This window comes from Rhamphochromis sp. 'chilingali', assembly GCF_963969265.1.
Source record: "Rhamphochromis sp. 'chilingali' genome assembly, chromosome: 10".
Classification (NCBI taxonomy): domain Eukaryota; kingdom Metazoa; phylum Chordata; class Actinopteri; order Cichliformes; family Cichlidae; genus Rhamphochromis; species Rhamphochromis sp. 'chilingali'.
The window spans coordinates 29,698,832-29,830,686 of NC_137937.1; the positions used below are offsets into that span (position 1 = coordinate 29,698,832).

The following is a 131,855-nucleotide window of genomic DNA, read 5'->3' on the forward strand; positions in this document are numbered from 1 at the left end:
TGATCAGAAGCTTTGATGAAGGACTCCCACTAGGCTTTTTCCCAGTAAAGATTTTAATTGTGATTACAGGAATAGAGCTGCTGCTTTCTTTCACTCTACGTATTTGCTCTCCGCCGTGTGCATAGACACACTCCATGTTAAACTATGACAACATCATCATCACTGCTGCTGTTGTGTTATCAGTCTTTTTGTTGAAAAACTGGGGTCTGAGTGGGCTTAATGTTGTCATACTCTGTATTCGCATGGCTGCTCCTGGATATGTTTCTTTTCCAACTCTATAATTAGTTACATGGTGACAACTGAGCACTCCAGAGCTGTGTGTTACATGAAAACAACAAAGCAAGGACGTTTTTATAATCAAGGAATCATTGCAGGCCTACATCACAGTTCAATTGACTGATTTTACAGGTAAAATCAGGTAAACAACAAAGAGACAGATTTGTTTCATTAACAATACAGGTTGTTGTTTCTTGAATGGTAGAGGAGGTCATCTACTATTTGGAAGGTTGGTGGTTGGATCCCTGGTTGCTCCAGTCTGCATGCCAAAGTGTCCTTAGGCAAGTTGCTCTCTGATGCATTGGACTTGGATTGGACTGGAGCTTGAAATTTAAAAAGCACATAGGCAGAGAAAAAAGTGGATGTATGAATATGTGTGAATGGATACATGAGGCCTATTGTATAAACCCTTTGAGTGCTCAAGTAGAGTACAAAAGCACTATATAAGAACCAGTCCATTTATCAAAGCAGTTTGGGAAAACACCTTACACTACAGCTATGACCTTTACATTCTTAAATCAAGAAATGAGTAGCAAACAGATATACAACTCAAACGCTGGTGTGAGTATAACGTAAAAGCAAAAGTGAGTATTGCATGCAGTGTTTTGTCTTACTATCAATTACACCAACTCAGCCTGTAGACAGCTCCAGAAGGATATAATTAATGTCTCAGACCAACAAAAAACAGATGTAATTCTGTTCACGAAGAGGCCACCATGCAGCCCCTACACAAGTATTACTGAGAAACTATTTGCTTCAGGCACTGCAACATGTAGATTTCTCTTAACCCTAGAACACTATCGCTGGGTGATTTACACCCGAGAAAATACATTTACATGATTTCCCTCTCCTGCAGCTGTTTGCGTGTCGAGGAGCCTGTGCCATCACCAGGGAAGTCTCAAATGTCCCAGGAATGGGTGGACCAAAGACCAGCTTTCCAGAGTCATTATTTTGGTTTAGAAGTTTTATTTTTCATTTTGTTAGACATGGCACAGTTGAAAGTAAAAGAAGACCACTCTAATTTGTCATGTGTTGTCATATTTTGATATATTTGATTACTTTTCATTGGTTATATTATATCGGGTAAAAATCACCCGGCATTAGTGATCGTGTTACTATTTATAGCGATAGTGTTCTAGGGTTAACAAGGGTTTCTAGACATAGGATTCTCTCATATAGTAACACAAAGTTGAGAAAACTACCACCAGTGAAAATAGATTATATTGGTTGGAGAGTTAAACATCGACTTCTTAGGAAAGACTTGATCGTCGTCATGATTCTGCTTTTGGAGTCTTTGTATGTCTTTAGAGTAACACAAGAACATGTGCTGAAAGTGAGATAGAGAGAAGAAGAAGGCATGGGGAGTTTTGATAGTTTCAGCCCCAAATTACTGATAGTAACACTGAAACAAATTTTCCAGTCTACCATAGCATTTAAATGACCTGCTATGATGATGAGTACTGCAAGTGCATCATGTGAACACACATAAGCTTATGTAATGAATCATCTGCTTTTGAATAATTATTACCCTTACTTTCAGATATCTGAATAACTTTACCAGATTTCTGTTACCTTGCTGGATTACTGTTGCACATTTGGACACTTCACTGTTGCTACAAGTGTACAAGCTCTTTTCCCAGACAGAAAAATGACCAATAACATCTGTAAGCGAGGGCATGCCAGCTTTCCAGCTTTTTGTTTTTGGTCACTCTGACTAATATAATGACTCACTTTTTAAAAGGGATATCCAACTTTGAGGTTCACAGTGTTTTTATTACAGTGGTGTTGTAAAGTAATGAGTTACTGTAACAAATCACCCCAAGTCAGTCCATTTCTATGAGGTCATTACATGCAAACAGAGGACTTTGAATCAAAGGAAAAGTATCATTAACACTACCATTCAATCTTGATGTCTACAGTTCTTGCATTCTTTAATTGGAATAAAATCATTTTTATTATTTTATTCTTCTTAAACCGTTACAACAAAATGAGAGAGACTGGCACGTTTTTGTCTGTAAACCTATCTTCAACATCTGAGGGAACCTAAAGAAGGGGGTTGTACCCAAATCTACAGACTCTTGTCGAAGTTCATTTCCCCCAGCCTCCTCCACTCAATGAATTCCAGATGTTTTGCAGACGAAAGTGAATTTTAAAGGGTGGAGGGATGCTGGCAGTTGTGAGGAGCTGTTCGTTTTTTGTACAGTAATGCATATATGTACCTAAAAAAAAAAAAAAAAAAAGTCATACAGACCCCTTATGCATGGCAAGACTCCAAAGTCTTGCTGAGAGATTCTGCCTTTAATCTCCTAAAGAACATTATCAGCATTCAGCAGTAAAAGTAGCAGCATAATTTACGAGTTACGATAAACGCAAACGCAGATACACTTAATACAGCCAAAATAACAGAGCAAGTCCACACACACTGTACAATTGCCAACTTAGTTCAAGTAACAGCCAGAATCAGTTCAGAGTCTAATGAAGTCCTGAGCAGCACATCTTTGGCAGAAAGTCCACAATTCTTCTAAAATTTACATACTAGGTCAGGCAAGCAGAGGAGGTGTTTCTGATCTACTGACTGTGTGTGGTCTGCCTCACTGGAATAACCTAGAGTCATGACTGGAAAAAAATACTGCTCTCCATTTTTAATAAATATCAAATCCTTCTTGCCTGAGGGAGAGATGAAAAGAAGCCTCCATCTAGTGTTCCTCTTGGCTCCTAATAAAGTGGCAGCCCCCATGCAAGACTCTAAGACAAGAGGAATCAAATGAAAAATGCATGAAATGTAATTATTGTCCCCGCAGCTTGTGCAATATAAAAGCATATGAGTATGAGTTGCTTCTACTAAACAAGTGAAATGAAAGTGTTCACTTGAACATACTTTTAAATAGTCTGAGCAAGTTAGCTATATGTAGCTATATGTGCTTTATTCTTTTTTTTCCCAAATATGAAAGATGTCATTTTGTGAATAACCATGGACTTCTCTGACCCCTCATCAAATCCATTAAGGTTTCCCTCAAACTGCTTGAAGCACCAACAAGTCTGACTTCTAGCTGCAAATCATGGTTTCACACTCGCCACTCTTTCGCCTGACTCACTTGACCAGGATTGCAGACTCATTGTTTGCTTTCCTTCCCGGTAGCAGCAAACGCTGGCGACCGCGCATGACATTGGCAGCAGATGTGGCGGGGCCCAGAAAAAATAAACTGCTCGACGATGATGCTGTCCGCAGAAGCTAAATATTGACTTAGCGACCTGTAATCAGATTCACACACATGACAGAATGGAAATAAACAGCAACATTGGCCCATGTCGCCTCTGCCGACCCTCCCACCACAACACAAGAACCCCAGCTCGCAGGGAAAAAATCGTCCGCCTGGGGCTGTAAGCTCAGTCGATCTGGTAATGAGAACTTGCATATGACGCCAAGGGGTGGGAAAAGGAAAATTGTAGCCCTATTATGATGTATAATTACTTGTGTGACAGTCCTGCCTCCTACCAGCTCTAAAATCCTGCTTAGTGAAAGTTTTGCTGTGGACTCTTTACGGCTTTTAAATTTCTTCTCAGAAATTTTTAACCTAAAAAAAAAAAAAAAAAAAAAAAAAAGTACATATTTTGATAAGGAAAAAAAATAATAATTTCATGGTTGATTCAATGAGGTTTAAACCCCACGTTTCTGTATTTGACCAAAACAAATGGTGCTTGTTTAAGAGATAACCTTTTCTCCACATATGTTTATAAGATCAGTGTTAATCCAAGCATCTGTTTATCTGCCTGAGTCACAGCGCTGGCTCATTTTCTACAGAGACAGAAAACATTAAGCCAGCATTCTCTGAGCTCCATAAATTAAGGTTCAAAATATAAGACCTTCATGTGGTTGGAATCTGCAGATTAAACAATGGTCATAAATCAGGCACATCTGGGGTGCAATAAATCTGTCCTTCTATTTTTGGACACCTCGCTCTGAGTCCGGTTTGCCAGGATTTGAAGAGCTCTCAATGCAGATAGAGGGATCAGTATGGCTTGAGCATTGTCTCGCGCAGTTGTATTATTCATCCATGAAAATCACTTTTTGCTATGGATCAGCATGTACTTGGAATCAAATTGTCCATGAAGTTCATTACTTTGATATTACAGTCTTTTCCAAGGATTATTTTGGCTCTCAGCAAGAGTTCTTTTTTCTGCTGATCAGCAAAATGGCACGACTGATTCAGTGGTAACAAATACAGTTTGAACTGAAAAAAATTCAAGCATGTCCCAGCTTGTGTGCTGTATTACAGAATAATAAATTAACGTTTGCTTGACTCTAAATTATAAGTACACCTGCTGCCATCATATCCAGTCATTTGTACATGAAGACTAAGACATGTACCAAAACTAAACATGCAACTCCTTCTATCAATATCACTATTGCATTTTATTTAAGACACCGATCGTTTACGTGGACGCACACAGCTATTCCCTTCTTCAAATGCTGAAATCCCGCAGTCATTCTTTAATTATTATCTAGGTTTATGATGTCCAACGTAGAATAGTGAATGTGTTATTGTATCATTATGTTGCTAGAGAAAAGCAAAGCTTTGATCTAGTTTGTATTTGAGTTGCATGCATAATTATTATTTCTGTCTCCTTGGTTTATTTGCAGCAGATGTGTGGGAATTGATTCTGTATTACACCAAACCATCTGCTATTCATTCACTCTTCATTTGTTTTGTTTTCTATGAATTGAACACGCTCAGAATGAACGTTTGGAATCTTTTATCACTTGCCAGTTGTCCAAACTAATGAGGGATATGAAAGCTTTCTGCTGAGCTTTATATTTTGGGGCATAACAGCCTTTAACCACATGCTTTTGTAGGCTTTATGTATATATTTATATACACTCTAAATACACGCTCAGCGCGTTTATATCGGAAGCCATCAATCTGAAGGCCTAAATCAGAACAAAAGGGATGCTGGAGCCAGGAAGATATTCATTGTCTCCCATAAAAGAATTAGCTGAATAAACAGCTTTAATGCAAACTTGCATGGAGTTCCAGCCTTTTCAAAAGTTGGAAATCCACACAAGTTCAATGTAGATATTCGTTTTACTGGACTGGCATGACTTTCAAGTTTTTTTCTCTCTGCAAAGCGTAGAAAAAGCTACAAAGTCCACCAGGAGTTGATGGTGTTGGCATACGCCAAATAAAAACTTTCACCAAGAGGACCGCGGTTTGTGTCTTATGTGGTATCATTACATCTCTGTAATTGTATTTTTAGAATAGACTGGGAAGAAAATTACACAAAAAAAAAAAAAACATTTTTGGTGAGGTTTATGCCCCAAAGGAAGGAAGTCCGAGCTGCAGCCTGTCAGCATCAACGGGGAGTGCGTGGAAAGGGTCTCCAGTTTCAAGTTTCTGGGTGTGCACATAGACACAGACCTCCAATGGAGCTCTATCACCTCTGCGGTCTTAAAGAAGGCCCAACAGCGTCTCCACTTTCCGAGAATCCTCAGAAAAATGGACCTGAAGAAGGAGCTGCTGACCGTCTTCTACCGCTGCTCCATTGAAAGTGTGCTGACATATTGCATCGGTGTGTGGTTCTCCAGCTGCACCACAGCACACAGAAAGGCACTCCAGAGGGTCATCAACATGGCCCAAAAAATCATTGGACATCCTCTTCCCTCCCTGAAGGACCTGTACAGCACTCGCTGTCTCAAGAGGGCACGCAGCATCCTACGGGACTGCACACACCCAGGACACCGGGTGTTTAAGCTGCTGCCGTCTGGCAGGAGGTTCAGGCTGCTGAGGTCCCGAACAAATAGACTCAAGGACAGCTTTTACAACAGGGCAATAGCCCTGATCAATGTAAATAGCTGACCTGACTGGATACCTCCCTGGACTTTTTAGGGGGAGGTAACAATGTTTAAAACGATAACAATAATATTTATATTTATAACAAGGTGCAATAATAATTAATGTGCAATAATAACAGTGTGCAATACACATACACTTATTCTTCTTTTTTATACTAAGTTAATATACTGTGTTGTGTTGTTTGTTACGTTGTGATGTGTCATATCGTGTCGTGTTGTGTTATATGTAGTGCCGACGTAGGACAGTTTTTCCAATTTCATTGTACTACTGTACTATGTATGACTGTGCAATGACAATAAAGAGTTATCTTATCTTATCTTATCAAAGCTACAATACTGTACAGAAGTCTTGTGAAAGCACTCGGTTCTTTATATTTGCTAGGATAAAGGGAAATATTTGCATTGATCTATTGTGAAAAAATAAATGCAAATGCAATATATACTATATTTCCAGGCTTTATGAAAGACATTTAAAGCTCTTCTTTGAATTAACACAAAACTGGTTCACCCCTTGACTTCTAGGTCCTCAGCCCTATTAAATGTTAACTTACAGAGGATCACTGGAGGGTCGTTGGTCTTCTTTGCAAAATGTTGTTGTTGTCTTTATTTTAACCTATTAAGAACATTGACATAAATCTTTAACATAGATGGTAAAACTGAATTAATGGAACTGTTTCTCACTGTGTTTGTGTATTTACAGGGCAAAAATGAAGAGCACACTTCTACCGGTGTCTTTGGACTCCAATACAAACATTAGAGCCTAACCTGATGTCTAGCATTTGTCGACCAAAAACAGTTAATGGATACTTGTGGCTATTTTGCGTAACTGTGTTCACAGTAAGGCTAATAATTATACATGTTGCAGATGCTGCTTTTTCCATATACCCTCTAATAGCAGGTTTTAAACCAAACCCAGGTAAGATGGCTGCCATATGGTTCCATTTGTGTGTGGGAATGTGTTTTGACATTTCCTTTTTATTGTTAAGATCTAAATGAAATATCCAACTGTTGCCTTTTATTCCAGTAGGAGGCTGTAATTGTCGGATGCCTGGATAAACTGTCAGCTTAGACCGATTTCTTCTGCAGCCATCTGGACCATTAGTCCCCCTTCAATGCCTGCACATTTTTGGACTCACTACACAGGGGAGGAGATAGCGGCTCAGATGACGCCAAAGGTAATCACAGGAACTTGAATGGGCCCCTGCCACTGATGCACAGACCAGACTGATAAGTTGGACAAAATGCACATTTGAGGTTGAGATTTTTTTTTCCAGGACAGCCTAATTGCTGCTGAGTGGTGGGCAGTTTGGCCAGATAATCAAGATGGCAGAAAATTGATTAATCCCTAGCCAGTCTTTTGAATGAAGCCAAGTTTCCTTCAGTTTGAACAATTCCATCATTGAGGGGGGAAAAGGGAAAGTTTTTCAGAAATACACGTCATGTGTGACTACACGTGTCTTTCTGATTTGAAGCTCACTCTTGGTTGATAAACTAAGCATATTATATACATACTACAGCAGTATGTACCATAACCTTTGTTCCAGGGTAAGAATTGCTTTAATAAAAACAAAACAAAAAGAAAGAAAGAAAGAAACCATTTAATATTCCCAGCAATAATCCCTTGGAGGGAATTGAGCCTTCAATAAATATTTAGCCATATATACTGCTGTGAAGCACAAGAAATTAAATGCTCAGGTAAAAATCATGTTGTTTCTGTTATTCTACTCCACTGTGTGAAGTAGAGTATGAAGCATATAGCAATACACTGGAAACAACAGAAGCATATTATATTCACAGTAAGAAAATAAATATTCAGGTTTTGCTCTAATGAGAATTTCTTTCAGATAATTTTGTGGTGTGACATTTTTCTCATTATCACGACAAATTATCCTGCTATGTTACAAACTCCTTTTTAATAGAACACATTTAAATCTAAATTGAATTATAAAGAGAACAAATCAAAATCTAATAAGAAAGCCTTTTTTGCTATCTTTTGAATTAACACTAATGCATGCTCAAATACCTGCTCAACTGATCATCTTGTGTTCTTTACAGTGATGTGCTCCAAAACACATTAACGAAGTGACATCCAAACCAAGAGCAAAACCCCCTGCTCCTTTCTGACTGGGACAAAATAAGCTTCCATTCGGAGAAAGACTGATTCCTCAGTCACACATGATAATTCCTTTATGCCATTGTAAGTAACCTACCATTACCTTGGATGATAGTAAATGCTTGTGTTTCGTGTGTCAGCCTTTCCTGGCTTTCCTTCTGGGAAATCACCTGCAGAGTGTGTAAAGGCAGCTGTAGGAGGTGAGCTGCAAAAGCCATAAGCCTTTGACAGCTCACATGTTGTTTGCTTAGTGATAACTTTTCAAAGAGAAGCTGTTTTGCGTATCCAGCTGTTTAAAGAAATGTCAGTGAGAGTGGCATTCCTACATGCTTTTGAACTTTTCTAATGATGATAAATAGGATGTTTAAGGCCATGCACTCGTACAGCATTAGTATAACTTCCTGGGGGGGGGAGGCCTGGAGAATCTCATATGAAACTTTTCTACATTTTCCGTCTCTAAATAATTTCGCATGGATCTTTCTTCAAATGAAACTCCTCTAGTGCCTCAGGCAGAAGAAATAATTTGGAGTAGTGAATGTTTACTACTTCAGACTGCAACTGTACCACGACTTTCAAACGCAATGTTCTCCAGCATTCATTTTTGCTTATATGTTACCTAGAGAAGTCTGTAATGTTAATGATTAATTTATGCATGGTGTCAGACCCAAACAGGTCCAGAAACAACACTTGATAGGGATCATTTTTGTGATTTAAAAGAAATACACATAAAACTATAATGTTGGGATGGGTTAGTGGAACAAACTGTACACATTACACTGGTTCATGATGTCAGTTAACACAGGCGCATAACAGAAGCAAGGTTCCACGCATAAAATTCAAGCGCAATGATGCTACTACCCTTCACACTGAAGTTATACTCACGCAAGGTACTTTGAGCTGCTCACCAATTTTCTAAGGGGTATGGGACAGATTTTCCATCAGGTGCCACCGGTGATGTCTGACATGATGTATATTATATCGTTTAATATTAATTGTCCTATTAGCTGTGCTTTAGTCTCCATTAACTGATACAATGAATGCTGCTAAATCTAGCAGCATTCTGGTATCGACTGTATTTACTACTGGCTATGGCAGCGCACAGCCTGCAGCCTATAATAATGCTCTGATTATATATAGATTAACTGCAGAGATCTTGACAGCTCCTTTTTCATTGCACCATTATAATATAAAAATACTGATTAGATCAGTAATAGCCAAATGAACATGTAAGCCTCCTGGTTTCTTTCAGAGGTCCTGCATCACTGGCAGTCCAAACTTGCTGTTTTTACAATGCAGGCATTCAGTTTCAGTTTCTACGTCATATCTATTTATTCATATGCTGTATGTACATATCATTTTAAGAGGTTAACATCTTAAAACTCAGATGTGTAGCACAAAGAAAATTTCCACTTTCAGTATTAGATTTCGTCTACAGTCAAGCTCTGACAATACTTACACTTAGACATGCAAAACATATAACAATGACCGAAACAAATGTTACCTAAAGTGGACAAACACTTAAATCTGCTTACAATGTCAAATTGTTACCATTTGTGGTTAAACACTTTAGAAAGGGATTTCTGTTTCTGGTAGAAGCAGAATAGGGAGTGGAGACACTGCAGTCACTTTCTGAAAATTACATTTAGATTGCACATAAACAGATTTGAGTTTCACCCACTCTGTTGTCAACAACTGCGGTGCATACTGTGGATTTAAGTTTCAGATTCACAATGAAGGCATATAATGCGCTGACCAGATAAATCTAATAATGCATCCTACTGAGTTTGTCTCAGATTAATCTGAATCCCTTCTATTTCCATTTAGGCATGGCTGTCAAAGATACAGTCCCAAAGGACATGAGGGACAGCAAAGTGTTGTTTATTCTTCAGCTTTCTCCAGGGCACGAAGAAAATGCCAACAAGGTTTTCATTGTGAAAGAACAGACATCCTTTGTGTTCCCTGCCATTGAGTTCTGTGTTTCCATAGCCCAATGCTCTCCACCCTCTAAATCATATAATATTCCTGAATTACAAAGACATGCGGAGAATAGGGTTTCTTTTTTCTCAGACATTTCTGTCAGTGTCTTAAAGTTTTGTCTTGGCCAAGAAATCTGAGCCCTGCTCCAGAGGCAGATCAACACACTTACCGAAGACAATGCCTGTCAGTAATTTATGGGTTTGAAGAAGTCTGGTGTAAAAGCCATAAAAAGTTAAAGTCTGATGGAAGGGGAACAGTTACACTTGGTGTTTAAACGTGGCACAATTTGGTGCCAACTGTATTAAACATGGATTTCAAACAACTTAACAAGACTTAGAGGCTACAGTCAACAGATCTCTGGGCTATGATGAGGGAGAGCAGTGCCTTCTAACATACTGATGTTTAACAGCCATATTTATTTATATCTTCACCAATGTTTTTTAGTGTGTTGGCATGGAAACATTTGTTTATAACCAAGTTAAAATTTATCTATTTAACAATGTGGGGTTTTTTTTGTTTTTTTTTTTGGTGCATCTTAAGAGAGACTTAACCAAACAAATGAACTTAAGCAAATTTACAGATTGATTTTTCTTTTTGATGAATCTAATTAAAGCCGCAAAACATAGACGTTAACATCTTGTTAGTACTAAGGGAAATTTAGAAGATCATCAAGCGCTCCAAGATGTATCATTTTGGAGCAGTGAATGTCTCTATGATACTTGACAAATGTGCATCTCCACCTTGTTGGAAATATGTTCCATTATAGTTTCTTTTTTCTCTCTCTCTGTTATTTTCCCTCTTCTTCCCTCTCCCCACAGCTTTCCCATCATTCCTACCTCTTCCCTTATTGGCTGTCAGGGACATGTCTGTGGTTCTGTGGGATCCTCCCATGTAAACAGGCATGTTTTACCGCCAGCAGACTGCCAAACCCTCTCAATTTGTCACTTCCCCAAGTCAGTTTGTGTTTTGTGGCTTGCAAGGTGCTAGCAAAGGTACTTAAAGGGGAAACCTCAGGCAAAGTGAGGCCAGAGATGGAAGAGATGTGGTCAACGGTTTGCGCTCTTTCATAGGTGTGCTGAAAGTACAAAACCACTAGAGTGCCTCGAACAGTAACCAACACAACCTTCATATGTTTGTACTTCAGATTATATTTTTTCTTGGTTGACAGATGTTGCTTCTTAGTAAATCTCACCAGCAGGTTGTAATATTACTTGCAGTTGTAACCAATGGTCACTGGCACTGCTCATCCAGAGCTTGGCATCTGTGTGGTCTGAACCACAAACCTACCATTCATTAGTAGCACGTGGCATTTAAGCATACTTGATAAAAATAGGCCTACAACTTTTTGAGTGCTGAGGAACCCAAATTTTGTTTATAAAGACGATAAGTTCCAGTAATATTCCATTTTGTAAGTAGACTGGCTTTGACTACTACATTCCTAACATTATTATGCAATAGGATTTTTGCCAGGCAAAGTATCCATTTGAAAGTGTAAGTTATTTAGCAGACTAAGAGAGAATTATTGAACATTATAATGATTAATTAAATGTTTAAATAATGCTCATTTCCAAAATTGCATTTATTATTGGACTCCACATGAGTAGCTTTGCATGATTCGCAGTTCAAAATAATCCTGATTTACCTTACACTGGCCTTTGTGGCAGCACCTCTGTTCATTCCCTGAATTCTGTGACACTGAAACAAAGGATGCAAGTCTAGCGTCTAGTCCATGTAGAGAAACCAACATTTTTAACACTTTTACCCAACTTTACATCTCTCAACCTTATAAAAAAAAGGCTTCGGTGGCAGATTAATCCCAATCTCTACGTTTATATAAAAACATGAGCTGTGCATTATAACTGAACCAAGAAATGCAATAAAAGAATCAAAAGTAATCAAGAATTTCATTTGGAATTATTCTGTAACTGAATCTGTATAACTGTGCGAGGTTTGTACAAAATACTCAGAAAAATCATTCTTGTTTGATTCCAGCTGCTGTTGAGACCAAGACAGATAGAAGCTGCTGTTGATGAATCTCTGATCCTACTTTTACATAATGAACTCTGCTGCCACAAGGCACATTTGTCAGTTTTTGAAATGCAGAGTATGTTTCTGATATCATGATGGATTGGAGCATATAAAGAGGTTTCAGCAGCTGACGTTGGACAGCTTAGTGACTTGAGTGTCAGTGGTTTTGTGGGTGTCAGTTCAGTGTGGGTACAGAACCAAAAGCTCTTCCGAAAATACTTTCAGATGGGATTTTTTTTTTTTTTTTTTTTTTTGACAAAGACGTGCAGCTGCCTTTGTCATCTGGGCATATGTGCACTCATGCAGATGGGCAAGGCCGCCCCCACATATTACATACACACACTTCTCCCATTACTTGTCTGTTGTCTTTCCACAGCTCATGTTCACCAGATGCAGGAGAAAACAGATGAGAGAGAGTAACAGATAAAGTAAAATAGGAGTAAGGCACGGCAGGGAGGGGATGGAGAGCGCGGAGAAGAAACAGATGTGTGTGCGTCTGATGATTCAAACCTGCAAGGTGAAGAAAATAAGTAGGGAGGTGAAAGGGGACTATCAGTCGGCGATGAGGAGAAAGGAGGTGAGAAAAGAAAAAAGATGACGTGTGAACCTCATTTGGCCAAGCTGAAGAAAAAAACAAAACAAAACAAAACACATGATGGTCCTTCTTGTGACATCTTGTAAACATCTTCTGATGATGATGATGACGGTGGTGGTATTAAAATTCAGTACATGAATGAATAAATAGATGAATGAATAAAGGGAAAATGCAAAACCATGACTTGCTGAAAACAAAAAAAAAAATGAACTTCAGCATTTAGAAATCACACAGGGCAAGAAACCAAGGCAGTGAGAGGGAGGGCAACAGGAATATTAGGAAAAATATATTAAATATTTCAGAAAGCACTTGGCTCTCTCTCCTTACGCCTTCACTGTGAGCAATGTGTCAAGGACTTCAAAGGATTTGCAGTTGAAATAGAGAACAGAGGATCCGCAATCCACTATCACAGAACAGCAGCAAGATCTTCTGCTAGATCTTTTGTAATGGACTATAAGGGACACCGAAGGGGACTTTAGGCGTTCCCTTCACTTTAGGAATCACTAACCCCTCAGCAAATCCTTTCCCTTATTGGCGGGCAAAAGAAAATTGTTCTGGCTGTTCCTCTCTCCAAAGTTTGTGTTACATGTCCATTCTTAGGTCTTTTAACCCAGCTTTCTAATGTTAAATAGGTGAACTGCTTCCTGTGATATGGTCTATTTTTATTTGATCGAATCGTATGAGAGCTGAGTTAGACCCTAGCTAAAGGAAGCATTTTAATTCCTTAAGCATTTTAAAATGAGGTACGAAATTCTTAAAATGAAAACCCCACCGCTTGATGGCTGCTATATCTTGGGACAAAGCTACTGTAGTTAGATGTGATTGTTACAAGACTGTGAATAGACAGAAGATGAATAATTATTGCAAGGCTCAATGGGTCAGAGATGGGTGAAAGAGCTGGGGCAGAGCAGGGCAGAGTGGATGAAAGATGCATGGATAACTGGGCAGATTGCTGGCTGTGCAGAGCAGTGGGGGAACTTTAGGTGAACAGATGAGAGTCCAGAACAAGAACTAATCCAAGCAAATAAAGAGTGAAATTTTAAGCACAGCAACCAGTGTTTGCTCTGTTTTTTATCCATCTAATCATCCATCCAGGCAGCGTACACATTGGACTTTATTTATTTTAGTGTAACAAAATTCAATTTTCCCTTCGATTCTGTTCTTCTACAGCAAAGTTATAAAAGTTAGTTATAAAGCTGTGAAAACGAATCTTACATAGTTTTTTAAAAATTCTATTTGTATTTCTAAAAGTTAGATAAAAATTAAAAACTTAACTTCTTCATGAAAAGAAGTTTCCTACAGGTGAAAGAAGATGTCAAAATGACTCCCCTGTTGTTTCTCCTGTTAACTTAATTCTTTGCAATGGTTAAAGTTTAGGTTTGTGTATCAGTAACAAAAACAACAACAAACGCATCTATTGGAGATAATTTATCTGATTTTCAAGAGCGGGACCACATCTCCATACACAAACCTTGTGGTTCTCGTCTATATATGACTCCCCCCGGCACTTAAAGCTGTTTGTTTTTGTGCCCCATCCTCCCTCCCTTTTTAAATTCATTCACTTCTCATTAGTACATGGGGATCTGCCCAGCCCGGGAGCTGCCGCCAGTCCCCACTGAGGCCTTCCCCAAACCGCAGTCTCAATCCATGCTCAAGCCATCTGCCATTATCTACTAGAAATGCTGTCAAACCAAAAATGAGGATGTGGTCCCAGCTAGTGAAAGAAGATGTTATAGCCAATAAAAATTAGCAGATCCTTGGAGCTCAAATCCTGGTGAGTTCACCAAACACTCAGATTTTTTTCCCTAAATCATGCATCTCATGTATCTATGCATCTGAGAGCTTCTACAGAGCCTTTATGGCACTAGGTCAAACCAGAACACAGAAAAAGACAGGGAGCCTCCTCGAGATATCTAGAGAATGCTGAACATGGCTGACAAATGAAGACACAGCTGCTTCATCTGAGAGCTCCTAGTCTCTCAGGAACGTGGAGTTATGAGGCCACTTACACACGACTATGTTTGCTTAGTCTCTGACACGGAAAGACAACCAACAAGAGAAGTGGGAAGAGAGGGAGGAAGGAGGAAAAGGAAGGAGATGGGCGAAAGGCCGATGGTAAAGAACAAAGTTATAAAAACGATGGATTCCATTAAAAAGAGAAAAGAAGGTACGCTAGAAAGGTACTGGAAGTCAGCACATGTAATCACACTTAACTGCTTTCAAAGCAAACGAAAGCCAGACAGAGTCAGAGTCATTGTCCCATTGGCAGTAATATTAACAATTTCAAACATCAGCCCCTTTATTATATATAATTTGTGACCACAGGGGTGTTTGGACTTTCTATAATACCTGCAAACTGCAACTTTCATTTCTTTAAATAAGTCAGAAGAGACTGTGCTTTAGTATAGTTTCAGTATGATCTCTTCAAGCTTTCTCGGGAAAATAAAAAGGTGAGCTAAAACAGCCAAACAGACTTTCAGCTGACTTTTTAGTGCAGCCTTCTTTGTAGATATTATTTTCATTTTTTTGTAACTCATGTTACTCATTTGGAGACAGATTTCTGCAACAAAAATACAGTTTTGTCTCATAAATGTAAAATCCAATGTGTTTTTGTCTGTTCTATTGATTCACTGCAGATCACAATTTTTTTTTATTGACCTTTTGCCAACAGCTTATCTACAAAAGAGAAAAACAAGCTGATAAAATGAAAAATTATGCTATTAATGATATTACCTCTCTAGATGGGATGCATGTTTATCTGATGGTATATTTGTTGTGAATTAATTTGCCAGATTTTAAGTAATAGGTTTATTTGGTTTATCAAATGTCAACTCTCAAAGATGATATATTCAAAATGTTTTGAATAGACAGACCAACTGTCCACAGACATATTCATACTATCACAGAACAAGCTGTAAAGTTAAATATCAGAGAAGCTGGATTCAGTAGTTGGTTGCTTAAAAACAGTTATTTTTCTGTGTTCTTGTGCTTTAATGTGAAACAATTTTTGTTATCTATTGATTTTTTTTTTTTTTTTTTTTGCAAAGAAAACAAATTGTAGCTTCTTGATGGGTCTAGAAAGATCAACACACACTCATACAGACAAGAATGCACACACTTCAAACTTCAACCAAAGGGTGTCAATCATTGCTCTTGGTTGGTGGCCTTATGGTGTCCATCTCCAGACTAAACCACCCACACAACTCATTCAGACACTCTCACAACAAAACACTTGAAACAGCTGGGCAAGCTAAACCTGTATCAGTGAAGGCAAGAAGCTCATTGGAGACAGGGGTTTTCTTTGAAGTTGTGTCGCTCGGTCTGTGTGCCAATCCTTTTGTGGCCTGAAGAAGATTTACAGCTTGTCCTGCTCACCTCTGCTTTCCTACAGCTGCTTCAACACTGTCTGCTGGTGACAGCCACACAGCTCATAAAGGCTCCCATAAACGCCAAAAATATCACCTTGCTAATTTAGTAAGTGGAATGGCTCATCCAATAATGCATACAGTAAAGGTTTGCTTGGTTAGCATAACCTATACATGTGTTATTTTTACTTAGTTTTTTACAGCTGCAACAATTAGATGTCTTTGTTTCTTTTTTTTCAATACATTAATGTTCCAATACAAGAAGTTGAAATGATAAGAAACCAAGTTTTGTTTTCTGAAAATGTGAGCATGTTGACAAATGCTATGACCACCTTCCCCATAGTAATAGAGGGAAACCTGAGTGTTAGACTAGGGCCTAAAGCACAATTAAGAAGTGAACTGGCACCCCCTGCTGGCCACCTGATCAGAGCCGTACCAGCAAGACACCTGTTTAAAGGTGATAAACAACATTATTATTTTTTCTAATAAAATATTTGATTTACAGATATAAAAGTAACAAAAGCATGTTCCATGTCAAGTTGTTCCTACTCCTTATAAATCTGACCTGGCAGAAATGCTGGGTTCATGGCTGACTGTAAATTATTAGTTAAATGGCATAACTGATTGATTACTGCAGTTATTGTCAGCATCTGGACATTTATTAATATGTAAAGCAAGTACATTTAAATAAATAATACATTGAAACTAACCATAGAAATTTGTGTTATCCATAATTAAATTATTCGTGTAATCTGTATTTAGTTGACAAAGGAAGGAGTGCCCCATTATTTAATACACCAGTAATAAACCATTAATTAAGATATTTTATTACAAAATCTTTTATGTGATACAAATTAAATGTTGTTGAGTTCTGGACTGCTGTTTGGACAAACTATTCAATGTGCAGTTCACCTTGTGGAAAATTGCTATTAACCAGTTCTTTAGAAGTATGACCTTCAGGGCTGCGTATACTTTCTTTTTTCCCAAGGTATTTTCTAAATATAAAATTTTCTAATTTTCTAAAGTTAATATCTTCAAATATGTTGAAAAAATAATTTCACAGCAGAAAAAGAAATGAAAGAAAACTAAAATGAGTGTTCATAGAGGAAATATACCACACTGACATGATGCACATTGACATGGATGGCAACAAATCTATTGCTCATCCTAAACTGTGCTGACAGCAAAACCCCGCTGTACCACACAACCACATATAAATTATTTATTTGCATTATTTAACAGCTGGCTGAATAATTTTCCTCCCCTGCTGCTTTCCTTTCCGCCGCACCCCTGCCTACCCAGATTTTAGGGCAATTTAGAGCCCACATTTATTTCTATTTGGAAAAAAAGATCTCACTGCATCCAGTCTAAATCACTGCAACAACTGAGCAGTAGTTAAAGGCCATTATTTATGTAGATCTCGGGAAGCCCGGTTGAAACTAGAGTACCTGTCACCCACAGCTAAAAGGGAAATATCGAAAGTTTGAGGACCAAAGAATTAATGTCACTATTACACAACTCTAACTACCTTTTCTGGCTCTGCACTAGAAAAATAACTTCCATAGTTCCCTGCTGTGATCAGGCAGTCGCTTCCTTTTAAACACCAAGGAGTCATCTCGTCAAATATTTCCACACCATGTCACCTTGAAACAATCTCTTCCCACTCTGCTTTCTGCTCCAAAGTTTCCATTAAACTCTTGGCTTCCTCCTTTCATTACATTTTATTTATTTTCTGAGCTCTTAAATGATTATACTGAGGTCATGGGAATACTGTAAGAGAAATATTTCCTTGGGTTTTGGTACTGCTTAAACTGTTTTCCTGTAAAAGCACTTCCAGTATGTAACGTAGACTGTAGAATTAGAGTTCAAACTTCTGTCAGCAATTCCCTGAGAGCCGCCACCATAAATTATGCTAGCCACAATCCAGAACAATAGAGCTTCAGCCATCCTTTGATGCTTGTGTAAGATGGGAAATATAACCAACTTGGAGAAAATGCACTCACTGGCTACGTTACTAGATAAACCTTGTTATTAGAAGGTTGGACTCCTTTTTACCTTCAGAACTGCCTGAATTATTCATGACATTGACTCAACTGGGTGCTGAAAACATTCCTCAGAGCTTTTGGTTGATTTGGACATGATAACCTCACCCAGTTGCTGCAGATTTGTCAGCTGCACATCCAGCATATGAATCTGTTCCACAGCATCCCAAAGGTGCTCTATGGGATTGAGCAACAATACTCAGGTAGGTTTTGGTGATTGATGCTCAATTGGTACTAAGAGGCCCAAAGTGTACCAAGGGACTATGCCCCACATCATTACACAACCACCATCAGTCTGAATCATCGATGCAATGCAGGATGGATCCACCATCATTTTGTACATATTGCAACATAAATTGCGACTCATCAAACAAAGCAGCATTTTTACAAATCTCTAAATTCCAATTTTGGTGAGCCTGTGCAAATTTTAACCTCAGTTTCTGGTTCTTAGCTCACTTCAGATGCTGTATCTGCCACAAGGTTTGACACGTTGTGCATTCAGACTATTGTGCATGCATACCTTGGTATAAAGAGTGGTTATTTTGAGTTATTGTTGCTTTCCTATCAGCTTGAAGCAGCCTGGCTATTCTCCTCTGACCTCTGGCATACACAAGGCATTTTTACCCAGAGAACTGCTGCTCACTATTTTCTGTTATTTTGGACCATTCTATGTAAACTCAATTGTTGTGTAGGAAAATCCCAGTAGATCAGCAGTTTCTGAAATACTCTGACCAGCCTGTCTGGCACCAACAACCTATGCCACATTTAAAGTCACTTACAGTCCATAATTTGCTGAAAAAGACAATTTTTATAGTTTTGCCCCTGTACACCACCACAGTGGTATTTAAAATCAATCAATGTTGACTGGAGTACATTCATTCAGCTCAGAGTTTTGCTTTGGGTGGTTTTTTTTTTTTTGTTCTATGTAGCAATTCAAGCCATTTTTATACATAGTCCCACAATTTTATGGAGAGGTGAAATCTCTTCCGTTGTCATTTATGACTAATGAAGTTGATTCAAACTGTTTAACTTCTATATTATAGCTTTCCACTGTAATTTTAACTATAGGGCCTAAAGAGATCTCAGTGCAACGATTTTATTCTTTAAAAGCATGAATGCACAGAACAGAGCTAAAGTGCACGATGATAAAATAATTTCCTTGGTAAATATAAACAACTTTTCAGCATCAAACCACCTTAAACAATATCATCAAGGAGACCGGCTTATCATTGTTAAGGTTTACAATCACGAGATGCCTTCATGAATGAACATACAGAGTGGTTACAACAAGGTGCACAGCACTGGTTACACTCCTGAACAGGAAAACCAGTTTAGACTTCTAGACATCTAAAAGAGCCTGCACAGTCCTGGAAAAATATTATTTGGTCAGATGAAACCAAGATGTGGATAGCATGTCACAGTGCAAATGGATAATGAGCCAAAGTATAATCCAAAAACAAGTGAAGAGTTTCTCATGGCGAAGAAATTGGATATTCTTCGATAGCACTTGATCTCAGTGCAATAGCTCTTCAGTCCTTAAATACAAAACTAAATGCAAAAAAAGAAAAACACAGCAACTGAAAGCGACTGCAACAAGGTCTGGCAGACCATCTCAAGAGAGGAAACACATCATTTTTATGATGTCCATGGATTCTAAACTTCAGGGAGTCATTGACTGCAAATGATTTTTGATAAAGGTATTCAAAACAATCCTTACAATTAAATTATACATTATAAATTATATTTGCCTGTCCAAACATGAGCCACTAAATGTCATGTAAAAATGCAAAATTTTTGTAAAACCCCTTTAATAAAGATGAAACTCTGCCTTTGATTGTGTGATTTAAATCTACTGTGGTGGGTGTTCAGAGGCAAAACTACAAAGATTATGTCTGCCTAACTGTAAATGACCTTTTTCCCCCTATTCTGATGCTCTGTTTGAACTTCAGCAGGTCTTCTCAGCCATGTCTACATGCCTTAATGCAGAGTTGCTACTATGTGAGTGACTGATTATACTTTTTGTATTAACAAACAATGGAACAAGTGTACCTAATAAAGTGACCTTCCGTGTAAATGGATCTGCAACATTACATGAGTTAACATTAACATCGATTACGTGTACGTTCATGTAAACTTGATGGAAGAAAATCTTTTGCTTTGGTACTCTGAATGCAGCACTAATTCCCGCCACAGCCAGTCACTATATGAACAATTGTTTTAGGCCTATGAGTCATCTATCCTTCGTGCCAACATCCATGGCACACCTGTTGCTCCAGTTTTAAAAATCCCACATCCTGTGAAAATTAGACATAACATTTAAAAAAGCATGCATAAATCCTTACACAAAAACGCAAACAAACAAAGCCCAAACAAAACTGGGGTCTCAAAATTGCTATGTTGGTAACCATCAAATTGCAAGGTGACTTAGTTTAGTTTATACAGCTATAAAAACATAATTATGCACTGTGGATTTATGAATACTGTGGTTTTTAAAATTAGGTCCCTAAGAAAAGCTAAAAACCTTTCTGTTAATTTGTTCCCTTTCCCCAAGCCTTTGATTCACCCACTGTGGCGAGATAAACGTTTATAAATCACTGGGTTAGCAACAGAGACACTTCCTAAAAGCACACAAGTGTGTCGGGCCAAAATGAATATGGTTTTGATCTGGAGTACATGCCAACACTCCAGCCAATGCTAATCGCTTGGGAAAGCTTGTGAAAACCATGATGGATTTTGCAGACATGGTTTTTGAGCTTTGGGTTTCATCACAAATCCATTTAAGCTTTTATGTAATTTGGTTAAATATACAGAATCCTTTTTATCTTTTTATGTGTCCATTTTGGACTGTCTAACGTTGGTGGAAAATATGATATTGAGATGGACTTCTTTTATTAAACCTGAACTCTGCAGTGTGTGTGTGTGTGTGTGTGTGTGTGTGTGTGTGTGTGTGTGTGTGTGTGTGTGTGTGTGTGTGTGTGTGTGTGTGTGTAAAGCTGACAAAGAAAAAGAGTGAAGCTGAGTGACAGAAGGTAAAAGCCAAACATTGTCTGTTATGTTTTCTTTATGGTGTTCTGCTGGCACCAGTTTGAGAGAAAAGCTCAGCTTCCAGCTGCGACCACTTGTCTGATGCAATTTTCCCCACTGTCAGCAAGTGAGCATGGACAGTGACTAACACAGAGCTGTTAATGAAATCAAGAGTTGAGTTTTCTGTAAGTATGTAAAGAAGGATACCTGTATTATAGCCCAAAATAACAACCAAATGTAATTATTTGATCACGTGAAGCAAAATATCTGACTATTGTTCAAAGACGTCCTTGTGATTGAAGCATTTCCTCTAAGCTCCACATCTGGGGCTCCACATCTGGGGCTCCACATTTGGCGCACAGACCCTTATTTTGAAGTCTTGCTTTGGACTGGTGGAAGACTGAATGATTAAAAGAAAGTTCTCTATAGCCTCTTCAATTCTAAAACAATGACAAGGATCACAGGCTGCCTTTAAGACAGCTGCATCAGATAATTTATCGGCAAGCAATAAAACAGATTAAAAAGTCAATAGACGCACTGAAAAGAAGTAAAATTCTGGATGGCATTTGAAAAACAAGGCTTTGAAAATGTAAAAATAAAAATATCAGATTAGAAGGCTTGGGCTAAAATGAAAGTGGACTAGACTAAAAAAAAAGAAAACCCAGAAATGGCATCTTTGTGGATATTGCCAAATTAACATACTTAATAAATTATGCCTCGAACTTTAAAGATGTCATTAAATGCTAAACACAATAACCCCTTTCAACTGCCCAGCAAAACAAAACAATTAATTGTCCTCTGGTGACAGCTATACTATCCATTACACCACTGAGTGTTTTTGCATTCTTAAAAATATTAAAGCACCAAAATGGTAATGTAACAATTACGCTTGCATGCTTGCCAGAAATTTTCAAAAGTACAACATTAAAAGATTAAAATTACAGTTGTACTCTTTTCTTGGAAAATAGCAACCACTTCATGTTCTTTCAGCTTGGGTGGCTGTTCTTGCTTAGGTTAAAGTCTCTCATGAAGCTGTTGATAGCACCTAGACGACAAATGTGTGGTCCTGTGAAGTGCACATGTTGTGTTGCACATAGATATCTTGTAATTGTCACAACACATAAGGTTGTTTATTGTGTTCATGTATTAGAGGAACATTAACAAGTATACTTCTTGACATCTTTGTCAGACTGCTCTTATCCTTATGACTGCACTTTGTTCCTGAATTGAATTTAACATGACTCCCTGAATTTGTGAGACTAAGCTGTGTTCTTTTGATTACAATAAGAGGACCCCTTCATCACCCTCAACTTTCATCAGAATATCCTCTTTTGCACGATTTACTTTTAATAGATGACATAGTCGGTTAAAAAAAATAATCAGAAAACAGTGGGTGACAGATACTTTGTCTGATGTAACAGTGCTGCAAACACTTGCAGACAATCTATGAGCGCTGCACCGGGAGCAAGTTACATAATAATCTCTTATCATGAATGTGCATCAGAAAAAGTCAAAAATCAAATTTAAGATCACAATAAATCATGGTTTTGTAACTGGTAATAAAATCCAATTTGATGCTGTGCAACACACTACGCAGCAGATTAGAGCCAAAGGCAACATCAGCATGAAACAACTGTCTCTGAGCTCTGCAGTTAAGAGGCAATTATGAGATGAAGAACAAGCTAAAGCAAAACAAGAAAAAATTATCCCTGAGTTGAAATCTTTCTGTAAGTGTGATTCTTAGCTAAATATATCATGTGGAAGAAACCTTAAAAGCCACTGCTTCTCAAGCATGTAACAAACAAATGTGAGATTTCAGGATTACATTGAAATAATTAACTCATGCATGCAGAAAGCAGACATGTTGAAATAATATAGAGCCAAATCCCCCCCCCCCCCCCCCCCCCACACCAAAAAAGAAAATAAAAAGCAGCTTAGGAGGAAAAATGTGTTACCAAATCTTTTCTGTTAAAACTATCATTCATACAGTATATTGGCCCAACAACAATGAAGTGGTTAAATTCATGTGGAGCACCCATGAAAACATATCAGTCCCAATGGCAGTAGCAGCAAAGAGCAGAAATTAGCAGCCAGCCAGATGTCAACAAAGAAACCACAAGCAAATTTGCACAGAACATTAAACAGTCCGCATCAGCTGCAGCCTCAGCCTCGGCTTTTAAGACGCCTGTCGCCATGCCACGAGCACAAAAACTGACCGAAGAGAGCCGATGTGACATCACAAACTCACATTTTGCATATTAACATACAATTCTTACCTTGAAGGAGCAGGAGGCCTGCAGCTGGGCGTGAATGTATTTTATGATTAAAACGTTCGGTTTGTTGATAGTTTAACCTTTCTAATGCAATGCAATACATACTGCTAAGAGCATAACATTTGCAAAGGTGCCGTGTAGTAGTATTGGAGTATAATAATCTGCAGAGGAATTTGGAGACCAAATGACACGCCGTGCAAAGGTGAAGAGGTGCGTTCAGTGTCTGGGAGTAATGAAGAGGATTTCCATTGATGTTTTAGGCTAATGGAGTTGACAGGATCAGCTGCAATGCTACTTCTGATAAAGAGGTTTTAAGGCATAATGTTTACAATTAAAAGTTCAAGCATGGGTTTATTTTGTCATTTAGGATAATAACGTATGATAATGGCTTACTAATTAGAGTATGCTTTTTAAAAAAAAGTTCATTGCAAGAATTCTGAGAAAGATTAAGATGTTTGACGCAGAGAAGCATGAAAATGCAAACAGATTATACTAGCCGACACACACAACAAGAAGGCAGTAAAACAAGTATCTAACGGTGTGTGTGGCCTGCTCCTTGGTATGACAGGCAGATTGGGGGAGTGAAACTGTGGCCCCTTCTAGTGCTGCTGGTCTATATCCTGTGGTCAAACTGTTTGAAAGTGAAGATATTGTTGGGATTCTGGGGGTTTCTATTTGTTAACACAACTGTGCTCTAAATGGAGGATTAAAATTATGAGTAAGGTGATTTATCTTGGGGCAATTAAAAAATAGTGCAGTTTGATTGTTTGTTGTTTGTTGTTTTTTGTCTTTTTTCTGTTTGTGCCCTCGGCCGGCCGCGCCACAGTAGCGCTCCATCAATCACGTAATGAATTGTTACACGTAACAAGTCATGTTTGAAATTGATATTGTTGTGGTCGGTGTGTGTGTGTGTGTGTGTGTGTGTGTGTGTGTGTGTGTGTGTGTGTGTGTGTGTGTGTGTGTTTGGGGGTTTGGTGCAGCCAGCTGTACAAACAGAGTCTGGATGACTCATGAACCCACCTGTGAGTTACTAATAGTCCGAAATGACAGTGGACCCACTGTGATTCTGTAACTCGGAGTCACTGATAAAGCACTGCAACAAAGCCTGATAAATATACAGTACAAAGAGGCAGGTGGGTGGTCTCTTCTACAGACAGATAGGTAGTCTTGGCCTGCTCTCCATTGTAAGAATCTGTTGTCAATTTCTTATCACTCTGTATATGCAACTATATAAATGCACATCTGACAGCAACTTCGGCACTAAAATAATATTTTTGCACTGACTAAACTTTTGATTATTGTGTAACTATAACAGTGCAGAGAGAAATGTGAGGAGATAAAGCATATAAGGGAAGGAAAAGAAGCAAATCCACAGCTAGACTGTTTTGCGATAAAAAATCTGAAGATGTTTTCCGGATAGTCTGCTTAATTCTTAGCTAAATAGATAAACAATGACCAAAAAAGGGCTTTTAGTTTTACTACAAGAGTTTTAACTTCATACTGTAAAAATATTTTCCCAGGACCTTCGTGTTTTGCCTTTGTTTGTTAATATATTTATTTATTTCAGATTCTGCTCTTTAATTCTGCTGTGATCTTCTTTGAAGTCGTGCCCATACGCTCTGAGAGCTGTTCTGTCATCAGCTGCAGGTGTTTATAGCAGTTAGCTGTGTTCTAGTTGTTTCAAGATATTGTGGGGAAAAAATAGAAAATACTGTACAGGGATTGTTGATAGCAGCATGAAAGCAGCAGTTCAATTTGCAGATTTTTAAAAATCGATTATTAAATCACATTTTCTCATGATGCAGCCAAAAATATAATGGACCACATGATGGCAGAATGGGACTGAGTAAACAAGTAATCAATTTTTTTGTGTCCACTCACTGTTACGTGACCATGTGATGTATCTCAAATTACCACATTTTTGTTAGCCTCCAAATTACATTTTAACTCTTTCACCCAACAAATATGTACTTTTGTGAAGAACAATAAAAATAGTAGTTTACTTTGTAACATTTTTAAAACTTATTTTAACATTTTTTTAATTATTTGGAAACCATAAAACTAAAAATAAAAACATAATAGGTCTTTAATATCTTTAGATAGACCTGACATTATACATGTGAACACACATTTGCCAGCCACTATATTAGGTACATTATTTCAACTACTACTTAACACAAACATCTAAGCCAATCACTTAATGGATTTAGATATAACAACATACTCAAGACGACCTGCTAAATTTCAAAATGTGCATCATAATAGCAAAAAATATTTATTGATTTGATTTAAATGATTTTGAATGAGACTTGGTTGTTGGTCTGAGTATTTCAGTTACTGCAGATCTACTGGGAATTTCAAACACAACCATCTCTAGGCTGTGCAGGGAATGGTTTGAAAAAGGGAATATTCACTGATCAACAGTTCTCTGTGTGAAAAAGGTCCTACCAAAGGATACCTTAGAAAAGTGTTCAACAAGCGTACGCAAATATTAAATATTAACCTACATATACACCTGACCTTTGTAACTTTACTTCAGGCTTCAAAAGCAACTTAAGCAGTCTTGTTAAAAACTACTAATATGCTCTAAATAATGAATCATCATCAGAACACATGTTTAATAAGAGCAGAATTTATTGCACTGTAACTTTTTTCTCCTTCACTTACACAAAAACGAATCTCTTAATTCTTCTTGTCTCAATACATCACAAATAATTTAACGAAAATCAACGTGGATCCTACAGATTCAGAAAGAGCACACATTACTTATTGACAATTACAAAAGGCATGGTGGTTTATTGTAAACCCATTAATAAGACATTCACTGACTGTTTTACAAGTCTATGCTCTGATGACAAAAATGGGAAAAAACACTGAAAAAAAAAATCAAATAAAATCATTACCAACAAGACAAAAAACCAAACAAACATTGTGTTCCTTTTGCTTGCTGTTCTAGTACAACACTTATTAACACATTGAGGCAATGAAGGCATTCTTGTGGCAAGAAGCACTTCTGTGTACTGTATTTAAACAACTGTAAAGCTCGTCAAAAGTCACAACCACTGGCTTTTGACTCGTCTGACTTTGTTGTCCATGATCTGTCTGATGGAATTCCCAGATTTCTTTAACAAGAATATTTACAGATGTAAAAAACAATCCAAAAACCAAAGCATTTGCTTAAGCAAGAGCAAACGGTACAGAATTATAAATATGTAAAAGTTCACTATCATACAAAACCTTTAAAAAAAATGCAACAGCTTTTTATAGGAAATACCAAGAGGCGTCAGCTTTCCCTGCAGAGTTGGATCTGATATAATATTTACATTGCATTTAGTAATTAATAGTCATGATTATCAAATAATTTAACATTTGCTATAAAAATAAAACTGACTGACTATGGCTTTTGTCCTGAAATATATCGTTTCCCGTTTTTAAATCAGTCACAGGATGTAATGTACCGAATTTCCCAGAGGAACCCACCCGAGGGATTAATAAAGTTTTATCTTATCTCTTATCTCTCTTATCTAATGTGCTTTTACTCCCAGAAGGTGGTGGTAATGCAGTTTGCAGCCACCATTGCACATAAATGGAAACTACCAACAACCCGAAAAGATGGAAAAGTCCAGCCATCAAAACTCTCTGTGAGTAATAAACGACAATGATGTCCAGCGCAAAATGGTCCAGGTAAAGCCAGCATTTGACATCTACAGGAAGTGGTGTTTGAAAAGGGCTGGGGAAATCATCAAAGACCCCAGTCACCCATCACATGGACTCTTCACCCTCCTGCCCTCTGGGAGGCACCACAGGAGCCTCCAGACTAAGACCACCAGGTACCGGAACAGCTTCTTCCCCACAGCTGTCAGACTCCTGAACTCTGCCTCCTGACAGCTGACCCACGTTAACACATGGACTGAACATACACACACCCACAACCACCTACACACACACACACACACACACACACACACACACACACACACACACACAATGGACAACTGTATATTCACATTCATAACAGCTTCTGTTCATTCATAACATACTTCATACCGTGTACATATTACATACCACAATAGACCCATTTCTGTAATATACTTACATATCTATACCATTGCTAATATATATTGTAATATATCTATATCATGGCTAAAGCACTTCTGGATGGATGCAAACTGCATTTCGTTGCCCTGTACCTGTGACATGTGCAATGACAAAGTTGAATTCTATTCTATTCTATTCATTTTAGGGGTTAACTGTTCTGATACAGAATTTTCTTTTTGAGTTGCCATAATAAGACTGGCCTTGTTAAGGCCGTATTTAGAATGACATAGTGCAAAAGTGCAACCTTCTCTGAGAAATGCAGACAAAAATAACACAGAATGGAAAGAAAAAAAAGCTCTCACGTCGACTTGTAACAGAAAAGTGTAAGCCAAGAAGGAAAGGGAAAACATACAATCTTTTTGTCACAAATAACAAACTGTCATCAGTGTGAGAGTGTAAAGCTTTCTGTAGTATTTCCAGTATTTGCTTGTAAGCCTTGAAAAGCATAGCTCTTTGCAGATCTTTTACTCAAAGTGACCTTCCTGAATTGATTTTTAACTTCTCACTAGTACCAGAAAAATACACAATAAAGAACCCTGTTTGACCTCAACACCTGGAATGTCCAAAAAATTCAAAACTATGAAGTAAATCACAAGAAAACGAAAAGCAAAAACAAGTTAATTCATTTGGTACGACCAGTTATTTGGCGGGTTTTTCTGATTCGCTTGCATGTGCACGCTCTTTATGCTTATGAAGTTTTAACCAGGTGGAGAACTGTTCCCCACAACTAGTGCATTTGTAGGGCTTCTCGCCAGTGTGCATCCTCATGTGTCCTTTCAGGTCGGTTTTGTGACTGAACGCCTTATCACACACGGTGCATTTATACGGTCTTTCACCTGTATGTGTTCTGGTGTGCCTTTTCAAAGTCGTGTTGGTAGCAAATTTTTTCTTGCAGTAGGTACACTTGAAGGGCCTTTCCCCCGTGTGCACTCGCAAATGATTCTTGAAAGCAGAAGAATCCGCAAACTCTTTACCGCACTCGTTGCAAGTGTAAGGCTTCTCACCGGTGTGGATTCGCATGTGCTTCTTCATGTTCACACAGGCGCTGAAGCTTTTCCCGCAGGTGCTACATTTGTAAGGCTTTTCCCCAGTGTGAACCCTGGCGTGCAGGTCGAGATTATAACGTCGGTTGAACCCGTTTCCACAGACGTCGCACTTGAAGGGTTTCTCGGCTGAATGAATCACTAAATGTTTATTTAAATCCCAACTTTCCCGGAACATCTTGCCACAAGTCTCACATTTGAACGTCTTCTCAACTGTGTGGCTCTTCATATGAAATTTGTAGTTTTTGAAGTTGGACATCACTTTGCCACACCGGTCACACTTGTAAGGATTTTCCTCATCTTTGGCATTACCACCATCATTCTGGCTTGATGCTTTTAAGCGTTTTTCACTTTCCCTATGTCTCTTCTTTTGTGTTGGATCAGTACTTCCACTTGATTTTTTGCTCCCATTGTTGTTTCTCTTACTGTGTCTTGCCTCTGTAGTTTGGGTGGATTCCCCACTCTGATCCTTATGTCTTTTCCGTTGTGTTGGGTCGGTGCTTCCTCCTGATGTTGCGCTCCCATCATTTTGTCTTTTCAGCAGTGCTGCTTCCTTACTACTTGAAGACTTTGCGTCTCTATGTCTATGCTTCTTTTGTTTTGTTAAATCCCTGCTTCTGGTTGATAATGTTCTCTGATGTGTAAGTTTCCTACTTGAGGTTGACGTAGTACTTGTAGTCTCATCACCAGGCATCTTATTTGGCGATGTTTCTGTACTTTCGGCCAATGTGGCTTCGTCACTGTTAGAATTCTTACTTTGTGCCATTTCAGTGTTTGAAGGAGAAGCTAGTTTTCCTTCACTCTGCTTCTTTTGTGCTAGGTCAGGACTTGAAATTGAGGATGTGTTCCCCTCAGTGGGTTCTGCCTGAACTGGACTTTCATTTGATGCTACCTGTTCATGGTCACTAGTCTTATTTTGAATTGGCTCAGTACTTTCCATTGATATGTCGTGACATGTAAAGTCTGGTGAAGGCTCAGTGACATCATTTGCGTCCCAGTCTTTATGCTTCTCATTTGGCATTAACTGAGGAGTTGTATTTGATGACATTTTTCCAACTTTGAGTTTCCTACTTGCAGCTAAATCAGTACTTCTGCTTGTTTTTTTCTTGCTGTGTTTCTTTCTAGATGCATACTCATCACTTGTAGCTGATGTTTTCTTACCACTGCTTTTTTCATATAGGCTGACAGATGAGCTTGATTCCCCATCGTGACTTGACTTATTTGCCGCTGGCTCACCATTCCCTTTTAACGGGGGGCTCGCTTGATCGTGTTTCTCATGTGGCGTTACATCGGGGCATCTAGTTTCTGTTGGGCTCTTTGTTAGTGTTTGTTCAGTGCTTTTTGTAGATGTTGTGTAGTCACCACTTTGTTTTGTGTTAGTCGTTAGGCCAGCAGTTGCAGTTGACGTTTCATTCCCATCTATATGTTTCTTGTTCGGTGTTGGCTCAGTACTCATACCTGATGTGGTCTCACTATTACATCTTACAGTAGGTGTTAACTCAGAATTACTGGTTGATGATGTGTTTTCAATGTTACAACTTCTATCTGATGCTGGCTCATTGCTCTCATTGGTACACACCTGTCCTTCCTCTGTACCACTGTTTGCTGTGCTGCCCACATCATTGTTTTCCTTATCTAACGGCTGCGCTGCTGTAATAGCTGATGATGTGTCCGTATCGCCTCTTGTTGGTGTTTCACTTCCATAGTTACAAGTTATGTCAGCTTGACTCTCCCCTTCATCTGAGTTGTGACAGAAGAAGTGGTTGTCATCATCTGGAGGTGGTACTGGAGAACTCTCTCGGTCACGTTCCTCTTCATTAGGGACACTGGGTTTGGGATCATTACTTGCAGCAGGATTCGTTTGGTCAGGACCTGAAGGCTGAGACTGATCACTGTGGACACTTTGATCAGTTGAAGCTGGAGTCACCTTAGGAGCAGCAGGCGCCTGCTGCTGTTTGAGCTGCTGTCGTTCCTGACTGATGCACATTTCCTCATGCTCATCTTTAATCCGTGTAATATCAGGCTGAACAGTGGAGTCACTCTGCTGCTGACTCAAAGAAGTATTTGCAAGATCTAGAGGGAGGAAGGAAAGAATGGGACAGTGTTTAAAATACTATTTTTTGGCTTATAGCCATTAGCTAAAAATGACACTTTCTGTATGTACATTGTTTATTAGTGATAGAATTTAAAAGCCATGCATCACCTTGAATGTGACAGCATTCATCTCTGTGGTAACTTATAAGGATTAAACTGCTGATAAAAACTGTAACATGCTTTTAAACCGTCCCTTAGTCGTGCTGCAATAGGCTTAGACTGCTGGAGAACTTCCCATGATGCACTGAGCATTTCTGTTTCACTCACCTATCTTCACTCTGAGTGTTTATGTATCACAATTGCATTCAGTCATTAGTAATTATTTAATTTTGGCTGGACATCTAAATGTTGAGGTTTGCATTCTAATACTGTAGGCTCTTTCCCTACAATGTAAAGCGAATTGAGGTGACTTGGTTGTGAATTGGTGCTGCATAAATAAAATCGAATTCAATTTTAAATTGAATTGTATGAATGTATTGGTTTCTGAAAAAGGAGCAAAAAAAGTTTCATTCTGTAAAAAGCATTTCCAAATAGCATTTCCAGTAGTGCTATAGTCACAAAGACAGAGACCTGTAGGTGGGTGTTTAGAGCTAAAATCTATCTACGGAACTGATAACAAAACAAAACAAAACAATAATTGTAGTATTCGACTGACCTCAACCTCAATAATGAACCGACTTTCATTTTCAGGATCTAAATTTAAAATTATAGGACTGCCTCTTTAAAATCTACAAAGCACCCAAGTGGGAAACCAGACTCACCACCAAGCACACTAAAAACTATTCTCTGTGAGTTTAAAGGTATAGGCCAAAAATGTAGACGGCAACCCCGATGCAACCTCACCTAAAGGCATTATTTGGCACATCAAAAGTTATTTATCTCCTCATCTGATCCTGTGGACTTGTGCAAATCATTCATCTGTGAACTAAGAAGCAGAACAGGACAAGCCCCGTGCAGTCCAGGGAGAGACCGTGCAAATTACAGCTCTAATAATTAATGAGGATGTGTCCTCATCATCATTAACGACAACTGAGACACATACTAGTAAGACACTGGATACATTTTGTTCTAGCTGTTAAAATGAAACCTGCTGGGAAGTTTGAATGCAAAAATGTATTGATGTGATATGTCACCAACATTTTGATCAAAAATAGTATCTCGGTATTGTATCTAATAACTCCGCTTAGTTGTTCATTTCCATTGCTTGCTGAGACACAGATGTGTTAATGATTGCCTTGTCCATAACTCATTACCCGCTCGACCTTACACGTGACATGAGACGACTTCCCCAAGACATGCATCATCTATATAAAGCTGGGCATACACTGTGCGATTTTTGGCACGAGTCGTGCGACCGTTTTGGCGATCGGTCCGATTTTGACCTTCATCGTGCGTCGTGCATCGTGTAGTATACGTGGGTTAACGAGAAGCGATTAACACCTCACACCAGCTCCCGATCATCAATCGCTTGGTCGTGAGGGTGTCACCGCAGCTTCTCACACTGCGCACGCGCAAACACAAATGTCAGCGAAGAAGACGGCGCGGCACGGCACGGCAGTGCAGCGTGAGATCCGGACACAAGCGATGGAGGCACAACTTGTAGAACTATGGCAAGCTCATCCGAGCCTTTTCGATGAGGCCTCACAAAATTATCACAACAACCGTGAAAATAGTTGGGTTTACACTGCTGCTCAATCACAGCTGCAATGCTAATGTTTTTCATTAGCAATTTAGCAAAGTTGATGGTGGTGGTGTGCGTGTCTGTGTGAGTGAAAGACAGAAAGGGAGAGCGAGCGAGCGACAGAATTTCTGTTATAACCTTCATTTTATGGACGCACAGTGTGAGCACTCAGGTCGCATCAGAGCATCGGGCCGTATAGTGTGAGACCCTGCATCGTGACCTACGAACATCTAACCCCTGCGAGTCAATCGTACAGTTTGAGCAGGAGCTGAATGGCGCGACTGAAAAAACCACACAGTGTAAGCCCAGCATTACAAGGATCTTTGGTTCAGCTGAGGATTTGAGGACTTTGTGTCAGCTTTTGTTACATTACCGAGGTACAACATCCAGCTATTAAAAATAAAATAAATTGTGTAATTCAGTGGAAACCAAATGGTACATTATACCTGTCAAACTGGTCTGACCACACAGTGATCCTGGCACAATTAAGAAATGAATATCTAAGGACTGATTCATTTTAACCAGTCATCGTTTCAAACATAACAGGACTCTTTACTGAGGAGCAAGGTAATCTGACCGACCTTTATCCTGCAACTTTATCTCCGGTGTGAACACCGTATCCAGCAGCCTGCGTTGACGTGCGATTTCTGACTCGTACTCTTCTACTCTCTTTTCAAACGCTCCCAGTATTTCTTGGGCAGCTGCTGTTAGTCGATCACAGACAAACTTACGCATGCTTTGAACGGGATACATTGTTACATCTAAAATGTAGACGCTTTGACTTCGAAGCTGCCTAAACTTGCGCACTTTTCTTTTAACTTCCGCAAGTGATACTGGGCGATACACACATCCTGTACCCGCTCACTACCACCACCTACTGTCCGGCGTGCAAAAGGCATGCATACATGCATATGTCACACTTACATGTTTCAAATAGTCAAAGAATTTTTAATATTAAGAAAAATCATTTATAAAAAATAACTCGAGTAAATACAAAATGCAGTTTTTCAATGATGATTTCATTTTGTAAGGGAAAAAAGCTCTACAAACTTGCTCTCTACAAACTCTACAAACCTGGCCCTATGTGGAAAAACAAATTGCCCACACTGCTGACCACAAAAAACACAGAGTGATCTCATATTTCCTCCCAAAAACCCCTGAACACTGTTTTATGTACTTGTGAAATTCTTTCTATGGAACTGTAAAGAGCACTATGATCAATATTTACATATATAAAGCGATACAGTGGTTGCTTTAATTAAATAGTTTGAAAGAAAGATAAGAATTAAATGCATGAGTTTCTCTTTCCAGTATTACATGATATGATATGCTATTATATTATATGATATACTACAGTATTGTTTGGACTGGCCACGTTGATGGCTGTGGAATTAAAACACGATGCTTTGATGTTTTTTAAGTGCATAAAGGGAGGCATAGGTTAAGTTGTTATAGGTGCACAGATGCTAAAAACAGGTCATTTTGTGGGCCATAAGAACCTTGAAGGACCTAAGATATATCTGCAGGTCAAGTTTGGTTGATCACATCCTGAGCTTGTAGGACAAATTGGAAGACAGAGAAAGAAATACTAATACAAAGATGTTGTATATTATAGCTCCTCAAACCAATTCATGTTGCTGTGAGGAACAATTTGATGTTATGGAAAGATAACAGTGCTGTGAGTGAAATAAAAATGCAAAACACACACAGGGATATAGTCAAACTGAGCATTTAGTGTAACATTACATAGATATACAATAATTTCAGGGCAACAGATACTGCAAAGAACAAAATAAACACAAAATGCCAAAGACTTTCAGACTGCATAGATGGCTCTTAGGATTCTTTTTGGTATCTAAATATCTGTAAATGGAGATGAATACAGTAAAACAAGTTATATAGCCTAAAATACTGACTGGGCAATGCTACCTTTATTGTCTATTGTTACTTCAATAAATCAATCCCCTTAACTAATTTTAAACAGCCACTATTAACTTCCTTCATTAGTTAAACAACACGCAAGTTTGATAAAGACATAAACATGTTTTACATTTAGATCCAGCATCATGTATCTTAACTGTTTTTCTCTACAGTACACGTTACAAGAGGTTAGCTAAAATCAGCCCTTGCTATGTGCTATATATATATGTAATAGTGTATACTGGCGTGCAAATTTACTAAGTGAAAAGAAGAGAAAAGCTAAAAAAAATAAATAAGCAAACAATACTGTAACTTCTGTAAGTATTTCAGTTTTGTTTTTTCTACCATTTGTTAACAGGGAAACTGTAACGCTGACAAGTAAAAGGCTTTCTTCACTGTGTTACCATAAAGTAGAAACATTCACATGTAACCTAATGAATGCTAGGCTGGCCTCAGGTATGTAGAGCAGCCTCAGAATAAAAACAATAAAGGCAGATATAAATATGTTGTAATTAACAAATTCATGTTGAGGGTTTCAGTGCTTTCAAAAGTTCCACAAAGCATCTCATTCACAATTACAGCAGAAATACACTGAGAGACAGCCTGCTGTGCATTTCCTTTTAAATGATATAATGGATCAATAATCAGGAGCAATAAGCTAAACAGTGACTTTTTGTAATGAGAAACACCAAACATAGTCTGGCTCTAACTGCTAAACTTGTAACTGGGAACATTTCAATCCAATCACCTTGTGTCACACTGAACTGTGCACATTTTTGCTCCTCGCTAAACAAAATAAAATATCTCCAAACATCAGCTGGAGTTGTATGAAATTGTGATGGGTATTTCGCAACACTGTTACTAGATACTTTTACTTTTGGACTTTAACAAACAAACAACACCAACACAAAAAAGCAATGAAGTTACAAAACAAATATTCATGAGCTCTCGAAAAGAAGACGTACAGTTGCATACGAACATTCAGGCACACAGAGGAAAATGGCGTATACTGTTACAATTAGAGATATTTTATTTAATACAGACACTGTGGCGTGTGCATGTCTTCTTCTAAAGGCAGGAACTCTAGGCCTTCGAAGCCAGCCGAAGCAGCAAGTGGTATTAGTTTGCCAGCTGAAATTTGACCAGCTGACAAATACTGTGAACAGACTTGTAAAAAGAATTTATACGATGCAAGAGATGGATATAAAGACATGAAGGCACTTCAAGCATGAAAATCTACTATTCCAAACCCTTATGTGTTTGAAAAGGAGCTGCAGGAAGGTTTTGCTGACACGTGAGTGAATGAGCATCATGCATCACTGAGACCTAATATGCCAACATGGTCCTGACGTACACCCTCATAACAAAAGTCAACATCTACAGAAGTCATGTGGTGACTGGGTCAAGAAATCAAAACTGGGTTTTTGCAGCTACAGTCACCAAAGACGTGTTTGGAGACAAGGAGGAGCAGCTTTTCATATATCAGACCCCCACAACCAATCTGCAAGGCAGAGCGGGGGGAAAACAAATCATAAATCCCTTTTACATTCCCCTCTAAAAATCCGCTGTGGCTACGCCTTGTGTCAATGTAGTTTTCTATAAGTGGGACTTTTCCATCTGTGCTCAACGAATGAGTGTGCCATGACCCATTTGTGCCCACAGCTGATGGTTCTGCCTTATTTGTGTATCCCCTAAACAGGTTAATGCTTTTTAAAAAGTCCTAACACTTATTATCAAATGTAAGCATTGAAGTAGAAGACTGAGGTGTAATTAAATATTAGTGGTTTGTTTTAGTCTTGAAGTGAAAAACTGAAACTCTATATTGTATCTATATTTGCATATACAAACACTTACCGTAGTCGAACGAATGCAGCCTTAGATACCGTATCAAGCTTGATGCATAAAAGAATCATTTCACATAATTGCTGCACACAAAATTATAAAATTATTGCCTTTGCAGATTTTTCGTGTGCTGTTTCTTTTACATATAGTCTGGCAAACGTCTGACGTTTGCCAGACTATATGTAAAAGAAACATGGACTTACAAGATAGCTGCATTTGAAATGTCACATATTTTGCAAGAATACGGTTGCTCGCCCGTGTGTTTTTTTCATGTGAACCAACAGAGTAGAACGACTCCTGAGACATTTCCCGCATGTTTTGCAAGAAAAGGGCTTCTCGCCTGTGTGGATTCTGACATGAGCATCCAGTATTGACTTCTGATTAAATCTTTTACCACAGATGTTACAAGAAAATGGCTTCTCGCCCGTGTGAGTTCTTTTATGGACGTTCAGTATTGACGTCTGGTTAAATCTCTTTCCGCAAATGTTGCAAGAATACGGCCTCTCGCCTGTGTGGATTCGTTTATGAACGTTCAGTATGGATGTCTGATTGAATCTTTTACCACAGATGTTGCAAGAATATGGCCTCACGCCCGTGTGGATTCGCAGGTGTCTGATTAATTTGGAATTAAATGGAAATGTTTTTCCACAAGTGTCACATTTGAAAGACTTTTTGCTTGCGTGTGTTTTACAGTAATTCATCAACATTGCAGGATTATGTATATGATTGCCTTTGTGACTTATCTTCTGTGGTTTTGTCTCTGCATTTCCAATTGACATACAATCCTCAGGCTCGTCTTCTTTGTCAGGGCTTTTAGATAAATAGGAACTGTGAGAAAAGAGCTGGTGGTTGGTATTTAGCTCTGCTTCCTCTGAGGTTTTAATAGATATTTTGACTAAGGAATGTTTTTCTGTTGCACTTACTAATTCACTCGGAATCAATCTCAAAGTCTGATCTTCAGCGTTGTCACCTTTCTCATAAGTAAGAGGCACAATGCAAGTATCAGTCTCCTGCTTCAGTACAAGATGCTCTCTGTCCTGACTAGCGCAGAGTTCCTCTTTAACCTCTTGATCCAACCTGGGGTTCCTCTCCTGGAAAATGGGCTGCTGGTCAGAGGCAAGAACCTCCTCCTCTTTACAGGCAAGCTGATGTGGGAGCTCTGGAGGGATAAGTGAAACAACCAAACAAACAAACAAACAAACAAACAAAAAGTTACACACTGACAGAAACTACACAGATTTTGCTACCCACCTAAAAGTTCATAAATATTCCATATACTGGTGTGTGCAATCCAATGTCAGTAACAGAAAAAAAGTAAAATAAAGAAAACTACCCAATAAAACACGTTTGAGGTGGAAGGGATTTGAAACAAATAAATAGCATTGTAGTTGCCGCTCAATTTCATGTTGCCAAATCTGATATTTTAAACAATGTTGTAGAATAAATTTCAGATTTTCTTCCGTTTTGATTGATCAAAAAACGAAAACATTTAAGAATATGCAAAATTAATTTATCCTTTTTAATTTTGCATATTTATTTCCTATCTTATTCATAGCCTTTCCTTTTTTTGTTTTCTTTAGGTCACGAGTAGTTGTCCAAGCATTTCACTACATATCGTACTGTGTATGACTGTGTACGTGACAAATAAAATTTGAATTTGAATAGAAAAAATGCTTAGCAAACACCGACTCCCAGTTTTTCTCTCACACTGACAAAGATTATAGACTGAGGTCGGTTCGACACGTGCTGTGGTAATAGAGGCACGTTCATATTCCCATCCTCACAACCCTGTTGGGATAAAGAAAACAAACTAATAGGACTTTAAACGAACAGGATCTAATATAAGTCTAAAGCCTCCATTATTTAACTGCAAATTATATCAAACGTGTAATTAAGGTGTTGCGGACCTATCCTGGGTAACTTCACCGCAGGTTTGCAGACGATGTCCAGCAGCCTGCGCTGACGGCTGATCTCTTCTTCGTACTCGAGGATAGTTTTTTCAAAAGCGCTGAATATTTCTTCAGCAGCAGCAGCTAGTCGCTCGTTGAAAAACTGTCTAAAATGCTGAACTGAAGGCATTATTGCCTTGTTACACATATATTGTTCCCACGCACAAGTCGATGTTTACGCCACCAGCCCAGTTTCTGTTTACTTCCGCTCGGTGTCACACTAGAAGATCCGGCTTTGGAAGCGAGTTCACCCTTTCATTCCTCTCCCTCCTAGTAGTTGATCTATTCCAGTCGCTTTCACGGGGACTTTTAGTTATTTTTTTCTGCGCTGCTGTAATTATACTACGTATCTTTAAGACACTTGGCATGAGGTAGTTTCGTTAAAATGTAACGGTGGACATGCCTGAGCATCCACTCAAAGCAAATGTCTCATCAGTAGTTCTCTTTCTGAGCATGAATACTGCTGCCGTCTTTGATCTTCTCACTCTCCACGTTACTTCCACTGGCTCGTACAGTGTTCCGACACTGAAAGTCAGGCAGCTCTTCGTTCCGCCTTTACTTGTTGCCTTTTCATTTAGCAAGAAGGCTGTGCCTCTACTATCTATGATCTTACTCCGCTTTTGGTATATAGTCTACTTTAAATATGATCAATATTCATAGTACTAAAAGTCTTTTCAAAGACTTTTGAAAGTCTTAACACAAAGCCCGTTCCTCTGCTTCAAGGGGGAAGTATTTCTGGACGGAACTACGTCCTGCAGCAAAGGCTAACTTACGCTAAGCTATGAGGGGTAGCTGCTGTGGTGAAGGGGGATACGAGATAAACAAAGACAAAACTGTTACGTTTGGTTTTAGGTCGGATCTGGTTTCATCTCGGTTTCGGTATATGTTTGGTAACTTCCACAGAATCTAAATGGGTGCACACTACTGTGCCATTTGTAGACAAACAACATTCAACGGGAAGGGACACATTTTCGGAAAAACTCATCAAAGTAGACTCAGAGTGGTTCTCCTTAAATTCACAGAAAAGGTATGCAGATTGTAGATTTTTTTTAACTGATATTTGATATTGAGAGTAGTCTGTGTTTTGTGCAGCATGATCTGACCCTGGTAGAAGTGATGGAGGCAAACTGTTGTTAAAATCCTAGATTGAACTCTTTTCCTTCTGAGTAACATTAAAAAGTATGATTCCCAAGTTGTGTAGCGAAATATTGTGAGTCCATTATCTTCTTTATTATATGTATATGATTTTAAGTCTACAGAACGGCCACCATGAGGTGCGTCAGTATTCATAATAATCATAACTCTGATACCACCAGCACGTCACGCGTAATGTGCCCTGCTTCTGATTAAGTAGCTTGAGATCATCCTTTCATATCTAATGCACGATACAACTTAAATAACTTTAAAGCATCATAATTATTATTATTAATATTACTATTATATTTTTCTGATTGTGTATTATATATTTTAACAATTTGTTTTTACTCGATATACAACATCTGTATATATCATTATGATATTACCGTTATATTTCTTTGAAATCGGACAGTAATATAGTCTGATTTATTATCATGTATATTACATATATTTTTCTTTATCAGTAAGGATTCAGACTCGTTCCCTAAAACAATTTATTTGAACAAATATTTAAACAGTTCATTTATATATGTCCTCAAATACTGTAATGTACATACTTGCATAGTATGTCTTTGCATGTCAATAAATTTGGTCTATTTTTTTGTATGTACACAGTAGTTGGAGATTTGCACATGTTAGTAGCAGTTTGGGGATTTTCTTGTTATTTATTCCTGTCCTTTTTTACCAGTGAAATAAATACATCCTCATTATAAAGTTGTTTTCAAGTCTTTGAGAGTTTTATCACATTATCTTGTATTTAGCCAATGCAGCCTTGATCTGAAACAACACAAAATCGACAATAAACACTGACATACTGCCATTAGTAAATGTCATCTTATTTAGAGATGGGAGTCAACAAGGCCAATCTGAGAACTACTGTTAGCTTTTCCTGAATCAGCTCTTTTAGTTCTTTTGTTTTGTAAGCATATATATAAATATATAACCCTATATAATTCAACAGCACCACAAACTACACTCTCCAAACTGATTATATATATTTTTTAAATTTGTATTTTTTAATTTGAATAATAATAAAAAGTAATATTTAAATGCAACAGTAGAATTGTGTGAAACTGTTTTAGCTCCAATCAGAGTCTAACTTTGTCAGTTTTCTATGTCTGCTTCATCCACTGTCTCCCAGGTGAAGGAAGCTCGCCGAACACTTAAGAAACCCCAAGTAGAAAAGTTTGATTGCACCCAGCACAAGCAGACATTCTGGTGCTACTGCTGTGGGTGTGAAATTGAGAAAAACGTTACAGATGGCAACATGACTGTCCTTTATGGAGGCCTGTTAGAACACATGGCCACGTGAGTCTTACTTATAAGGTTTTATTCACTGTATTTTGTTTTGTCTGGAACCATTTTGATTGCCTTTGATTGCTCAGATTTCTTCTTTGCTGTTTTAAAGCAATCCATGTCTGGAAAAGTGTTTTAACACATTTTCAAAAAACTGTTTTGTTTTTTTTTTCATATAAACTGCATTTAAATGCGTATTACTTAACTGGCTGTGTATACACATGCTGTTGTAAAGAAGAAGGATAGGGTTAATTGCTTACGTGTGATGAAACAGGAAAGATCCTTAAGTGACTGATAAGACACAATCAGGAAGAAAACGCTGACGCCTGAATTACTGTTTCCATTTCTTCCTGTTTATGTGCCAACTTGCAAGTTGAGTTTTTAAAATATCTTTAAGATGTTTTGTAGACAAAGACTACTTTGACTACGATGACCTGGATGACTGAGAACCTTCACAGACTTTAAGATGTTTCCCAAACCTACACATGCAACAAAAATATGTAATATGTCCAGAGGTCACCAAGACCCATTTGACCACAAAACATACATTTCTCAAACATTTGCTGAATGAATATAGTACACCTACTTTATTTTTTCATATGAATTTATATGAGAGTGTATTTAAAGTTTTTCAACTATATTTTATTTCAGCCCAGAACACAGGAAGAATACACACAAGTTCTGGTGGGACAATAAAGCTGACCCGAAGTTTAGAGACAAAGTCATCGTCACAGAAGAGGAAACGGAAAGGTAGACCTACTGAGCCATAAGTATTCAGACATTATTAAAGTTTGTTTGTAAAATTAAATGTATCTGCATTGACTGTTCTGTATTTTTCTTTAGGTTTAAAGTTGAGGTGGCAAAGGCATTGGAATCATTTGTGGAGAATGAGGATGAATACATTAAACAGGTATTGCAACCTTGTTTTTAAATGAACTACATATAGCATTCTGTTTTTGGAGTAGTGAAGCACAGTATTGATAAATGCTAATATAGTTACATATATAGAGGTGTTTTAAATGTTCAGTTCAATTTATTGCTGAATTATCCAGCATCTCAACATCTGAAAGTCAGCTCTGAAATGCAGATGTAGTTACTTAGAGACTGTTTTCATCCTTAGAGTCATTTTTCAGTATAATTAGTGTCTTAAGGAAGGGTACATTATCCAGGTTTGAAACCTTTTGTTGGTAATTATTTTTTGTTTTCTCTCTTTTTTTGTGACTGCAGCATGCTGAGCATATACGAGCCCAGGAAAGGCATCGCCAGGAGGTCTTACAGTCACTTTTAGAGGTTTGTTTTCCAACGATGCTGTGGCAGTATCCATCACTGTGGCATTAACTGGTGTTTGTTTGCACGTAAGATTGCAAATTCCACCATTCTTCAGCTAAATAATTGTAGGCTCCTGTTTAACTCTTGAAGAATAGTGTGGCTGGTTAACCTTTTGGTGTAAGAAGAAGGGCACGAGGTTTATATTAACATTTTGGGTAATGTTGTGTGTAAGGATTGTGATGATAAAAGCTGAAATGAAACATGATTAGATGTCAGACTTCCTCTGTGAACCACTGTTGGCTTTTCCTGAATCAATATCAGCGTGATGCAGAGCCTGAGTTGTTAAACGGACCCAACGGCACAGACTCATCTGTAGAGAACTCTGTCAGGTAAACCATTGTCACATCTGCAACACTGTAGCTATTCTACACTCTCATCAGTCTCACTTCAAATGACTTGTGTTTTTGTTTGGGGATCACCTTGTCCTTTGGGCAACAGCTCACAGTTTATGTGTCAAGGATCAGACCAGCAGGCGGGGAGCAGCTTTGTGGACTCGATGGGTGAAATGCCGTGGACTCCAGCAGGACACGGCCTGACATTCATAGGTTATCAGGTAGACTGGCAGCTTTTATTCAAAAAGTATTCACTCATCTATACATATATATATGCAATGTTATCATACAAATGCAATGACCTCACATGAACGCTTTTTTTCTCTCATACAGGATTCATCGAACAGTGGAAACGTTCATACAGGTACTGTGATGTATGACTTGAGGTGGCGGTGAAAAAAATATATATATGTGGTTGTGCAAAACAACTGCTTTTGAGAGTTACGCAGAACTTTTACTGTTCCTGCTATTTATAACATTAATACATATAAATTCAGTATATATACTCACTGGGAACATTATTAGATTCTCCTTGCTAGTACCTTAATTCCTGGTAGCATAGATTCAACAAGGTGCTGGAAAGATTACTCAGACATTTTGGTCAATATTGAGATGATATCTTGTGATCTTGTCCCCAAACTTGTACATCAGACATCTGCTTAGTCATATTGCATGATGAATTAAAAATAAGTGCTTAATGATGTTGACCTAACTGCATTGTGTATCAGTGGACAAACTTTGGTTTCTGTTAAGCTAATACATTGTTTACTGGTTTCCTGTTGTGTTTTTCAACCTTTCTGAAGCTTCTGCATGAAACTATTTTGTCTGCTTGATGAAGCATTTTAACCTGTGTGTGCTGTAGGTGCTGTCCCTCCTTGGCTCCAAGATGATCCTGTAGAAGGGACCTCCAGAACTGCTGCAGAGCCAGAGATTGGCCCATCACTCCACGAGTTCCTCAAACATAGTAAGGACGATGATTGCTATCATCAAATGACATGTAGCAGTGTCAAGCATTTGTTGCATCACTGTCATTTATAAGTAGCATTTTCGTAAACACTAGAGCTACAATCATGAAGCTGCTGTTGCTGGAGTTAGTGTGAGGAATTAAAAATAACATATCCACATAGACTTGTATAAAACCAGTTAAAAAAATCTGCCTGTAATGGGAGTATAATGACATCTCGCTTTTGCCAGAGGAGCAAGAGAAGCTGAGGAAGCTTCCTCCGAACAGAGTGGGGGCCAACTTCGATCACAGCTCACATACAGACGCCAACTGGCTACCTTCCTTTGGTAGAGTGTGGAACAGCGGTCGACGCTGGCAGTCCAGGTTAGTTGACAAAGCTCTTCATTGCACCTGGTTTCCATATATGGTGTTTTGGGACATGTTTGGGCAGAGGAATGACTACAGAGACAGGAGAAAATATCATTCAGATATTTTCAGTGTTTTATGTTTGTCTGCACTGTTAGCCAATAGGCCACATGATCCTCAATGTGTCTAAAATCTATGGTGTTTATATTTGTGTTAAATTTGCTTTCATGGGGATGAAATCATGCTATCACTTTTTAAATGTTAAAGATCTCATCAACACAAGGGAAATATAGCCCACCTGTTTAGATTCATACAGAAGATCAAAATATTGTTTAATATCCACCAGATTCTTGTCTGCAAGATGCTGATGCATTAAACGTTTTAAAGTATGACAGTCACACGTCAAAATGACCAGTGATGTAGGAAAAGCTAACCTTCAGTGGACTTCATTTTATCATTGTTGTACTGTAGAAGATGACTTGAATACTAACGCCATTTACTGCAAGTCAGACAATACTAAGTTTTGTTTCTGCATTTTTTATTTAGTGTGTAATTTTGTATTTTATCACCTGGAAACTCAGGAAAGCTGCAAAAAAAGCCTGAAACAGTTTAGCACTTTACTGCTGAGCCAAATTTGTCCATATAGGTTTTTTTTCTGTTGTTTGAGATTCAACTCAAGTAAATTAGCTTCTCTTGTCAATGCATGTGAATATGTTTTTGTTTTTCCCACAACAGGCACCAGTTCAGGCAAGAGGAAGGGCAGAAGCACAGACAGAAGAGGAGGAGGGAACATGACACAGAAGGGTCAAAGAAGATAAAAACAACTGATCAGCTGAACACTTAATATTTAGCATGGCGTGTGAGAATAGAGAAGTGATAGTGATGTATATAGTGTGTGACTTGTTACTTATGGTTATAATGAGTGTTTAAGGAGCTGGACTGGAAATGTTTAGGTTGATAAGACACCTGTACATGCATGGCAGTACATGTAATTGTATTCAAACATCTTTTCAAAAACCCAAATTTCAAGTATTGCTATAAAGACATTCATTTTGTATTATAAGTATTGGCTATTCTTTATTAAAGAAAAGTAAGCTCTGTTTTTTGTTTTATTCTTTAATAAAAAAAAAATTAACTGCATGTTGCACTTATAGTATAAGTGAGGACATTCACTTATTTAATCAACTGTAAAGACTTTTATCAAGTCCTGGATTCTGATCAGCAGTTTGCTTATGCTTAGATCTGAGGGCAATACGACTGTTACAGCAAGTAAACAGAAGGGGGCGCAAGGAGCTAAACTAAAAAGCACCTTTGTGTGCCAAGATGAAGCTAACACAGGCATGGTGCAGTTTGTCATTTTTAATGATAAGGTTCTTTTCTGTCTTTATGTGACAGGAAAATGTATGTGATTGAATACTACTGTGCTTGTTGAAGCAATGCAACCGTGAAAAATAATACACATAATAATAACAGCTGTTTTTACCAAATAATAAGGTTTCATTTCCTTTTTCAGAGAATGAATTACTGGAAAATGTTTGCAGACACCGCATGCAAATTTTGTCGCTTTTGGATAAATGTCTTTAAAAAAAATCTGTCATGACCCCACCTTTGTGGTCCCACGGCCAAAACTAAAAATAATCATGCACCAAAGATATTCTGTTAATGGGAAATTTCAAAAAGAAGTTGAACAAATGATTGATACAGCAGCACTTCCTCTTGCAGTGCATTATAAATACACCAATGTTAAATATCACCTTTATTAACGCAGAACAGAGAGCACTGTGACGGTATCATAACATTAGTTGTTATGTGGTTACCACCATAATACCCATCAAGTGTACGCTGGATCTGAGAGTAATATATGAACAATAACACATCTCTATTGTGTGCCTGTGCATAAAGTTCAGATAACTTTTAAAGAACATAGGAACGCTGATATGATACTCGGAAAAGGACATTTTCTCTTTGCCATGCACAAAGGGGAGTAATCCACTTTTCCTCAACACGTGTGATTATGTGGTACACGCTTTTTAAACTCGTGCATTAATTATTTTTTGACAGATTAGAATTGTGTGGTAATTAAAATAAGAATAAATGACTCATTGACTGATTTAGTAATTTTGAGTTTATTCAGTAACAGACACTGGGTTTATTACTAAGAGATAAAGTACTGAGAAGTAACAGCCAAGAGCATCAAACTCAGTATCCCATAGTCCAGGCGCAGAGCTTAAACGCAGTCTTTTTTATCTTTTTAGGCTGCATCGTCGTCACAGAACAGTATAATCAGGCCCCAGTGTACTCTGGGTAGATGGGCGTGGAGTTCAGTGCAGCTGCAAGGGGATACATGTTGCTGAGCTATTCTTAGCTCTGTGACAACATGCTGATTTAGAGCAAATGGAAGGAAAAGAAGGGGGTTACCTACAGTACTGTGAATTTAACCAGTGCATAAATACAAAAATAACTAAATGAATTACCACGCATCCGTGACAGTAATTATTAAAGTCTTATTTTTTAACTTTAATTTCGTGTCATGTATTATTTTAAACACTAATGGATAAAACAACTGTCGGAGCTCCAGCACAAAAAGCTATCCTTGGCACTGAAGACTAGGAGGGAAGAAAATGCACGTGTACTGGGCGGCTCTTGGGGTAATCCTTAGGCCAATCAGAGAACAGTATGTTTGAATAAATCTGCATAGTTTAAAAAACTACAAGTGATGATTGGTTAAGGGAAATCCAAGCGGCGAATCGCTTAAATGACAGGCGCTCAGCTGGTGAATAAGCCCCGCCTTTGGTATTTTTACACGCAAACCCCGGAAATCCTGTTACTTAAAGGGACAGAGGAGGAATTTAAGGCAAAGGCTGAAACAACGAAAACAGCTGGGAGTGCACGAAAAAGACTGGCACAGAGAGGAAGGGAGTTAGCTTTGTTAGCTAACAAACTATTTGGACTATAGAGTGAGAGGACGAGTTCAAGACTGTCCGAATATTTTACCTATTTGATATACGGTTAATGTTGCTAACGTCTTTTAGCTTCGAAGTCGATTTTCGGCCCATAACATCAGCTACCTAGAAACCGACAACGCAGCAGTCAACACGGCAGACAGACAGTAGAAAGGCCAAACTCCCAGACTGCACGGACGTCACTTCAGACTGCCTGGCTGTGTTTGATAATCTGAGTCTATATTTTTCGTGAGGTGAGTAGACTTCGAAATCTTGAAATGTGGCTGGTTGCCTTCCCTTTAATCTTCTGCATTGTGTGTACTTTAAAGGTAGGGGTGTGTTGAAATGGGTTAAGTTATATCCTTTGCATTGTGATCATGCATAGAGATTCCTTATCATAATTGGGAGTCTAGCAGAAGAATGAGCGAAATCCAGCCTGATCCAGCTGATGACCTGACAGTAGCTTGCATGATGTAGGGGGCGTTCCCCTGCTTTGTCTGCCTTCCTCACACTTTCTTTATGTGTGCACAGTCTGCATTGGTTGGGGACAAAGTGCTAGAATTTCCCAGTGAAATCCCAATGCATAAATCAAAATTAATAGTGTGCGTGGCATTAAAATGATTATGAGATAAAACGGTTTTTATTTTTTTTAATTATTGTAACTGCGCACTGTGCTCCTGGGATTGTGCATATATGGGCCAGGCAAGAAGGATCAACCAGCAGCGGTATATCTGTGAGATTGTGACTGTAGCTCAGCGGGTGGAGTGATGATGAACATTGTACAGCTAATAGAAGAGGGCATATAACTGATTGCAGTCGGTGTATTGTTCCCTTGGATTGCACTTGGGAGTTGCATTGCATCATGCATTGAAGAGTATTGATGATGGCACAGAACCTTTGTCACATGCATATGCAAATAAATAAATAAATATATAAATGTAACAAATCAATGAGTCCTATATTGCACTGTTAATATGCTAGCTGCAGTGCACCATCTCTCATTGTCCTGACAAGCAGAGCATGAAGGCAATGACATACACATTAGGCATGTGTGTGCAGTTTCACACTGCATCATCTATAAAGAACACGTGCATATGGGAAAACAGCAGCTGTCTTACATGTATGGAAACTACAGATTTTTGCACACACTGCAGCACCAAATACAGCTGCGGCTCATTATTCTTCTTCTCTTGCTTGTCCATGCATTGCTCTGACAGCCACCCCCCACTATTCTGTCTGGGAGAAAGCAGTGGGCTTTTGTCCTCAGCTGAGTGTGACGTCATGTAGATCTTTGCTGTATCCAGCCCCGAAGGCAAGATGCATGTTGTTCAGCAGGCCTGGGTCTGGGCTTGTCCCATGCTCAAACACCTTTTACTTAAGTTCCCTCATGCTTAGGTACACAAGGACAATTTAAAAAAAAAACAAAAAACACAAAATGAATTCAGTCTATTCAGGTGAGATAGAGAAACTTGGATAATCCTCTCACATTCAAAGAAAAGGAAGAGAGGGAGTGATCAAATACAAGAATGGATAAGTGTATCAACCTCCATGCATGAAAAGAAAATAGCCAGAGGAAAGCCCCCGTTGTGTTGTTGGGGTTTTTTTCTGCTTCAAAAAATTTAGCAACCAACACATTCAGCCAAATTAAATGAAATCAAATTGCATGCTTCTGTGCATACTAAGCAGGCAAGAACGTTGAGTTAAGCAAGAGTAGGATCATGAGTAACAGTCTGTTTTTCAATGGTAGTTTGGAGGGCCACCAGTATCTATTTAGGCTAAGGGAATGAATGATTCTGTCGGAAGAGAATAAAATAAAGTCCACAAAAACAACATTACATACTTTTGCATACACTCTATCTTTGAGCAAATCAAAAATAACTTTTGTATCATTTGTCTTATGGTGGTTTTCGTCTTTGATCACGATTGTTCTTTAGCATTTCTACCTGGCAGCAATTTGATTGTCTGTGTAAAAAGTGGGGGTGGCTATTAAATGCGTTGAGCAGATGAAGGCTTGTTGATGAAGGCTTGTTGTCAGCTCTCCAGTGTATCTCAGCAGGATTTGATGCCAGAGATTACAGATGATTGTGTGGGTTAGATCGAGTACTCAGCACTGCTCTGGGGCTATATTGATCTCTAGTGTGTATGTGTGACTGAGTGTGCCCAAGCACGACTGTGCTCTATCCTTATGGGAGCTAAATTATGTTTATTGAATAACAATAAACAAAAAAATACTAGGCATAAATTATTAGCTTTAAGAAAAGAGGAATGCAACAAATAAATTTAGATAATAAGTATGCACAAGAATTTGATGTGACTTTTGGTACTAAACCACAGAAAGCAGTGACCAGCTGACAGGAATAGTGTTTCTCATTTTAAAATGCAGGGAGACTACCACTGTTGGGTCTTCTGAATAGAGTTTTCTTTTCTTCAGTGTCACTTTGGGATTCTACTTGATAATTAAAAAAAATCTATATGCAATGGACAAGATCAAACACAAGGATGAAATCTCTGTGATCTCAGGTCGTCAGGTAGCACTGCACTGGTGGCGCATATGACTCTGGAAATGACTGCATAGGCTTGGGAATACTTCTGACAACCACTATCGGTATAACTAAACATGATTCATCCCCATATGGAAAAGATATATATAAATCTTATAACGTTTGTATCTGTCTTGTGTGAAACTTGTATGAAAAGCATACAACACTGAAAACAGATATAAGATCCCTTGAAAAATTATATTAATGAAACTTGTATGTTTTGGGTACTTACTAAAACAATATATGAAAGTAATGAGAAAGCGGCCACTTTCATGAGTAAATCATACAAGTTTTTACTATTTCTTTTCCATATGTGTCAGTACATCTGAAGTCAAAATTCTACAACGCAAAAGAAAACAATAATAATAATACATTTTATTTAAAAGTGTCTTTTAAGACACCCAAGAACACTTAACAATAGAATAAAACACAGGACAATGTCAAGACAAAGAACAATAAAAAAATGTGAAAAAAGAAAATAAATAAGATCGTCTCTGGGACTGACTTCATTTATAAAGAACGGACCAAAGTTTAAAACTATCCTGTGATTTTAATAACCAAAGTATTCTTTTTTTTTTTTTTTTTTTTTTTTTTTTAATCTGTCATTATTTTTCCCAAGGCTAAATAGGAGAGGCCACAGTTCAAAAGCCAGATTCTGTAACAGCGTATGAATCAATTAGTGCATATAGCCTGGGTAAGTTGCACATCTATGACGGTACCATTAATGCCATCCATATATCTCTTTCAGGGAAGGCCTTCAGTATTGCATAAAGATGATGTACAACCTCACTCAGAATGAGGAAACATTTTTGTTTTTAAATGTACAGCAGCTGGGCTCCTCATTTCCCAAACACTTACAAAGTGTTGTAAAAAGAAGAATTAATGCAACAGAGTAGAGAAACATGCCTTTGCCCCAGCTTTGGAAATATCCTTACCTGACTTTGTCCAGAGAGCATGTGTAAAAAGGGCTTGGTACACACATTAATCAAACTTAGCTTCAATCTTACCATTAAAGGTCACACAGTCCTCCTAACAGTCTACCAGTAAGAGGAAGTGGTTAGTTCTCTTGCAATCATACAGTGTCCCTGTGTTTCTATTACTGTAGTTTTCAGAAGAATCAATGTGGAGGTTATTGAAGAAAATGCCAAAGAATTCTGTGATCCTTGGAACAAGTTGGCAATGTTACAGTGGTGGTCACGGATAGTCAGAACTGTGACAGCTTTGCAATTATGAAGACTCAGGAATTATAAACAGGTCAAGTGTATATTAAATGTTGCTCAAGTTGCTCAAACAGCCTAAAAGTGTTCACATGTTCCAGTTTGCCTTCTTGTCAATCTAAGATTTTACTTTTGATTGCTCTTGTAATGGGAAGATACTGCGTATTATGCTGGAGTGGCTTGAATGACACATCTAAGGTTTCATCTAGCGTGGAAGCAGTTTGCAGTGACACGGTAGAGCAAAGTGAATTACATTCCACAACTTCAAGTAACTACAGGTGAAATAACTGCTGGTGATCAGTATTTTAAAAAATAAATAAATGATCTCAAATACATGTATTTTTGTTATACCAAGCTGCTTTGGTGTCTGCTCTAAGTTAAGTATGTAACATCTTTTATAAATGACAGACATGTCTCCAATTCTGTGTATACGTGTGTTATATGGGCATTCTAAATAACTATGCAAATAGACAAACCAAAAATTATTGTTGCAGTATGTACAGCTCTAGAAGAAACATAATGATGCATTTTAAAACTACCTTAAATAGTTACCAATTAACTTCACAAAAAGTGTGTTAAGCAATAATAGGAATTGAAGATACTCAGTAGGTTTTTCGACACATGTTGGAGAATTACACAGTTGCGTTTTTTGGCTTAGGGTAAACTCAAACGAACTCCATGATGTTGAGATCAGTGCTTAGGCCTTACCCATCTGTTACAGAACACTTTGTTTTTCTTGCCACCGAACATAGTTTTTATGACACTGAGTGCAGATTGAATTTGGATAAAGTCACAAGCTTCCATGATGGTATTGCATCATCTAAAGTACTTGAAGCATTTGTAAATTACTCTAAGCTGTTCGTCCCACATTGCTGCTTGCTTGCTTTACATCTTAGAGGCTCAACCAAGACAAGTTCAAACTTTTGTTCCTTCTGAGAAAATATCTCCTAACCTAGACCTTTTCAAGACCATTGACAACACAGTTGTGTTGCCAAGTTTGATAAATGACCTAGGAATGACCGTGGTATTGATAGATTGTTAAGCTCTGCAAATATTGGTGTGGCAGGCCACTCCTGTTGATGTATTTGCCTCCCTCCTTGCAATGGAGGTTGCTTAAGTGTCATCAGGCTTTCATAACTAATCTAGTAAACTGTTGCCTTTTTGCTGTTAAACCTCCCAAGTTTCTCCATAGCACTTCTTTGTTCTTTACAAAGGCATTCTGTTTCTGCCTATATCTAGTTTAAAACTAATGTTAACTTAAAGGGAAGCAAGGAAAACTGCTCCTTGTTACCACAAAGCTTATGTTGTAGTAGAGAGTTTTACCCTCTTCTTCACCCTCTTCTATTCTTGGTCCAAGGTGGTGGAATGAGCTATTGGAAACAGATTAATCATCTAAAGCAGTCTGGCTGAGCTGGTCCTGTGCGGTATCGTTTTGAGCTGGTGGCTCCATCCCCAGTATCCCCTGAAACAGGAGGTGAGGCAATACAAAAGAACTGATTGAATCAGGATGGGATACTATCCTGTCATCTGCAGCCACTGCTGAGCCTCATGAGGGTCTGAAGGAGAACAATGGATTTTGTTGCTGCTGCAGCTCACCTGCTCCAAGGTTTGATCTGTTGTGCATTTAGCGATACTCTTCTGTGTATACTGATTGCTATTTGAGTTATTGTTGCCCTATTACCTTGAAGCAATCTGGCCATTCTCCTCTGACCTCTGACATGAACAACAAATTTGTACCCACTGCTAGTCACTAGATATTCTCTCTTTTTCATCATTCTTTGTAAACCGTAGATGTGACTGTGCTTGAAAATCTGAAATACCAGAACAGCCTGTCTGGCACAAGCATCCATCCATCCATCCATCTTCATCCGCTTTGTCCGGGGCCGGGTCGCGGGGGCAGCAGCCTAAGCAAAGAGGCCCAGACCTCCCTCTCCCCAGCCACCTCCTCCAGCTTATCCGGGGGAATACCAAGGCGTTCCCAGGCCAGCCGAGAGATATAATCTCTCCAGCGTGTCCTGGGTCTGCCCCGGGGCCTCCTCCCGGTGGGACATGCCTGGAACACCTCACCCAGGAGGCGCCCAGGGGGCATCCTTGTCAGATGCCCGAACCACCTCAGCTGGCTCCTTTCGATGTGGAGCAGCAGCTGCTCTACTCTGAGCCCCTCCCGGATGGCCGAACTTCTCACCCTATCTCTAAGGGAGAGGCCAGCCACCCTTCGGAGGAAGCTCATTTCTGCCGCTTGTATCCGCGATCTCGTTCTTTCGGTCACTACCCACAGCTCGTGGCCATAGGTGAGGGTAGGGACGTAGATCGACCGGTAAATTGAGAGCTTCGCTTTTACACTCAGCTCCCTCTTCACCACGACGGACCGGTGCAGCGTCCGCATTACTGCAGCTGCAGCCCCAATCCGTCTGTCGATCTCCGGCTTCCTTCTCCCATCACTCGCGAACAAGACCCCGAGATACTTGAACTCCTCCACTTGTGGCAGGAACTCATCCCCGACCCGGAGTGGGCACTCCACCCTTTTCCGGCTGAGAACCATGGCCTCAGATTTGGAGGTGCTGATCCTCATTCCCGCTGCTTCACACTCGGCTGCGAACCGTTCCAGTGCGAGCTGGAGGCCTTCACCCGATGAAGCCAACAGAACCACATCATCTGCAAAAATCAGAGATGAGATTCTGAGGCCACCAAAGCGAAAGCCCTCCGCCACTTGGCTGTGCCTAGAAATCCTGTCCATAAAAATTATGAACAGAACCGGAGACAAAGGGCAGCCCTGGCGAAGCCCATCACCCACCGGGAACGAGTCCGACTTATTGCCGGCAATGCGAACCAAGCTCTTGCAACGGTTGTATAGGGATCGAATGGCCCGTAGCAATGGGCCAGACACCCCATATTCCCGCAACACCTCCCACAGGACACCCCGAGGGACACGGTCGAATGCCTTCTCCAAGTCCACAAAACACATGTAGACTGGTTGGGCAAACTCCCATGCACCCTCAAGTATCCTGGAGAGGATAAAGAGCTGGTCCAGTGTTCCGCGACCAGGATGAAAACCGCATTGTTCCTCCTGTATCCGAGGTTCGACTAACGGACGAACTCTCCTTTCCAGCACCCTGGCATAGACTTTCCCAGGGAGGCTGAGCACAAGCAGCATCACCATATTACGAGTCACTTAAGTCACCTTCCTTTCCCTTTCTGTTGCTCTGTTTCAACTTCAACAGGTCATCTTGACCAGGTCTTCATGCCTAACTGCCATAAAATATGGTTATAAGATCTTTACATTTACAAGTAGCTGAACAGATATATCTAAAGAAGTGGCCAAAGAGTTATCATTTAGCATTTATAAATAAGTCTCCTTGAACAAAACATATAAACGCATTGTATTAATGTAGTCTTGTGAGTTAGTCTTGGAAAGAAGACGTGTAATCCTGTGCATTACATTGGTCACTTATGAGCTTTCCATTTTGTTCTTATTGTGTTGCCATTACTCAGGGGAACAAGTGTAGCATCAAAGCCCTCCATGTGTGCATAGTACATATTCCCATCTGTCTTGTGGATTCTGGGTATGTAGGACACGCCTGACTTGCATGAAATTTTACACTAAATTAAAAAAAATGACTCCAAGGCAGCGACGCAGAGCTGATGTTTGCAGTATACCTGTATAGTGTAATTGGAAGTATGTAGGGTTTAATTTAAACAGTTTATTGTACATCACCTACCAAGTCTTAGGTCTGCCAACATTAAACAAATATCCACAACAGTGTATTTCCTACAGCCTTGAGAGCATTGTAGCACTTTGTGTTGTTTGTATTTCTAAAATAGGCCTATAAGTGATTATCTCTGACTTTGCGTACTAATGGTTTGGTTGTGTTGGTATGCCATGAAACAAATGTTCTGTCTGTATGTGTGTATTACTGGCTCACCTTGCATGTCTCACCAGAGCAAGGGAAAAAGCTTTTTTGTTTTCTCCATACTGCATTGATAGTTCTGAGCAGGATCCCTTCTGTGTATAGCCTGATTCAACATGCAGGACAAGCAGCCACCAATTAGGCTGAAGTGGACACAGGAATTATAGCAAAGGAGAGAGCAGAGGAATGACGTGCAGTAAACGTGAGCCAGGAGTCACACCGACGCAGCTTGTGACTTACTCAGCCATCAGGGTGGCTGTCCTGTATGTTTGGTCAGTTTTCTATAGACACTCCACTCCCACTGCCTGGTTGTCTTTGGCAATGGATAATGGTCCTGATACAACTCTAATATGTCCCCATATTTTTACTTTGTGGCATAATATTCACAATATTATTTCCACTCCCCTGACTGCTTTATAATTTGAGTTGGAGTTTGTTTATTGGCCTGATGGGGGGGAAAAAAAAATTGCTCTTAGTTCTCCTCATTTCTGCTCTACCTACACATTGTGTTTTTACAAAAAAGAAATTTGCTGCTTGCTATTTATAACACCACAGACCCGATGTACGCAAATAGTGAATGTAAAATGGATTTACAAGTGTGTCAGTGTAGAGAGATTATTTTTGATCTCTCTAGACTGACTTTATTATGCTAAAATACATTTTTGGAACCAGATCATGTTTATTTTTAATGAAAGTATCTTAAAGTGGGTGTAGCCTAAAACAGAGAGCTGCAGTTATATTGCCAAAGCTTCTCATTATTAAGTTCTGCTTAATAACCGCAAATGCGTGTGTGGATGTGTGTTAAATTGATCTCAGGATTAACCCTAGTCAGACGTCACTCTCTACTTTACACTGAAACATCACCGACATTTAAGTTGATGAGACGTCCTATGAATGTGTGTCTACCAACATGCTGTTATGCGACTGAATTCAACATTTTTCTCTAAGTCTGTGTGCTTTGCTGCTTGTGTTTTCCTTTCATTCTGCTGTTGATTGCACACTTCCTGGAAAAGGTGGGTGTCAATGACCTCTAAGTGCCATCCTAATCTTCTCAGCCATCCGCTTTGGTTAGTAACCAGTTATCTGTTGGATTAAATGGTTAAATAGTGACAGTATGATTGTTGGATGAACTACGTGGTATTTGTCCCCCCCCCCTTCACTGCCAAGATGGTACTACATTCAGCCTCTACCAGTCAGAATGGTGCAACACCACCATGCTATGTGAATTTCCTAAGCATGAAAGGCAAAAAAGAATTGGTTCATACTGAAAGAAGATGGACAGGAAAAAAGTACCCGAAGGCTAGAAGGAGGAGGAGACAGAAACACACAGTCACACACACACATTTCCTGTCCTGTGTGAATAGGCAACATATTTCTCTGGAACATTCCATCCTCTGAGCTGGCCTAGCCTGTCACCAAGACTCAGGGTGCCACACTCCTCCCCATCATATTTTCCCCATCCACTTGATTTCTTTCCTTTCATACGTTTTACATTATCTCACAGTGATATAATCAGAGTTCTGAAATGCGGTACGATTGATACACAGGAAATTAGTTTTAAAATGCCAAACAAACCAACAAAGGGAACTAATGTTATTTCAGGAATGATGTATAAGAGTTCAGAATGGGTTAAAATGAAATAAATAAATAAATAAATAAATAATCTTTTTTTTTTATTATTTATAGTTTATTTATTTAATTTGGGAAACTTACATTTTTTTTCTACATGCTCTGCATTTCAGTTCAGTTATTTTGAATGTAAAAAGTGCACACCTTGTAGAAGTGCCCAGTCTCATTAGTCCACTGATGTGTAGAAAGATCATTTAATAAGAATGATCAACATACAGTATAGCTGTGTTTAATGTCAATGTTTTAAAACTACTTGGGCAGATAAACGTGTGTATTTTGTGAAATATCCTAAAGCGTTAATAAGCTTCTCAAGTTTTGACCCACTGGCATTAAAAGACATGTTGCATCTTCCCTGCATTCATCAATGAGCTCTTACTCATTGTGGGTTCTCTACTCTCTACTACTCTGGCCTGACTTTTACATGACATTACGTGACTTGAGTAAACAGACTGCCCCTGTACACATCTGCGGTTTTTGTTTTGTTTTTTAATCCTGTTACTTCCGTCCTCCTTTATTGTCATGTTTACTTTTTGACCATAACAATTGTTTGACATCATATCTGTAATTCTGTTGATCCAGCTATTATAAGGTCATTACACTATGGAGCTGTATAATCGAACCATTGTGTTTAATTGGTCATATAGATCTAGCTTATTTGCTAGATCTATTTGCATAAAGTCAATTGATTACCCTACAAACAGAGAAAGCACCTGTACCTGAACTTTCTATCTGTGGTAAAGTCTGCTGTGGAATTATAGCACTCAATCAGGCAGGTAAAGACCTGCTTCAAAAGTGCTGGTTGAAATAAGAGCCGAAATGTTTGAAAATAGGAAACCTCTTATTGTCACTATGTATTTATAAACCTCTCTGCATTTAATCATCCTGTCTTCCTACCCTTACGCCAACTGGTGACGGCAGATGGCCGCCCCTCCCTAAACCTGGCTTTACTGGAGGTTTCTTCCTGTTAAAAGTGAAGGGTTTTTCCTTCCCACTGACGCCAAAGCGCTTGCTCATAGGAGGTCATATGATTGCTAGGGTTTTCTCTGTTGTGTCATCGTAGGGTCTACTTCATAATATGAAAGCAGAACTAAATTCATCTACATACCAATTAGGTCATTAGTTTTGCTTTTAAAGAATTACATTTTACAGCTGAAGTTTTGCAGCACTAAAAAAAGGAGGTTGTATTAAAAAAAAAAAAAAGAAGTTTGAAATTGCTTTAAATGTACCTTCACATTTCACCAGAGGGCAAAAAGTGTGATAGTAATTATCAGCCACCCTACAATATATGTACCTTAGTCTACCCTTTACTGGCAGACATTCATGTAATTGTTACAGTCAAGTCAGAGGCATTGCATCATAAAGTTTGAGTGTATTTAAAGAAGCGAGTCATCAACATGCACCGGTGTTTGTAATACCCTTGCAAATATTATTTGTAAATATTTTTTTTAGCTTTATGCTTCTTAACGGCTTTACTTCCACATGCAGACGTGGACATCAAAACAGGAAGGAGTCTGTGCGTCTTTAAACAGGCACCATGCTCTTCTCTTCACACATGCACACTTCTTGTTCCTCCACCTCCCCTCATTAATCCTTCCTTTTATTCACTCCCAGTTTGAGTGAGAGAGTTAAGGAGCTTGTTTTAGATACTTTGGTTTAGAAACACAAATTATTTATTTTTACGCGTTGTTTGTTTGTTTGTTTGTTTGTTTGTTTTTTAATGCAGCTGATATGCATTGTAAATGTTGTTCCCGAGACTATATTACAAGCCATGTAACCCATAGAAACCCATTTAATCCAGAAAATGGAATAAACACAGCTGGTGTCACTTTGAGGGGCCTACAAAAACAAGACATGTGTCAAGCAGCATTTCTCTTATCAAGGCTGAACGTCCAGCCCCCTATGCTGCCATGTAGACATCAAAACAAACACTGCCATGCGCTCAAGTCAAAATTGCATCAGTGTGAGTTTTTGTTGGAATGTGAGTGTGTGTGTTTTCAATGCATCGTTTTCTTTTGCTCCACTCAATGCCATTGAATGGGGGAAGGTGTTCAGAGGGAAGACACACCCCTTTATCGCCAAATATGGAAAGCAACGTTCACTCTTAAAGGGACAGCAGGGTGTAGTTGTCTTCGTTTGTTTGCGTTGAAACGGAGAATCTTAAACAGTAGGAACATAAAATCCCATTACTAGATTTCTTTACCAGCTTTTCTGTGAAAAGCAGCGGACGAATCACATGAATCTCATTTCAATCTTCAGTTGTCAGTTTGTCTTGATCTGTTTCTTTTGCTTCCTCCTCCCCTGTCTACCCCCCTCCGCTCCTCCGCTCTCACCCCTATCCCCACATCTCTATATTTGGAGCTATGTGGCTGAAGACGTGTCTTGTTTTTCAAGCCACCTCTCTGCTAACTTTTACTGTTCACACACTCAAAAAGCCAAAAACAAACAAACCAAAAAACAAGTGCAACCATACTATCACTCAGCCAAGGAACCACCTATGAATAAGTACATGTCAGTACATGGTCTATGAGAGTGGTAGAGATTAATTTTGTATGCAGGTTTATGCACATATTTATTCTGGTGGCAGGTAGGATCAAATTATGTGTGTGACAGATTTTTATTTTGTACAAGGATTTATTTATTTATTTTTTTTAAAGCATGAATCATTTGTTAAGGAGCCATAACCTTAGAGTAATTTGTTAAAAGAGACACCACAAAGCTTATGCCCAGTCCACCCTCTTGTAAAACAGAGACAATACAGAAACTCTGCAGTAACTTGGCAGGAATAAATATTCCATCTTGTTTTGGAAACAGATAAAGGGTGTTACAGATGGAAACTGAGTTGGAGGTAGAATTCCTGTAGATCAGGAGTCCTAGAGGGAGAGAATGACAGAAAGTGAATGAAATTTAAAGTGACGAGTAGCTGTCAGTATGTTGGTCTTGCATGTCTCAACCAGTGTACATCTGATAAAAAGTCAACCCAGTGTTCCAAAATAAAAAAAAATAAAGCATAGACAGGGAGGTGTGAGTGTGCATCTCCAGGAGCACTGGACAAAGAAGTGTTCTAAATATGTGTTGAATAAGCACTCGCTCGACAGCCTCGAAGATATATGTTGTGGTCAACTTTCTGTGCAGTTTCCACCCACTGTATGCGTGCTTGTGTCAGTAGTGCACTGTGCTGTGTGGACTTCAACAACACCAAACTGAAGTAGTTCTCGGGTAATCGACATCCTGCTCCTTATTAGCTCACAGATGCTGCAATAGTCACACACACACACACTCATAAGCACACAGCTGAGCGCTGCTCCTGGTCCTCTACTGATAAACTTTTTCACATGCACTTATTGCTCTATCAGTCCCACCACAGATAAGCCTTCTGCTTCATGCCTGCTTTTAATGTTCCACAGAGGAGCAAGAAATAGGGAAGCAGAGAAAGGGGGAGGGAGTGATTGCATAGTTATTAGCAGGTTTATTTTCTAACACATTAACTTCTTTTATTAACTGTTATTCTTTAACCAATTCAAGCACACATGCACAACTTTACATGTGGTTGACTGTACAAAGAAAACTCGTCATGCTTGGAGATGAGTTGTGTGTTTTAATACACACTTTACGCAAAGTGTTCTTAAAGCCTGCACTCTACTTTTGCAGAACATTCAAAGCTTCAGCAGGTGGGAGGGCTTATGGATACTCACACCTCCTCCCCCTTTGCAATCCTTTCCTCCAGCCAATCAGGGCTTCAGCCACTACAGCTGACCCCCCTTCTGGTGAGCCAATCAGTTGGAAGCATCCCCCCCCCCCCCCTCCTCTCCCCTGTATGCCTTCACTGCTGAGTGAGCAAAGCATGCCTCACTCTATCAGCTGAGAGGAAACCAACAGAAAGAAAAGCGCACACACACACAACAGAGAGGATAGGATGGCTAGAAAGCTTAAAAGGAGGGGCCTGAAAGTACATAGAGGAAGAGGAGAAGTGGGAGGTGAGAAGGGTCTGTAGCATGCCAGATCGCTTTTGTATTCAAGATACTTTGGAGGTGTGCGAATGAGAGGAAAAAAACGGGAAAAGGGAGGACTCCGAAGAGAAAAGGCAAGGGAGGGAACCAGTGAGAAAACAGGGCTGCAAGTTTGTTGATGGGTTTTTCATTTGTGTATGTGTGACTGAGAGTGGAGAGAGGTAGACGGAAAGAAAACAGGATACATAGGCAGAGGGATAATTAGTGCATGCAGAAAAACTACTTGTCTTTCTTGCGACATTACCTATTTAGACGGAAGGAAGCAAAGACCAATGAGAAGCCAGGGAGTTAAGACCAATAAGGCACCCTAATCTAGTAGAAACAGAAATACACAAGAGGACACAGAGAAGAGACAACAGAGTCACCCCTCAAGAACACCTGATGAAATAGAGGAAGGAAGGGGAAAGACCGAGTGAGACAGCAAGATAATCTTTCTGCAAGGGTGAGTGAGACAAGTTCTCTTGGTGTGAAGTCAAGTGTACTAAAGCTGTTCCTGTTGATTGCTGTCATATTGTCAGCTGGGCTCGAATGACTCAATGTCTCCTAAAATGGCCACATGAAAGGCAGGCAGACAGATAGGCAGAGGGAGGGAGAAACAGAAACAGACCCTGTGTCAAAAAGGCATTCTCAGCAACTATGTCACTGAGCCAGCTTAGTTCAGACTGCAATTACTCTCCAGTCAGAATGCTGTGTGTGTCAACTCTAACGCTTTCTCGCTCTCGTTTATCAGTTTCACTGAACTTTACCTCTCTGTTCTGTCTTTCTTTGCCACTTCCTGTCTTCTGCCTTTTGTTTAACATAAACACATTCACAGACTTAGTGAGCTGTCATTCCAGTCCCTTGTGAACTGAGACTATAGTAATCTAATCAACAGCTGGTTGTTTGTAGAAACACCCAGTAACTTTTTCTTGTGGTGCTTTTTTTTTTCTCTCTCTTCTTTTTTCCCTTCTCTCTGTGTTTGTTTATCAGCCTTTAGGCAGAGTACAGGCATGGGAGTAGTTTGGGTGGGGATCTGCTAAAACTTGGTGAGACAATCAGGACATTTGGGAGGTTACTGACTTCATGCTGATGCTATCATGCCTCTAGATTGACCGAGGACATAAAGAGGTCAGAGTGCATTTGACCACCTAGAGATAGGGTTTCACAAAAGCCAAAAATATTGTGTTACTGACTGAAAACAAACTATTTTACCTCTTTAGAAGGGTGGGCAATTAACCCTATCCCATGGTCTTTTTTTTAATCTTGCAAGCTGGGAAAAAAAATCATCGATTTTACACAGTTGGCATAATGCCACTGTGAAGTCTTTGTCTGCCTCTGGAAGAAGAGAGACTAGAAATTTACCATTAGCTATCCCAGTTTGATTTTTTTTGCTTCACACTTTTCTCTGATTCCAAATGAATGAATGAAATGAGGGAGAAGGACAGCAGTGCAGTGGTTAGTACTGTTGCCTCACAGCAAAAAGGTCCTGGGTTTGAATCGAAGAGTGTGGTTTCTGTGTGGAATTTGCGTCTTCTCCCTGTGCCTGTGTGGGTTCTCTCGGAGTACTCCAGCTTCTTTCCAGTCTAAACACATGCAGTTTAGGTTAACTGGTGATTCAAAATTGGACGTAGGTGTAAATTCAAGTGTGACTGGCTGTCTGTCTCTCTATGTTAACACTGCAACCTGTCCATGGTGTATGATGCTTCTCACTCTATGATAGCTGGAATAGAAAAATGTTATGGTAAATGGTAAATGGCCTGTATTTATATAGCGCCTTACTAGTCCCTAAGGACCCCAAAGCGCTTTACATATCCAGTCATCCACCCATTCACACACTGGTGATGGCAAGCTACATTGTAGCCACAGCCACCCTGGGGCGCACTGACAGAGGCGAGGCTGCCGGACACTGGCGCCACCGGGCCCTCTGACCACCACCAGTAGGCAACGGGTGAAGTGTCTTGCCCAAGGACACAACGACCGAGACTGGATAGCTAAAAAACTAAAACGTGTGCGTTTCCTGTGTTACCTGCAAAAATTCCCAGTTAGCAAAATGTTTGTATTCTAATAAAAGCATTTCTATACTAAAAGAAGTGAATCTTCACAGCCGTAAGAAGGTCAGCTGTTTTTATCTGAGGACTCCACCTATGAGAAATTGTAACTGTCGAAGAGCATGCAGTAAAAATATCTAAAGTATACAGTAGCTTTGTTGTTCTTCAAATCAGTTGAGGGTTGAAAACAAACCCAAGCCGTTGCAGGATTAAATTGCTAGGTTTTGAGTCTGATCTTTGACATCTCCATAGATTTTACTGGGAACTGCTTTTAGGTTGCATGATCACTTGCCTCTTAATGACATCTTTCTGCATTCATTTCTTTATGTATAGCCCAGTGGTTTGACATCCCCCTTGTTATGCCAAACACAGTTCATGCCCCTCACCACACAAAAAATCAAGCCACAAATCCCACAATTTTATCAGTTTCTAAGAATAAAAAAATATGAATATCCATATTCAGCTGCATCAGGAAACTATTATTGGTTTGTTTTCTCTAAAATAGTTTATTCACCTTAGTTTCAATTCATGTTTTTCTCTTCTATGGGTTGTCTTGACCTTACCAGGAGTGGCTCCACGTCCCAACATTAATGCCCACCCCACCTTTTGAACATGACTGTTATAGCTTAAGTGTGTTTTCAAGGATGTAGTCCATCCATGTGCAGCTTTGTTTGCTAGAAACCACAGGGTGTTAAGTGTGCTTTTGCCTGTTTTGCAGATGTTTGGTAGTTGCCACCCACATTACTGATGGGTGTCTAGTTTCATAAGCTCTGATTAGTCTTTCAAGTGGAACTAAGAGTGTATGTGTAAGCCATATGCCTTATTGTTAGCAATTACCACATCCCTAACACCACCTCCCATAATGATCGAGTCAAACTCTTCTGGGCCTCTTGATGGGCTATAAGTCATCTGACCCAACACTGTTGGCATTCAACCTCATGACCATAATCTTCTTTGCCCTGGAGGATGCTCATAGACTGACACAGTGGTTGCCTATGTGTTGAGTGTTGTGCATTCCAATGAACACATACTTGTACATATTTCAACACACATAACCGAAATGTCTCAAAGAAAAGTAACTTAATACAAACGCTAAATAACAATATATGATAATGTGACTATTGCTTAGGTTGAAAAGTTGGAAAATGGTAATTTTTCCAGGAGGTTTCACTCTGGATCCCAGTTGTTTATCAAAATGAATAGGATCAGTGAGTATCCTATCTCACTGTCCTTTTGTTGTATTGGAAAATTATTTCCTGATTTAATAATAGGCAGATTTCCTTTTAATGTTTTTCCATGCATGACTCAGTCTGCTGTTGCTTTGATCCAGATCTAGGGCCGAGTCAGACAAACTAAGCTTTTTGTTCAGCAATTTTAATTTATTTTTGTCATCCTCTTTAACATTTTACTACTGTGTTTCTTAAAACTATACTCCTACTATTTTAAGTTCATTTTAACATGGATTTGAAGCAAACTGAGTAAAATAATATTAACTTCAGTTAATTCATGACTCATTAGTTGTTTGGGTTTATTTATTATAAGTTTTTTTTTTTTATTACTTCATATCTTTTTTTTTTTTTTTTTAAGCTTATTTTAAAGATATTAAATTTATTTTATTCTAGTTTTTATTTCATTTTTGCAATATTTATGTTGGAAGATTTTTCTGCATTCAACCATTTTCAAGGAGTGTGTTGTTAGAATTAAAAAATTATATTTGAATATTATTTTTTTTAACATTGTTTTTCCATTTTATATGCTCTGAACCAACTGGCCTCATAACTGCTCGTTAATATGTAGCCATGAACATGCCAGGTTGCCCCTGACACTTGGGGGTGGGGCTCTATTTATACCATCCTCAAGGTCTTTGGTTTGGGTTGGCCTCTCTCGGTTCCCCTCATCCTTTATCTCTTTGCTTTCTCTGACCGCTGGTTGCTGTCAGGTGTTTTTAAGTCTTTTATCTTTCATCTTGGCCTTTTTAATCTCTTTTGTCTGTTTCTGAATGCAGATAGATTTATAGGCAGTGCTGCAGAGGTTATGTTGTTTGCAATTGGCTCACCAGTGATAGGCAACATCTTTATTACTTTTAGCAATGCATTCTTAGTGAAATGTAAGAAATTCTTTAAAAAACAAAGTTTTAATTAAAAAAAAATCTAACAATTCTTGTGTGGTGATAAAAACTCATTTTATTTGCTTATATTTTGGATAAGAGTTAATTTGGACATTTTATAATAAATTGCATATACTTTATGTGGGCTTTTACAGTCACTATAAGTACAGATTTTTGCAATCCGAACTGTGTGAGAAGCACACAGTTCAGATTGCATAGGTCATATGAATTTGAAGCAGATCAGATTTAACCTGTAGATGTGAATATGGTTTCCATAGGTTCTCTGACCTGAACTGCCACCATATCCAGAAACCTGAGACATTTTTGGGGTGAAGCCAGACCTTTCCCTCCCGTTGGTTACTGGATTAAGCCTGAGAAGGGCTGGGCAGCATCTGCCAGACTCCTGCTCCTTCAAAATAAGGTCAAAAATCAAGTGGGATCCTGCATAGAGCCAACTGGGCTATGCAGTAGGCTATGACTATAAATACTGTTGCTGACTCTTCTCTCATCCCCCCTGATTGCTGTGTGTGTATTTGTGTGTCTGTGGGTATAGTTATGTGTGATATAATTACTCGCAGTGAACTTTTATGATGTCTCTTTATCTGACTTGGTAAAAACACCAGGTCTGGTTTGGCACTCCCTACTCAAATATCAACAAAAAATTGAATGACCTTGGCTAGCAGGATTTATATTGGAAATGTCCTGTCATGTCCTCTTGCTCATATTTTCCTGTTTATAGTAAAGAAATCTCACACCAGTATGGGTAGTTTGGCTTGTAAAGAATCAGACTGATCTACTTTGTTATGTGTACATCTGTGTTTACAAACACTTTCCGCTTATGTCGTTTCTTACTGACATGCTTATTAGCAGCATATTGGCTGTTTATTAATCATCTGTTACATTTTTTGTTTTAACATTTTTAGTGCCATTAAGAGGGAGTTATTATTCTTGTGGTGGTGTCACCTAGATTTGTGTTTTATGCTTCGTTTTTGAACTTAGGCAACATTACAGCTTTTACATAAGCGGCCAATAAAGTTACAACCATTCATACTTGTGTATAGTGTGCCAGCATTGTTCTGCACGGTCACTACCAAAACACTAGTTGGCGATATAATTTCTGTCTTTGAGCTGATCCATTTTTTTCCGATTGATTTAAATGATGTCGGCAGAAGTAAGTTATAGTGTAGGGTTACAGTAGGGTTTGCAGTTATGATGTGCCTTTGGCATAGATTTAACACACAATAAATTCCACTTAAGATCCATAGTGGGCAAATTATATTAAGACTGTGATTTATGTGGAGCAGTTTTCGTAATAAAAGAAAATAACTAGGAAGTAACCGGGGAATACTCTTGATGGTCTTATAGTTGAGCTAATACATATACAGGCTGAAAAGCAACTACATTAGAATGTTTACTTAGTGTCACCAGATGTTTTGATGTAAAAATAAGATAAGCACTCCTCTTTATATGAAGCTTGTGCATCCTGGGGTTTATTTTTTTCAAAATAAAGTAATCCATTCTAACTACAAAGGCTTCACTCCTGACCATGTGATTTGTTGTATGAAGTCATGTATGCCATTAGATTAGATGTTTTGTATATATATATATATATATAAACATCTTGTAATGTAACACAGCATGAAGGTTTAGTGAATGTAAAATTTGTTTTTTAGAGCAATAAGAAATATAATACAGTACATGCTCATAAATGTTATTGTTCAGTAATTCAAACACCTGCTGAAGGTCAAGAAGAGTGCAGCCAGTCATATCATTAGATAGTATAGCCTTTGGGGGGATTTTATTCAGCATCCAGTTCCAGCATTGGAAACATTACACCCGTATTTCCCTGTACTGGAAAATATGCATGAATACTCCAGTTCTTTTTTGTTGCTTGATCTTTAGGATTGTGTCATCACTTCTTTTCACGTTACAGATTTCTGCCTGCGTCACCGCAGTTTCATCATAATGTTTTAAATGCAAAAAAAGCTGAAGTACCTGGTTTCTGTAATGTAGGTCTCAGTGGGAACCAACTATACTTCTCTTTTTATATGAGTGCCAGGGGAAGAAAGTCAGATTAATGTTCTTCATTTTCAAGCTTTGAATAAAATATCCAAGCATTTAATTGAACTATTTTTGATAGCTTGATACAACATAGGCCTGTGTCACAGTGGCCTGAAATTTTTAGTTGGCTGGAGAGATTTAATGGAACACTGCTATTTTGTAATGTTTCCCAATTTTTTTTTAGATATATATATTTTTTTTTTTTTGACGAGCATCTTTAGTCCCCCCCGCCACCCCCTACACCCTTGCACCCCCTTACCCCCCCCTGCACCCCCTACCATCCACCCTGTCTCCTTCACTCTCTCTAGCTCAGTGTGTCTTTTTCCCTCTTTGTGGCCAAGCACAAAGGAGTCGTTATCCTTGGACTACTGGTTGCCACGGTGACGGCTCACTGTGCCCCCGCTCCCCCACATTCCCAAATTGTAGTCCAAGTAGGTTTGGAAAGAGCTTCCCCTGGCCTAGCATGATTTAGTGTCAAGTTAGCTCTCCGAATGACTCCTCCTCATTTCATCCTCAAATGGGATATTTTTTTTTATACAGATAAGAGAGTGATTAGACAATTTTTAATCTGTTGACTTTTTGGTAACATAAAATTAATAGTAAAATATATTAAATGGCCTGCTTTTTAATTGCTTTATGCTTAAATATCGACATTCTAACTTACCCGCTTCTCACTCTAACTCACTCGCTCTCTCTCCTTCTCGCTCCTAAATCTGTAATTTAATTTGGTGTCCTGCCTCTTCACAGATACTGGGTGGAATGACCCTGTCATGATGCCTCAGCCATGCCACATCTCACGCCTAGGTGACCAAGGAGGGTGTGTCTGGCTTTCAGCCAATCACAGAGGGAAGCCCATTAGAATTAGTAACAACTTTGAGATATTTCTCCTCAAGAGCCTGCTACATCACTGACACTCTCCACCACTGGTAAATTTCAACCTTTGCTGCTCAAATCCAAATCTTATGTCTTTTGCATACAAAGAAGCATTAAGTGGTCCATTGTATATTTACTAACATGGTTTCCCAAGCTAGGCTGTAGTACTGAAAAGGAAAAAAAGCCTTTTTATCCTCATAAATTTGAATCAGCAACTTTGACTATTAAATATATATACCTGTAATGGTGCTGATTTCTTCTGTCACTGACAAGAACACTGACCTTTGTATTTTCTCTCAGGTCTTGGCTCCTGTGCCTACCTCCTTCACTCCGGTTTGTTCTTGACTCCTTGGTGTTTCCTGTTCACATGTTCTGGGATACTGGCTTCATTTTTTTGAGAGCTGCCATGGAGTTAGATGGGTTCCTTTAGTATGCTGTTAGATACAGCTGTCCGATGTTGTGCCAGATACAGCTTGTCCACACAGGGAGAATTGGACAAGGACGGGCACAGAGATGAGCTGTTGTTCTCAGGTACTGGCTTGAATATAAGTCCTCTGGCTTGGTGGCAGGGCAGCCAACCTTAGCTGACTAAAACTAAGATAGTAATCACATTCTTTTAAAAGATTTTAAGCCATTGTGTCTGAACTATTTGAGGCATGCCTTTTCTATGTAGCCAGGATGGGATTTTTAGCATCCCTGCTTAACTGTTTTTCTTTTAAAACTTGAGTCTTTTAATAATTTCTTTTTAAAAATGAGTTTTATTGCAAGTTTTAAGTCGTGTGTGTGTGTGTGTGTGTGTGTGTGTGTGTGTGTGTGTGTGTGTGTGTGTCAATCACAAAAAGTTGGTTAAACTTACTTTTTAAATGTCAAAGAGCCTAACTTACAAATATTACAAAATAATCTCTGCTTTATTAAACGTTTTCCTGAATTGTAAAATTGTCTGTTGTTTCTCTCAGGAGCTTTGTGGCCAAGTGTCCTGTGTTTGACATCACTGCAAGAAGTGTAGGACTTACCCCTCCTGTGGATCATCTTGCTCTTGCACTTGTGAGGATCTACTTGACCTTGTTGCACAAAACTTAGTTTAGACTCTTATCCTTCAGCCGTCAAAAGATGCGGCACATTCACGTTGAGTTAGCCCACAAAAAGGCTCCACTAGAACTTCCGGCACAGGAGGGGGACCTGCCTCCCTCTTCACAGGGCTTAGACCCTGGTGTCAGACCAGGGGCACCCAGGCACCTTGACCAGGAGGAGTTGAGACTCCAAAAGGTCTACCAGCTCTCTATTTTCTCTCAGTTGGGAGGATTTACCACCGCCACAGAATCCCACACTGATGCCCAGCAGAGGCCTATTCGATCAGGTGTGAAAAGGGGGTTAGAGGAGCCTCAGTTAACTCATAAGCGCCCCCACCTGGGGGACTCTCCAGACAGGGAGGGGCTTGAAGGAGGGATGCTCTGTGGGCCAGTCACAGCTCAAGGTGCAGGAATGGGGTTAGCTGGTGGGCCTAGTGGATCTGGTTCTCTGTACTCTTGCATGCAGATGGAGCACAAAGACCCAGAGGAAGGATTGTTACCCAGGTCTCCACCCCTTTCCCCTACCCACAATCCTTCCCGACGCCCAGCTCAGTACAATCAAGATAGGCCATTTCCTGACGTATTTGCTCCACTCTCACCTAAATCAGCCCCAATGTGTGACCAGGGTCATTCCCTTGGAAGCTCAACTAGGACAGAGATACCTAATGGGAGCCGCACACCGACCCACTCACTAGGTAGCCCTGGAAATGACAGCTGTAGTAATGGGTCATCTGGAGGCCAGCCCAGCCCCCACATGTATGAAATGGCCACATATGAAACTCCTAACCCAGCCAGCCCAACCAGTCCCCCAGGTCCTTTTTCCCCACCACACCATACAGAGATGCAGGAACCAGGGGAGGCAACAGAATGGGAAGTTGGACTTGAATCCTCCCCACCTGAGCGAAGTGCCACCCAGGCTGCCACCTCCTCTAACGGCCTGGCTTCCTGTGAGAAAACTCCTAGCACTAATGGCCACCGTCTCTTTTCTGGAGGCCACTGGCCTGCCAAAAAGAGGTTGCTGTCTCCAAGTGATACAGGGGAGTCGTGTTCAGAAGATGAGGGACCCTCCACATCTAAGAGAAGCAGGCTGTCATTGCTCGCTCCAGGACTGGGGCCCGCTTCATGTCGTAGCACTGACGCTAAAGCTGCCCCTTACTGGAACCACCTGCTGCCCTCTGTTTGGGACCGGCCTAAGGTTAGCACACATCATCTTTATCATATGTCTCGTGGTCATTTTAATGCAGCACACATTAATGAACAGCAGTGGCACATTTCCATGATACCGTCATCGTTTTAAACCAGAACCCTGTAGAACTTGTATGCAGAGCCATCAGAGATTTTGAATTGTGATTAATGAAATGCATTTGAATAAGTATAGGTAAGAAATCTGCTATTCCTGACAGTCCTGTATAAGGGCTTGAGGTATTAAAAACACAAAAGCTGAGAGAACAACTAAAGGTAAAAAGAATGAGGTGATGGCTGGCTCATTATCATGCCACGCTGGAACAGGGAGAGCAGCTCCAGAATAAAGCCCATTCAGGGAGGGCCCATTGTTCCCCCACATGAGTATGCTGTGTCTCTCATGCTCATATGTATTGATACATCCTGCTTAAAAATGGTTCTGGAATTGAATTTTTTAACACTGGGAGGCCAGAAAGTGCTTTGAGTTTGTGGTATGGCGAGTATGCTAATGGTTGCAATAGGGTTCACTAGTTTCACTGGTTTCATGCAGTAGTGGGATCATTGTGACTGCAAGTGATTAGTGTGTTTGTGTAGCAGGGAGAAACAGATAGACTTAAGAAAACACAAAACAAAACAGGAAAGGGAATCAGTGACAGATGAGGCAGAGTTAAAGAAAAGCAGCTAGGATAGACTGTCACAGGCAATATTTCAGTAAACAAAGGCTGGAAATAAGATATTTTAGGTCATACGGAACGGTGGGACAAGATAATTTTCAAAATGCCGTCTTTGGATTTAACCAAATGTGAGTACGAGCTGACAAGCTGACAAAGAACTTCTAGCTCTGAAGGGAGCAACTATAACCAAGGATTAGCTAGTAACGATAAGTTAATGATGAGTGAGAGATTTTCTGTGAGAAAATGGCTAGCAGGCAGCATGGGTTTGGCCAGTGGCGAGTCACCTGAGAATAGGGTGGCCTTTATGGTCATCGGAAGCCTGGAAATGGGGAATGTATGCATGCGTGACACAACAACCACTAGTCAGTGCACAGTAAGTAGGACACCTGAAATATGTAATTACACTTAACAATTTAGCTCACAGCACCATAGAAAAACAAGCACTCCTTTATGATTATGAGTAGCTTAATGATAAGTCAGGATGTTAACAGAGGGGAAAAAAACAAATCATACTCTTTCCTCTATTTGTCTTCACTTTTTTTAGACCTCCACAGACTGCACAAGATCAGGAAGACGACTAAAGAATGGACTGCGGTTAAAAAGGTGAGTAATCCACTCCATTTGTAGTCAAATATTAATATTAAAGAGACAGCATATACTAAAAATGAATTTGGGCTGTGTTCAGACTGAACGTGAAATAAAATATTTTTGTAAATCCACAAATGTTTGTGCGTAAGAGTCCTGCAGTTTGGCTCACTTTGCTCCAAGGCCTCTCCTCACCGTCCCAAAGTAGAATCATACAGCTGCAGTTGCCCAAAAACTGTAATAAGGTTTAGGCCCATTTCTGATTGCCAGGAGAATCCACAGTCTATGGCTAAAACTGAGCAGAAAGTCTTTCACAGTATTTGGAACTTGCACTGATGGATATTTCCCTCTATTCAAAATGTCTGATGCAAATTTGTGTCAGTCGGCATCTCTGAATAGACTTTGTAAATGCACAGCGCTATTCACATTTGGTCTGAAGACTCTATTAACTGTTTTCTCCCACCTACACACATGCGCACACTTATCTATAAAAACTCTCAGCCAATGTCATACTGACTTCACCAAAATCAACATTGGGAAAGGAAGTGGGAGTTAGAGCAGGTCTTCTGTTGTTTTTTAAATTAAAGGGTTTGTGCCTGTACTCGAATATTCAGGCACACTCAGAGGCATGTGACATATTGGTTAAGACTAAATTAGTGTAATCTTAACCACTAACCACCGGTCTCTTTTGTGTGTGTGTGTTTATGGTCATATTCAGTCGGCAGCTGCGCAGCAGCAGTCACACAGACACCGGCCGTTCCACACGTTCCAGTGGGCCTACATCGTCCATCAGCAGATCCCTGCTCGGCAACTTTGAGGTGCGAATTCTATTTTATTACTTGCAGCAAAAGCAAAACATTAACAAGGACCAGTTATGATTGTTATAATAGGTCCCCATTATCTTATCTTCATGCATCCTGTCAGCTCATTCTCTATCTGACAGCAACAGTTTTAGCTCTTCTCACTTAGAAAGTGTCCTCCATTTAAACCATTTATTCTTACTGCTTGCCTTTCACAAACAGAAGACTTGAGCTTCTTATGGGAGGAGGCTGCTGTGCCTAAGATGACCATATTAAAGATATTTGCACTTATTGACATACTACACAGCCAAGAGTAGAAAACTTTTTTCTGAAAATGAGCATAAAGAACACTCAGAACATTTGTCTTAAAGGAATTCCTTGAGCGTACACTTTAGCCATGTTTATTATCCACCAGTGTAGTAGTATGTATGACAAAAACCAAGCTGAAACATATTAGGTCTCCTTTAACTAGTAATGTAATGTAATGTGTCCCACATGGAGATGGGGATAATCTTGGTTCTTCTTTGGCAGCATACACTTGGAGAAACCTTTAAGGTACATTTTTGCATTGTAATGTAATTCAGTACAAATTGTAACCTGTAATTCCAACTCAAAGCCATTTGGAAAAACAAAACAAGAATTTTAGTGATTTTTTTTTTTCTTCTCCCCATTCATCTACACAACTTGGGGGAAAGTGTTTGTACCACAGGGTTTTTTTTGGTTTTGTTTTTTAAAAAACACGTGTAGTTTTAAGGAGCATTTTGGAGGACAAGTCCACATGCTGTAGCCTCTGCAGGGCATGGCCATTTTAAAAGTGTGGCTCTCTGCCAAAACAGTTTTTCCTGAATCCCCCTTAGACTGGAGCCAAGTTTCTCAGCCTTGACAGGCTAAAGCTTTCAAAAATGCAAAATCCACATAATATAAACCCGACAACCTGCAGTCACAGCCCGAAGGTCATGTTTGACAACTTTGGTGGAAGGAAAATGTGATCTTTAAAAAAAAATACATATAATAATTTGTTCTTTAATTAAATCCAACATGAGCTGGAATTAATAATAAACCAGAAGAAAGTAGTTTTACCACGACTGCAATGACAGATTTATTTTAATTATGCTCTGACAGTGGATTTTTTCGTACTGATGCACCTAATACGGTGATCATTTGCATTTTGTAATCTGTATAGGGTTCTGTTTAGACAGTTGTGATTTATTATTGACACTTTTTTTTTTTTTTTTTAACTGTTTGATTGTCTGCATGTAAGAGGACTTGGCCAATTAGGCAGTTGAAACAAGGATAGAAGCTGGTTTACGATGACAGGTGTTCTCATGAGAGCACTGTCAAGATGTTACTTTTGTTTTTCACTACAGCCTCTACATTTAATTGTCAATGATGAGAAATGGATTCTCAATCTTAAGAGTTTCATTTGTTAATTAAACAGACAAATAAATAAATAAATATTGCTATTTCACAGTTTTATGCTCACAGTGTTGCTGGTAAACAGATGCATATTTTAACACTGTCCAACTGAGCTTTGGTTTCAATTAAAATAAACAAAAGAAATGTGGATCTTTATGGATTTCACAGTCATGGGTTTATCTGATTCACCACCCAGTTTGACTCGTGAGTCAAATTGACATTTACAGTTTTAATAGACTCTCTAAGTCTACAACCCATTTCACCTTCTGTTGTGCTTCCCAGGAGTCCATACTGAAGGGGCGATTCTCCCCCTCAGGCCGAATTGAAGGCTTCACAGCAGAGATCGGTGCCAGCGGCTCCTACTGCCCACAGCACGTCACCCTGCCTGTGCAGGTTACATACTATGACATCTCGGAGCACAGCGCACCCTCACCCTTCCTGGTCAGTGTGTTTGTGTGTGTGTTGTGCTATGTTTTTATGTTGTTGTGTATATCCTTAGTCAGGAAAGAAAAAAAGATAAACGAAATGTTTGCTGTGGTTTGTTGGTTGGGGAAAAAAATAAACCCAATTTAGAGATCAGAACTACCAAAACAATGCACGTGTCTGATTGATGTTGATTTGCCTCTTCACAAGCAGATGTGGAAAATGTCTTTCTGTGCATATGCTACGATGCTGTTCTTCAGTTCATCGGGAAATAATGTACATTTATTGCATATGCCAAGAAAGCATTTTAGCAGTGTTATGAGGAAGCCCTGATGTGCTTTAATCCTGCTGGAAAAATGGAAAAGCAGCTGTTTCACTTTTAGATTAATTCCTCATTTCTACTTTGATCTGCGGTGTATAGTGAAGGTCAGGCCTCCTTTGATTCACTTCTTTGAACTCTTAATTTGACTTTCCATGCAGCTGCCTTTACAACTGCACTCTGCTGCAGTAGTTTTAGAGTTCATCAACTTCATTTCTGAATTTCCTTTTTTTTGGTTTTACATGTGTTATCAATACAGATATGCAGATTTCATCTGTGTTTTGGAACAGAAATGGAAAACTACTGCTGCGCTGCCACCTACATTTTATTTCATGGCGCATAGTCTTCGTGTAGGTTTTAAGTATTAAAATGTTACAGATTATTTCATCATTGCAGTGACTGAGGATATGTATTCTGTGTCTCTTTTTTTCTCACAGGGGGTAATATCCCTCGAACCCCTTGGAAAGAAAGGATACAGCATACCCAAAGCAGGGACCATCCAAGTGGTAATTTTATGTCATTCTTAATAAAAAAAAAAAAAATATATATATATATATACACACACACACATGTGTGAGAGACATTTTGGTCATGTTTATACTTTTAAGGGTCACATATCTGTAATTATTATAGCTAAGCCATTGAATTTAAATCATGCTGAGCTATCTCATCTATTCCTGTTGTGTCCTCAGACCTTATTTAATCCCAACAAAACTGTGGTGAAGATGTTCCTGGTGACCTACAACTTTAATGACATGCCTGTTAATCATATGACGTTCCTGCGACACCGCATCTTCTTGGTGCCAGTAGAGGAGGGAGCTGAGGGAAAAGGCGAGGCGTCTCCAGGAAGTGGAATGCTAGATAGGAAGAAGATTCTCTGCTACCTTATACATCTCAGGTACAACTAAGGTTTTATGTGTTTTGCTTTGTTTTTTTTACTTTTTATGCCAGAAAAGGCTAAAATGCTCCATTATCACGTGACTTTAAAAGCTTAGTTGAAACGTCTATATACTAAAACATTAATAAAACTTTGTGTTATATAAATTTTTCATTGAATATTTAAAAGTTTTGCAACCTTTTTTGTGCTTTTAGTCATATTCTTGGCTCAAGTGGAATGTATTTGTTTTGCCAACCTCTGTTTTTGGTCTGATTTTTCTTAGATTCCAGAGCTCCAAATCTGGAAAGATATACTTGCACAACGATATCCGGCTGCTATTCTCCCGCAAATCCATCGAAGTGGACACGGGGATCCCATATGAGCTGAAATCTTTCACCGAGGTGCCAAGAAACCCCAAATACTCCCCCCGTGTGTGATCCCACCTTGACCTTTTGACGTTCCGTAATGCCAACGCAGTCCCTCGTGTGCTTCCTAAAGAGGAGAGGGGAAAGTGACTTCTAGAATATTGGATATAAAATTTTGAAAAGACTCATGAGAAATACCAGAAGCACAGAAGACACATGTGCACATATGTCACAGTGTTGGTATTTGGAAAAGACCTGCTTTTTATGCATTTATTCTCCACTGAGAGCCCACATGCAGATCGAAAATGTCACAGGAACAAGCATGGGTTTCTTTGCACCTTCAGTTGCTGAAAAGATGAAATCTTGGTGTCAGGGTAGTCTAGCATGGATGGTATTAAAAGCAGGACTTTTCCAGGACCTTAATCTGTTTAAAAGAAAAAAGTAAAAAAAAAAATGCACAAACACTGACGCAGACACACAAACACACACCAAAACAGACTGACAAGACTCATGCCCGGGACATGATACAAGCATAACAGCAGAAACACTTCTGGTGGTGACTCTGAGTTCAGTGTTAACATGCATGCCTTGTGACTTAAACACCTGAATTTTCCTCTAGTGCCGTATCACACTGTCCTTCACTCTGCCTGCAGCTCCAACTGCCTCATTGGACCAATAATTGTAACAGCAATTTAAAAAAAAAAGGAAGAAAAAAAAGCCGTAAACAACAGTCCCATCCCCTGATCGTGAGGGTTATTTACCTTCTGAGGAGCAGAGAGGAGATGAACAGAGACACAAACACTAGTGAAAGCAAGGGCTGAAATTGAATCGGCCACTTTGATTGGATGTCTCATGTACAACACGACATGACAACAACACGGCGACATGATCTGACCAAACTCAGGACATTTGTTGAAGAAAGGAATTCTCTTTTTTTTTGTTTTGTTTTTGTCTATCTGTCACGGTACAGACCACTGTGTATACATGCGAGTTTAAAAAAAACAAACAAAAAAAACCAATGAAAAAACTAAAACTTGGGAATCCACTTCATTGTATGTAGCCAGACTGAGGGACACTGTGCTGTTTTCTTTTCTTTTTTTCTTTTTTTTAATTTCCTCCTGTTTAGATACTGTTCTCTGCAGTCAGATGTTGGAGCAGAAATTGGGGGGGGAAGACAAGCTGTAGTTTTGTTTTTTTGTTTTTTTTAATTTATGTTTTCGCAAATGTCTTAATAAGCAATATGCTGCACAAAGTAGAGTGTGTTTTTCAGCCAGACAAGCTTTCTCTCTGGAGGCAGAACAAAGAAAGCAGAGAAATGAGGGTGAGGGAGGGGAGGAATAATGAGGGAGGACGGGATGTGGGGTATTTAATATGAGAACGGGATAGTCTATGTATATTTAAAATAATAAACTCTGCGACTGGCAAGTAAAGCCCCAGCGTCGTCTCCTTGTTTGAATGGCATTGCGAAGACACTTCGTTTTTATAACATTATGGCTGATGTTCACACTCATACTGACTTTGCCATGTGAAATGGTTAAAGGTCGGGATGTAACTATAGTCTATATCAAAAGTATCTGTGAAGGTTCTCAGTCATCCAGGTCATCGTAGTCTGAGCTTGGAAAGAAAAGCGTCTGGACTTCTTTAGGTTGCTTGAAGACGTTTCACCTCTCATCCGAGAAGCTTCTTCAGTTCTAGGGTTCAAAGGGACTAAATAAGTCCAGACGCTTTTCTTTCCAAGCTCCTTAGACTATATCAAAAGTAGTTTTCCTCATCAGTCACAATGCAAATGGGATGTTTAAATAAGGGGTTGCACTCATAGATAATACTGTCGGATTTATCACTGCATGTCAGGTGTTCAATATTTACTCTCAACTGGCATTGCAGAAAGTATTCAACTTTCCGGCAGATCCCTCTCTAGGGTTTATGAAGAGCGGTCTGAAAAAGAGCATTTCTCTGAGCAAAAAAAATGTCCGGGAATGCCCGTATACTATATAGTATACGGGGAAACAGCTGAGTAGAGGTTGCAAAACAAAGCCTGAGCATAGTTATTTCATCCATCTGAATCCAACGCTTGCAAAGTGTTTACTATCCTGCATGAGAGAATTCTTCAAGCTGTAATGTGCTGAGTGGCTAAAAACAGACTGCCTTTGCTGTTCTGGGCAACTCTGCAAATATGAATGTCAAACTCTGTGAATGCTATTCACACAGCACTACTGAAGGAAAAAAAAAAAATCCATGGCTTGTAAGTATTCCCCTGGTAAAAATACTGAAGAACCTCTATATATATCACACCAACAATACAAGCAATCATTCCTGAAATACACTGGTTATAGTGTGGGAAGATTTTGGAGAGGAGAAAAAAGTATGCAGTGATCCTACACCTTATTCAGGAAAACACTGAGTGTCTGCACCTAAAGAGTTTATTTGTGCTACTGCTACTGCCTATTACCTCTCCCAAGGTATGGGCTGCCAAAGGTAGATCTCCAGAGATTTTAATCCTTCCTTACGGTGTCAATAAATACATTAAAATTAATGTGGGGCATTCAAAGGCAGCTTGCCTCTTTTCCACATCGGTTTGAATGCATCTTTAAACATCACAAAGCAGACAAATTAGATTTACCTCCGTGTAACTTACAACAAAGCATATTGGATGGATTAAATGAGGGTGAATAACACTGTTTAAATTTTAACCAGATTTTATAATTTGGCTAAACTCTTTTTGATTTTCTTTCTTGTTTAATACATTTGCAGTTTCAGTTTTGCATTGTGAATGAATTCCTGGAAGAATCCCTGAAGGAGAACGTGTGAAAGTACCTCTTCAGCCTGTTTCACTGGGTTTGCAACACTTGTGTCAAAGTATTTTTGACCCCTGCTGGTAGGGGTCAGTACTGCAGCTCCACCATAGGCACTGGCAGGAGGCCTATGAAGTGCTCAGGTTTTCATTGACTTGTAGCTTGTCAGTACGATTCAAACTAAACCACGTATAGATAACTTCAGAATTTCTTTTCCAGCTGTACCTTGCATACAAATGATGTAACCTCTTTAAAACTCAGATCATCATCTTTTATTTTATGCCGATTGCCATAAAATCCTTTATAATTCTTATGTTGCTGATAAGATAAGATAAGATAAGATAACCTTTATTAGTCCCACACGTGGGATAGGGACTCATCACACAAACCTTTGCACCAGTATTTCCGAGTAAAATTTTATTGCTCCATGTGCCATTACACCATCCAATAGCATCAATGGAAGTTTTTTAACCATTCCTTTATGGGCCTTAAATCCAGTTTACAATACAGCATTCTGTATGTTTGTTTTTCCTAATTATGAGACAGTTGAGAAGTTCAGGGGTACAACTTTGTGGGGCGCTTAACAAATAATAAAGTCTTGGCACATTCTCATTACATATGTTCAGCTGTTACTGTTGTGAAAATATTACTGACAAATGTGTGGGAGGAAAGTGGCACCATATGCTCAAGACTCAAAGCTTTCTTTTGAAAAATAAAGACAATATTTATATCATACATTTATAGGATACAAAACCTAGTTTTCTACCAAAGAAACCAAAACCATCTTTGCATTTGTAACCAAAAGAGAAAAATTAAAACTGTGGTCTAATCTCCTTTGATAAGATGTTCCTGCCTCATGGTGACTAGTGCCCCAAACACATTTGCCTTTCAAGTTTTCTTTCCTCCATTTTTATTCATTCATTTCTGAAAGACTGCATAAAGTAATCAAAAACAAAACCAACCTCTATTAACAACAGCTGGTATACTTAATCTTGCTTAAAGCCATTGGCATTTTGATTAAATTCCTGAGTTAGTGCAGTTACTTCCTCCAAGTTTGAGTCTGCATGTCATCAGTCAGTGTGCTGGCGGCACCCAGTATGGCTTGGCTTAATACTGACAGGTGGTAGTGAACTTTGTCACAGTCGCTGGCCTGCCCTGATGACTCAGCATTAGCATAGGCATCAGCTAGACCTGGGAAGGTTTGTTTGCCAGCACTGCTTGAGGCCCAGATAACATGCCTGTGTAACACACAACAAAATAAAGATTAGCTCAACAGTGTTATCAAATGTGTTTCTGAGTTACAATGAAACAAACAATTCACTACACTTGGTATCTCTTGTCAAAAGACTACTAAATGTAACAATCAACAGAGCGTAACAGCAGCCGGCCAAGATTTAACCTACTGGCACTGCCATATTCAAATCACTAGTACTGTTAAAACACATTGTCTTAATTCCATGTGTTTACCTTCTGCATATTGTTCACTAGCTTCTCCCAATGGCTCCTTGCCCCAGAAATGCCGTACTACTGCATTCCATGTTTGTGTATCACTGTTACTTCTTTCACTATAGGTATTAACAACTATGCCAGCTCCAGTGGCTCCATAGACTTTTGCTGTTTGTGGGGGTTAAAAAGTTACTTAAGGCCTGAGGCCTTATCCTGGTCCTATTTAAGATAGTAGGCATAACCATTGTAATCATGTCTTGATTAACATGTTATATTAACAGTGGGACTTCACTAACCCCCACAATCCTTCTTCTCTCATTGTGTACTGTGTCCTGCATGACACAGAAGACTCCACTAGGCACTATAATTTTATTATTTTCCAAAGCCACAGAAATCTCTGCGCAATCCACTGGGCCACATTCTTACCTAAATCCATATTTATCTGGGAAAGCCAGAGGGTCCAAGAAAGCTCGATCCAGAAGCATGAGTTGGTCATTGATCCATCTAACCTTAAGCGGCCTGAGGAAAAAGACATGGTAAAGCAAAGGGGGCTGGTATTCATTTCTGTTTGAATGGATGTGGATATGACTGTGCACATACTGTATGTAATGTGTGCACCTACGTTTCATTTGCCAGGTCTGGACTTTGAATCACCTTCTCCAAATTAGAAACTGCAGCACGAAAGCTGGTCACTGCATGTTTAAGGGGTTCTGAAACGAGATACAGATGATTGCTGTCACCCAGTGATGATTGTATTCTTTTATTCTCTCTAATTACACTTGATTATTGGGGTAGAACATAGATATACAAGACAAAACATAGATGCACAAGACACTTTCAGAGGGTATCATTAAAGTATAAGATGTGTTACCTAGCTCCAAAAAGATCCCCTCCCCCCACATCTCTCAAAAGATCTCCTGTACTTACCCATTGAAATGTTCATAGTTTTAAGTTTCTGCTCATATAGGTTCAAAGCAGTGCTGAGGTATTCCTCCAGACTTTCAGCATAGTCAGCGCAGTTTAATGGCAGGATCAAGCTATCAGCCAGTCGGATCAGGACATTTCCTGCAGTCCTGGCTACAGCTTGATGACCGACAAAGCCTACAAGAGAAGGTATGAGCTAATGTTATAAAGGAATAATTTGATTCTTTTCAGCTAATTATTTATTTTCAGTGATCAAATCTGAAAACAGAAAAACCACAACTCAGAAAATATTTTCTTGAGAAATGCAACGCTTTTTCTTTTTCTTCCATTGCTGGCAAAATATTTTCCTGTCATAGCACTATGACAGGAAAGGGGTTAGACAAGGATTCATTTATTCTACTTACTGTGCAAGAAGTAGACTACTAGGGGGACAAAAAAAATTCTCACCAGGATCAATGTACTTTGAAGCATAGTCAAAAGTGTCATATGCTGTGTGATATGCAGGATAAATCCGAGCATTTGTTTTAGTCTGTGTGAAGACAAATATATATACAATAATAGTTACAATATTATCTTAATGAGCTCAGTTAACACCTGCCTTCTCCTAATATATGTGAATGCCAAAATAAAACACTTTTTGCAGCTTATTTTGGTTTAAAATGTACAATGAACAACTGGCTTCAATGACCAGAGCATTTAACTGTATCTATCATTCTTATTTTTAATACACAATCAGTACACGCTAGTTAAAGCACATTTACTGCGACTGCACAAAAAGGCTCTAAAAGCAAAACTGTGCAGTATTATTCTGTCTATGTGTCAAATCGTGCAATCGTACATCTTTAGTACCTTGTCATATGTGTATGACATGTCCATGGAGGTGATTCCTAGATAATGGCTGAAGGGAGCATAATCACTTCCTGCTCCTGTCAGATATCCCATCCTGTTGAAAGAAGACAGACAACATCACATTCTGAGGTATTTCAGCAGGGAGACATAGGATAGAATTAAATATGAATAAAGAACACTGCAAAATTCTGTGAAAGTACATATCACAAAGAAAGTAGGACTTGGCCAACCAAACCAACTGTCTGTTAGATCATTTAAATGATTATGAAGACATAGAACCAATAAAACTAAACAAAAAATCTAATTCTGTGTCTCATACATTATTGTGAATACACAACATATGCAAATTGCATATCTTAATTGCTTCTGATTAGGCTTTTTTGTTTGAGGAGCATTTTAAGCTCAGATTGTGTTTTACAAGTCTTTTACATTCTAACAATGAACCAGCTAACACTACTGTGGCCACTGGTAATTTATTAAAAAACTAATATGTTTATATCTGAAACATGCGGAATAAAATCTATGATGTCAATATAATATCTAGTTGTTGTTGGGGTTTTTTTTAAACTTTCAAATAGAGAAAAGTGATTTTGAATAGAATCCCAGACAACTGTTCTTCCAAGATTCAATGCAAGATTAACAAGATATGGCTGCAGTTTATTACCTGGGAATTAATCCATGGGTGGGGCTGGTTTTGTTTGTGTACTGTAACCAGTTGTCATACACAGATTTTTCGTGGCCAGGTGCTTTAACCTAGAAAACAAAGGTCAGTGTTGCAGTAATTCATATGATAAATAATCCATCTTGATTGACAGACTATTGCAATGTAAAGTCGGAAAGATACTCTAGAATAGTCTAGGACGGGTAGAGATTTTTGTAAAAATGGATAAGTGCCTGTAAATAGGACCAATACCTACAAGTACGAAGACCTATCAGATGCTTATTGGGTTCAAGTTTCACTAAAATCTAACCAAAATGAGGAAACGGTAACGATTCTTGTGAATAACGGTATTGGCGCCTCACTATCACATAAGCTCATTGATTCTTAATTGATCCAGATTAGCTAAAAACCACACTTCTGAGCAGTAAAAGTCTTGGTTTTGTCTAGATAGTAGTTTGTCAAAGGGCTCACCTGTTTTGCAGCTTTAAAGATGACATTCTGCATTGATGGCATGCCTGAAGCTCCGAGAGTAGCATTAGCTGAATAATGCAAGACAACAATTGTTTTGCAAGAGCATCACTATTAAACCTATAAATTCATCTTAGGTGTGTTAACACAGCGTTTCATTTCATGCAGACTATGTGCAAAAGAATCAGATTTAGGTTTATATTTTTAACATTTCTTCAAAAACTCCAGGAGCATTTTTTTTTCTGTTAGCTGTTTGTGTCGTACTGGCTGATTGGAATACATTTAAATTTACTTCTGATGTACAGGTGCAGTGTGGAGCTTCTTACCAAATACTGCAATGTCCACGTTTATGTAAGCAACACTTCGTTCACTGAGTGCTGCAAAGTATTGCTGGAGCAGAAACAAGAACGAGGTCAAGTGTAGAAGAATGTGCACTTTATATCTTTAACACAGATGGCCATTTTACACATTGCTTGGAGTTGTGGGTAGTCTTGTGGATAAATTGCAAATCACCTCTGTGTATTCTGCAGACCCAATAAGGCCAAACTCCTCAGCTCCCCAGCTTCCAAAAATAATGGACCTGCGAGGCCTCCAGGTGCCTACAATAGAGAGCCACAGAGGTCAGCCTTTATCGAGAACTCTATACAAACAGTCATTCATTCCAGCTCCTCCTCACCCTGTTTGACCATCTTGCCCAGCACCCTGGTAATTTCCAGCATGACTGATGTGCCGCTGCTTGGATCTATCGCACCATGAACCCAACTGTCCCTGTGGTTGCCGTATATCACATACCTGTCTGTGGATATAAACACAGCACTTACACAAAATAATCACAACATCAAAACAGCTGATCTTAAATTGCCGATCCAACCTTGGTCTCACCTGGCTCCACACTTCCTCTGATAAAACCCATTACATTAGAGGAGGGTTTCACCTCTTCATAGTTGTAGATGTCCAGTTTTACATCACTGACATGAAAGGCAACACAGAAAAGGGACAAAGAGGCTTTAACTGCTGCTCCAAAAACATGTATTTGTATAAATGGAATTGGTTATTCAAGTGTAAATCATCTGACATGAAATTGTATAGTGAATAAAAATGATCAAGTTGGCTGGCAATTAAATGTTTACTACACTGATTCTAAATTATCTAATTGAATTATTCAAAAATAGTTAAGTTGAAAAGGTCTGTAAGGTTTTTTACTTTTTAAAACTTTTTACTTATACTGTTGGTTACCTGTTGGTGAAACTGGATGTAGGTTTGAACCCTGGACCACCAAAATTGTAGGTACAGTTGAATCCTCCTTGCCATGCATCTGGAGCTGGTTCTCCTCCCAACTCACTGAAATGACCAATGGAAAAAATATATTATTAAAGTAATCATCACCTTTGTTAGGCTGTATCACTTAAACATGCAGATCTATCTTGTCACAAACCAGATCAATCGATAGGCGTCCTCAAATCCGATTGGTTGAGTTGGAATAGGAGGAATGCCTGTAATGTCTGTGGCATTGATTCTGTATGTTTCCTCTGTAAAATAAATGATTACATTTAAGAATTGAAATAATAAAAAAGGAATTAAACATGATTTAAATTTCCATAGTATATGTGTTTGAAGCTATATAGCGTGTATCTTTTTGGCGTGTGGAGAAGTGCAATGGTTAACCTTTGGCAGCCAAGTGAGGTGTCAGCAAGTCTCCAAAGTCAATGTTGTAGGAACCTCTTTCCACGCCACTGGGTGGCATGTACCAGGAGTGAGGATACGTCTCATTGGCGTCTGACATGAGACCATCGTTCATGTCCAAAGGATCTGTATAGACAAGCACTCCAACGACGCCATATGGTGCTGCATTGATGGCCTGGATGAGACACATAATGCATTTTGTAAACAGTAATTTGTTGGTTTACACTTTTATTCTTTTATAATTTACATTTCAGTTGTCATCAAACCTGTCCACTCTAGAGGAATTTGAGCTGCAAAAGTGCTATATTAATAAAGTTAGAATTTACTAGAAGTGTGTGGCGGTAATCTTCTTTTTTTTTTTTTTTAGCTCACGTGATGTCAGCGTATCTTAATATAAAAGTTTGTGACTACAGAATAGTGTTTATGTAGATTAGATAAAACAATTATGCCACTTGTTAAAGTAAGAGTTTGAACTAACATGTAACTAGTGGCAATAAGAATTAACCCTGTTGCTTAGTTGATGGTTTTTGCTTATAACCAAACAAAATTGGGCTTAAAATGTACAAATCGGTGATTTAATGATGCATTCTGAAACTCACTTTAGCCGATCTTCCTGCGCCACCATATTTGGTGATAGCAATAGTTCCTCTGAGGTCCACTGTCTTGTTCAGTTCGCTGTAGTCACTTGGCTTCCCCTGATTGGCATAAACCAATTTCCCCTAAAACCATGAGAAATAGAAACGCTCTGTGAGCAACAGAAACTCAAAAAAGTGAACTGATATGAAGAAAAGGTGATTTAAATCTTTCTGTAACCAAATTTTAAAACATTTAATGTTTATGTAATGGTCTGTTAATGCTCCTCTTTTATTTGCCACTTACATTTTGTATCTTTGCTAGTTTGCTTCCTGTCTTTGTCTTTTTTACCCCTTAGTCATTCTCTGCCTTTCCCTCATTGGCTCATAGTCCAGAACACTGTTATCATCAATATCAATCTGGTATCAATCTGGTTGTTAGTAATCAGTTTGTGTACTTCACAGAATCACTGTATGTCCCTGTTTGAACCTTTATGTAGCTCTTGGCATTCAAGTGTTTTACTATTATCTTAACTTTGCTTCAGTTTCCCCTGACTTTACTTTTGCTTTGCATTTTGCTGCCACCTTCAGTTGGAGTTCGTTTGCCTGCATGTATTTTGTATTGTCTCTGGGGAAAGGTTTTTATTATTATTATTATTGTGTGTTCTGCATTCATAAAGTGAGTCGGGCTAGAACAGTCTATTTTCCTAATCAGGGTATCATTTTTTTTACTGCCATGAGAAAGCTTGACAGTGATACAAATCTTTACAGACTGGCTCTTGACGTTTTGCTAACGCAGTCTACATCATAACTCGTGAAATTATCAGTACTTGGCAAGTCTATGAAAGACATTTTAGCCTTGAAGTTGATGTTGAGAAGTTTATGGCACCAATAAACAAGCGCTATTGCCTAATTTACTGAAAAGTGTGACACTAAAATAATCTGTGATTGTAGCATATTCATTCATTTATTTATTTTTCCATTCAATGTTAAATTTTCCCATAATATTTGTCAGAAGTAAATCCCATCTCTTTTACACCTGGAAATATTTGTGTCACATACTCATTCCCTGTTTGTTTTTAAGGTTTTCACATAAACACTCTATGTGAACTAAACCCAACACTGTTAGCTTTTGTTGCACGGCAACTTAATCCTTGTTCAGAGCAGAGGTTTTTAAACATCTTTCTTGAATATTCAGTCATGTAGCTGCAACAGTTAAAAGTATACTGACTGTATTTCAGTAAGCATACAACGTGCAGCCTCAAAGGTTACAACAAGTAAGCTAATTATGACTATCATGTGATTTTATTATTTTATCATTCTTTCAGTAATTTAATGGTCAGAAATGGTGTAGGAGTTCCATAGACACAGAATATTTCAGTGTTTGTGCACAAACACACAATAAAACACTGGAGGTTTCTTTGAGGACTGTTTTGCCAGATTGTCCCATTTCAGAAACAGGATGAAAGCTGTTGGTCAACTCTGTTTGGTTAATGAGAATAAAGCAGATATTTTAAATGTAATATAATTGATGTGTCTTCAGTTTTATTTTGAGTGATTTGCATTTATAAGTTAAATTTAGTGCTTGATGCGTAAGGCTGTAGCTTTTTACCTTTACATGTCCTGCAGGGGAGTATGCTGCGTACGGCTGAACCACCTCAGGATCGCTTTGGTCCGGAGTGTAAGGCTTTTCTTTTTCTCTTATTGTGTGCAGCACCGTATTGGTTGGGCTCACTGAAATTAACAAGTCATGGTGAAAGGTCTGTTTGTGAGACATCAGGGCGCTTGCAGATTGAAGAGCTTCTCAGTGTTAGAAAGAGTGTTAAATACAGAGAGTGGATAGTTTTCGCTTAATACCAGTTTTCTTGGTATGTTGGATTGAGTATGGAATGGAACTTTCTTAAAAGACAAAATACGTATGTATGGAAAAAAAAATATACAATATAACCAAAACGTAACAATGTAAAAGTACTTAAAGGATTTTGTCTTCCATGGAATAATCCTATGAATGCTGATGGAGCAGCTTTCACTGTAGTTAATCATACCGCACAAGCTAACTAAACCATTCCTTCTTATACTGTAATGTTTACTTTGACCAAGATAATGTAACCATTCCCTCTGTCATCATGCTTTTCACAAGCATTTCACTCACCTACAGTGACTGTATTAGGGTTATTTTTGTCAGGGAAGGACAGGTAGACCCAGTACTCCTCTCTCCAGGCCTTGTCTAGTCCAGTTTCAGGGTCTTGCCATCTCTTAAGCATTATCTGTACAGTCTCCTCATCTCCAGCTGTGGTAGCCATATGGGGCACTTTTGTCAGGCTCCTGTGAAGGAAGATGAAAGATAAAACTTCAATGGCAATTTAGCCTTTGAAATACTTGAATGAATGGTAATGGTATTAAATTATACTCTTTGGATTTTAAATGAGGTGCTGGTGAGATTTTATAACATTGTTTAAAAAATAAGGAAACTGACCTGAGATTTTCCTGAATCTGAATGTTGTCCACCTCCGACATGAACTTCTCAATGAGGCTCTCATCCACATCCTTGGCCACATCTTTCAGCCACGATGGTGCAGAGGTGCCGCTCTTGGCAATACCAAAGTGACCAATTAGGATGCCTACGGTCAGTACGGCAGCACCACACACAACCCCAATTATCACCTGTTTTATCATACTCTTCCCTGAGATGAGATCCTCCTGTGAAAAAGTCTCTTTGGACCTGAACCCTGACAGTGAGTCTTCCCCAAAGATCTTTTTTTTGACCTGTAAGCTTTTTATGAATCCCGTCTTATGTAAGACAGCATTGTTAATTCCTGAATGTAATGACAGTGCAGCCCCTGCAGTCTCCTCCCATAAGACATGGTCATTGTAAAGTTTACTCATTAATGTTTGCAGATGCGATGGACTTTATCCCTTCATGTGTAAATGTGTGAGGGGACTGAAAATCATTTATTTTCAATGTTTGCACACCTAAATCCTTTTCTTCTTTTCTTTATAAACATGTCATTCTCAACCCAATTCTCAATTTCTTAACTTAATTTCAAGTCAATTTATGTATGTATATTTATATTTAAAGAATTCTTAAAGTAAAAAATATATAAGAGTTAGAATGTTGTTAAAATGTAATTTAAAAACTATATTAACAATATAAAGATTACAAGACAAACAAAAAATATCACCAATAAAGGAAAATCCACTGAAATCATTAAATCCACGTAGGGTTTAATGCCGAAGTTGTACCAAAATGGGAATGTCCAAATATTCCTAATACACAAGAGATGAGAGACTGTTGCCTGTGTCTATAAATAATGAATGGATGGATCTTGTGAGACTACGGTGAGTTATTTGGTATCAGTACTAAATAAACACAATCTTTGTTGGGACTAATGACTTTCATGCATGACTTCCTGTTACTTAACTGCATCATGATAGCGCGCCAAAAAAGGAACCTGAAAGATTCGAATTTTATGTGGAGAACAAAAAAAAGTACACAGTAACGTGGACCGATTAAGAAAATTGGTCACATGGAACTAGAATAAACTTGAACCTTTTGCATGCTTTGTTTCATTTTAAAATGTACTGTTTGAATTCAGAGGTAAGGAAAGAAATAAATGTGTGTCAAAGATATGCAGAAATCCTTCAGCCCTTAATGTTGTCGTACAACACATTAACTAAACATGCTTTGCATGCAGGCTGTTTTCGACACTACTTTGTAAAAGTCTTGAACAATTCCTCATTTCTTTATATTTTGCAGGGAAGATGTGAATAAGTGCAGTGATCTATTGAAACAGGTAAACATAACTGGAAAAACAGTTTATAAGGCAAAAACAGAGTTTATGCTGACAAGCTTGAAAGTCTTTTTGTACAACCACCTTTATTTTTCAATATCCCAAATATCACTGGCTGAAATGCCAAATGAAATGCCAAAATGTGCAACTTTGTAACAAGAAGCTAGTAACAAAGTGCCTAAAGATGCAGTGGGTTCTTTATTAAGCTGTCTGTTATGTGCATAAGTCAGAGTTTAGTGGCATATGTGGAGGTAGATTTCTTTTCTCATGTATTAATCACATATTTAATCATATCACATTAGTTATAGTAATATCACTTTCTCACTTTACTATAGTAAGAGCACTCCTGTCACTAGTTTGCATGCATGTGGAATGTTAACACAGTTTAGGTGACGGCTAAGCAGAAAACAAGGTCATAATTCTCTCTGTGAGGGAGAAGGTATAGCCCCCCCACCCCCCCACCCCCACCCCCCCGTGAGAGAGGCCAACATGTAAGAGTTTGTGGAATGTTCTGTTCTGTCTCTGTATATAAGATGTAAAGGCAGTGGCCACAATTCAGAGATAGTCCTAGTGTTTCACTGGGATGCTCTCTCCACATTGCAATGTGTTTATTAAACCCACTTCAAATCAAGCTCACTGGGTGTGTTGCAGGTTATTGTTTTTTGGGGTTTTATTTTTTGCCTGTCCCATTTGGTTCTTTAGCTGTCAGAATTGTTGTCTGAAGACCAACAAGAATACCCAATGAATTTACTTTACCAAGTGGATCATCGCGGCCTTGCCGTATTGGTCCATTTGATCGACCTTTGTTGTTATTATTTATTTTATTTTCAGTTGTTACAGATGGGACAGACATGACTAGGGGATAGGAAAGGGAGGAAGAAAGATGAAGGAAAAGAAAAACAGAAGGGAAGAGGGACAGTGAGAAAGGGTGCTTAAAAAGAGAAAGAGAGAGAAAAAAAGAAAAAAAAACCCTCCTGGATCACCTGTTGAGAGGAAAAGAAGAGAAAACAAGCAAATAAACAGAGCAACATAATAAACACAACACCACCGCATTAATCTAGCTAAGTGTAAACAGCAGTAAATACTAAATATTGAATGTTGTGGTGCAGCACCCAGGACCGACAGCGCACAATGTGCTTTGAGGTAGCAGCCAAGAAAGGTGTAGTTTATGTCTATGGACAGTGAACATCTGTGTGCACACCTGTGTGAATCAGCGCGCTTGTATTCAAAAGGTTTCCCCATTGCAGGTTATTGTTAAATTTTCCACAACACTTGCAAATCTATCAGTCACACACATTTATACTCAGATGAATGCATCAGAGAGCAACTTGGGGTTAGTATCTTGCCAAAGGATATTTAACATACAGCCTGGAGCAGCCAGGGAACAAACTGTCTGATCAGTAGATGACCTGCTCTACCTCCTTAGTTACAGCCACTCCATGAGCTTGAGCTCAATTAATTTTAGTATTCATGACTCATTTACTTTACTTGTCATGTTCAACCAGAAAAATGCTAACAATAATGAAAGATTTATCACTCAGTGACATACACTGACACCCAAAGGGTACATGTGGTCCATAACTGTAGACCTGTAGGTGACCATAGCGTACACTACTATTTTCTGTCTAGAACTGATCCTCACTGAGGATGGATCAGTGTTCCTCAAAATAAATAAACTTTAACACGTTATTTAATCTCGGATTCTTGCAAAATGTTCGACGAGGACCAACTGAAAACCAAAATACAAGAGAGTTGAGACAGTAAGCGCACGGAAATAACCGTTAATCGAAGCAACGTTGCCCTCTAGTGGTTAAATATATTTACTGCGGGGGCTGTAAACACGGAAGTTCCTGTTTCCGTCCATTTCCTATACAAATTGCTCGTGCGTTTTGTCCCCTTTTATTGTGATGGTGGTGTAACACAGTCAGTAGTTTAAAAATGTGCACCAGAAGTGTTTGATAAAGAAAAAATAGGCGGTATGTTTTCATAACTCACAGCTGGAATATAAGCATGAGCTGCAGACATGACAGGATACCCTGAATTTTAAGCGTCTTTATCAGGTCTTAGACTCAGAGTTACAGCCACAGCTGTAAGTGAAATGACCTAAACTGACACCTCAGCTTAGTGAACCTTTCCTTCGTTTTCTCCCAGCATGCAATTCCCCCCTTTCTGTGTTTCACTTTCATTTTTCAATGATTTCTGCTGAAGCTGCGTGCAGGAGACGAAGCGGTAAGTTAGCAATTTTTTACATATAGCTCACATAATTTATAAAATAATGAGAATATAAGATAAGATGCTTTATGGCTTCTGAAAATCTGAGTCATTTTGACTGCATTGTAATGCATGATTATACAACGAATCCATTTGTGTGAAATCGAAAGTAATGCTTTTCCCGGTCCTTTGTCATGTGTCATAAAGTACCATGAGAAGCAGTAGTTTGTTTGACAGTCCAGCTATCCTGAGATGTTCGGTGTTTGCTGTGTGACACTACAAGTAAGCGGAGAAATATTGCATTTAGTTTTCTGTGTTTGTATTTCAGGTCCCGCCTCTGTTGTCACCATGTTAGTGGCTCCTCTCCTGCTGGTGCTGTTCGTTCCCTTTTCTCCCTCATCTGGAGCACAGTTACCAAATCAAGCCAAGGCCAAAGACCTCCCTATTGCCACCAATGGTCAGCCCTTCCCCTGGGACCGCATGAGACTTCCCACAACCGTCACTCCACTCCACTATGACCTGGCCATACACCCCAATCTGACCACCCTGGACTTCACTGGCGTTGTTCGTATTGAGCTTGATGTGCATGAAGACACCAACACTGTCATTCTCCATGCCAAGCAAATGCAGATATCCAATGTGTTCCTCTTGGCACCTGAAGGCATTAAGCGCCTTAAGGTGTTGGAGTATCCTCGCTTCCATCAGCTAGCCTTGCTGTCAGACTCGGTGCTCATCAAAGGTAGGAAGTATGAAGTTCATCTGGCATTTGCTGCCAACCTGTCTGACAGTTTCCATGGTTTCTACAAGGGAAGCTACCGCACCAGCAGCGGGGAGGTCAGGTAAGGCCACGAGGCATTTTGAATGTTCTCTGTGTTTATTTTACTAATAATACTAAATTTCTCTTTTGACAAATAACTAAAATAACTGAAGAACGTCAGAGAAAAAAATGAATGGCATCCTTGTTCACCTCCATTTTATTGGCTGTTATCGGATACTGAAGTAAAATCTTCCTTTTTGCAACAGAGAACAAAGAGTTTATTGTAAATGTAGTGCAACTTTGGAATTGGCTATAAAATCAGTGCAAGTAAAAGCTTAAAGTTCACCAAAAAAAGATTATTTAGTGCTGAAAGCTCCTAATCACACCAGCTTTAATCCACTTTCACTTTGTGCTTAATTACATTTTCAGAGTCCTGGCGTCCACGCAGTTTGAAGCGACTTTTGCTCGTGGAGCCTTCCCCTGTTTTGACGAACCCGCCTTCAAAGCCAACTTCACCATACGAATTATTCGAGAGCCACGCCACATAGCCATATCCAACATGCCAATGGTAAATGTAGACTGACCAGTCCCAGTTTACTTTAAGCATAAATGAGTAATTACCAGAAATATGGATTTATTAAAAAGAACAAAATAGCAACATGCTTATATACATATGACTATATATGCACATCTGCAATATTTTGGACCTCTCCTTTCTTTTCTTAATTATTAAAACACACCTGTGTTTCTCAGGTTAAAACTGTGGAGTTGCCAGGTGGTTTGCTTGAGGATCACTTTGACACCACTGTGAAAATGAGCACTTACCTGGTTGCCTACATTGTGTCGGACTTCAAGTCTGTGAGCAAGACGACCCAGCATGGTGTCAAGGTGAGATGCACACCAGATGCTTCTTATTAAAAAGACTTTTTTTAGTCAGCAGTTTGACTAAAATACTTTGCATAGGTACTGTATACATCTCCACGGTGTGAAGCATATCAGACGTGTCATCTAATGACTGTTGTACTAACTGAGAAAACTTGCTTGTTCTTTGTTCTTTACTGTGATTCCCTTCAGATTTCAATCTATGCTGTCCCTGAGAAGATCGACCAGACAGCCTTTGCACTGGATGCTGCTGTCAAGCTGCTGGACTTCTATGATGACTATTTTGACATTCCTTACCCACTTCCCAAACAGGGTCAGTGGAAATCACATTGTGTTTCCATGTTAAGAGACAGACACTGGTGTAGCAGTTGTTATTTTGTAACATATTACAACAGCAAGAAAAGACTTGATGAGTCATAAGTCTCTGTCTGCTTCTGATCCTTTACTCGCCTGTGTGGAAACTGTGCTTTGTGCACACATTCAGGATCACATGATACCTCATATCTCAACGCTTTGACAGGACAAATATGTAAATTTAGGTGTAGACTGCTCTGTAGATGTATCAGAGGAGAACGTAAGCCATACCTAGTCGAACCGTGAGGTGACATGACTGTACCACATTATTTGTGACTGTGTTCCCTCTGCAGACCTGGCAGCTATTCCTGACTTCCAGTCAGGTGCGATGGAGAACTGGGGACTGACCACCTACAGAGAGACCGGCCTCCTCTTTGACCCTGAAAAGTCATCAGCTTCAGACAAGCTGGGCATCACCAAGGTCATCGCCCATGAACTTGCGCACCAGGTAGCTGCACTGATTCTGTTTGTTTTAAGTTAAAAGTAAAGCATTAGGGGATGGCTAGGCTGTGCAGACAACCCATGTGCTATAAGGCTAATCCAGAGGTCTGGGTTTGAATCAGTGCCGAGGCCATTTACTGCATGTCTTCACCTGGTCTTTCTCCCAGCTTTGTCTTTTCTCTTCAATGTTCTGTCACAATAAAGGCTTAAAATCTAAAAAATAAATAAAAATAAACTCATTCGTGTCAAAGTTCATCAGTCTGTACCAAGTTTTCCAAGTCAGAGCTTTACAAAGAAAATTTGCTTAAATTTATTGTCAGTATGATTGAGCGTAGCATGTGCAGTAGATACAGGTTTGTTTGACTTTTCAGTCGTTAGTACAGTATAACAACACTAAAGGTGAAAGAGCATGTTTAATGCTGTTCTTGCATGTTTTCCTAGTGGTTTGGAAACCTGGTGACGATGGAGTGGTGGAATGACTTGTGGCTCAATGAAGGTTTCGCCAAGTTCATGGAGTTTGTTTCTCTCGACATCACGTACCCAGAACTTCATGTGGTGAGACTTTGAAACTCTATTTAAAACTGACTGATCCCAGGTCCTATTGGAACATACAGATCAGTTAAAATGATTTACTAAAAACCAGAAGGACATTAAAGTCACAGTCTCATAGTTTTAGTAGTGTACATTAGCTGAACAACTCCTATGTTTTGCTGGATAAGGCTACAAAGATGTGCATAAACATGATTCCATCCTCTCATTCTTCCAGGATGATTTCTTCCTGGCAAAATGTTTTGAGGCTATGGAAGTAGACTCCCTCAGCTCTTCCCACCCAGTCTCCACCCCTGTGGAAAATCCCACACAGATCCAGGAGATGTTCGACGATGTGTCATATGACAAGGTTAACCTCGGCTGTTACATTCTGTTTCATGTTTCTGTACTTGTGTAGGATATTGAAACTAACAATCGTCTCAGTATTTCATCATCATGTAAAATCTGTTAATATTTGACATAAATTCCCAAAGCTGAACCCACACTGTGCAGTTGAATCAAAACACTGAAGGACTTATCTACGTTTCATATTGTTCCTTTTTTTAGAAGCATGTATGTATTTTGTTTTCAGGGTGCATGCATTCTGAATATGTTGCGGGACTTCCTCACTCCTGAGGCTTTTGAGATTGGCATCGTCCGATACCTGAAGCGCTACAGCTACCAAAACACTGTGAACAGCCACCTGTGGGAGAGCCTGACCAATGTGAGTGATGTGTGTGAGCGGTCTCTCTTTTAGAGGACTGATTTTTCATCAGTCATTTTTCTTCTTATGTAACTGTGAATGCTGAATGTGGCTCATCATGATACGCGTCTCTGTTAAATGTGCTTCAGATCTGCAGCTCACATGATCTGGATGAAGGTCGCCTGAAACACACAGAATTCTGCTCTAAACGCAAAACTCAGTCCGGAGCCTCGGTAAGTTGTCGTTTGATGCTTGGTAGCAAACTTGTTCAACAAAGCTCTCTGATTGTGAGCATATTTTAGCAATTACAATAAACTCCTGTGACGTTGTTGTATTTATACAACATTATGTTTGTCTGTATATACAGAAGTGGTACTCTGGTGATGAGCTAGACGTCAGGGCCATCATGGACACCTGGACTCTGCAGGAAGGCTTCCCACTGGTCACGGTGGAGGTCAGAGGTCGGGAGGTTAGGCTCAGTCAGGAGCGTTACTTGAAGACAGACGACCCCTCCCCGAGTGAAGGGTATGCTGTCAGGAGCGTTTTCTGTTACAATGCAAGTTTACAGCATTAAGCTGTCTTCAGCCTGGAGCGTGCAGGAAGCAGGGTGCAATATTTAAACTGTAGTTTACTGAACAGTTCCTGTAACTGTGTAGCTGTCTTTGAAGCTTACAGTGAAAAATCATCACTTTCATTTCTCCAGCCAATAATAGTCTTATGTTTTTACCCCTCAGCTGTAAAAGGTTGATGGGGCGGTGTGGACAACTAAGTTTGTGAATGTGATAAATCGAGAATGAGGAGACGTTGGTGCTTTCAATTGATAACATAAGTGTATCTACTAAGAATATTGGACAACTTAATATCTCAGTGACCTCAACTTAAAGGTCAAAGGTCAGAGATCCAATTTTCCCAAAGTATTGTGAATGTGATAACTGAAGAATACAGTAGTGTAGGATTTTAAAATTGATACCATAGTTGCATCTACTAAAAATCTCGGATGAGTTCTATTCTCAGTGACCTTGATTTCAAGGTCAGTGACCTCTGACCTTGAACTCACGGTCAAGACTTGAACTTGACCTAAAAATGAAAGGTCAGAGGTCAGGTTTTCTGAAACTCTTGTGAGTGCAATAACTTGGCAATGTAGGATTTTGAAATTGATACCATAGGGGTGTCTGCTATGAGGCAGAGGGATCACCCTGGCGGTCTCCAGTATTTTTATTGTCATAATAAACAGTTTGACAGTTGCTTATCTTGATTTAATCATGATTAAACAAAGACATTACCTTTTAATTAATCATTATTTTGTGTGTCTAGATTCCTGTGGCAGATCCCGCTGACGTACAAGACCAGTGCCTCCAACACCGTCCACCGCTTTCTGCTTAAGACAAAGACTGGTGAGTACTTGATGACATTGAGCCTTGGTTTTCTTTTAAACGGCAATATTCATTTAAATTTCACGAGTCATCATCACTTGAAAGCTTCTCTTTACTCTTCTGTCTTGTTCAGATGTCCTGTTCCTGCCAGAAGAGGTAGACTGGGTGAAGTTCAACGTGGACATGAGTGGTTACTACATGGTTCATTATGCAGGCGAGGGGTGGAACTCTATTATCAAGCTGTTGCAACACAGTCACACAGCCCTGAGCGGTAATGACCGTGCCAACCTCATCCACAATGTCTTCCAGCTTGTCAGGTCTGTTTAAACATTGCATATTAACACCAAAATTAGCTGTCTATCCTTTGGTATCTAGTTTAAGTGAAGCAGTCTGATATATTGAGCTTTGCAGGAAAACAAAGTATTATACATTCCAAATACATTGCTTTTTCCCTACTCTTTGTTCTAAAGCCAAGAATTTTGAAATATATCAGCTAAAATTATGTTTAGATCCAAGCACACAGTATGCTAGAAAGGAGAAAAGGGGAGCAGGATGTTTACCTGACATCTGTCTTGCAGTATAGAGAAGGTGAGGCTCGACACGGCTTTGGAGCTGTCGCTTTACCTGTCCAGAGAGACCAAGATCATGGCTGTGACTCAGGGCTTTGGAGAGCTTGTGCCGCTTTACAAACTGATGGAAAAGAGAGACATGAAGGTGCTGGAGAACCAGATGAAGGTTAGTTTGCTGGCACATTACTTGGCACATTATACCAACATATGTGACTCAGTGACATAGTGCGACCAAGCTCAACAAAGCACAGGCCCAATTAGGGAAAAAAAGAATAACCTTTGCCTTTACAGTAGTTTAAGGTAAAACTATACATTCACCCATCTGAATTATTGACTTCAGGTGTTCCACGCATATCAACCACTGGACTGAAAAAGAATAAAAAGGCTTTGACTTTGCACATGTTTTATAAGCCGAGTGCCCCAGAGTGCAATATGATATGAAATATTATGATAAAATTTATTGTCCAGTCTGGGAAATTTGTCATGGACTCAGGTACTCAAGATAAGTTATCTTGAGTACCTGAGTCACGAAACAAAAGTACTGTCCCAAAATCAGTGTAATGAAAGATTCATTTTGTATATAATTTAGTTTATAATGTGAAATGTCTAAGAAGCAGGGTTCACACTATATATAATTTCAGTTTGTTAGAATTTTACAATGGATGTGAAAAGAGAAGGTTTACAAGATGGTAGTGATGTTGGGAGACAGTGATACTTATTAAAGAGACAGGAGGCGGAGATGAAGAATGGACCGTTTTAGAAATTTCACTTCTTAACTCAAGCAGTTTGGACACAAGGATAGAAAGGTAAGGCTGAGGTGGTTTGGACACGAGCAGAGACGGTATAGTGGATATGTTGGAGAGAAGATGCTGAAGCTGCCCTGCAGAAAGAAAGAGGAAGACCACAGAGAAGATTCATGGATATAGTTAAGCAGGACATGCAGAGGGTTGGTGTGACAGAGGAGGATGCTAGGGAACGCACGAGATGGAGGCAGATGGTGTGCTGTGCTAAACCTTAAAGAAAGCAGCTGATTTCTGTCTAGTCTTGTCTAATCTATACTCATAAATACAGAAATGTGAAAAAGTGAGCAAAAACAAAGTCATGCTTTTGATTTATTAGTGACAAAATATCATATTTAATATCTGTTAAGAGCTATTTCGCTTCTTAATTCTTTTTATTTATGTCTCCACATTATTAAGATGAATTTGTAGTGATAATTTTCTATTTCAGAAATGACTAAAATAATTAATATTCTGTTAAAAAATTGAAGGTAAGGTAAGGACCAGGAAAACCCTGATACAAAGGTATCACTTTGCTAGTATACCCCTGAAGTCATTCGCTAGTCTTACTGCATACACTAAAAGCAGTGAATCTATGGTACCTTAAATGCATTTTCCTGTTATTTTCAACCATGTCCATTGTGATTATGCAATAAAACTCCAATTTAGAAAAACTGGTTAAATTTTTTTTTTTTTTTTTTGGTTCAAACATCGTTCGAGGGGTGCCTGACGTTCCTCTTTGCAGGAAAACAAACATACAGTATGTGGATTGTAACTGTATACTCTCTAAGGAGGATTTAATGTCTCTTTTTGTTTTTTAGAGCTATATTGTAGATTTGTTCCAGGATTTGATTGACCAGCAGGAATGGAATGACTCCGGCTCCGTGTCTCAGCGAGTGTTGAGAAGTTACCTGCTGCTGTTTTCCTGTGTCAGGAACTATGCTCCCTGTGTGACCAAAGCCACCCAGCTCTTTAACCAGTGGAAGGACTCTGATGGCACCATGAGGTTTGGAGTCATAGTCAACAATAGCACAAGAAAATCTGATTTTACTATGTATATACATCTGAACTGAAAGCCTCCTTGTTTTTGTTTTTTTAGCCTTCCTGTTGATATCACCATGGCTGTGTTTGTGATTGGAGCTCGAACACCAGAGGGCTGGGATTTCCTCTTTGAGAAGTACCGCCATTCGCTGCAAATGTCGGTCAAGAGCCGCATGAAGACTGCCATGGCTGTTAGCCCACTGCAGGACAAGCTCAAGTGGTGTGTAGATTATGGGAACTGGGACACATCAGTATTTCTTAGCTAAAGCTAAGGGGATATAATTACCCCTGCTCTCCCTTTACTGTTCCCTTTGTGTCTGCAGGATGATGGAGCAGAGCCTCATCGGTGAGATAATGAAGACTCAGGACCTCCCAGGCGTAGTCGTCTCTGTCAGCAAGAACCCCCATGGCTACCAGCTGGCCTGGGACTTCCTCAGAGCCAACTGGCACACTATGATCAAGAAGTCAGTCAGCCCATCACACACATGTTTTATCATCCACAATACACCATCAGCCTTAAATCCTCAGTCTTGTCAGTTTTGCACATATTGATACTTTTGTTTAGCCAGGAGAGAGCACCGCCTTTGCCAAGAGTATTAAAATTGGCAGAATAGCCTATAGTATAAACTTTATTTGTATACAGAAAATGTTGTTTGTTTTTTATTTATATATTGATATGAAGTTATTCCCTAACAAAACAGGGAATTCTATCACTGGTTAAAAAAATCTGAACTTTGGTGTTTGTTTGCTTTGATGTCACAGGTTTGACCTCGGCTCCAGCACTATATCACACTTGGTAACTGGGGTAACGAACCAGTACTCTACTAGAGAGATGCTAGATGAGGTAAGTATGGCTGCATGTCTACATGGGTGTTCATTATTTCGATCAGAAGGCACGTCCGTATTTCGGATAACAAGAATATTGCCTGGATCTAAATATTAAGGACGCTGCATCTAGAATGTCGATCAAAGTCTTCCTCCTTCACACCGACTCAGGTACGAAGCTTCTTCGGCTCCCTGACAGAGGAGACGGGCTCAGAGATGAGGTGCATCCAGCAGGCCTACGAGACCATTGAGGATAACATCCGCTGGATGGACAAAAATCTTCCTCTTCTGCAGGCTTGGCTGGACAAGCGCAACCGACGAGTGTCTCATGAGGATTTATAGCTTCAGGAAGGTTAAAATAATGAATAGTGAATAATTACAAACAGAAACAAATCTGTGTAAACTCAAACCACAAAATAGATGAAGTTGATCACAATGACGGTTGTTTTTCAGCTCAAGTTTGTCTATAATAGCAGTAAGTCCTGACTTAAATTGGATTTTTTTTGTGTCAAAATCACTTTAAATCTCTACCCAGTCCCACAAGTTTACAAAAAAATGAGCTTGCTTTGGGAAAGATTGTGGGTCATTATAAGTATTATTTAATACCCTGAAACTGACTGACCACACTAGTGAGTTTTTTAATTACACTTGTTTAAACTACAGCCTAAAAAAATGTTAAACAGGTGCATTTCAGATCCAAACAAAACTAATGAACCATTCTAAGAACGTCCTAAAAGTCAGCTCGCTCTCCAGTCCAGCTGCATTTAACCCTCTGTGACCAGGTTTGCTTCAGTTTGCTTCAGCATCTCTCCCTCTCTCTCTCCCTCCCTCCCTCCTTCTCCCTCAATCTGCTGATGTGTGTTTGTGTTTTCCTCTCAGTTTCCAGCACACCTGCTTTCCAAAAAGTTTCACAATGAAGTTGATTTTACAGTTTATATGGGCTAATGGGAGACTTTTTTTTGCATGGAAACCAATCATACAGGAGTCCAACTAAATCACATGTGAGATCTGGGGCCTAACTCTTAAAGTGAGCACAGACAGTATGTGTAACCATTCATTCAACAGTGTAAGTGTGCCAGGGAATGTTACACAATGATCAAACCGGTCAAACCGTGCACAGGCATGGTGCAAAACAACATGTGAGCACACTAACATAACAGTCCTCAGTAAGGGGAAAAGCAGCCTTAGCATATAACATAATTATTAAATGAACCTATTTGTTGTTTGTAATAGTCTCCTTTTTTCTGAAGAAAAGAGCTTGTTTTTTTCCACAGAGATGTTTGTGTGTGCTGAGTATGTCTTTGTGCAAGTGTGTATGTTTAACTGTGAAGTTTAAATTCTGTTTTGGCTGGATGAAGTCACAGTTGTTGCTTTTTAACAGTAAATGTTGAATTCTGCTTCAGTGCGAAGCAGCATAAAGATTATACGATGTGATATAAATAGTGCAAAAGAAATGCACTGAATGTCTGACTTAAGTTTTTTTGATGAAAAAAAACCTAAAAATGTGGGCATGTCTGCGAGTGAATGCTGCAAAACCAATGAAACAGACAATGTAGTGCGCTGCACTTAATATATTTTTACAGTTTATTGGTTGTCGTTAAAAGATTAGATTACACTTCTGTACGTTTATATTTTTCCACAGTTTGGGTAAATTTTAATACTGAGGAGCTAAACATGGATTCCAGCGGCGCTGGTGTGTGTTTTGGTACAGTTTATTTAAATGAGTAAGCTCGGCAAGACAAAAAGCACTGTAAGAAAAAATGTTTTATGTGTGTGTGTGTGTTTTGTTTTCTTTTTGGTTTATTGAACAGAGTAGCATATTTCCATTTTTATGCTCCTGTTACTAAAACCGTTGTTGAAAATGTAAAGATGTGTGTTGGTTTGATTAAACGTTGGACAAATAAAGTTTTTCTTTTGAACTATAATGCATTTTTTCTAACAGCATAGTGTTCTAATTATATTAGTAGTTTGATAAGGGTTATATGTTCGGTCCCTGTGAGTTTTATGGATATAACCTTTGTATCTCCTCATCCCTCTGATCAGCAGGTGTTCTTCCAGTTTGGGAGTGTTTCCTGTTGAATTTTGGGCTTTCTTCTCAGACACACACCAAAAAGATTTTATAAATTAGGATCAGCGGTGTATTAATCCTGCCTATAATAACAGCTAATATTGCTGCTCTGAAAGACTCACACAACAGTGAGTCTTTATAGAAGTGTAAAATAAATGGTTGGAATAAACCTTTTAACAAGACTCGTCATGACACAACACCTGAATGCATAGTGAAGGAAAAATCTGATGTTATTAAGCTAAGTGTGTCCAGATTAATTACAAATTGTTACATATTTTAATATACCTTAAAATGACGACTAATGAATCATCAGATTTAACTTCTCTTGCCCAGAGGTGACAGGAAACACGATACTATTATAAAAATGTTTTATTCCACTACTTTCCTTACTTTCATTTTTTCTTAGGCAGTAAATTTCAGCTAAGAACTTGTAGATAAACGTGTCTCTTTCTCTTTTAAACTTCTAATGCTGCCATAAATTCTTTGGAGGGACCTTTAGAACATACTAATAAAAGATACTGATCAACTGACAAAACAGAAATTCATAGAAGTCTGCTTATAACAGGGGTAGGCAACCTTTCTGATGACGAGTGCCATTTAAAATTTCCACAGAAGTCAGTGTGCCATATGATTGCATTAGCAATAAATCTAATAACGCTCTATATTAGGAGTCGGCAACCCTGGGCACGCGAAGGGTTAAGTGATGGCACGACCATAGCTGGACTGGCCATCGGGCATACCTGGCATTTGGTCGGTGGCCAATGATTTTTTTTTTTTGTAATGGTATATAATGAAAGTGGTGGATTGGCCAGATGCTGGTCAGTTGTTTGGTGGTGGCTATGGCGAAGCTTCCACAGATTCGTTAACATTAATAAGTGGTGGATGCCAGCAGGCGGATGAGAGAAAGGGGAGGCAAGAGGAGAGACCCGAGGCAGCCGCCGGTCCGAGTGTCAGGTGAACTGAACTTCAGGTAAGAAGTTATGACCTGCAGTCTACCTGTATTTCCTCCTGCGCGTCCAATCTCATTGTTAAGTTTGCAGATGACACTACAGTGCTCGGACTTATATCCAACAATGATGAGACAAACTATAGGACAGAGGTGCAACAACTAGAGTCATGGTGCCACGACAATAACTTGGTCTTAAACACCAAAAAGACCAAGGAGATCATTGTAGATTTCCGGAAGAGGGGTCATAACAACCATCTGCCTCTCTTCATTGGCAGTGAGGCGGTGGAGAGGGTGAGCAGTTTTAAATTCTTGGGGGTAACTGTGACCGAGGACCTGTCCTGGGGCAACCATATCACCTCAGTTGTACGGAAGGCCCAACAGCGCCTCTACTACCTGAGGAGACTGCGGAGCGCACACATTCCCAGATCTCTGATGTTGAACTTCTACAACTGTGCCATCAGCAGCGTTCTGACGTATGGATTTCTAGTGTGGTTCCCCAGCTGCACCAAGGCCGATCAGCAAGCACTCCAGCGGGTGGTGAAAGAAGCTGGCAGAATTATTGGAACAAGTCTGCCAGAGATCAGTAATATCTTCCCCACTCGCTGTCTGAGGAGGGTGCACAGTATCCTGCGGGACCAACATCACCCTGCGCGCCACCTTTTCCATCTGCTGCCCTCAGGGAGAAGGTACAGGTCTATACAGGCCAGAACATCCAGACTGGCCAACAGCCTGTATCCACAGGCTGTGAGGCTCCTGAACTCTCTGCCCCCCTCTCACGGACAATAACCATATCCAACTTCTTAATAGCAATGAACTGGTCTGCATTGGTGCATCATATCTTTATTCTCTTCCCCCTCCTGCCCCCCCCCCCTCTTTCTTAAATAGATAACTATCATATCTGATATCATATCTCACAGTACAATAATATTGAATGGGTTGCATTGTTGTATTTTGTCATGTTTCTCAGGTCTTTGTCTGAATTTCTACGAACATTATTGCTAAGGATTGTCTTATTGCATTGGAGTCACACTGGGTTAAATATGTACACTTGGGTTTTAAGGGGTATTTATTATTTTCTTCTTTTTTTTTGGGTTGTATGGAAGCCCCAAACGCAATTTCATTGTTCTTGACAATGACAATAAATAAATAAATAAATACTAAATATAAACCAACTTTAGGTGCAGTTTATTTTCGTTGTGCTGACTTTTTACAGTCAGTTACAATAACTGTACTGTGTGCTAGCTAGCATGACGGAGAGTCTATACAGCTGGGTGGGTGCTATGATGTTACTGATAGTGAACTTTATTTTATTCACAAGGTTACTTAGTAGAGTTGCCAACCGTCCTGTAAAAAGACTGAATCGTCCCGGACTTCAGCTACAATGAAAAAGACATAAAGCTGGAGCCGCACAGCTGCCTCTTCTTCTCTCATTCTCTCCCCTCTTTCTCCTGTTGCTACTTCAATCATGAAACTGATCAATGATCAGCTGATCGGCTTTTCTCTCTTGTTTGTTTATCGCCCACTTTGTGCCAGAAAGAGGAAACCGCCGGATGTCGCGCTAAACTACAGCAGAATGTTTAAGCTTGATCAGCTGTTGTTAGAGTTTATTTAATATTTCTTTCTAGTAGCTGATGTTTGCTGGAGCCACAGCTGTAAAATCTGCTGGTCATGATATCGGTCTGGATATGTGGTGAGAGGGAAACATGCAGATGAAACCAGGAGATGTCCTTACTGAATCATCAGAGCTGAACAGGTGATGGAGAAACAGGTTTACCTTTTAGGTGACATGAATGAGTTGAAGGGTTGGGTTGAATATTAACAAACATGCCATATTAGCCCAGTTTATTTCTCTTATCAGTGGTTCTATATATTGTGTAACTGTTCATATAGAGCGTTATTAGATTTATTGCTAATGCAATCATATGGCACACTGACCTCTGAGATAATTTTAAATGGCACTCGTCATCAGAAAGGTTGCCTACCCCTGCTCTATATGAACAGTTACACAATATATAGAACCACTTTATAGAATTATATTTGTTCGCAGATGTTGGCAGCTATCAGCGAATAGTTATCAGCTGTTTTGAAACAAAAAACAGACACTTTTTATCCATAACAAGAACTCCCCAACAGCAAATGAACTGTACAACAGAAAATACAAATCCTATTTATGGTCTCCTCACAACAATGATAAGAGAAATAAACTGGGCTAATATGGCATGTTTGTTAATATTCAACCCAGCCCTTCAACTCATTCATGTCACCTAAAACCTGTTCAGCTCTGATGATTCAGTAAGGACATCTCCTGGTTTCATCTGCATGTTTCCCTCTCACCAGATAACCAAACCGACATCATGACCAGCAGGTTTTACAGCTGTGGCTCCAGCAAACATCAGCTACTAGAAAGAAATATTAAATAAATTTTAACAACAGCTGATCAAGCTTAAACATGCTGCTGTTGTTTAGTGCGACATCCTGCGGTTTCCTCTTTCTGGCGAGAATGACAGAAGAAGAGGCAGCTGTGCAGCTCCAGCTTTATGTCTTTTTCATTGTAGCTGAAGTCCGGGACAAACTGCGTCCCTTCTCAGCTCAACACCAAACGGGTAATATTTTCTCTGGATGCAGGACGATTCCGTCTTTTTACAGGACGGTTGGAAACTCTACTAAGTAACCTTGTGAATAAAATAAAGTTCACTATCAGTAACATCATAGCACCCACCCAGCTGTATAGACTCTCCGTCATGCTAGCAGTACAGTTATTGTAACTGACTGTAAAAAGTCAGCACAACGAAAATAAACTGCACCTAAAGTTGGTTTATATCTGACCCAGGTAGACTGCAGGTCATAACTTCTTACCTGAAGTTCAGTTCACCTGACACTCGGACCGGCGGCTGCCTCGGGTCTCTCCTCTTGCCTCCCCTTTCTCTCATCCACCTGCTGGCATCCACCACTTATTAATGTTAACGAATCTGTGGAAGCTTCGCCATAGCCACCACCAAACAACTGAGTTCGTTTTTTACACACCGACCAGCATCTGGCCAATCCACCACTTTCATTATATACCATTACAAAAAGAAAAAAAAAAGAAAAAAAATCATCGGCCACCGACCAAATGCCAGGTATGCCCGATGGCCAGTCCAGCTATGGTCGTGCCATCACTTAACCCTTCGCGTGACGACTGTGGCACGCGTGCCCAGGGTTGCCGACCCCTGGCTTTTATTAACAGATATAAGTTTTTGTTGTGTGTGTGTGTGTGTGTGTGTGTGTGTAAGATGTGCAGAGGTGAAAAACCCTGGTAACAATTCAGAATACTACAATTCTCAGTGTATTTCAGGTGCTATTAAACGTGCCTTCTTTGCACTCGCCCCCATGCTTGAACACACTGTACACACCGCCTCTTATCAGGACACTCATAATAAAACTGCACTCTGCTCCAGTGAGTTTTCCCTCCCAGTCTCATACGTGAGAGAACTTGTGGCTGGATCGAAGGTAAGAGCACAGAGCTGGATTTTTTTTCTTCTGATTCCTTGTTTTGACTATTCTGCTCAGTTACAGGAAGCTGATAAAACTGAATCTAATAACAAAAATCTGAAAATACTAGAAGCTGTTTGTTTTAGAAGCGCAGACTAGGCCGCTTTCCCGCTGTGCTTACCGATCATGTGCTCACCTCGCCTACTTCTCATGTGATTGTTTTAGGTTCTCTTGTCCGCTTTTGTTTAATAATTTATTTTTAAAAAAAAAAACTTTTAATGCTAAATCACCTTAGTACAGGCAGAGTTTTTGTGGCTTTACTATCACAGTTTCATTATGTTGAAAATCTTGTAATCTGTTGCCCTCCCAGCATTTTACATTTAAGAAAATAAAAATATAATTTTGGGAAAACCCTAACTTTGGCAACTGAGCCAGCCTTAAAAGCCATGTTTAACACAGTGACCTACTTTTCTCAATTCAAGGCTGCGAATCAGTTAAACAGACCTTTCTTATTGTGGACACCTTGATTTGATTTGTGGCTTGGTGCAGCAGCTGCATTAGTATCTTGTGTTTTTAAGCCTTTGATAATATATCTGTCTTTCCATTCCATCTGATAGTGAATGCTTAATTATTTGATAAACAGGTCTAATATTATGATTTACTCACGAAAAAGGAACTGTCACAAATTGAATTCAAGGTTTATTTGTCAGACACTTCATTCTTATAATCGTGTTGTATAAAAACCATGTTTTCTGAGTAAGTCATGGTTTATTTACTTCATTTAACATGACTCCACAAGTCAGAATTTGGTAACTTGTGGAATCACTCATCCATCTCACCTCTCTGATTCACAGTTTTGAAATCCACGCTCACTAATATGTCAACAGCCTAAAATAAGCTAAGATTTGATTTGCTATCAGGCTATGAAATTGATACCTATTTGTAATCAATTTAATATTTCAAGTCGTCACCTGATTGCTTTATGGGCATCATGGAACAAGTGCAGTCATCCCGTCTTTGCGAAATATCACTGACAGCAATAGTTAAACTAAATGACTGCAAATTATATGAGGCTACTGTAGTACAAAGTGCTGCTTTGTAAGAAATCTTCTTCCAGAACCTACCTATCCTATCTTATCTATCCTAGTACAATCAAGACAGGCAATAAAAGCTCCTTGGAGATTTCATTTTTTCTATGACAAAACATTGGGTTTAAAGTTCAAAGTGTACACATTTTCCAACTGATACGAAAAGATCTAAAAATGGAACATTTTCATTGAAAGGGTGACCACATAAGCTCGTGAAAGCAAGATCTTTACATTTTAACTGCACTGTTTTTAGATCACTGATGACAAAAAAAAATAAAAAATCTATTTATTTTCTTTTTGTTTTACATGTTTGCCTTTCAGGTTCATTCAGTGGTTTGTTACTCCACTGTCATTTTGGCCCATTAAGAATTCATCCACCAGATTTAAGGATGTTTTCGGACTACAGTGTCTTTCTACAGTAAGACCCATTTCTTTTCATTGATACTTTTCTATGATAATTACTTTCCTGTGCTGTGTGTACTATGTATTATTGGCTGAAAAAGAATCCTTTTTTCAGTTTCTTTTATTCTATTAAAACAGCAAACTAATAAACTGGTAACATCTTCCACCACCAGGGAAGGCTGAGAGTTTTCAAACTGTGCCAGAGTTGTTAGATAACCTGTTCTCTGCTTTCTCCACATCTTCGTCTTTCTCCAAGGATCTTCCTGGGCATCCTGGGTTTTGGTCTCGCCATGATGTTCTGCACCACTATATGCAGACTATGCCATCGCCAAAGGGATGACCCTATATCACGGAGGTCTATAAGACATAGTGACCAGGGCAGGCTCCCGCAGTCCATATATTTCATTCCCTTCCCCAGGAGCATACCACAGCAGGACAGCGAAGATCAAGGTGGTGATGCCATGAGACCACCACGATACAGCACAACAGTCTACTCAGGACCCCCACCTGCCTATAATGAGGTGATTATGATTTTCTCTGCATCTCTTTCTCTTGCGCTAACAAAATAATGCACCCATATATCAGTACATTTAGGCTATTGCTAAATTATAGCTCTTTTTTTCTCTATCTTCAGCTGGAATTTAAGCCTGATGAGCTCCCACCTGCTTACAATGAACAAAGCATTTCTATGTATCCCATAACACCCCCACCGCCTCGCCCAGACATGGTTCAACCACAGGCACAGTAACAACCATAAGGAAAAATCATTATTGTGTCGAGGTTACGGACACTCACGATATTGCACTGCCTCGTGGACATAAGTAACGAGAAGTTCTAATCTTTTAAGGGTTGGTTTTATTGTTAGACTTGTTTTCTTTATTGTTTTAAGGGAGTTGATGCTGGCACGAAGAGAATCAAAGTTGCGGAAATGGAAAAGGTTTAAAGTTACAACACTGTAAACGTGTTTCTGTTTCAGCTTGTTCTCTTTGTGTTTATTAGCAGGATATCAAAGAAGTGTATCAGGTATCAGGTATTTATTACGTTTAGCGCAGAGCTAAACTGAAATACACGTTGTTTTGGTTTGCACTCAACATCTTGAGGACGAGATGCATTTTTTTTCACCACTTTTACAGACTTCATTTCAACAGACAGTAAAGGGATGGCACTCATGGCATTTACAATAACACTGTGAGAAACTGAAATGGTTGCATTTTGCTTGTTCACAATCTGTATATTTACTAAAATGGTTTAGATATTCGCTATTCATTCTTTCATCAAAATATTAGCTTTGGGTGACTATTTTGGAAAGCATGTATTCTCTGGTTGCTTTTTAAGTGATGTTCTAAACAAGCACATACAGTGAAGTACATGATATTGAAGTGTGCCTGACAAGCATGTATTTTCATATATGTATGCTGATTAACTTATGCGACTGTAATAGCACGGTTGCAGTGATGTTGTATTCATATTGTGCTAGAAGAGGCCTTTTTCACTCATGACAGGGACTGCATAGGTGTAACTCATTGTTCAGCCGTTGGTTATGGCCGAACAATCAGTTAGTGCTATTTATTACAGCTGTTCACGTACCATTCAATTACTGTTGTGATTTCTGAGAACTTGCTTTAAGACTTTAATGAAACAGTCACTTTACTTGAAATGAAATGTGTAAATAGACAAAATTCGCAAATTAATTGTTCAAATTGTTCTCAGGAAAAAAAAAGTGAATGATATTTATAGTAGCTGGTCTACTTAAAGTTCTCTGTACAGACTGAACGCTCCAACAAAGTCTGTAATATGAACCTGGAAACAGAGGTTAGAAAAAGATTTCAATGTTTAGGAAATTTTTCATGTAAATGTATGTTCATAATAATGATTGTATCACATGTACATATTGTGGATACGTTTAAATAAAGAAAAACACTAAATCAAGCTTGTCATAAATTTTAACAAAGTTGGAATAAAAGTTGAAATGTTTTACAAAGATTCACTTCGGTGCAACTTAAAACATTGAAGAATTTCCAGTTTCTTTGGCTTAAGAAACTCTTGAGGTGCTTTTGCAGCAGGTTTTTAGTCATTATCCTCTGAAGTGCCATTAAGGGTTATCCAATTAGTTTGGCAACATTTGGCTGAATCTGAGCAGTCATACAAGCCCACACCATAACATTGCCTCCATCATGTTTGACAGATGATCAGGCTCTAGACATCCAGATGGGGTCTCTGGATGTCTAGAGCCTGGATCTCCTCCATACCTGCTTCATGCCCTGGGGGGCGGGGCTATGGCTCCCCACACCCTCTAGCAGATCGTTACATGAAGGAACCTTTTGGATTCTCATGCTCACAGGTGTACACACGGGTGCTCACAGACACAAACTACACCTCTTTTGGCTGCTACCTCAAAGCACACTGTGTGCTGTCGATCTTACGTGCTGCACAATAATATTCAGTATTTAGTATTTACTGTTATATACACATAGATTCTCGCGATGATGTTTTTTATTATATTGCGCTCTTTTTTTTGTTTGTTTTCTCTTTTCTTTCTTCTCAACAGGTGATCCAGGTGATTGATGTATATGTATTTTTGTCCCCCCCTTTTGGTGTGGCCTTTATCACTGTTCCTCTTCCCCTCTGTTTTTCTTTCCCTCCCTCTCTTTCTTTCTCCCTTTCCTTTCCCCCATTCATGTCTGTCCCGTATGTAACAACTGAAAATAAAAAAAAATATAAACAATAAAAACAAAGGTCAATCAAATGGACCAATACGGCAAGGCTGGGATGGTCCACTTGGTATAGTAAATCCGTTGGACATCTTTCTTGGCCTTCAGACAATAATTCTGATGGCAAAAGAACCAAACGGGACAGGCGGGAAAATAAATAAATAAATAAACTGAATCTGAGCAGTCATACAAGCCCAGACCATAACATTGCCTCCATCGTGTTTGACAGATGATATGGTATGCTTTGAACAAAGAGCTGGTCCTTTACAACTTTTCTTGAGTGTAGCCATTAGTTTTTTGTTTTTTTGTCGTTGTAAACTTTTCAATTCAATCTTTTCATTTTCCCAACAACAACCGCCTCAAGTCACTTTATATAATAAGATAAAGATGCTACAATAACAAAGAGAAATCCCAACAATCAGATGACCTCCTATGAGCAAGCACTTGGCACAGTGGGAAGGAAAACCTTTTAACAGGAGAAAACCTCCGACAAGCTCAGGGAGCGGCTGTCAGGGGTCACGTGTGGACGCGAGGAAGAGATGACCCAAACGCAGGACTCACGGTGCAGGATCAAGGGTGTTTAGTGTAGTGAGTGGATGAACAGAACAGTAACGAACGCTGACTGGCTGGATGACTGAATGGCTGGCTGAACTGAAAACACACATGGGAACGACGGCAGTGACGACATCAATGACAAGACAATGAGCGAGTGGAAACTGAGGACTTAGATACACAGACTGATGAGAGACCGGTGAGTACACAGCTGAACTTAATCAAACTAACGACACACAGGAAAGGAACTGGCACAGCAAGACAGGAATTGTGAACGAGTGAGAAATAAACTGAACATGAACGAACTGAAAACACTGGGTCAACGACCCAAGAACCCTGACAGCGGCAGCCGTCTGCATGACCAGATGGGGGTAAGAGGAAGAAGACGGGGCAAAAGGCACACCTTGTAAACCCACTGCATTTCTATTCATGAAGTCATCTCTTGAGAGTCTCACTCACCTCCTTGAGAACGTTTCTTGATTTTGCTAGATGTTGTGAATGTTTTTTTTTTTCTAACCAAAGAAAGAATTATTCTTTATCCCACTCCTACAGTTTTTGTTAGCTCTCTGACAGGTTTATTTATTTTCAGCCTAATGATGGCTTCCTGTCACTTGCACTGACATGTCTTTGGATCTCAGTTGCAGTCAAAAACTACCACATTTAACACATTTCCAGGTTCTTTCATCTGCCTCATTTTTCACAGAATAACAGGAATGCCTCTGAAAATGGGGTTCTATGTGTAAAAATGGTTGCAATTCCTAAACAGTTATTTTTGATGAGCCCCTTGAATTACAGTTGAAAGTCTTCACATCTTGATTGTTTGATCTAAAATCCATTTGTGTGGTGTACATAGACAATGTGCCATTGTCCATATACTTATGTATCTAACTTTGCCTGACAATTGTAGTTTTGTTCACTTTTGTCAATGAATCCTTTAATACGTTACACTTATGCTTATTTTATATATAAAACTACATATCAACCACAGTCATGGTGTCTTTATGTCAGCTTTTAAAACTTCACAGCAACAACCCACTAACCTGCTGCACGAACTATTCTCTGTCAGCTTCCTGATAGCAAAATGACTAATCACAGGAGAAGCCAAAGTCCTTCTTTCATGACAGTATAATATCACATAGGGAGTGTCTCGTCAAACGATCCAATCTAACAGTGACCAAACTTAACACCAGGGGGCACTCCAAGCGTGTAGACACTCATGCTTTTTTGTTGTTGTCATCTTGTAGTTTCCAGGTCTTTCTTTACTTTGCTAAACGTACATTTATCTGTTTTGTTATAATTATATAATTTTGTTAAAAACATGGTCACAGATCTGTTAAAGGTTTATATTACTCTAATCTGGTTATTTTTACTTCCTGCACAACCACATTACATTTTGTGAATAAGTATCATACTAGAAGTATTAAATAAGCCTCTTACTATTAAAGACTTTGAAGGAAGCAGTCTCGGATTAACACCTGGAATGTGTATTGTCAAGCTCTTACAAGGTCCCCAAAAGGCAAAACTGCTGTTGACCCTTGTGTGGACACATCTACTTGAGTCCTGCATGGGTGAGAGTGGATTTGCCCTGCTCACACAGCCCCACAGTTCACCCATGGTTAGGTCTGCTAAGGCGTGTTTGCTGGGATAATGCTAGACTATATGGACTGTTAAAATAAAACCCTGTACGTTCACTTACTGACACATCTCTTTAAAGGAGTGATAAACATGATTGCACAAGGAGAAATAAACTAAAGGAGGAGATTTTGACATTTCTTTTGACAGCCTTGATAGGAGTCAGAACAATAACCTCCACAAATGGAAAAAGTTCTGCTTCTCTTCCTGCTGTTACACCGTGTACGTAATCCCACCTTTTCTCTTTTTCTCTGTCTCTGTTATTGCCTTTATTACTTTATACTTACAATACCATGTTTTACTATTTTCTTTTTTCAAAAAGCAATAATGTATAGATCCAATCATTGTTTAAATACATAAGAGCAAAGTTGTTTGGGATTTTTTTCCGTGTTGCAATATATTTACACGATTATCTCTCTGTCTTATTTGTGAAATATATATTAAAAGGATAAATGACTTGTCTGCTGAATACTAACTCTGCCTAAGGGGGTAAACAAAACAAAGAAACTTGAATCCAAGCACTCTCTATGCTCCTCTGATAGAAAAATTATTAAAGTTATGCAACACTCTCTGACATTAAAGTTACAACACTCTTTTCAGTAAACTGAAGTAAGCTCTAATCTGTCCTTTTCTCAGGCCTTGCTGTGGCTCTTCTGCTAACTGTTCTCCAAAGCACACCTAGAATCATGGGCAGATCTACTGCAGTGGCATAGGGTGGCATTTGCCACCTTAAAATATTCTCTTGCCACCCCTAGTGCCACCCTAGTTTTATATCTTGTACCACCTTCTACCTGCTGAATTTGACATAGTTTTAGCCATATATAGTGCATATTACAGAATGTAACACCTGTATGTGTGTAAAGAAATGGCTTTGATTATGCCACCCCTGGTTAGAATCAGGTCTAGTACATCATGTAGCTAACTGTTTCTCTGTAAGAGTGTCACACACTTATCTGTTCCCAGTATAACACTGGAAGAAGTGTATAAATGAAACTTGCGGGAATTCACCCCTGCGGTAGACTGAAGCTTCACAAGGCTGACTTCCTATGGGGTTTGGTAATATAATGTGCCCTTCAGCTTTCATTTAATTTATTTGAAAGACAATGAGAAATGCAGTATTTTTTCTTCCCTTGTTTAGTAAACAATTTTGAAATACAATTTAAGGAACTCAGCTGCTGGTTTAAGTAATTCTTAGCCTCCCTACATGCTACATGCCTACCTTGAGGTGACTTCTACTGTGATTTGGTGCTATATAAATAAAACTGAACTGAAAGAATTTGATTAAATTGACATGTGGGCAGTTCTGGAGGTTGGTCCTTCAGCCAAACTGCAAAGAAATCCGCTAAAACTGTTTCAGTCCACTTGTGTTACGTCTTCACCCTGTTTGTTCTGAAAGAGAAATGTGGGATGGATTTCGAGAAAGAAACTCCCTTGAGGCTGCACAGACAGAGAGGAGCATGCAGATAATATAAAAAGGAATGCATGGGGATAGATATGTGAATGTGACAGCGACGGAACAGAAGTTTAGAGCAAGAGAACTGCTAAGAAATGAAAGAAAATATTCTGTGATGACTGACAGTCGTGTACAGTATCCCTCTCCCCCTGCTTCATTCTCTTTGTCTGCTGCTTCTCAAACATGCACTGGAGAGTCCCTGGCATTGCTCTGTCAGGTCTTTCCTTGTGCTGCTATCTTTGTCTGGCCTCTGTCATCAGGGGACTGTAACTCTTAATGAACACTCCCTGCACTATCTGTGAACTCGTTTGCTAATCACAGTAACTGACATTCGCACTGACACATGCCACCTCCGATCCAGGATACTGAGTTGCAGGAGATCATTGTCCTTTTCAAGCTTCTTTCTTTTTTCATCTTTTTAAATTCAGCTGCCAAACTTCTGGTTGTGTTTGTATTCTTCTTCATGTGAGATTAACCCGTGTTTGTAAGGTGGACTTACCAAATTTACCAACAAACTCTGAGTTTGTATTGCTATGCTACATCACTGAACAAATAGATGACAAAAATGACTTCACTGTCCAACTAAGTTAGAAAAAAAATCCAAAAGAATAAAACAAGCTTCACAAAGGGAAAACCAGCTAATATGGAATTCCTCCAGTAGTCTTGTGAATGTATGATTAATTCATGATTAACAAGATGATAAAACTGCCCTTGTTCACAGCAACAATACTAAAATACCAGATTCAGGCAAACACTCATTACTGGATCTGCTTCAGAACTCCAGAGTGCTACTTGTTGTACCAATCGCTGATATGTAACCAAACCTAACCTGCATTTGAAGTCACACCTTAAACAAAATTAACAATCAGTTCAGTTCAGTTTAGTTCAATTTTATTTATATAGCAACAAATTACAACAACAGTTGTCTCAAGGCGCTTTATACTGTAAGGTAAAGACCCTAAAATAATAGACGTGAAATCCATGACAGTTACAAAAATAATATTTATACGTATAACAACCCAACACAGAATTTTTTATATACAACATGTCTGTCATGAACTTTCAGTTTTCAGTTTCACTTCTATAAAACTCTGAAATTCCCTTGCAGTTGCTGACAATTGAAAAGGAAACGTTATGAGTTATGTTATTGACGTGCTACTTATTTACTATCTTCATTGTTAAAATGAATCTTCTCTGTTCTACATCAAATACAACATTAAAGAATCATAATTACGAACAAATTATGGCAATCCTTGTTGGATCCCATTTAAATTGAAATGAATTTGTATGTTATATGAATGCTTCAATTAAGTATCTGTACATAACTCTGCATTATTGTATCTAACTGGTAACCAAAAATATCTCTTGGGGCGTGGGTGAAACTCCCAAACCTAAAAATAGCATTGGGCTGTCTTTCTCTGATGTGTCTGCATGTGAGTATGCGTTAGTTTCATTAATAGTACAGGACTGGTAACCATGGAGCCAAGCTTCGGAGGGGTGTTGTTGATGCACAACATTCAAGCATGTGCTGACATGATAACCCAGTTTATCCCAGGTAAACACTGTGAATCTATTTAAAGATGGTGATTCACTTCTGACCAGCTGATAGCTAAAGTGTGTCAGCCCTTGTTGAGGGGCTCCATCTGCCTTAACGGAGAGTTACCATCCCATTTTCCTGCAGTCATAGTATGCCTATGGATGACACTGCAAGGTTTTGGAACTAAAATCAGCTCACTTAAATTAAGGGCATCTTCTAAGGCTGAAGACTTCAGCCATTGGAGAAGTACCGAAAAACTGCAGACTACTTTAATAAAACTATAGACAAAGAACAGCCTGTCCAAAAAGTCTGTCCTATGGCTTTAATGAGTATTTTATGTGTATGTTACTTTATAACATACACAGTTAATTTAAATAATAATTTAAATAAATTAAATAAAGGTTAAATAATAAAATTTAAATTGTATTACATAGTGGATTAAAGTCGGTGGCAAGGAGGGAGTTCACACAAGAAATTCACTTAAATATAAAATAACTTGTTAAAGATAACCTAACCAAGACACAAAGCTGATGTAAGGTGGAGTGAAAGAGAGAGACTAAGCAGGTTATCTGGGCCAGCTTGTATAGTCTGTAAGACACAGGTGACACAAATTAGCTGATCCTATCATGCCAGCCAATCAACAGCAGACCATGGTTTTAATGAGTGTGGGAGGGTCGTAACAGTAAGCCTGTCATCCAAATATGGTCATGAAATGCAGAGTCTTCAAAATGTCACCATGTCTTTGTTAATCTGTTAGAGCCTGGAAAGGTGGAGGTGTGCTAAATAGAAAAAAGGAACGAAGCAAGACAGAATGCATGCGTGCAAATGAGATGAAGGCAGGTGGAAAGGTGATGATGCAAGTATTAGAGAAAGTGAAGCTGGACGTTCAAATACCTGTGATCAACCATGCAAATACCATGCAGGTAGATCAGAACAACAGCTCAGGTCGAGAGGTTTGGAAACAAAGTTATAAAGACAAAGCTGACGTTATTTGGACATGAGAGAGGATATATTGGACAAGGGATGCTGAATTTGGAGCAGGTGGAAGAGACCACAGAGGAGGTTCATGGATGCAGTGATGGAGGAGATGTAGAAGACTGGTGTGACAGAAGTGGATGCCAGGGATAGGGTGAGCTGGAGGCAGCTGATCCACAATATCTTCATGAACTCTCTCCCTTGAGAAACATTTGGTTGTCTAAGGGGTGAGAGAGAAAATGTCTGTATGCTGTCTGGAAATACTCGGCCTACTTCATCACTTTCTTGTCGAGACTGAACAACAATTGACCAGTGGTAATGGGACCGTAACCTAAAATCTACTGATATTTGACTGCATGTCTGCCTTACAAATTAGCTAAGAAGCCTAAAATAAAACATACAAGAAAAGCACAGTATATTTATTATTCCCTTGGGCTTTTTAAAAAAATATATATATAATTTAGTCAATGTAATAAACTTTCACCTACACTTAATAATCTCAGATTATTGTAAGATTTGCTGTTAGGTTGGTGGTTCCTGTTCAAAGGTCGAGAAAATCCACCTTACTGACTGAGGTTTTCCAGAGCTACAGCAACTTGAATGGAAATATTAGCATAGGCATGCTTCTGGTAATAAAATAATTTTTTGCCTGTTGCACTCTTCTGCACACTCTTGAGGAGTAACTCAAGCAGCAAGGCTTCAGCAAAAACTGCCACAGTGTATGCTGTCAAATTGCTTTATCAGTTTATTAGCATCGGCCAAACACTAAAATCGTTCTCAGATAAGAAAACTGAACGCAAACATCCATATCAGTGTAAAACATACGGGAAGTATAAAATATGTTTATGGAACTTATGCATTTAATTAAATTGGACAATAACTGGCACAACGCTACACAAGGAACTGGAAACAATGGGTTCTCACAACTGATGCAGGGACCAGGGGGGTGGTGGGCATAGACACATGTACAAGCTTTGTTTCTCTTTATTCTCTGCATGAAAAACGAGCACAATGAACACTATTATTTGGCTTCATGATTTTAATGTATTCAAAAAAGACTGACAGAGGCTGTTTTCACTGTTTTCTGCACAAGCCTGACTGTATTTTCCTCTTGTGGTTGTTCTGTCAACAAATATGGCTTTTAGGTTATAATGATTGTTGATGTTTTTTGTTCTTTTTATGTTTATGTTCTGTTCCAGAAGCGACACATTAAAAGTCTCACAGGACAGAAAACTATAGATCAAGTGCGTCGGTGTTCCCATTTGCGTCAAAGTATTTCTAACAAATCGAGAGGAGGGGGTGTGGCACCGCACAACCTCGCACCTCTCTCTCTCTCTGCTTTGATGGAGTGGTTACATAACAGAACTCGACATCCAGCTAGGCAGACCAACTCCAATACAAACAACTGACTGAGCTCTCGTGCGCGCGCGCTCTCTCTCTTTCCTCTCTCTTTCTCCACGCCCCTATCTTTCATCCAAGTCCTCCTATAGGTTCGGTACAGAGGTAACAGAAAGACAGTCGGCTTTATAAACATCCACTTTGTTCACTCTGCCTCTCTGCTTGTTCCATTTCTTTGGTTTATCCTCGTTCTCCTCAGCACGCACCAAGATGCCCAGCAAGAGAAAGAAGAACAAGCGTCGTATGAGAAGGGTGGTAAGTGGTGGCATGCGCACGTCAGGCGTTTATTCTTAAATTAAGTATAGAGTATTATGGGATTTCTTTGTTCAATTCACTGTAAAATAATGGTCTGCAAAAACATGGATTTAAATGTAAAATACGCCTTTTTGCCTCTGTGAAAAAATGAATGAAGCGAGTGCTTAAATTGTAAAACAAATTTCGTTTACATTTTCTTTCCTTTTTTGCACATTATTTTATTTTTGTTATACTTAAGTCAGTTTGGTGATTGTTTGGCAGATTTCCACTTTGTCGTTGCTTCTCTCAGACGCTCCGTAACCCGTGCGTAAAATCTGGCAACGACAAAAGACCGTACCAAAAAGGTACCAAAACTGGACCTAAATAAATAACATATAAATTTCACACATATTTTTAATTTTGACGAGCATGCTTCTGGTTTCTATATTAGAAGAAAGAGACAGAGAAATTGTTGATTTTGTGCTCAGCTCCTGTGCGCAATGGATGTTCTCGGTGCGCTCTGTTAAGGTTACGGATAGAGATTAAACGTTTATGCACATCTTGAATTTCTTATCATAAAATGCGATAAGTTCCATTTTCTAGTATTTTTTAAATATACTACGAAATGACCACTTGCCTGTTTTTCATGTTCTGGACCAAAAATACAGTAAGCCACACAATGCAGTGCAGTACACAGTGTACTTCAATACAGTGCTGCTCTTTGTAATTCAGTATGATGAATTCGCTTTGCCAGTTGTACGCTAATTCAGCCGAATGACTGGAGACATGTAACTTTTCAACATTCAGTGCCCAGAGGAAAAGGGGTGTGACAGAAAAGGTGTGTGTGGGTGTGTGTGTGTGTGTTGGAGGGGTGGGTGTGGAGGGAGATCAATGACGCCATACTCCATAACCCAATACTGTTCTTTAGCATATGTTTAATCATTAACAATGTATATTAATAACAACAACAACAACAACTAAAAAATAAAAGCATGCACTGATACACTGTTGAAGCCCAGTCATCCAGCTCTGGTAAGCCTTTTCAGTGCAGACTTCTTCTGGCATCCTTCCTCATTGCCTCTGCCCCTAACCCCCACCAAACTTAAGCTTCTGGCTGGCTGACCAGTGCATGACTCTGAACACCACACATCTGTATTTGGTAATGTGTTGACTGAAGGAATGTCTTGCCCCACTTTAGCCAGAGTGGACTCTGTCTCTCTCATTCTTCCACAGTCTGGCAGTGACAGATGAAAATGACCCTTAAAGTCATTCACAATTCAATTTTATCATTGCTTTACCTCAGAGGTATCAGAGCACAGGAAGCGAACGTGTTTTTGGAACTTTCAGACATATAGCTGAATGATACTCAGGTCACATATGCCTTTGTATGTGTGCATATGTGTGTCAGTTTCACAAAGACTGAGAAATATGGTTAAAACTTTTTATCATTGGAAACAATGTATTACTTTGTCATAGGGATGTTTACAGGTGATTTATGGGCAAAAATCAGAAGTTGTTTTGATTGTGTCTAGCTAGATACTCAGAGATATATGCGCTTTCATACACATGAGCTTTTGGCTTACAGCATGGGTGCAGCACTGCAAATACCTTACTGGCCTTCAGCCTAACAAAAGCATTTTCAGGGAGTGATTGTAACCTGATTATAACCTGATTATGATGTGATTAGCCCCACTGTCTGGCCCGCGGGGCACCCATCAGTGCTGCTGACTCGCACGGTTTCCGTTCCCGCTTCACCAAACCTGTCAGGACCGGTCTGATTCAACTAATTAGCTCCCATTATCTAACTAGCTTTGCTGTGTCTACTCCCAGTTTCCCCCTCCCTCTAGTGGTCTGTACTACTAAAACCTCCATCAAAGCCTGAGGGGGTTTTGTCCAAAGCTAAAAAATATGTTGGACATGGCTGGTATGGCATGCCTGGTATTCCTGGGTGCTAAAGTGACAATAACATCAGTATCTGAACACGATAAAGCCTCAAGAACATCTATATCTCATACACTGTCATTTGCCTTTCTTTGTATTTCACTTTTATCTTTTATTATCTTGTTTTACATACTGAACATGTCTTTGAAGCCATTATAAATGAAGTGTCACTTTTGTTTTGCTTGGAAAGGCAAATGTTCGCAAACTTTGTATTTTCCAATAATCACTTTTTTGAGAGAAAATATCAGTTCATGTTATCATGAGCCAACTACATGTCAGGGTTAAGATAACTGTATGCCCAAAAACTTAAATAATGCCTCTCATACTACTATCAGAACGGTAATCAGATGTTATTGTGTCTTTCCTGCCCTGCAGCAAGCCCAGAGAAGAGCACTTGAAGAACAACATGCTGCCAATCCGCCGGTGAAAGCCAGCCGGGGGATTGCAGTGAGTGCACCCCCTGCAGGAACCACAAAAAAAGCGGCTAAAGCTCCACCTCCAGCTCCTGCTCCTGCTCCAGAAAAGATCTCACGGTCCATTCCTGCTGCTGTTCCTACTGTAGAAACTCCCAAACTAGAACCAAAAGCAGAACCTGTTGCAAAGCCCATTCCAGATGAAGTACAGGCACCAGAGCCTGAGGTTGTGTTGTTGGAGCAGACTCCAGTGACAGCTGAGATTGAAATCCCAACACCTGTCACTGTAGAAGCACGAGCTGTTGAGACTCCATCAGTGAAGCCCTCTACAGTTGAAGCTAATGTAGTGCAAGAGCCTGAACCCAAGATTCCTGAAACAGAACCAATAACTGAGGTAAGAAACAGATATCGCAGCCATAAGTCTCCCATGTGCCTCTGTATGCAGAAATCTAAACTTAAATCATGTCTACAAATATTTCCAACATTTCACATGCCAGAGTCAACAGTTCTAATGTTTCACCCGGCATGGGGATCACTGCCTCCGCTACTGCAGCTATCCCACCTTAGGGAAAGATTGATCGTTTGTCTTTTCTGGTTTTAACGTCAGACATTATACATTAAGCTTCAGTCACAAAGCCCTCGAGACCCTCTGGCAACTTTGGGTGAAATTTGTGTTTAACGACCTGGAAAGTGATTTCTGGAGGTTGCTAATTCTAAAACTTTTACTATAAAGGTGAATGGGTTGTGTTGTACTTTTTAGTTTCACTACTGCTTGGTGAGTAGTTTACAAACAAGTGATCGTTTTCCATGCACACTGCTAGTAGCTTTGACAATCTGCTAGGGACTAAAACAATCTTGGTCGAGCACCATATACCTCTTTGCCATTGCCAGCAACCATTTGCCAACTGGTTGCAGAACACACAGATTTCCCTACAGGCCAGCAGTTGTCTGGGAGCTGCTGACCAATCTCTAGGTCTGAGTGAATGGGGCTTTAGCAATCAGCAACTGTCAACATCTTCTACAAGCCTGGTAAGTTGCAGTAAGAATCAAATTTACCAGTGTGCACGTTTCATCAGAAATATAGTTCTATGGACATATGAGTGAATGAGGTCCACTCATAGGTGAATGAATGCTTCCTTTAAATGAATGTCACTCGGATCAAAATTACATATTGTTTGTATGAGATTATATGGAAACAGGCTGTTTTTGTAGATGGTTTCTCTCTATTTCTCTGATGTTGCCAGGTCAAATAGTATTTGCTGTGTTTGGGGCCTTATGGGAAAAGGGAGCTGGAATTGTTGGAGGTAGTGAAGCGAAGGGAACAACATGTTCTATTTAGCAAAAAGGTGGAAAGTAGGAGAGAGACTGAAACACTGGGAACAACTTTTTAAATGGCCATTATCACCTACACTAAAACAAAATAGTGACTCTGAGCATGCATGTTTTTTGTTGTTGTTGTTTTTTGAACAGGCTTATTTGTTATCACAGATATTGAGTTTGTTATCAGTTACTTGTTTTTGGTTACTATCGTGTTGTGAGAAAATCTTTAAAACGTTACATCGTGTGCATTCGTTTTATCTTTGCCATCACATAATGTGGTTTTGAGTCAGAGAAGATTGTGGATACAATTAAAAAGCTTACAGTATATGGATGGCTGTTGTCAGTTAATTTTAAATAGTTGCAATTTTTCTGCAGTTTTCCTCTATGCAGTAATGTTTTCTCAACATTGTTTCTAGCTCATCTATAATTTACTATTTGCAGTTTTAAATTGTAAGTTGAGCTTTGTGCCTTGTAGCCATCTTGCACATATTTTGTGAACAGGATGTTCTGTTTTAGTCAGTAAATTGCACATGCATGCAAATCTGTGCGGCTTCTCTTCCAGCAACTGAGCAAAACCTTTTCCCCAGTATTAACTGGGCTAGATTTCAGCCCTACTCTACCCTAGTTAGATAAGCAGTTTTAAAAAAATGTCTGGATAGATAACAACCAATGGTGTACATGTATATGCTCACATGTGTGCCTAGCCTAAAATAAGAGGAGAGAGGCAGTGCTACAGTATTTATAGCATGGCCTTTTGTTAAGACTTCACTCAGAGTTACACTGTTTCCCAGTTTTCCAGTGGGTCCATCTTATTCACTTCACTTGTGCCATTCAGTTAGGAGTTCTATTTGTAAACCCTCTATGGGTTATGCCCACTGAACCTTACAGGCAGCATACAGACATCTCTACAGAATGACTGCCTGCCATTGTGTAGTTATACTGTAGTGCTGTGGTCATTTCCACTGTCTCAGGACTTTGCTTCCATTCACCATGCCAGATTCAGGTCAGATAACAAAAACTGGACATTTATGCAAAATTTTAAATGTATCATCATTGACTGTCATTCTAATAATGTAATATTTAATGTCTATATTATGAACTTTTTTACATTTTGAGACAATTTGCAAGTTATTCTGTTGAGATTTATCAACGTTTGTTCGCAGACAACTTTTTCACTTGCACTGTTAAAACTATGACTTTTATCTGTAACATCACAAGTCCACAGATGGTGACAGTTGGTCAGCTGACTGACCAAGAGGTTTAATGGGGCTTTAACTCAGGTGCCCCTTGGGCCCAAGAGGCGCCCCACCACCTCTGGATGTGGCTGCAGAAAGTATAAACTCACAGCGGATTCTACAGACTGACTGAGTGCATTTACATTTTTGTGGCCTGAAGCAACAGTCAGTGCAACTCACCCTCTGTGTAGGCTGAACATTTTGTACCTGCTTCCTCTCCTATGTTCTTCCACTCCTCTCCTGTCCAATCTGCTACCCCTCTTTTCCTCATAAATCTGCTCTGCCTCTACACTTTCTAGCCTCTCACCACTTTCTTTATGACTATTTCTCATCCTCTTCTGCCTTTTCTATTCTCCTTCTCATTTTCTTTCCTTTCCTTTCTGCATGCTGCTTCTCCTCACTTCTGTTAGTATTCTGTGTCAGCTTGATCCCTTATGAACTCGTGTGATTTGAACCTTTACATGTTCCATGTCTAATTGATTCTTTGCTGGGTGGGCTGAGAGCTGGAGAATACTGAATATTTAATTCAATGCTGGGAGGAAATTTGTCTGTTTGAAGTGTGTCTATATGTGTGTAGTTTGACCTTTAAAATGAAGAAAATATTGTACATACAAATATCCCATCCCCTGTAAATGGACCTATTATGCTCAATTCTAACTTCATGTTTTCGTTCCATCACTAGTGATGTTTTGCATAGTTCACAGTTCCAAAAAATAAAAATAATCTGTTATGAATCATTTCTAATTGATTTAGAAAGACTGTTGAATTTGATCTTTGTGCAAATCCATTTAGTACTTGCTGTTTTGTTGCTGGAAGAAATTGTTCGGCATGTATAGACACTGTGCAACCACTGCTTTCTTTCCTCAGAGGCTAGGTTGATAATCTATCAGAGTTAAATAAAAAATTGTTAAAGTTACTGTGTTCAAAATCTCCCAAGATGTCAGTAAAATGGAGACTGAAGTCATCTGAATTCTGTTTTCTTACCTCTCCCAGTTCAAATGCATAATCCTAGCTATGGTAGCCACTGTAGGACAAACAACTCTGGCAGTAGATCATCTGTAGTGAGCATAGGCTGTCAGTTCCCTGTTTACCTCTGCTGGTGCCTATGTCTGTTTACTGTGGAGGAGGCAGTAAAAGGAGTCCGATATGACTTGAAGCTCACTCCTCTCTGATGATAATTATTCTGAGGTGAGTTAGCATGAACATGAACTTCTCTGTTCGTTAGCATTGCTGTATTTGCCACTGTTAGTGGAATTTTGTTTGAAGTGGATCTATGATTGTTGGACTTGTTGTTGGACATTACTTGGATAATATTGGTCTACAACCAGCTGCTGTTGTTGTTTACCTGGCTTATTGACAGACAGTAGGGTCACACATCTAATCTGCTGACAATAAGTAATTATAATATCTGCACACATAAAAATGCACATTTTTGAGCGTTTGAGTGCTGGCCAGTTCAGGAGATGAGGCTTGAGATGAGAAAGAAGTCTGACATTTTATGCAGGTCATCTTGTCGCTTCTTTGGTGGAGGGGACCCCTTCTAAAGAGGTAAAAGATAGGTACGATTCTTCATATCTTGAGTCTGAAGATAGAAATATGAATTAAAATTTGCCTTGAAGGTGCACAAACCAATACGAGTTCTTTTTCTCCTCTGTCGTTAGCGTACGACATATGTGGCCAGTCTCTAGCCACATATATAAATTAGAAGGAAACACGATGTCCATTTCGGGCGGGGCAACATGGCGACCTCCAAAAACCGGTGCCAGTTCCCTTGTATTTTCAATAGATACATTCAGAATTCATGAGCATGCATCTGTTTCTTTAAGGACATAATTATACACTTAGCAATGTATAATGTACAAAATTATTTTTTAATGAAATAAAAAAAAATTTTAAAGTTAAAGAAATGACAGTACCTGGAGGATGGAGAAAAACGTGGAGGTAGTAAGATATCTTTGAATGTTATCAGGTTGTCGTGTGTCACTCAATGTCCAAATAGATCAGTTTGAGTGATTCTGGACAAAAAAAACACTCATATTGCTGATTAGCAGCCTGCAGTAGACTTTGCCCTATATTGAAGAAGAACTGGCACAAGACAGACTAAATAATTGAGTCAGACTATGAAGATTTAAAATATTTATACGCCGCTCTCTGTGATTGTCACTATAGCTCAACACACTTGGTTGCACAGTTGGTGTGCCACTGGCCATTGGCAGCATGGCTGCAAGATGGAAAAATATGGATGAATTCTATCACTATGTGAGCTGTTTGGTGAATCATTGTCTGGAAAATAACCGCGCCTATGAGTAATATAACAATATTGTGATGTGAATAATAAATGGTTGCAAATCAGTGTAAACTGCAAGACATTTATTGTATTCTGGTAAACATGTAATCATTCAAACACATTTCAGTATTTAAAATATCTGATTGTTTTTCCAGTGGCAACATGTTCACAGTATGTAGTTTATAATAAAAAGATGGAACCAAACATTTTTAATATTTAAAATTTTAGTAGTTTTGTATTGAAAGGATTTGAGGGAGAACACAGATTTCATGATGTGAATGTGTTTTCTGTTGCAGGATTATACAGAGGGAAGCAAAAAGAGGGAATAACTGTTTTTCATGGCATTGGGTTGTAATACCCCTGTAATTGCCCAGCTACAGCTATGCTCACACAAAGTGTAAGGGGAGTGCGTATGTTTGTGTTTGTGTTTGTTTAGAAAGCCAGTCCAAATTCCACTTCTAATTTTGGTAAATATTTCCATTTTTGGGTACAGAAAAGACTCGAGCTGCAGTTTATCCTCAGGCCCATCACAGCTACAGATCTGCCACATGAACCGTTTTATAGAAGATTATTTGGCTCTGGGCACATTTTTAGTACTGCTGCATATGGGTGTGTGCCCCTCCCAAAGCTCAACCTTTAAAAAGTCAATACTGGCTCCAGTGCAACAAGAGGCACATATTTTTAACTGCCTGATATACTTGTTAACGTATCCCAGAGTGCCTTTTTTCAGGTTATGTTCTTTTTTCCATCTACACTCTGTTTTGTTGGATGAAGCATGTGTATTTTCATGTTTTGCTAACTTGTGAATAAACTCTTTAACCTCTTGTGCTCATAGGTCACACCCTCATCTGAAGCTTCAGTGGTTGCTGCCTCTGAAACTGAGGTAAATCAAATGTGTATTTTTATTCACATACACCCTCTTTTGTCTCCATTTAAACCAAACACTAGTGTGTTATATCTTTAGGCTAAGCCAGAAGCAGACTAATCATGTAACAGTTGAACAAAAGCTGAACTTGATGATTTACAAGTGAGCTAGACTTTGATTTTTGAGCTGCTTATGTAGATACTATAGAACATTTTTCTTCAGTGGGAGCTAAAAGAATTGGCACATCATGGAAATGGAATTCTTAGGTTAAAGGTCCCCCTGGAGGCATTTTTCACACAAACATGCTCTGTCAACTTTTAATAGACAAATAAAGCACACTGGTTTTGTTAATTAGTTGCAAAAATTTATAGTTTAAAAAGTAAAATGCATAGATTAAATACAAAGTTTACATTTTACAGACACATAGATCTGTGTATGTGCTGGTTTTGCTGACTCCTAAACAGTTGCAGAAATGATGGCATGCATAAAAACAGTCTGACGCACAGTTTCCACTCATATTTTACAAGTTCATAGCAGCAGTCACTGAACAAGAAACAATTCTTTCAACAGAAAGGTGTTGAAAACTCCTGTGACTTAAGCCTCACATCGAATAAATAGCAGCTACGCTTTTTCCTTCAGGACAATTTCCTCTTATGCAAGCACTCAGATCACAATCTGGCTCAAGAACAAAAGTTTTCAGAGAAAAGAATCATATTTTTCTTTACAGTTTCATTGATCTGCAAACAGCTTAATATACGAACGATATAAATGAACTGAGAAATGAGAAAATGGGAATCAAAACAACCCAAGATTACAGTTATTCGGGCTTTTTATATATCATACACACTGCAGTTGTAACTATTCATTTGAACTGCAGGAGTAAACATTATGATAAATGTGATAGATTTAACCTTTAACCGTGTTCTGATTAATTCAGTTGTCAGTCATTCATAATGAAAGTTGGCTGTTAAGTGTCCTTTTCTTGGTTCCTTTCCAGATTCACACAGTTGATTCTGCGATCATAAAAACTGAGACGCAGGAGGTAAAACATGTCTTGACATTAAAATTGCATCATCATAACGACAAAAATGATGGTATATTTTAAGTAAATGTACTTTTGTTCTGTATGAACTGTACTCTTTAAACTGACAAAAAAAAAACCAAGAGTCACTGTTTCTTCTCTCCGGTGTCGTGTTTTATGTTTTTTAATGTGCTCTGTGTTGATTTTGCACATGGAGACAGAGGATAAATGTGAGAGACCGGAAGAAGCTGAGGCCCTGGCAGAGAAAGGTGCTGTGACTGAGGTCGAAGTGGAGGTGGCTGCCACAGAAGATATTGCCGTACCAGAGCCTGTGACACGAGCCTCTGAAAAAACAGTGGGAGATGCAGTTAGCGGTGGCCAAGTTTCTGCTGAAGGAGAGCCTCCTCTGGGCAAGGTGGTTACAGAGACTGTTGCTGAATCAGTGGTGGAGGTTGTCACAGATGTACCTGAGAGCGAACGAGTGACTGAAGCGGCTGTCAGTCCTACAACCCCAGCTGCTGAAGATGGTAAAGAGGTGTTGGCGGAGGAGAATGCACCCGAAGTCCCTTCTGAGACTGCTATAAAAACAGAGGTGACACCTGATGAAAATACTTTCTTCTTCTCTTTTTGTGTTTTTAGTCTTTACAAGAATACATTGACTTTTTCACATTTTGCAGCCATCTTCTGTTTGTATAGCATGTGTCCTATATATTAATGAAAGGTTTGTCATAAGCAGAACAAACGATCACAAGGGTAAGGTTTTTTTTTTCCAAAATTTAATAGCAAAGACTAAAGATACACTCTGTCCTGTTTGTTTTTTTGTTTGTTTACATCAGCACACTCCTGTTGATTCTGTGGAGGCAGCTGCAGTGAGTATTTTTCCCTCTCTGTCGATAAAAAAGTAAAGTAGAAATTCCCTTATTACTTGTGTTTTAGATTATTTGGCAGCTTTTGCATGGAAAAAAAAGTACAATCTCCATATATGACATAGCAATGACATCAGCACCTGTGTTTCACAAGGTACCTGACACCAGCCCTGAGGCTACAGCACAAGAGGCTAAACCCAAAGAGGTAAAAAGATTTTAAATGTAATCCTCAATACAGAAATGTACTGCTCATATGCTAAAAACCATTATTTTAATTATTTTACAAGAACAGTTTTCTCTCTTATCTTGTTCTCCTTTGACATTCAGGATGCTGTGGCAATGCTGATTGATGCCACAGCAGTTGATGAGTTTGTTGTGACAGAATCCGTCTCGGCAGTAGAAGTTGCCACTGAGTCTGCTGCTGTCCAGCAGGTGACAGCTAAGCAAACAGGAATTTACCAGTGTACATATGAACCGTTCAGAAAATCACTGAAGGCTGATCAGGTCAAATAAATTAACTGAAATTAAAGGAGGCTTACAAGTGACTGACACAAGAAGGAAAGGCAAACATTTATAGACTAATCCTGGGTGTTATTTATGGTAAAGAAGGTGGGGATATGTTTCTCCATCATATGAAGCAATCTCATTGCTGGAGTGCAGTTTAAATGTATCTTGTAGTAAATATTTAAATGCTTATGTACTGTAGTAGTATTATTATAGCGTGATGCTAAATTAAGTGTAGTTCCAGGTAATGAAATTAGATTTTCAGACTGTGGACATTTAGGGTCCGATTTAAGTCTTTCTTGAAATCGTATCTACACACTTGAGACTACAGAATTAAACAAATAAGGAATAAGAACATAAAAATATATGGTTAAAATGATACATTAAATTATAATACAAGGATTTTTTTTTTTAAAAAACGTTAAAATTATTCTGGGTTTTTTTGTTAATTATTATGAGCAGTTGCTCAAAAACCTGCAGTATAATGTTCATGATAAAGACAGAAAAACTGCCGTTGTTCCTGTTGTTACATTTGAACACCATGTCACAAGGATGCTTTCTTCCTTTATTTAAAATTGTGCCCAGTTGGAGTGTATTGAACTTGAGTTTTAAATTATTTGGGTAGCTGGTTCCATCCTGATGCATTATTTTCATTGTAAGTAATTTTTCTCTTTTAGTCTGTTCAATGGAATGGGCAGGAGGATTTTACTGTGTTTCATTCAGAAGCTCAATTTGTTTAGCCATCTAACATACCCTTCTTCTGTGGCATTTAGGAAATCTTACCCGTGAATGACACTTTGAGTGCCCAAACAGACTCCGTGGATGTGACAACTTCTGAGTTTGAACCTGCTGCTGCACCTGCAGAACACACGGTAATTATACTTTCTTAACATTCACATACTGTAGCTTTGTATGGAACGCTGTCTTCTTAAGCATATATTTTGGGAACTTCCCTTAGTTTTTCTCTCTCTCTTCCTTTACAGGATGCCGCAGAGTCAAAATGTCTGGACAGGCAGTCAGAAGCGTCAAAGTCAGAAATCCGTGATGTGGAATGTCAGATGGAAATCTCTGTGGAGTCTGTGCAGCTCAGTTCAGTGGTAATACTTTTTTTTTTTAAGGAGCATTGTAAATTTACTGAGTAGAATTAAAGTTAAAAATGAGACATTTCCAGTATGGCTTTTCTAAGGTATTCAGAGATGAGCGATAGCTTAATGTTATTAGTTGTTAGTTGACATTGTCTTGTCAATACTATCAACAGGAGATGCCAGTGGAGACGGCGCTGAATGCACACATTGTTCCAGAGGTCTCTATCGAGGGCTAGAGCCACATCACAGAGATCAGAAGATCTATTTTTATTTGTAAGTCTCTCAAAGTACATCATTAACCTGGACTCTTATTATTTCTTTTTATTTTATTTTTTACTTTCTGATCTTCAAATGACTCAGTGTCTCTTTCAGAGTCCCCATTTTTTCTTTTGGAGGACTCGAAGCTTGCAGGGAGACAACCAGCTGACCTTTTCATTTTTTAAGGCTTAAGACCGGACTGCCAGGAAATCGAAGAGACATCCACACTTTGAAGTGCCTTTTCCTGCCCTGGTTTCTGTTATAACATCAAACCAGATGTCAACATGCAAAAAATGTCTGCATTCAAGGGAGCAGAAGAATAAAACATATTGTGGCTCCTTTTATACAGCATTTACCCCCAAAACCACGTACAATGATTTTGTTTTAGCAGTGGAAGCAGAAGTGCCGCAGCGGTGATAATTCTCTCAAATCATACTGGACAGGCTCTGATATTTGTCAGCACGTCTCCATCTCTGTAGAACATCTGCTTCCACACATGCATGTAAATACTGTAGCATTTAAGAATGCACCTCCAGTTTTTCCTTAGGCCCATTTTCAAAACGTGTTGTTTTTTGTTACTTGTTTCAAAATCACTGACTTACTGCTTAGTAGTATTTTTCCACCATATGTGATATATACATACAGCTTTTTCTCTGTCCTTGAACTGTCTCTGTCTCAAGTAAGGGCCAGCACTAAGGTTAGTGTGATGCTAAAACTACATCCTGAAGTTTTAGGTTTACTGGCCACTGGCAGATTTTGAGTGGATGAGGTCAGTTTCTGATTCTTTCTTTTTTTTCCTTTTCACCTTTTCCTATTTGCAATTCATCGTATTTAGACAACATGATGTGCTACAGTTTCATGTTGAAGTCTGTGTTCTGGAGGGGAAATGTAATTGGGTTGCTGTTGGGCTGCTGATGGGCATACCTAAACTTTGAAATAAAGCTGTACCTGATTGGGATGTCTGCATTTTACTTTATTATCAGAGAATCAGTCAGTGCTGGACTGACAAGAACTTCAATTTTAAAATCTTCCAAAAACGAAACGTCTGTATAGGGTTTTATTTTGTGACTGTTAAAGAACTTTATGCCTGTTTTCTCCAGAAAATTATTAGTAAAACTCTTTTTTTTTTTCTTTTTTTTTTTTTTTTTTTTTTTTTTTTATCTCTTGAGAGTGCAGCTGAAAAAGACAAATAATAGAGGGACTAAAGCTTCAGAAATTGCATTTGGGCCAGAAGATGTGAAAGAATATTTGCAATAAATAGCATGAAGTCTGCAAGCTACTTCAACCTGAGCTGCACGTCTTTGAACATGGCAACAGTAACTCAACAGTAACTCAAATAAGAACAGGAAACAGGTTACAGTCACCAAAACTGGATAGCAGAAGATTGGAAAAAACACTTCCTGGTTTGCTGAATCTCAATTTCTGCTGCAACATGTAAAATCTGGCATAAACAATGGATCCATCGTGCCTGGATCCCTTCTTCTATCTTCTGTTGTTGGCTTCTTCCAACCGGATAAAATCCTGGCTTCAGTTAAATATCTTTCACTTGTGTTTCCTGGAGCTCCATCCTGGATGCATGCCCAGGCCTAATTAAAGTTACTTATGAGCTTTTCCTAATTTAGAAGACTATTTGGTTCTGAATGTGAAGGCTCCGCTTACCCCACCAAAAAAGAAAGAAAACAACCAAATATTTGCCTCAGGTCAAAATGATTTTAATTTTTTTGTTTTTGCAATGAAATCTACATTCATATTAGTAGGATGTAATTTGGTACAGCACACTGCCGATGCGATGTGTAGTTTTGTTTTTGTTTTTTTGCCATCAACACTCTTTATACTGTTATGTCATATTGTGGATGAGAGACTCAAGTAAACTTCAAGCATCAAAATAACTTTTACCTCTTTTCATTTTGCTGGCCCCCTTGTTTGAATGGTAACAAAATTTCAAAATGGAAAACAGAAGCAAAAATTTGAAAAGTTGTTTTAAGAGAAAAAAAAAAAAAAGGCAAATGAATGGACAACTGATAAGCACATAACAATTGAGAGGATATATATATTTGTAAAAGCACATTCGTATTGATATTTGATACTTTGGAATGACAGTAACAAAGAGGCTCACTGTGATCAAATAACCACTTTCCCCATTTCAACTCATCACATTCCACTTATATATATATTAGGTCAATTTGTGCCATTAATATGCACGAATACATGTTACCAACCCCTCCTCCCTCCCTCTCCCCCCCAAAAAATAGTAATAAATAAGAAAACAGGTGATTTGATTGGTCCATGAGGTAAAATGTGAAATACAAAGAAAGAAAAAAAAAAAAAAAAAAAAAAAGGGAAAACAAGGTAAAATGAGTTGGAAAGAGTCGTGAACCAACAATAATAACAAAGTGCGGGACAGGCTGAGAATTAAATTAAGAAGAAAAATGTGGTTGCAGACAAGAAAGCATTTTATCCAACAAGGTTTCTTTATGTTCCACACACCCACACACAACCATTCACACAACCAGCCATGAAGCTAAAAAAAACAAAAAAAACCCAGCTCTCTTAACCACCTGATGGATAGTACTTTCATATTTACACTGAAGTGATGATTAATCGACAAACAGACACAGACACAGAATGGACCCCCCCAAAAAAAACAAGAAAACACAGAGCAACTAGGTTAAATCACCATTTTCTCTTTTTTGATCCTTTAGTTACTCCTCTTGCAAAAAACAAAACTAAATGCTGGAGGTGGGCGAAGTTTAAAGAGAGGGCTTAATGACAGTTACGATGGAGATCCCTTCTCCATTTCTGCTACAAGAAAAAGAGCACTTCATCCAAAAAAAAAAGAAAAAGAAGAAAAGCTGCTGCCCATGTGGACTACCCTGGTTTAAAAAAAAAAAAAAAATCAAACATACTACCTCAAGTTGTTTAGAGGTCTGGTGTAGGAGAGCATGCAGTTAGCTACATGGTGTAGCTTGAGTGGGAGGGATTAAAAGAGCACTTCAAAAACAACAGACTGCCCACTTGAGTTTATAGCATGATTTAACATCAATCTCAGGAGTGTGTGCAGCAAAATAAATTAGAATGGTACAAGCAGCACTAGTAGTGTTCAGCAGGCAATTGTCTGGAGAACAAACTCCAAAGAAGCCTTCACCCCTGAAGGTGCAGCAGTACAGGTAATACAGGTCATTTTCAATAGATCTTATGTTTAAAAATCCTGGGGAGATTTAAATCCTACTTCTGCATTACTGCAGGATCTTTATAAAAAAAATCCAATCCCTGCTACAGCAAGTATGATTCAGCAGCAGCATTGGCTCTTTTGAGGCAACTAAACATAAAAACTTATTTTTCAGG

General features: G+C 39.1%; 8 protein-coding genes across 14 annotated transcripts; 5 read left to right on the forward strand and 3 right to left on the reverse strand.

Annotated features, from left to right (window-relative positions):
* Nucleotides 1-26,174: 26,174 nt before the first annotated feature.
* On the reverse strand, nt 26,175-33,283 carry LOC308404130 (uncharacterized protein). The gene is made up of 2 exons (XM_080894020.1): nt 33,042-33,283; nt 26,175-30,758 (listed from the first exon to the last, which is right to left on the reverse strand). Exons 1-2 carry the CDS (start codon nt 33,211-33,213, stop codon nt 28,282-28,284), a joined length of 2,649 nt encoding a protein of 882 aa, XP_080750146.1. The 5' UTR covers nt 33,214-33,283; the 3' UTR covers nt 26,175-28,281.
* Nucleotides 33,284-34,155: 872 nt separating this feature from the next.
* LOC308403555 (uncharacterized protein) lies at nt 34,156-38,319 on the reverse strand (the record flags this gene model as incomplete). Its single annotated transcript, XM_080893085.1, has 2 exons — nt 34,156-37,381; nt 38,130-38,319. 2 exons carry the CDS (start codon nt 38,317-38,319, stop codon nt 36,447-36,449), a joined length of 1,125 nt encoding a protein of 374 aa, XP_080749211.1. The 3' UTR covers nt 34,156-36,446.
* A 740-nt stretch (nt 38,320-39,059) lies between these two features.
* cenatac (centrosomal AT-AC splicing factor) lies at nt 39,060-44,674 on the forward strand. Its single transcript, XM_080893086.1, has 11 exons — nt 39,060-39,198; nt 40,450-40,616; nt 41,256-41,354; nt 41,448-41,514; nt 41,832-41,894; nt 42,195-42,262; nt 42,372-42,486; nt 42,599-42,629; nt 43,128-43,229; nt 43,460-43,592; nt 44,310-44,674. Exons 1-11 carry the CDS (start codon nt 39,082-39,084, stop codon nt 44,416-44,418), a joined length of 1,071 nt encoding a protein of 356 aa, XP_080749212.1. The 5' UTR covers nt 39,060-39,081; the 3' UTR covers nt 44,419-44,674.
* Nucleotides 44,675-46,422: 1,748 nt separating this feature from the next.
* atosb (atos homolog b) lies at nt 46,423-76,037 on the forward strand. Of its 5 annotated transcripts, none has more exons than XM_080894707.1 (11): nt 46,423-46,770; nt 51,631-51,747; nt 66,760-66,938; nt 67,186-67,416; nt 67,842-69,150; nt 70,356-70,414; nt 71,115-71,214; nt 72,895-73,053; nt 73,792-73,860; nt 74,047-74,252; nt 74,515-76,037. In XM_080894707.1, the coding sequence occupies exons 5-11, from the start codon at nt 67,996-67,998 to the stop codon at nt 74,666-74,668; spliced, it is 1,902 nt and encodes a 633-aa protein (XP_080750833.1). In that variant the 5' UTR covers nt 46,423-46,770; nt 51,631-51,747; nt 66,760-66,938; nt 67,186-67,416; nt 67,842-67,995; the 3' UTR covers nt 74,669-76,037. The 5 variants fall into 5 exon arrangements, with proteins under 5 accessions (XP_080750833.1, XP_080750832.1, XP_080750831.1 ...); XM_080894705.1 differs by lacking the exons at nt 46,423-46,770; nt 51,631-51,747 and adding exons at nt 59,670-60,259; nt 64,230-64,372; XM_080894706.1 differs by lacking the exon at nt 51,631-51,747.
* Nucleotides 76,038-78,427: 2,390 nt separating this feature from the next.
* Nucleotides 78,428-86,667, reverse strand: naaladl1 (N-acetylated alpha-linked acidic dipeptidase like 1; the record flags this gene model as incomplete). The annotated part of the gene is made up of 19 exons (XM_080894391.1): nt 78,428-78,626; nt 79,261-79,353; nt 79,457-79,544; nt 79,762-79,935; nt 80,206-80,287; nt 80,608-80,701; nt 81,272-81,360; nt 81,740-81,807; nt 82,063-82,126; nt 82,250-82,335; nt 82,413-82,532; nt 82,619-82,704; nt 82,973-83,077; nt 83,172-83,265; nt 83,402-83,594; nt 84,019-84,138; nt 85,604-85,725; nt 86,144-86,316; nt 86,468-86,667. 19 exons carry the CDS (start codon nt 86,665-86,667, stop codon nt 78,428-78,430), a joined length of 2,250 nt encoding a protein of 749 aa, XP_080750517.1.
* A 2,981-nt stretch (nt 86,668-89,648) lies between these two features.
* Nucleotides 89,649-100,164, forward strand: erap1b (endoplasmic reticulum aminopeptidase 1b). Its single transcript, XM_080894259.1, has 19 exons — nt 89,649-90,011; nt 90,322-90,832; nt 91,180-91,318; nt 91,504-91,638; nt 91,825-91,945; nt 92,280-92,434; nt 92,869-92,982; nt 93,194-93,325; nt 93,548-93,679; nt 93,808-93,891; nt 94,026-94,183; nt 94,973-95,052; nt 95,165-95,348; nt 95,610-95,766; nt 97,201-97,385; nt 97,479-97,640; nt 97,744-97,884; nt 98,183-98,264; nt 98,417-100,164. Exons 1-19 carry the CDS (start codon nt 89,975-89,977, stop codon nt 98,585-98,587), a joined length of 2,880 nt encoding a protein of 959 aa, XP_080750385.1. The 5' UTR covers nt 89,649-89,974; the 3' UTR covers nt 98,588-100,164.
* Nucleotides 100,165-104,708: 4,544 nt separating this feature from the next.
* Nucleotides 104,709-107,666, forward strand: LOC308404499 (uncharacterized protein). Its single transcript, XM_080894571.1, has 4 exons — nt 104,709-104,751; nt 106,143-106,239; nt 106,480-106,744; nt 106,858-107,666. Exons 2-4 carry the CDS (start codon nt 106,211-106,213, stop codon nt 106,969-106,971), a joined length of 408 nt encoding a protein of 135 aa, XP_080750697.1. The 5' UTR covers nt 104,709-104,751; nt 106,143-106,210; the 3' UTR covers nt 106,972-107,666.
* Nucleotides 107,667-116,460: 8,794 nt separating this feature from the next.
* Nucleotides 116,461-129,468, forward strand: LOC308404786 (uncharacterized protein). Of its 3 annotated transcripts, none has more exons than XM_080895005.1 (12): nt 116,462-116,736; nt 119,032-119,463; nt 124,747-124,794; nt 125,774-125,818; nt 126,015-126,389; nt 126,634-126,666; nt 126,818-126,868; nt 126,991-127,095; nt 127,941-128,039; nt 128,151-128,264; nt 128,426-128,525; nt 128,613-129,468. In XM_080895005.1, exons 1-11 carry the CDS (start codon nt 116,692-116,694, stop codon nt 128,486-128,488), a joined length of 1,410 nt encoding a protein of 469 aa, XP_080751131.1. In that variant the 5' UTR covers nt 116,462-116,691; the 3' UTR covers nt 128,489-128,525; nt 128,613-129,468. The 3 variants fall into 3 exon arrangements, with proteins under 3 accessions (XP_080751132.1, XP_080751131.1, XP_080751130.1); XM_080895004.1 differs by having other exon boundaries at nt 116,463-116,736; nt 128,625-129,468; XM_080895006.1 differs by lacking the exon at nt 126,991-127,095 and having other exon boundaries at nt 116,461-116,736; nt 128,625-129,468.
* Nucleotides 129,469-131,855: the final 2,387 nt, after the last annotated feature.

Coding starts and splice junctions, on each gene's coding strand:
- atosb (XM_080894707.1), top strand. CDS start 67,996: ATGCGGCACATTCACGTTGAGTTAGCCCACAAAAAGGCTCCACTAGAA. Junction 69,151..70,355: donor CTGTTTGGGACCGGCCTAAG/GTTAGCACACAT, acceptor CACTTTTTTTAG/ACCTCCACAGACTGCACAAG. Junction 73,054..73,791: donor GCGCACCCTCACCCTTCCTG/GTCAGTGTGTTT, acceptor TTTTTCTCACAG/GGGGTAATATCCCTCGAACC.
- LOC308404499 (XM_080894571.1), top strand. CDS start 106,211: ATGTTTTCGGACTACAGTGTCTTTCTACA. Junction 106,240..106,479: donor GACTACAGTGTCTTTCTACA/GTAAGACCCATT, acceptor TCTTTCTCCAAG/GATCTTCCTGGGCATCCTGG. Junction 106,745..106,857: donor CCCCACCTGCCTATAATGAG/GTGATTATGATT, acceptor CTCTATCTTCAG/CTGGAATTTAAGCCTGATGA.
- erap1b (XM_080894259.1), top strand. CDS start 89,975: ATGATTTCTGCTGAAGCTGCGTGCAGGAGACGAAGCG. Junction 92,983..93,193: donor CGTACCCAGAACTTCATGTG/GTGAGACTTTGA, acceptor TCATTCTTCCAG/GATGATTTCTTCCTGGCAAA. Junction 93,680..93,807: donor TGTGGGAGAGCCTGACCAAT/GTGAGTGATGTG, acceptor AATGTGCTTCAG/ATCTGCAGCTCACATGATCT.
- cenatac (XM_080893086.1), top strand. CDS start 39,082: ATGGGTGCACACTACTGTGCCATTTGTAGACAAACAACATTCAACGGG. Junction 41,355..41,447: donor ACAGAAGAGGAAACGGAAAG/GTAGACCTACTG, acceptor ATTTTTCTTTAG/GTTTAAAGTTGAGGTGGCAA. Junction 43,230..43,459: donor CCACGAGTTCCTCAAACATA/GTAAGGACGATG, acceptor CGCTTTTGCCAG/AGGAGCAAGAGAAGCTGAGG.
- LOC308404786 (XM_080895005.1), top strand. CDS start 116,692: ATGCCCAGCAAGAGAAAGAAGAACAAGCGTCGTATGAGAAGGGTG. Junction 127,096..127,940: donor AGTCTGCTGCTGTCCAGCAG/GTGACAGCTAAG, acceptor TGTGGCATTTAG/GAAATCTTACCCGTGAATGA. Junction 128,265..128,425: donor CTGTGCAGCTCAGTTCAGTG/GTAATACTTTTT, acceptor TACTATCAACAG/GAGATGCCAGTGGAGACGGC.
- LOC308404130 (XM_080894020.1), bottom strand. CDS start 33,213: ATGTATCCCGTTCAAAGCATGCGTAAGTTTGTCTGTGATCGACTAACA. Junction 30,759..33,041: donor GATAAAGTTGCAGGATAAAG/GTCGGTCAGATT, acceptor TCCTCCCTCTAG/ATCTTGCAAATACTTCTTTG.